At 42.0% G+C, this 124,701-nt stretch overlaps 2 protein-coding genes and 1 pseudogene across 7 annotated transcripts; 1 reads left to right on the forward strand and 2 right to left on the reverse strand.

Moving 5' to 3' along the window:
• Positions 1 to 2,286: 2,286 nt before the first annotated feature.
• LOC139374925 (caspase-3-like) lies at positions 2,287 to 14,647 on the reverse strand. Its single transcript, XM_071116164.1, has 6 exons — positions 14,350 to 14,647; positions 13,310 to 13,449; positions 8,757 to 8,885; positions 7,420 to 7,595; positions 3,607 to 3,721; positions 2,287 to 3,363 (listed from the first exon to the last, which is right to left on the reverse strand). Exons 1-6 carry the CDS (start codon positions 14,412 to 14,414, stop codon positions 3,134 to 3,136), a joined length of 855 nt encoding a protein of 284 aa, XP_070972265.1. The 5' UTR covers positions 14,415 to 14,647; the 3' UTR covers positions 2,287 to 3,133.
• A 784-nt stretch (positions 14,648 to 15,431) lies between these two features.
• On the forward strand, positions 15,432 to 30,889 carry LOC139374435 (DNA-directed primase/polymerase protein-like; annotated as a pseudogene).
• Positions 30,890 to 35,698: 4,809 nt separating this feature from the next.
• LOC139374926 (long-chain-fatty-acid--CoA ligase 1-like) lies at positions 35,699 to 101,898 on the reverse strand. 6 transcript variants are annotated; one of them, XM_071116166.1, is made up of 21 exons: positions 101,792 to 101,898; positions 78,162 to 78,373; positions 58,717 to 58,831; positions 57,367 to 57,431; positions 56,976 to 57,077; positions 56,365 to 56,464; positions 55,480 to 55,655; positions 55,214 to 55,246; positions 54,985 to 55,036; positions 53,855 to 53,928; positions 49,829 to 49,906; positions 48,903 to 49,037; positions 48,221 to 48,355; positions 46,606 to 46,701; positions 45,960 to 46,032; positions 45,615 to 45,703; positions 41,566 to 41,682; positions 40,712 to 40,855; positions 40,381 to 40,482; positions 37,888 to 37,959; positions 35,699 to 37,655 (listed from the first exon to the last, which is right to left on the reverse strand). In XM_071116166.1, the coding sequence occupies exons 2-21, from the start codon at positions 78,354 to 78,356 to the stop codon at positions 37,515 to 37,517; spliced, it is 2,094 nt and encodes a 697-aa protein (XP_070972267.1). In that variant the 5' UTR covers positions 78,357 to 78,373; positions 101,792 to 101,898; the 3' UTR covers positions 35,699 to 37,514. The 6 variants fall into 6 exon arrangements, with proteins under 6 accessions (XP_070972267.1, XP_070972272.1, XP_070972266.1 ...); XM_071116171.1 differs by lacking the exon at positions 101,792 to 101,898 and adding an exon at positions 101,290 to 101,446; XM_071116165.1 differs by lacking the exon at positions 101,792 to 101,898 and adding an exon at positions 80,931 to 81,013.
• Between the last annotated feature and the right edge of the window lie 22,803 nt (positions 101,899 to 124,701).

The raw sequence follows: 124,701 nt of genomic DNA on the forward strand, positions 1-124,701 counted from the left end.
TATTTGGATAGGGCTAAATTGATATGTTTCTTACACTTTTTCCATATTTCTTCTGCATGTATAACCAATGGTAGCAATTTAAAAGGGACATTCTGGAGATGGGAAAAAAGTATTAGACTAAAGGTGAGGACACAACAGTTCAGCTGACACGACTGAATCCTAACATTACACTTGATTTTATGTGCATGTTACATTTACTGAACTATTCGCCGCATTTGTTGATAAGGAAATCTGAAAATACTCTGGAAACATTCAGTAACATGATAAGAATATTCTTGAAACATTTTGAGTAGGTGCAACACAAGACCCATAAATGACAAGGGTTTGAGTGAGAGGTCTAACTGGTGTTTCCAAATGGCCACACACCTCTCCAAAGTGTGCACGGTTTCCTAAGTAACTTCAATGCACTTTTATGACTCATAGCACTTCATAGTTGACTTTTCTTTTTCGAGCTCTCCTAGCTGTGCCGTTGAGGAACTAGAGCAAGCACACTTGCAATTGTTTTCTTTGGAACACACCCCTGCCTTCCCGCCTTTACACAAGAATTGTTTATGCAATCCAAATACGATCCATTATAAGTAGCAATCTGGGTCAGGTGGGTATCATTTGAAAGCCTGTTCTATTGTCAACATGACTAGCTAAACTATAAAATTACAAGACAATTCAGAGAAGTAGATTGTCATTTTGGTGCCCATAGAATGGAGTTGAGTTCATTCAGATGTGTGGTCCGCTGAAAAATGTTCTTCACAATAGAACAAACAATACTCATTCTGTTCAGGACAACCCAGGGTATAATGCCATGGCATCTTGTAACTGTTCGTCAATCATAGTGATCATAAACATTGACTCTGTATATGCCAAGTTTTATGATATGGAAGTGAATATTTGGACTCACAGGTGTTTGACTTGCTTGTATGACATCATCAGTGGTAGTGGTATTTATTATAATACTCTGTGTTTTAGCTTTCAAAATACATCAATTATTATTTCATCATAATTGAACTTGTTCAGGGACAGAACAACAGATTTTTACCTTTGTCAGCTCGGGGATTCGATCTAGCAACCTTTCGGTTACTAGCCCAATGCTCTAACCAGTAAGGTACCTGCTGCCCCAAATAGTGCGGTCTACAGCTTATCACTCACTATACCTCAGGTGAGCAAAACCTCGAGACTTCCTTAATACTTGATTATTGACTACTAGACCGAGAACCCTTGTCTTACCAGAGGCGGTTGTTCTGTCTTGCCGATGCACGGAAAAACCAGCCAACTGTATATTATCAATGTCGTCGTTCAGCCACGACTCGGTGAAACATAAGATATTACAGTTTTAATGTCCCGTTGGTAGTTGTCTTGAACGGAGCTCATCTAGTTTATTATTCAATGATTGCACGTTTGCCAATAGTACAGATGGTAGAGAAGGGTTACCCACTTGCAGACAAATTCTCACAATTTGGACCTGCGTCCCCTGTATCTGCCTGGTCGGGTATCTGGAGAAACCGTTTGCGTCTGACTCGTTAAAGAAAACATATTTGTCCAGTTCGAGGTGAGTAATCGCTGTTCTGATATCCAGAAGCTCGTTTTGGTCATAACAGACGGTGGCAAAAACATTATGTACAAAATAAGTTACAAATAACGTGAAAAAACCCCACACAAAACAGCACAATTGGTTAAAAGCCCGTAAAATGGCAGCCATCTCCTCTGGCACCATTATGATTATTTTAAATATTTAATAATGTAATTAACTCCTGCAGAATTAAGCAGTTCTTGCAGTAAAATTATACACCAATGTACATTTTGACACAGGAACAGGAGTGGAGAAATATGATTTAGCAGACCTGAAATTTTATCAGAAACATGTTAGGTCATTTTCAAAGCTTTTAATTCCCGTCAAACTGATGTCATGTGTAAATTTTGCACTGCATTTTCATTTCATCACATAGTGGACAGTTGCAGGTGGGTTATTAGCAATTGAGGGCGGGTGTGGTTAAACAAACAGCTGATTCCACGCATCACTACCGGAGTGCACCTTTAAGCCTACTGTCTAGTAGTGCTTCTACAACTGGGCCTTTAATATGTAGGCAAAATGTATCTTCCAAGTTAGAGAGGACACATCCTCTCTACTATCATCATACACATCCTACCGGCATACCACACACTTGTTTATGCCAGGACAGGAGCAAATGTTTTTAACCTACAAATGGAATAAGCATTTGGTCATGTTCAGGTCAGGAAGAGCTTGCAATTGACCGTTTGGAGCCGACTGAAAGAGACACTGATTTCAAGAAGGAAGGTGAAAGGGATTCAAGTCTTATTTCTGGAGAATACATTTTTTTACAGGATAGTTTCTTTCACAGTACAACTATAATGGACCTAAACAATATCCTGCAATTTAAAAAAAATATATAAACAATTTAAACCAACACAAAAGACAAACGTAACATAATCCCTTGAGGAATGCACTTTGACTACTCATTCAAGTATCCAACAAAATGTATGTGTAGTTCTAGACATTGTAAAAATAATCAAATAAAATGTTTAAATAAAACTGTATGAGAAACCTGAAGAGGGAGAATTGCTGGTGCTTGTAGACGAGTTGCACATCCATGATTTGATTACAATACACTACACCTGCAATCTACTCCCAAAACTTTATATACATCATCTGTTAAACTTAACACAAAAGGGATCATTCAGTAAGAAACAGGGTTGGGGTCAATTCAACTTTCAAATCAATCAGTACATTTAGGAAGTTAATTCAATTTTTCACTTCCTCAGTTGACAGAATTGAAGCGTGAACTGACCCCAACCCTGAAGACAAGTCAACTTCTCTGTGCATGGCATCAGGATGAAAGCATGACAGAGGTTTCAACCTCCAACATAAAATGTGATACTTAAGCCTACAAGTTTAAACCAAGACCAACTTGATCCAGAGTGATTGAGCAGTGGTGTTAAAAATTCAGCTAATTACAATCCACAACCAAAACACACATCTATTGCCCTCACTCAGATAGAAGCTAGCCTGATCCCAGGTCTGTTTTTCCTCTCTTGCCAACTCCTATAACAGCTGTTGGCGAGACAGCTAAAATCGATCTGGGACCAGGCAAATGAAGAGCTTCTTCACACCTTTCTCCTATCATGGTGTAAAGTACATCTCTTTGGTCAGCATTGATACGATGCAGGGGATCTGCTTCTTGGCATCGAAACCAGGAGAGTTTGACGCAGACTCAAACTCTGTCGCCACTTTGTGGTTGACCCGGGTCAGGATGTGTTGGACCTCCAGCTCTTTGCTGTACTTGCCAATCATCTCACACAGCGATTGGATGAACCAGGAGCCAGTCTGAGTGTTCCTCCACGAGTAGTAGCCTGTGGGAAGACGTGTGAGAGTGCATAAGAGTCAAGGGCCTGGTTTGAATAATTCAGAAAATGCATCCTTGCTTGAGATAATAACAGATCTTAATTGGATGGATTGGTAGAAGTAAGAGGGTGGTAGCCTTGCTTTCACAGATCCAACTACTTATAGATCCGTGCATACCTCATGGAAACAAGGCAACTTGACTGGAGAGTGCTTCTATGTATGTGTGTGTGGCTTTGGAACATGTCTTGGACCTGGAGCTGTGGAGTAGGCATAGAGGAAGTCTGCTTCCACAGGGATCCTGGTCGAGCTCCCGTCTGAACTGCTGTCTGCCTCGATGCCCACGTCCAGATCAGTACCTCTGCAAGCCTGCATGTCACACACACAGGGAAACAGCAGACATAGTCACAGTCACACACACACACAAACGCACAGGCTAACTTTTGAACCATCCCTCACCTCTTGACTTCCGAATCGTACTATCCGGCTCTAACGCTTGTCGGACGTGGCAGGGCTTGCAAACCATTACAGACTACAAAGGGAAGCACAGCCGAGAGCTGCCCAGCAACACAAGCCTACCAGATGAGCTAAACTACTTCCATGCTCGTTTTGAGGCAAATAACTCTGAAACATGCATGAGAGCACCAGCTGTTCGGGAAGACTGTATGATCCCGCTCTCCGCAGCCAATGTGAGTAAAACCTTTAAACAGGTCAACATTCACAAGGCCGCAAAGGGCAGACGGATTACCAGGACATGTACTGCGAGCATGCGCTGACCAACTGGCAAGTGTCTTCACTGACATTTTCAACCTCTCCCTGTCAGTCTGTAATACCAACATGTTTTAAGCAGACCACCATAGTGCCCGTGCCCAAGAACACTGAGGTAACCTGCCTAAATGACTACCAACCCGTAGCACTCACGTCTGTAGCCATGAAGTGCTCTAGAAAGACTGGTCATGGCTCACATCAACACCATTATCCCAGAAACCCTAGACCCACTCAAATTTGCATACTGCCCCAATAGATCCACAGATGATGAATCTCTATTGCACTCCACACTGCCCTTTCCAACCTAGACAAAAGGAACACCTATGTGTTCAGGGTTCAGCTCAGCGTTCAACACCATAGTGCTCATCATTAAGCTAAGGACTCCGAGACTAAACACCTCCCTCTTCAACTGGAACCTGGACTTCCTGACGGGCCTCCCTCAGGTGGTAAGGGTGGGTAACAACACATCAGCCACGCTGATTCTCAACACAGGGGCCCCTCAGGGGTTCGGCTCAGTCCCCTCCTGTACTCCCTGTTAACTCATGACTGCATGGACAGGCACAACTCCAACGCCATCATTAAGTTGAAAACCCAACAGTGATATAATTGATCACCGACAACGACGAGACGGCCTATAGGGAGGAGGTCAGAGATCTGGCCCTGTGGTGCCAGGACAACAACATCTCCCTCAATGTGATCAGGACAAAGGAGATGATTGTGGACTACAGGAAAAAGGAGGACTGAGCAAGCCCCCATTCTCATCAACTGGGCTGCAGTGGAGCAGGTTGAGAGACTCAAGTTCCATGGTGTCCACATCACCAACAAACTAGTGTTGTGTCTTTGGCATCATTAAAAGTGTAGACTTATTTATCAAATAACTCTCTGTAATTATTATTACGTGATTAAACTGATTAATCATGTAACTGTAATTAACTAGGATGTCAGGGCACCAAGAAAAAATTCAGATTACAAAGTTATAATTTTCCTAATATAACTTTCAGATATTTTAATATCTGATCAATTAGTCTTCGAATTAATGAATTATTATTTACCTCACGTCAGTCTCATTCCAAACGTCGTAAATTGTTGGTTATCTGCACGAACCCGGTCTTCACTATGAGTCATCCATACATCAATTGTCTTAATAAAATATTTATTTACTAAGTACTCACAGAAATGCATAACAAACAGTAGATATGGTTACAAGGAAATGATAGCGGATGTGCCCTAGTGGGCTAAACCGGCATCGCGGCTTGGTGGACAAAAAGGGAAGTGGGGGTCGACTGAGATGAGACACTACAAAGTTGATAATTATAACAATTGAAATGCTAATCCTTTGCACATGAACGCTCACTCATTCGGGAATAATTGCAATCAATATATACATTTACGCTCAATGTGTCGTCTGGATCTCTGTTGAAAAGTTTGTTTCTGTTGGAAGAGTTTGTCCGCTCTCTCTCTGTCGTGGTTAGGATGGATAGTTCAGAGTGACATTCATTCATGTAGTTATAGAATAGATGTTTCGGCGGTTGTCGGTCTTCGCGTTGAATGATACCGAATTCCTAGCTGCAGACTAGTAATTAATATCAAAGACTTGTTCTTATTCTGTCGGTATCGATAGTCTAAGAGTTTAACCATGTGGTATGATTAAAAGATTCAGCCATCTACTCAAACCTTCGCTTATACTCAGGTTTATGGTCTCTACTCAAACCTTGGCCCTCTCGTGGTAAGCTGGTCTGCAACCTTTAGCCATCTCGTAATTGAGGTAAACTCGGTCTCCTCTCAAACCTTGGCCCTCTAGGTAAGCTGGTCTGGTGATAGAAAACCCGGGTGGGGGTTTTATTCGGAAGAGCAGAAAAGGGCCTGTCCCAGGACGCCAGACCATAACTGTGCTCATGGGCGGTCCTCTGATTTAGTTAAACTCCAAAGGGAATTGGAGTTTCCTTCATTAAACAGTCCAAAATCACATTACACCATTTCACAAACAGTATCATCCTCACTCATTCATCTTATACAACAATTAGATGTTATCCTCATAACTGAGGCTATTGTATAAACAGCGTTATGGTAATGTGGCCGCATTGTCTCCCATGAGTGTCACAAAATTGTACCAAATGGACCAGTTCGTAGCTGGATTCTTCACCGATCTTTTATACCTTCTCCAGAACATAAATGTCATTCAGTTCTCCAGTTCTGTGAGGTGGAAGAAATTCCTTTGTTCTCTCTATGAAACTCACTCTCTCTCTATACTGTGGCCATGAGGAGATAATTTCCTTCAGGAATTTACGACCTCTCTGACCACAGCAGCCTGGTTGGAGGAGACAGAGAGAGATGGTGCCGTGGTAGGGGGATGGTGCTCGCGGTGTCACGGTGTCCAAAGAGGGCAACGTCATGATACTAGCATGGTCCAAGCACACCAAGACAGTCGTGAAGAGGGCACGACAAAACCTATTCCCCCTCAGGAGATTGAAAATATTTGGCAAGGAGTCCTCAAAAAGTTCTATAGCTGCACCATCAAGAGCATGCCTGGTTGCATCACTGACTGGTAATGGCAACTGCTCGGCCTCCGACCGCAAGGCACTACAGAGGGTAGTGCGTACAGCCCAGTACATTACTGGGGCCAAGCTTCTTGCTATCCAGGACCTCTATACCAGGCGGTGTCAGAGGAATGCTCTAAAAATTGTCAAAGACTCCAGCCACCCTAGTCATAGACTCTTCTCTCTGCTACCGCACGGCAAGCGGGCGGTACTGGAGAGCCAAGTCTAGGTCCAAGAGGCTTCTAAACAGCTTCTACCCCCAAGCCATAAGACTCCTGAACACCTAATCAAATGGCTATCCAGACTATTTGCATAGTACCCCCTCTCTTTAATACCGCTGCTACTCTCTGTTGTTATCATCTATGCATAGTCACTTCAATAACTCTACCTACATTTACATATTACCTACACATTGACTCTGTACCGGTACCTCCCTGTATATAGTCTCGCTATAGTTAAACTGCCTTGTTGGTTATGGGCTCGTAAGTAAGCATTTCACTGTAAGGTGAATACCTGTTGTATTCGGAGCATGTGACTAATAAGATTTGATTTGACTGTGGACGAGACTGACCTGTTTTGTCAGTAGGGGATTAAATTAACCTCTATCTTATACCTTAACTTCATATTGTTGTTCTAGTGCTTTTGTTTCACTTTAATTCCATCTATAAAACAAAAACCCCAAACAGGTGCAACGGCTTTGTAAATCTGCTACTGTGTAGTTTTAAAAGTCGGATCTAGGAATACACGTGATGGCCACAGTACCTGAATGAAGAAGAGTTTGGGCTTGCCCACCAATGAGTTGCAGCGGTCGCCCCGGAACAGGCTGGTGAGGCTCTTGAGCTGGATGGAGGCATCCGTCCCGAAGAACACACTATCGTCCCCATGACTCAGCAGGACACACACGAACGAGGCGGAGCAGCTGTGGTCCTCCTTGGAGGCTGGAAACACAACATCAAGTTTTAGATTGGTCCTTCACAGAATTGACAAGACACTTTAAAGGAGAAATCTGCTGTTGCTACATCAATTTTTGGACTTAGAAAGAATTGATGTACTCTTAGTTAAACTGTTGTACACCATCAGAACCCAAAATATAAGCTTGCATTACTACAATGTTTGTAAACAAAGTAAATGTAAACAAATACTGTACAGCATTTTAAAACATGGTTAAAACTAAAAAAATGTTGATATCATGGATGGTCAGTCCTGTCTATGAGTTTGAAAATGGTTACATTTCTTCAGCCTCATCTCTCAGCTTTTTACCAAAACATGGTGGGGTGAGTTTTGTTATTGTTTCAACTTTGGATTGCCCCTTTAAAAGGTAGATGAGCAGTATTGGGACGATTTCCAGAACAACAAGAAGTGGGAAGCGAGACGCTCATTTTCTCCACCATTGTTTTCACACAGCTCACGTTGCAGGTGAGTGAATGAAGTGCAACAGTGCAGATAGTGTGAGAGCGGATAGTTTTGCATCCCGCTCATCTGCAATGTCTTTGGTTAACCCTGTTGATCGTGGCAACATCATATTTTTGATTCTCAGTTCAAGTACAGGAGACCATGTACCTTTACCGGTTTTTATTGTGAATGGGCTGCTTTTAAAACTGAATGTCTTCTGTGTATGATCTTCATACGAAGACAAACTGTCACGCCCTGGTCTTAGTATTTTGTGTTTTCTTTATTATTTTGGTTAGGCCAGGGTGTGACATGGGTTTATTATGTGGTGTGTTTTGCCTTGTTTTTTTTTGTAGGTATTGGGATTGTGATTAGTAGGGTTATCTAGAACAGTCTATGGCTGTCTGGAGTGGTTCTCAATCAGAGGCAGGTGTTAATCGTTGTCTCTGATTGGGAACCATATTTAGGCAGCCATATTCTTTGAGTGTTTCGTGGGTGATTGTTCCTGTCTCTGTGTTTTGTTTGCACCAGTATAGGCTGTTAGGTTTTCGTGTTACGTTTTTGTATTGTTCGTTTTTCATCTTTATTAAAGATGTATGAAAATTACCACGCTGCATTTTGGTTCGACTCCTTCGACGGAAGAAAACCCTAACACAAACCTCTCTCTGTAGTGGTTGTCAGTGGTGGTGCTGATTTCCGAACATGCTTACCTGTGGTTAAAACATATTTGATCTGGTCCACTGTCTGGTCGTTGTAAATCTTCACCTTATAACCCAGTTTCCCAAACACCTTAATCACATTGCCTGCATCCACATCTGTGCCATTGCGTACATTCATACCTTTAAAAACAAAGTCAAGTTATTAGACTATATATCCAGACTTTCTGGATATGCAATGTGTGTCATCATTGTGTACATACAGCCTTTACACAGTAGTGGAAAAAGTACCTGATTGTCATACTTGAGTAAAAGGAAAGATACCTTCATAGAAAATTACTCAAGTAAAAGTGAGTCACCCAGTAAAATACTACTTGAGTAAAAGTAAAAAAGTTTTGTTTTAAATATACTTAAGTATCAAAAGTAAAAATATAAAAATGTCAAATTCCTTATATTAAGCAAACCAAATGGAGCCATTTTATTTGTATTTTATTTACAGCTTGCCAGGGGCACGCTCCAACAGTCAGACATCATTTACAAAAAAAGCATGTGTGTGTAGTGAGTCCTCCAGATCAGAGGCAGTTGGGATGACCAGGGATATTCTCTTAATAAGTGCGTGGATTGGCCATTTTCCTGTTCAGCTAAGGATTATGGGTGTCAGGGAAAATGTATGGTGTAAAAAGTACATTATTTTCTTTAGGAATGTAGTGAAGTAAAAGTTGTATAAAATATGAATAGTACAAAAAACGACTTTAGTACTTTAAAGCATTTTTACTTCAGTAATTTAGACCGCTGACTTTACACATATTCTTACAGTAGTAAGAAGAGGGGCGGGGGCGTATGCCTCATGGCCAACGTGACATGGTGTGATGAAAGAAACATACAGGAACTCAAATCCTTCTGTTCACCTGATTTAGAATTCCTCACAATCAAATGTAGACCGCATTATCTACCAAGAGAATTCTCTTCGATTATAATCACAGCCGTATATATCCCCCCCCCAAGCAGGCACATCGATGGCTCTGAACGAACTTTATTTAACTCTCTGCAAACTGGAAACGATTTATCCGGAGGCTGCATTCATTGTAGCTGGGGATTTTAACAAGGCTAATCTGAAAACAAGACTCCCCAAATTTTATCAGCATATCGATTGCGCAACCAGGGGTGGAAAGACCTTAGATCATTGTTACTCTAACTTCCGCGACGCATATAAGGCCCTGCCCCGCCCCCCTTTCGGAAAAGCTGACCACGACTCCATTTTGTTGATCCCTGCCTACAGACAGAAACTAAAACAAGAGGCTCCCACGCTGAGGTCTGTCCAACGCTGGTCCGACCAAGCTGACTCCACACTCCAAGACTGCTTCCATCACGTGGACTGGGAGATGTTTCGTATTGCGTCAGATAACAACATTGACGAATACGCTGATTCGGTGTGCGAGTTCATTAGAACGTGCGTTGAAGATGTCGTTCCCATAGCAACGATTAAAACATTCCCTAACCAGAAACCGTGGATTGATGGCAGCATTCGTGTGAAACTGAAAGCGCGAACCACTGCTTTTAATCAGGGCAAGGTGTCTGGTAACATGACCGAATACAAACAGTGCAGCTATTCCCTCCGCAAGGCTATCAAACAAGCTAAGCGCCAGTACAGAGACAAAGTAGAATCTCAATTCAACGGCTCAGACACAAGAGGCATGTGGCAGGGTCTACAGTCAATCACGGACTACAGGAAGAAATCCAGCCCAGTCACGGACCAGGATGTCTTGCTCCCAGGCAGACTAAATAACTTTTTTGTCCGCTTTGAGGACAATACAGTGCCACTGACACGGCCTGCAACGAAAACATGCGGTCTCTCCTTCACTGCAGCCGAGGTGAGTAAGACATTTAAACGTGTTAACCCTCGCAAGGCTGCAGGCCCAGACGGCATCCCCAGCCGCGCCCTCAGAGCATGCGCAGACCAGCTGGCCGGTGTGTTTACGGACATATTCAATCAATCCCTATACCAGTCTGCTGTTCCCACATGCTTCAAGAGGGCCACCATTGTTCCTGTTCCCAAGAAAGCTAAGGTAACTGAGCTAAACGACTACCGCCCCGTAGCACTCACATCCGTCATCATGAAGTGCTTTGAGAGACTAGTCAAGGACCATATCACCTCCACCCTACCTGACACCCTAGACCCACTCCAATTTGCTTACCGCCCAAATAGGTCCACAGACGATGCAATCTCAACCACACTGCACACTGCCCTAACCCATCTGGACAAGAGGAATACCTATGTGAGAATGCTGTTCATCGACTACAGCTCGGTATTCAACACCATAGTACCCTCCAAGCTCGTCATCAAGCTCGAGACCCTGGGTCTCGACCCCGCCCTGTGCAACTGGGTACTGGACTTCCTGACGGGCCGCCCCCAGGTGGTGAGGGTAGGCAACAACATCTCCTCCCCGCTGATCCTCAACACTGGGGCCCCACAAGGGTGCGTTCTGAGCCCTCTCCTGTACTCCCTGTTCACCCACGACTGCGTGGCCACGCACGCCTCCAACTCAATCATCAAGTTTGCGGACGACACAACAGTGGTAGGCTTGATTACCAACAACGACGAGACGGCCTACAGGGAGGAGGTGAGGGCCCTCGGAGTGTGGTGTCAGGAAAATAACCTCACACTCAACGTCAACAAAACTAAGGAGATGATTGTGGACTTCAGGAAACAGCAGAGGGAACACCCCCCTATCCACATCGATGGAACAGTAGTGGAGAGGGTAGCAAGTTTTAAGTTCCTCGGCATACACATCACAGACAAACTGAATTGGTCCACTCACACAGACAGCATCGTGAAGAAGGCGCAGCAGCGCCTCTTCAACCTCAGGAGGCTGAAGAAATTCGGCTTGTCACCAAAAGCACTCACAAACTTCTACAGATGCACAATCGAGAGCATCCTGGCGGGCTGTATCACCGCCTGGTATGGCAACTGCACCGCCCTCAACCGTAAGGCTCTCCAGAGGGTAGTGAAGTCTGCACAACGCATCACCGGGGGCAAACTACCTGCCCTCCAGGACACCTACACCACCCGATGTCACAGGAAGGCCATAAAGATCATCAAGGACATCAACCACCCGAGCCACTGCCTGTTCACCCCGCTATCATCCAGAAGGCGAGGTCAGTACAGGTGCATCAAAGCTGGGACCGAGAGACTGAAAAACAGCTTCTATCTCAAGGCCATCAGACTGTTAAACAGCCACCACTAACACTGAGTGGCTGCTGCCAACACTGACACTGACTCAACTCCAGCCACTTTAATAATGGGAATTGATGGGAAATGATGTAAATATATCACTAGCCACTTTAAACAATGCTACCTTATATAATGTTACTTACCCTACATTATTCATCTCATATGCATACGTATATACTGTACTCTATATCATCGACTGTATCCTTATGTAATACATGTATCACTAGCCACTTTAAACTATGCCACTTTGTTTACATACTCATCTCATTTGTACATACTGTACTCGATACCATCTACTGTATCTTGCCTATGCTGCTCTGTACCATCACTCATTCATATATCCTTATGTACATATTCTTTATCCCCTTACACTGTGTACAAGACAGTGGTAGATTTGCAGTGGTCTGATACTCCTTCCATTTCAATATTATTGCTTGCACAGTGCTCCTTGGGATGTTTAAAGCTTGGGAAATCTTTTTGTATCCAAATCCGGCTTTAAACTTCTTCACAACAGTATCTCGGACATGCCTGGTGTGTTCCTTGTTCTTCATGATGCTCTCTGTGCTTTTAACGGACCTCTGAGACTATCACAGTGCAGGTGCATTTATACGGAGACTTGATTACACACAGGTGGATTGTATTTATCATCATTAGTCTTTTAGGTCAACATTGGATCATTCAGAGATCCTCACTGAACTTCTGGAGAGAGTTTGCTGCACTGAAAGTAAAGGGGCTGAATAATTTTGCACGGCCAATTTTTCAGTTTTTGATTTGTTAAAAAAGTTTGAAATATCCAATAAATGTCGTTCCACTTCATGATTGTGTCCCACTTGTTGTTGATTCTTCACAAAAAAATACAGTTTTATATCTTTATGTTTGAAGCCTGAAATGTGGCAAAATGTCGCAAAGTTCAAGGGGGCCGAATACTTTCGCAAGGCACTGTATTCTAAATCAGAACCGTCCAGAGTAGTGATGCTAGTTGGGCGGGCGGGTGCGGGCAGCGATCGGGTGAAGAGCTTGTAATTAATTTTACTAGCATTTAAGAGCAGTTGGAGGCCACGGAATGAGTGTTGCATGGCGTTGAAGCTCGTTTGGAGGTTTAACACCGTGTCAAAAGAAGGGCCAGATGTATACAGAATGGTGTCGTCTGTGTAGAGGTGGATCAAAGAATCAAGAGCGACATCATTGATATGTACAGAGAAAAGAGTCGGCCCGAGAATTGAATCAGGTTATAATGGTGTAATTTCAACTAGTTTCACCCACTGGGAAGAAGCTGAACAACAAGCTTTATGCAAATACAAAACAGAAGTATTAGTTACATAGACTAGACAAGGAAAAACATCACCCTATGTCTACAAATGAACAAACACAATACCTGTTCTTCTGTCAAAGTTCTTGTTGTTGATGATGATACACTGGCCAATGCTGGGGTAACTGAGACTGTACCTGAAGCAATGGGACTGAGGTTTGGCGTCCACCTGCATGGACCCAGAGCCACCACAGGGGCCCTCGCACCTAATAAATAATAAAACAGATGACACTTAGCAGACACTTTCATCCCAAAGTCCCTTGCAATCTAGTGATTGCATAGCCTACATTTTTGTCTATGCATGTTATCCCTCTGAGAATTGAACCTACGACTTTTGTCATTGGTAGCTCTTAACAACTGAGTCACACAGGACTAGTTAGATCACAGCAATACACCAATCTGATACTCTGTGTAAATCAGATCTCGGACTGGGATTTGAGTAAGGATACACGTGAACTGTTGAAATTCTTTTGAGCATCCTTCCCTCCTACTTTCCTCAAAGTAATTACTGATCAGACATGTGGATTGTGTGGAAGCTATGTGGTACCCTTACTTTTCACCTGCAGAATCATCAGATTGGTGATTACTTTAAGGAAGGGCTGAAGAATGCATTTCAAAAGCATTTCCCAGGCAGGCCCTTAACTCAAAATTATCCCTCAAAACCCTGGGATGTTGCCATGTGACTGACTCTGTGCCTTCCCCCTCCCTTGGACTGGTAAGCCATTTCTATGACTAAAAATAGAAGACGTTTTACATAAGAGATACAATAGATCGCCTATTGTAAAACGTCTATTTTTAGTCATAGATATGGCTGTGTGTGTGTGTGTCAACTATAGGCGTGATACAAAAACAATTTTGCCAATTTCCTGTATGTGGTCTAGCTATACTGGCCATGGACCAAATTTGGCATCAGACTCCACGACCACAAGGACCGCAACACGATGATCAAGTAACAATGTAGCCGAATGTCCTGATTTCATTACAATTATTTTTAATCACATTTGAAGGTCCGACTGTCTGGTAAATATCGACACTCAAACCAACTTTACCACGGTTGGCTAGGCTACTTCTTAAAATGCATGCATTGTGATAACAAAGAATCTCACTCTTGTCCATCGCCCCGCCTGGCGTCAATGCAGTCCCCAGCACTCAAATCGTTTGCTACTGACATGCTATTCTGAGAATCGATTTCAAACAAATGTCAGTTATATATAAAAAATAAAAAATCGTAGTTTTGGTCAGACCGTGCAAATTGCCACACTTCTATAAAGCCAATATACTGTATGCGAATGTCTTCCTGGAGTTCTTTGTTACAAACAAGTCAGCAACCAACCAATAGTAGCTTCCGGAGTAAACAATATTATATTACGTCACCATCAAAACCAATGCAAGGGGGCGTTCGGTTTCCACACCACTCATATGATCCCATCTAAAAAATAATATTAATAATACACGTAACTTGTGGCTCCATATTGGTGGGCTATATGCATTTGTAATATGTAATAGCTATGAGACAAAAGTACAATGTTCTCAACTATTTGGACTTGTGGCGCACTGGAAGTACGTCACTTGTCGCAGCAAAACAACGTTTTCAACACGGGTTCCTGCAAGTAGATAGATTCAGTTCCTGCTGTAAATCGAATTCTGTAACGTTAGCTTAGTTTAGCAAACGTTAAGCAGATTTTACATCTTAATATACATTTTAGTGGTACTAGCATTAACAACATTACTGGTACATATTACACTCAACTCTGGCTAAATGTGTAGTGTGTATGGCTAGTCTGATTTAAATCAGGCTGTAATACACAATTAATTAGTACCAATTCATACACAATTGAATGCTTGTAAACAAAATGATGAATTTCGCGAAAACAATCTTGTCATTCTCATGGCCTGTCAGTCCTTGCATCCAATGTGTCTGAATTTGAATGTTGGCCCAAGCTACATTTCTCCAGCCACATCCCATCCATTCTCTGCTAGGCCTAATAATGATGGGGCTTCACAATCATATTCTTGTGAATGCAAAATCAGAGATGGATCCATAGGTCTATAGTAATGCCTTCAGTATTGATCATTGTTAAAGTTAGATATGAAAAACACTGACACAACTACATTAAAGTATTCAAATAAAAATGTTCTTTCTTCTTACATGCAGAAATGACTGGTGGCAGCCTGCATCACATTGAAGATGAACAGGGGTGACTGGGGAAACAGATTGAAGAAGGTGGAACAACTAGCTCGGTCCTTCCAGCAGTGGCCTTTGTCCTCTCGCTTCAAACCAAGGCTGTCCCGGCCATGGCAGCCATCCTCCATATGGAAGCTCTTCCCCCGTCAACTTTGCCCAGAGTTGCAGAGAGGTACCCACCAGCATCTCTGCAGTAACGTGGTGCCCTATCAGTTTGTGCTGTCATGTTTGACATTGACCATAGGATTTGACAAGACGACACAAACAGATCTGTGAGCAGGCTACTGTATGTCCGGAGGACTTTGTTCCCTTTTGTGTGACGTGTGTGTTTCATTGCACTTCCATGTGTCATAATAACCAAAAATAAATACATTTGTTTTCAGCTAACTGTAGTTTTGACTGCCCTCTACTTCAAAGGACGTACACGTGTTTGCACTTGAGAAGGAACAGGCCAAGATGGGTGGGAGGATCTTCCTGGTCACCAGTTACAGTGAGCTATGGCATTACTACAGGTATGTATAAGGTTACACCATTCACTTCAATATAACTTTATTTATACCTTCAGAGGCAGTTAAGAAATAAGAAAGTCCTATTTGTCATAATTGAAGATTGTCAACCAATGGTACTACTTTTCAATTTCAACTGTAATCAGTACCTACAGGCAACCTCTGATGCATTGCTATGAGGTGATCCCAGAGGGGGCTATTCGCGAGCTGTATTTTGACTGTCTTTTTTGTCTTTGATGGGAAGTGCATGGTGGACTCCCTCATCCAAACATTGAATGCTTCCTTCCCTCTCAAGTGCAAAATATACCTGGGTCAAATATGTTGTTTATGCTGTTATTTATGTCATTGTTATGACAATTGACTTTACACTGACATGACACACAATGTTTAGAACAGCCTATTGGCTAGGCAAACTGGCTAAACAAATTCATGGTTTGTGGCATGACAATGTCAAGTAATTTGCCTTAAGGTGAAACCAGCTGTCGAGACTGTTTATGACATCTGTTAGGTAATTGTTATGACAGTAACATGTGGACATGTGGTCCAAAAGTGATCTGTAGAAGGATGTTTTTTTTGCTGTACATTCTGAGGAATTAAATGTTAATTAAGCCACTCTCAAAAAATATGCATGTCAATCTCTCCTGGCTGAAAGTGGAGGAGAGGCTGACTTCATCACTACTTTTAGTTAAGAGAGGTATTGACATGTTGAATGCACCAAGCTGTTTGTCTAAACTACTGGCACACAGCTCGGACACCCATGCATACCCCACAAGACATGCCACCAGAGGTCTCTTCACAGTCCACAAGTCCAGAACAGGCTATGGGAGGCGCACAGTACTACATAGAGTCATCACTACATGGAACTCTATTCCACATCAAGTAACAGATGCAAGCAGTAAAATTAGATTTAAAAAACAGATTAAAAAAACACCTTATGGAACAGCGGGGACTGTGAAGCAACACAAACATTGGCACAGACACATACACACACATGATAACATACGTACTATACAGACACATGCATGCGCGAGCGCACACACCCACACACCCACACACACACACACACACACACACACACACACACACACACACACACACACACACACACACACACACACACACACACACACACACACACACACACACACACACACACACATGGATTTAGTACTGTAGATATGTGGTAGTGGTGGAGTAGAGGCCTGAGGGCCTCTACTGTGAAATCTGTGAATGTATTGTAATGTTTTAAAATTGTATAAACTGCCTTCATTTTGCTGGACCCCAGGAAGAGTAGCTGCTACTTTGGCAGCAGCTAATGGGGATCCATAATAAATACAAATACAAATACAGCTGGACTAAGCTCATCAGGCATAAGTTATATTCTTCAAAAATCTCTATATATTTATATAATTAATTTAAAAGTCCAAGAACTGATTTAGCAATCACAGATTGCCCCTTTAATGTTGATGGTACATACTTCAACATGTTTATTAATATTTCTATTGTGTTTACAGTATGTGTGTGAGAAGCTGGAGGAGGTGTATGGGATTGAACCTTGAATCCAGTACAGAAGAAAAATTCAGTTGCCATCTCATCAACAAACTAGAATGGTCCAAACACACCAAGACAGTTGTGAAAAGGGCACGACAAAGCCTATTCCCCCTCAGGAAACTAAAAAGATAGTAGTGCGTACGGCCCAGTACATCACTGGGGCTAAGCTGCCTGCCATCCAGGACCTCTACACCAGGCGGTGTCAGAGGAAGGCCCTAAAAATTGTCAAAGACCCCAGCCCTAAACTGTTCTCTCTACTACCAGAGTGCCAAGTCTAGGACAAAAAGGCTTCTCAACAGTTTTTACCCCCAAGCCATAATACTCCTGATCAGGTAATCAAATGGCTACCCGGACTATTTGCATTGTGTGCCTCCCCAACCCTTCTTTTTACACGGTTGCTACTCTCTGTTTATCATATATGCATAGTCACTTTAACTATACATTCATGTACATACTACCTCAATCAGCCTGACTAACCGGTGTCTGTATGTAGCCTCGCTTCTGTATATAGCCTGTCTTTTTACTGTTGTTTTATTTCTTTACCTACCTATTGTTCACCTAATACCTTTTTTGCACTATTGGTTAGAGCCTGTAAGTAGGCATTTCACCGTAAGGTATACTACACCTGTTGTATTCGGCGCACGTAACAAGTAAACTTTGTTTTGATTTGATATGACCAAATGCAGATTTTAAGGATAACCTACATGTCGGTAAGTAATCTCCTACGGTCTCTGATGTAAAGTGGAAACGAGACAATAGATAGAGATACAGTGCCTTGCGAAAGTATTCGGCCCCCTTGAACTTTGTGACCTTTTGCCACATTTCAGGCTTCAAACATAAAGATATAAAACTGTATTTTTTTGTGAAGAATCAACAACAAGTGGGACACAATCATGAAGTGGAACGACATTTATTGGATATTTCAAACTTTTTTAACAAATCAAAAACTGAAAAATTGTGCGTGTAAAATTATTCAGCCCCCTTAAGTTAATACTTTGTAGCGCCACCTTTTGCTGCGATTACAGCTGTAAGTCGCTTGGGGTATGTCTCTATCAGTTTTGCACATCAAGAGACTGACATTTTTTCCCATTCCTCCTTGCAAAACAGCTCGAGCTCAGTGAGGTTGGATGGAGAGCATTTGTGAACAGCAGTTTTCAGTTGTTTCCACAGATTCTCGATTGGATTCAGGTCTGGACTTTGACTTGGCCATTCTAACACCTGGATATGTTTATTTTTGAACCATTCCATTGTAGATTTTGCTTTATGTTTTGGATCATTGTCTTGTTGGAAGACAAATCTCCGTCCCAGTCTCAGGTCTTTTGCAGACTCCATCAGGTTTTCTTCCAGAATGGTCCTGTATTTGGCTCCATCCATCTTCCCATCAATTTTAACCATCTTCCCTGTCCCTGCTGAAGAAAAGCAGGCCCAAACCATGATGCTGCCACCACCATGTTTGACAGTGGGGATGGTGTGTTCAAGGTGATGAGCTGTGTTGCTTTTACGCCAAACATAACGTTTTGCATTGTTGCCAAAAAGTTCAATTTTGGTTTCATCTGACCAGAGCACCTTCTTCCACATGTTTGGTGTGTCTCCCAGGTGGCTTGTGGCAAACTTTAAACAACACTTTTTATGGATATCTTTAAGAAATGGCTTTCTTCTTGCCACTCTTCCATAAAGGCCAGATTTGTGCAATATACGACTGATTGTTGTCCTATGGACAGAGTCTCCCACCTCAGCTGTAGATCTCTGCAGTTCATCCAGAGTGATCATGGGCCCTTGTCCCTTGTTTCATGAGCTGAAGTAAAATATGTTGGCATGCTGACTGCAGGAATGTACACCAGAGCTGTTGCTTGAGAATTTAATGTTAATTTCTCTACCATAAGCCGCCTCCAAAGTCGTTTTAGAGAATTTAGCAGTACGTCCAACCAACCAGCCTCACAACTGCAGAACACGTGTATGGCATCGTGTGGGCGAGCAGTTTGCTGATGTCAACGTTGTGAACAGAGTGCCCCATTGTGGCAGTGGGGTTATGGTATGGTCGAGCATAAGCTACGGACAATGAACACAATTGCATCTTATCAATGGCAATTTGAATGTGCAAAAATACAGTGATGAGATCCTGAGGTCCATTGTGACGCCCATTTTTTTTTTAAGGTATCTGTGACCAATACCATATGTATTCCCAGTCATGTGACATTCATAGATTAGGGCCTGATGAATTTATTTACATTCACTGATTTCCTCATATAAACTGTAAATCAATGAAATTGTTGCATGTTGCATTTATGTTTTTGTTCAGTATAGATATTAAACTCAACTTCACAATATTATTGCTTTATATTGGAGGTAGAAAATGCATTGTTATCTAATCAATGTAGGCTCATGCTGATTTAAAAAATATCTCATCAGTCAATCAAGTATGTATTTAGTCTTTTTTTAAAGGGCAATTTATCCATTTATTCTGCAGCCAGTGATGAACGTGCATAGGAGGGGAAATACATTTGAGAATGACGTGAGTGGAGTCACAGAGGACAGTGGCAAAAGGTCAGTCCTTTGATGTTCTAAAACAAATTTCGGTTACACTTTATCTTATAATTCCAAAAGATTTAACGCAATTAGTAACTAAGAAACAAATTCAGAGTTCAGAGACACAAAAATAATAGGTGTCTTTTGGGGTTTAGAAAAGTCAGGTCCATAATTATTGGCAACCCTTGATAAAGATGTGCAAAAAAGACTATAAAATAAATAATACTGAGATATATTGAGAGATATTGCAGATATTGCAGAGAGATACTGAGATATAGTGCATGTTCCAGAAAATGTGGAAATTATATTTTATACTAATACAATTGCTCAGTGAAATAGTTTTTGTTTAACAAGTTATACAACATTTTTCAAATTTAGGGGATCAAAGTAATTGGCACCCCTCTTTTCAATACTCTAGCATCCTCCCCTTGTGAGGATAGCGACACTGAGCCTCATTCTAACATTTTTTAATAAGATTGGATTGAAGAGGGCAGTAGATAAGAGCAGACAAAGGATATCAAGGACCTTGAAAGATTCTGTATGAAGGAATGGTCTAAGATCCCTCCCAACATGTTCTCCAATCTCATTAAACACTCTCAAAAGGCTCAGTGTTGTTATCCTCACAATGGGTGGGTGCTAGAGTATTGAAAACAGTTGTAACATTTTGACCACAATCTTTTTTTATTAAACAAAATATCTTTCTCTGTGCAGTTGTATTAGTATAAAATAATTTCAAAAAAATGTTGAACATACAATATAGCTCAGTATTTGTATTATTTATTTTATAGTCTTTTTATGGTCATCTTTATCAAGGGTACCAATGATTATGGACCTAACTGTAAATCCCCACAGAAAGAACGGGAGTTGTCCACTTCTTTGTGGGGAGAACACTGGTAGCCTTCCAAAGAGTCTTACATTGAAGGATGACAAACAAAACAATATCTTTCATAGAAGACAGAAAGGCTATTCAGTTCAATAACACCTGTGTTTTTCAGTCAAAACTAGTTTCAGCCAGCAGTTTAACATTGGCAGAGAAATCTCCAGAACTGGGTCAAATACATATGTCATATTCCTTAAAATGCTTGAGGTCAGCTTGAGGAAGCCTACATGGCCCAATGGAATAGTCACAAAAGCCAAAATCAAAGTTGTGTTCATTCTTGTGTGTACAGTACCAGTCAAAAGTTTGGACACACCTACTCATTCCAGGGTTTTTCTCTATTTTTACTATTGTCTAGAATAATAGTGAAGACATCAAAACTATGAAATAACACATATGGAATCATGTAGTAGCCAAAAAAGTGTTAAACAAATCTAAATATATTTTATATTCTTCAAAGTAGCCACCCTTTGCCTTGATGACAGCAAAGGATGGCATCTAAGGAAGTAAGTTTTCAGCAGTTGTTAGATAAATACTGTATATGTATTATTTTAGATGCACTGTATGTAATAAAACAATCAAACTGCTGCTGAATTACAAAGATATGTAAGTGTATCAAATTAACCAAGTTGTTGTGTTGAAATATAAAAGTTTCCAATATTTTCTCCAACAGGCATATAATGGTGGAACTACTTTGTCTCAGAGCAGTTACTTGTCTACGGCATCCTACAGTAGAGCTGATGTCAGAGTGTGGACCGGTTCCACAAAAGCAACAACATCATGTGAGTGTCTAGTTTGGAATTGTTGGGATCTATTTGTCTTAGTAGTCCAAAGTGTCATCCTTCTTTCCTCTCATTTTCTCCTTACTGTATTAAGCATTGATCTAGAAGAACTGGACAGGTGAAAGCAAATGGCCCTATAGGTGGCCACCATGTTCTTTCCACCTATCCTGTTCTTTCAGATCAGTGAAGTTGAAGGAGAGGAAGCCATTTAAATGCATCCTGATAAAGCCCTTTGTGAGTGAATCCAGAGAGGAACAGGCGAAGCGAGATATCTGTCTGTGCGAAAATATAGCGTTAAGCAGTGGAAGTGGGGATTTTTTGTATAGAGGTCAATGGAAGAGTGTTGAGTTTAGTCAACATAAAATGTAATTGCTAATTTGCTACTTGAGGCATATTTGATCGAATAGAAGTTTCGTAATGTTTTAGTTGTTACAAATGTACTGATATACTGTGCATTAGGAAGTATTCAGATCCCTTCCCCTTTTCCAAATTTTGTTACATTACAGCCGTATTCTAAAATGGATTAGATTAGAATGTTCCTCATCAATTTACACATAATACCCCATAATGACAAAGTGAAAACAGGTTTTTAGAAATTTTAGCAAATGTATTACAAAATTAAAAACAGAAATACCTTATTTAAATACCTCATTTACAAACCCTTTGCCATCCTGTTTCCATTGATCAACCTTGAGATGTTTCTAAAAATTAATTGGAGTCCACCTGTGGTAAATTCAATTGATTGGACATGATTTGGAAAGGCACACACCTGTCTATTGTGATTGAAAAATGACATACAGTGGGGCAAAAAAGTATTTAGTCAGCCACCTATTGTGCAAGTTCTCCCACTGTAATTTTCATCATAGTTAATCTATGACAGACAAAATGAGAAAAAAAATAATCAAGAAAATCACATTGTAGGATTGTTAATGAATTTATTTGCAAATTATGGTGGAAAATAAGTATTTGGTCACCTACAAACAAGCAAGATATCTGGCTCTCACAGACCTTTAAGAGGCTCCTCTGTCTTCCACTTGTTACCTGTATTAATGGCACCCGTTTGAACTTGTTATCAGTATAAAAGACACCTGTCCACAACCTCAAACAGTCACACTCCAAACTCCACTATGGCCAAGACCAAAGATCTGTCAAAGGACACCAGAAACAAAATTGTAGACCTGCACCAGGCTGGGAAGACTGAATCTGCAATAGGTAAGCAGCTTGGTTTGAAGAAATCAACTGTGGGAGCAATTATTAGGAAATGGAAGACATACAAGACCATTGATAATCTCCCTCGATCTGGGGCTCCACGTAAGATCTCAACCCGTGGGGTCAAAATGATCACAAGAACGGTGAGCAAAAATCTCCCACCTAGTGAATGACCTGCAGAGAGCTGGGACCAAAGTAACAAAGCCTACCATCAGTAACACACTACGCCGCCAGGGACTCAAATCCTGCAGTGCCAGACGTGTCCCCGTGCTTAAGCCAGTACATGTCCAGGCCCGTCCGAAGTTTGCTAGAGAGCATTTGGATGATCGAGAAGAAGATTGGGAGAATGTCATATGGTCAGAGGAAACCAAAATATAACTTTTTGGTAAAAACCCAACTCGTCGTGTTTGGAGGACAAAGAATGCTGAGTTGCATCCAAAGAACACCATACCTACTGTGAAGCATGGGTGTGGAAACATCATGCTTTGGGGCTGTTTTTCTGCAAAGGGACCAGGATGACTGATCCGTGTAAAGGAAAGAATGAATGGGGCCATGTATCGTGAGATTTTGAGTGAAAACCTCCTTCCATCAGCAAGGGCATTGAAGATGAAACGTGGCTGGGTCTTTCAGCATGACAATGATCCCAAACACACTGCCCGGGCAACGAAGGAGTGGCTTCGTAAGAAGCATTTCAAGGTCCTGGAGTGGCCTAGCCAGTCTCCAGATCTCAACCCCATAGAAAATCTTTGGAGGGAGTTGAAAGTCTGTGTTGCCCAGCAACAGCCCCAAAACATCACTGCTCTAGAGGAGATCTGCATGGAGGAATGGGCCAAAATACCAGCAACAGTGTGTGAAAACCTTGTGAAGACTTACAGAAAACGTTTGACCTCTGTCATTGCCAACAAAGGGTATTTAACAAAGTATTGAGATAAACTTTTGTTATTGACCAAATACTTATTTTCCACCATAATTTGAAAATAAATTCATTAAAAATCCTACAATGTGATTTTCTGGATTTTTTTCTCATTTTGTCTGTCATAGTTGAATCATAGTGTACCTATGATGAAAATTACAGGCCTCTCTCATATTTTTAAGTGGGAGAACTTGCACAATTGGTGGCTGACTAAATACTTTTTTGCCCCACTGTATTTACCTGGTTTATTTGATATTAATGGTTAACAATTGATATTTAACTAATAGTAAGACATTTCTGTCCTGCTAGTGTCTGTGTATTCATGGGCTCCACTCTAGTTCCCTGCAGCTAATCTGGGCGTATGGTCACTGGAGATGGCTTGTGCTGACAAATGGGTTAAAGACTTCATTACAGAGACAATAATTGGTTTTACTAGAGATAGCTTAGGAGTAGAACAATCCTTCATTGTCTCAAAATTATCCTTGCATCTGGGAAACTAAGTCAGTAAGACAACAACCCACATGCAGATAACAGCAGGATGAAGCCAGAGTGGCTTAAGATGCTGCTTGATCTGCATAAGGGGGGGTTGAACCAACCACGACTGTGCATTGTTAGTGTCAGCTATATATAGTACTCTGCATTTGTGTAAAGGTTAGGTTACTCGGTCCAACACTCAAGGGTGGGGGGGTCGACCAGCCTCATTATTGCATTAATTAACCTACAGTGCCTTGCACGCCCAATTTTTCAGTTTTTGATTTGTTAAAAAAGTTTGAAATATCCAATAAATGTCCACTTCCACTTCATGATTGTGTCCCACTTGTTGTTGATTCTTCACAAAAAAATACAGTTTTATATCTTTATGTTTGAAGCCTGAAATGTGGCAAAAGGTCGCAAAGTTTAAGGGGGCCGAATACTTTCGCAAGGCACTGTATATTAAATAAAGATGATTGTTTGAAGAAATGACCAAATCTCTCTCAGTACTGAATTTCCACGACATATAAAATGTCCAACATTTGACAGTGCATGTCAGAGCAAAAATCAAGCCATGAGGTCGAAGGAATTGTCCGTGAAGCTCCAAGACAGGATTGTGTCGAGGCACAGATCTGGGGAAAGGGACCAAAACATTTCTGCAGCATTGAAGGTCCCCAAGAACACAGTGGCCTCCATAATTTTTCAAATGGAAGAAGTTAGAAACCACAAAGACTCTTCCTAGAGCTGGCTGCCCCACCAACTTGCGCAATTGGGGGAGAAGGACACCAAGAACCCGATGGTCACTCTAACAGAGCTCCAGAGTACCTCTGTGGAGATGGGAGAACCTTGCAGAAAGATAAGCATCTCTGCAGCACTCCACCAATCATGGAAGCCACTCTTCAGTAAAAGGTACATGACAGCCCGTTTGGAGTTTGCCAAAAGGCACCTAAAGAACTCTCAGACCATGATAAATAAGATTCTCTGGCCTGATGAAATCAAGATTGAGCTCTGTGGCCTGAATGCCAAACGTCACGTCTGGAAAAAACCTGGCAAATCAAATGTTATTAGTCACATGCGCCAAATACAACAGGCGTAGTAGACCTTACAGTGAAATGCTTACTTACAAGCCCCTAACCAACAATTCAGTTAATAAAATGATGAATAAGAATAAGAAATAAAAGGAACAAGTAATTAAAGAGCAGCAGTAAAATAACAATAGCGAGCCCATATACAGGAGGTACCGGTACAGAGTCAATTTGCGTGGGCACCGGTTAGTCGAGATAATTGAGGTAATATGTACATGTAGGTAGAGTTATTAAAGTGACTATGCATAGATAATAATAGAGAGTGGCAGCGGCATAAAATAATGGGTGGGTAATGCAAATAGTCTGGGTAGCCATTTGATTAGATGTTCAGCAGTCTTATGGCTTGGGGGTAGAAGCTGTTTAGAAGCTTCTTGGACCGAGACTTGGTGCTCCAGTACCGCTTGCCGTGCGGTAGCAGAGAGAACAGTCTATGACTAGGGTGACTGGAGCCTTTGACAATTTTTAGGGCCTTCCTCTGACACCGCCTGGGATAGAGGTCCTGGATGGCAGGAAGCTTGGCCCCAGTGATGTACTGGGCTGTACGCACTACCCTCTGTAGTGCCTTGCGGTCGGAGGCCGAGCAGTTGCCATACCAGGCAGTGATGCAACCAGTCAAGATGCTCTCGATGGTGCAGCTGTACCTTTTGAGGATCTGAGGACCCATGCCAAATCTTTTCAGTCTCCTGTGGGGGAATAGGTTTTGTTGTGCCCTCTTCACAAGAGGTGTGCTTGGACCATGTTAGTTTGTTGGTGATGTGGACACCAAGGAACTTTAATCTCTCAACCTGGTCCACTACAGCCCTGTCGATGATAATGGGGGTGCTCGGTCCTCCTTTTCCTGTAGTCCACAATCATCGGTGAAGCATGGTGGTAGCAGCATCATGCTGTGGGGATGTTTTTCAGCGGCAGGGACTGGGAGACTAGTCAGGATCAAGGGAAAGATGAACGGAGCAACGTACAGAGAGTTCCTTGATGAAAACCTGCTTCAGCGCGCTCAGGACCTCAGACTGGGGAGAAGTTTCACCTTCCAACAGGACAATGACCATAAGCACACAGCCAACATAACACAGGAGTGGCTTCAGGACAAGTCTGAATGTCCTTGAGTGGCCCAGCCAGAGCCCGGACTTGAACCCGATCGAACATCTGGAGAGAACTGAAAATAGCTGTGCAGCGACACTCCCCATCCAACCTGACAGAGCTTGAGAGGATCTGCAGAAAAGAATGGGAGAAATTCCCCAAGTACAGGTGTGCCAAGTTTGTAGCCAAATCACCCAAGAAAACTTAAGGCTGCAATCACTGCCAAAGGTGCTTCAACAAACTACTGAGTAAAGGGTCTGAATTCTTATGTAAATGTGATATTTCATTTAGAGGTCGACCGAATAATCGGAATGGCTGATTTAATTAGGGCCGATTTCAAGTTTTCATAACAATTGGAAATCGGTATTTTTGGACCCCAATTTGGCCGTATTTTTTTTTTTTTACAACTTTATTTAACTAGGCAAGTCAGTTAAGAACACATTCTTATTTTCAATGACGGCCTAGGAACGGTGGGTTAACTGCCTTGTTCAGCTCGGTGATTCAATCTTGCAACCTTACGGTTAACTAGTCCAACGCTCTAACCACCTGCTTTACATTGCACTCCACGAGGAGACGAGAAGCCAAGGTAAGAGAAGCCAAGGTAAGTTGCTAGCTAGCATTAAACTTATCTTATAAAAAACAATCAATCAATCATAATCACTAGTTAACTACACATGGTTGATGATATTACTAGTTTATCTAGCGTGTCCTGCGTTGCATATAATCGATGCGGTGCGCTTTCGCGAAAAAGGACTGTCGTTGCTCCAACGTGTACCTAACCATAAACATCAATGCCTTTCTTAAAATCAATACACAAGTATATATTTTTAAACCTGCATATTTAGTTAATATTGCCTGCTAACATTAATTTATTTTAACTAGGGAAAATGTGTCACTTCTCTTGCAACAGAGTCAGGGTATATGCAGCAGTTTGGGCTGCCTGCCTATTTCTTCCTAACAAAGACAGCCAACTTCGCCAAACGGGGGATGATTTAACAAAAGCGCATTTGCGAAAAAAGCACAATCGTTGCACAACTGTACCTAACCATAAACATCAATGCCTTTTTTAAAATCAATACATATTTTTAAACCTGCATATTTCACTAAAAGAAATCCAGGTTAGCAGGCAATATTAACCAGGTAAAATTGTGTCACTTCTCTTGCGTTCATTGCACGCAGAGTCGGGGTATATGCAACAGTTTGGGCCGCCTGGCCAGTTGCAAACTAATTTGCCAGAATTTTATGTAATTATGACATAACATTGAAGGTTGTGCAATGTAACGGGAATATTTAGACTTATGGATGCCACCCGTTAGATAAAACACGGAACGGTTCCGTATTTCACTGAAAGAAAAAACGTCTTGTTTTCAAGATGATAGTTTCTGGATTCGACCATATTAATGACCTAAGGCTTGTATTTCTGTGTGTTATTATGTTATAATTAAGTTTATGATTTGATAGAGCAGTCTGACTAAGCGGTGGTAGGCAGCAACAGGCTCGTATGCATTCATTCAAACAGCACTTTTGTGTGTTTTGCCAGCAGCTCTTCACAATGCTTCAAGCATTGAGCTGTTTATGACTTCAAGCCTATCAACACCTGAGATTAGGCTGGTGTAACCGATGTGAAATGGCTAGCTAGTTAAGCGGGGTGTGCGCTAATAGCGTTTCAATCGTCACTCGCTCTGAGACTTGGAGTAGTTGTTCCCCTTGCTCTGCAAGTGTTCCTGGTTCGAGCCCAGGTAGGAGCGAGGAGAGGGACGGAAGCTATACTGTTACACTGGCAATAGTAAAGTGCCTATAAGAACATCCAATAGTCAAAGGTATATGAAATACAAATTGTATAGAGAGAAATATTCCTATAATAACTACAACCTAAAACTTCTTATCTGGGAATATTGAAGACTCATGTTAAAAGCAACCACCAGCTTTCATATGTTCTCATGTTCTGAGCAAGGAACTTAAACGTTAGATTTCTTACATGGCACATATTGCACTTTTACTTTCTTCTCCAACACTTTGTTTTTGCATTATTTAAATCAAATTGAACATGTTTCATTATTTATTTGAGGCTAAAATAATTGTATTGATGTATTATATTAAGTTAAAATAAGTGTTCATTCAGTATTGTTGTAATTGTCATTATTACAAATACATTTTTTTAATCAGCATCTGCTTTTTTTGGTCCTCCAATAATCGGTATCGGCGTTGGTAAATCATAATTGGTCGACCTCTACTTTTTTTATACATTTGTAAACATTTCTAAAAAAAAAACATTTTTGCGCAGTCATTATAGGGTATTATGTATAGATTGAGAAAAAACAACAATTTTATCCATTTTAGAATAAGGCTGTAACATAACAAAAACGTTAGCTAACAGTACACTTTAACTTGACATTAGGTTTATGCTGGTTACTACACGGTAAAAAAAAAATTTAAACAGCCGCGTTGGACACAATTACCTAAACATACTGATCAGCTCCAATAGATAGCCCAGCGCTATATGGCAAACCAATTCAAACTCATCTCTCGGCATGTCCAGCCCACTCATTATCTCAGCCAATCATGGCTAGCGGGAAGGTTGCTCACTTTGTCTGTGAATAAACCAACTAGGCTCCTAATTTAACAATTTTATTCGTATTTACAGATGGCATACAAGTTTGATATTAGGCACATGAAATTTCACATGTTCGAGAAGGCATTTCTGCCAAAAAACACATTTTGATTAAAACATTTTTTTAAATGTTTAAACAGCCCTCCTGTGAAGTCGTGACTTGCAACATACGCCCAGTTTCCTGAATCGGGTCACAAAGGTGGAAAAAGTCAAGGGGTCTGAATACTTTCCGAATGACAATGCCCCCATTGTTAGAGCACTTAATCCCGTCTCTTGTCAGTATATTGATACACTTTGGTGAATTTCAAATGTTTTCTTGATTCCTCCTTTCCTTGATTCCTCAACCTCCTTCTCAAAATGCATCTGAGGAGAAGATCCTTGGTTCCTCCACTAGGACCTTCTGCAATGTGTTGTGAGGAGGACGCAAGAGAACATAAGGAATTTAGGGTAGACTTTTGAGATTATGTTTAGATATTTTATCAAGGTTGAAGATAAATGATTAAACACTTCTACCCAGAAACTTAACCATTAGGGATTAGAGGTTATGTAGCATGAACAAGATGTAATTAAAAATAATAAACACAGCTCCAACTAGGTTGGAGGGGGGAAGAGAGCAATGCATGCGTGTGCTTAACGAAAACAAAGAGGGTCCTTAACCTATGTTTGAACCGACCCAGCTATAACTCTGGAGAGATAAGATAGGACAGGGAGAGCCCCTCCAGGTTTTCCGTATCTGGGGGGGGGGGGACTGGAACTGTCAGCTAAGTGGTAATAAACTGTGGTGAGACTTCAGTAGAAAAAGAGAGAATCCAAATGTTAGTGTGTATGTATGTGCGTAGGTTAGAATGGTATATAAACTAATGTACATGGTATTTTGAGCAGAGCTCTCGGAAATAAACGCTACTGATTAATTTTGAGACTGATCTTTGTCTATTTTATGCAAATAAGAACCTTACAAATTCTTAGAAACGGACAGTGTTTTTCTTTGTTACAATTGAATTGGTTAATGAACATATAGGAATTAAATTCCTCTAATAGATGAACACCCTGCTTTTGTCCCCCTGACTTCTCTGGCCTTTCTTCCCCCCAGGATTCTGGTAGATCTTAGATGTCTGGTACCAGAAGTGTCCCGACCCTGTTTGCAAGAGCTTCCAGTACACGCTGGTAAACACTAAAATAGTATTGACTTTGATTAAATAGAATAGATAGTATATACTAATAATAGTTTTGACACAAGTCATCTTATAACCACAATCGAGAGCCTGTGTTTTAGGTGAATGGTATACCAGTATGTCATTAATTGAAATAACTTTGGAACCCATTACCACAGGACATTTGCGTCAGCTACAATGGTGAGTTCTGCACCTGTTCCCCTCACTGCTACAAAAGTCTGATTCACCTCAGTCACACTTGTTGCCATTTTAATAGAAAATTACATCTCCAGTACCTGACTCTGTTGGGTACCTGACTTCCTCTGGCTACATGAATTGGTAACTCAAAAAATAATCCCACAGTAACAGAAAAAATGTAGAAGGTAATAAGTTGTGTGTTTGTTTATTTGGCGGCAGGATGAGGAGGACCAGGCGTATCTGATGGACGATGTGGGGAACATTGAGCTCAGCTAGACACCCCCAGTGGAGAAGTACCAGGTGGACTCGGCAGCAACACTTCCCCAGGGAGAAGGCTGCGATCCTTGGGGAGATGAGCTAGATGACCAGGCCTACCTGGAGGCCCTGGAGGATGTCGAGAGAAGATCAGGCGATTTGGCAGAGGATGATGTCCCAGATGAGCTTCTGCTCCAAACCATGACTGAGTTTGAGTCCCTCAAAGATTTGTGCTTGTCGGGCCACTAAGTGCGTTTTCCTTCAGTTCTGTTCATGGAGACAAAAGGTGAGCAGGCTTTTGCTCCAGCTCAGACGGAACCCACCCCATTCAACTACTATGTATACAGTATATTAACTCAATTACCTTGACTAACCGGTGCCCCAACACATTTACTCTGTACCGATTCCCCCTGTATATAGCCTTGCTTGTTATTTTACTGCTGCTGTTTAATTACTTGTTACTTTTATTTTCTATTTTTTACTTAAAGCATTGTTAGTTAAGGGCTTGTAAGTAAGCGTTTCACTGTAAGGTCTACACTTGTTGTATTCGGCGCATGTGACAAATAAGATTTGATTTGATCCGATTCAAGGGCTTGATGCTTAGTTGAATTAAGCCTGCCAGCCTGTGAATCTCCAGGAGCAGCATGGAAGAATGGATTTCACATGACTGTATCTGTTGGTCACAGATACCTTAAGGTTGTCAGTATCTGGTGTAACCACCATTTGCCTCGCATTAGAGGGCGGTTAAACTTGTCCAACAGTTCATTTCTAATTTGTAATACAGTAATTCAGTACAATCCTCAATTACTGGCTGTTAATGCACTTTATAAACAGAGTTTTTTTCCCCAATGACCTAGGCCTATTCAATGCAAGCTGTGTTATAGCAGGGTTCTCCAACAGGTCGATTGTAAGCTACCAGTTGCTCGCAGCCCACCTGTGAGTAGCTCGCCAAACAATTCTGAAAGTACATGCAATTTTCACGTATTCCTCGCAAACTGTCAAACAAATCTCACAAGTATCAGACACCACAAGCTCCCAGCTACTATCTAGTCGATGCAACATTGACAGTATCCCACCCCTGGTCAGCCACTACTGGCTTAAAAACCCAAACCTAACACAATATCTGCCAAATTAATTTCTAGGAATATTGCTAGTCTGTCTGTGTCGTGCGTTTGTCTGTAGCCAGATATAACTGTCTTGTGGGTTGACAAATACTTTCCCCAACCCTTCTCAATTATCAGTAGTATATCATTTGTATCAATTACAGTGCCTTGCGAAAGTATTCGGCCCCCTTGAACTTTGCGACCTTTTGCCACATTTCAGGCTTCAAACATAAAGATATAAAACTGTATTTTTTTGTGAAGAATCAACAACAAGTGGGACACAATCATGAAGTGGAACGACAATTCTTGGATATTTCAAACTTTTTTAACAAATCAAAAACTGACAAATTGGGCGTGCAAAATTATTCAGCCCCTTTACTTTCAGTGCAGCAAACTCTCTCCAGAAGTTCAGTGAGGATCTCTGAATGATCCAATGTTGACCTAAATGACTAATGATGATAAATACAATCCACCTGTGTGTAATCAAGTCTCCGTATAAATGCACCTGCACTGTGATAGTCTCAGAGGTCCGTTAAAAGCGCAGAGAGCATCATGAAGAACAAGGAACACACCAGGCAGGTCCGAGATACCGTTGTGAAGAAGTTTAAAGCCGGATTTTGATACAAAAAGATTTCCCAAGCTTTAAACATCCCAAGGAGCACTGTGCAAGCGATAATATTGAAATGGAAGGAGTATCAGACCACTGCAAATCTACCAAGACCTGGCCGTCCCTCTAAACTTTCAGCTCATACAAGGAGAAGACTGATCAGAGATGCAGCCAAGAGGCCCATGATCACTCTGGATGAACTGCAGAGATCTACAGCTGAGGTGGGAGACTCTGTCCATAGGACAACAATCAGTCGTATATTGCACAAATCTGGCCTTTATGGAAGAGAGGCAAGAAGAAAGCCATTTCTTAAAGATATCCATAAAAAGTGTCGTTTAAAGTTTGCCACAAGCCACCTGGGAGACACACCAAACGTGGAAGAAGGTGCTCTGGTCAGATGAAACCAAAATTGAACTTTTTGGCAACAATGCAAAACGTTATGTTTGGCGTAAAAGCAACACAGCTGAACACACCATCCCCACTGTCAAACATGGTGGTGGCAGCATCATGGTTTGGGCCTGGTTTTCTTCAGCAGGGACAGGGAAGATGGTTAAAATTGATGGGAAGATGGATGGAGCCAAATACAGGACCATTCTGGAAGAAAACCTGATGGAGTCTGCAAAAGACCTGAGACTGGGACGGAGATTTGTCTTCCAACAAGACAATGATCCAAAACATAAAGCAAAATCTACAATGGAATGGTTCAAAAATAAACATATCCAGGTGTTAGAATGGCCAAGTCAAAGTCCAGACCTGAATCCAATCGAGAATCTGTGGAAACAACTGAAAACTGCTGTTCACAAATGCTCTCCATCCAACCTCACTGAGCTCGAGCTGTTTTGCAAGGAGGAATGGGAAAAAAATTCAGTCTCTCGATGTGCAAAACTGATAGACATACCCCAAGCGACTTACAGCTGTAATCGCAGCAAAAGGTGGCGCTACAAAGTATTAACTTAAGGGGGCTGAATAATTTTGCACGCCCAATTTTTCAGTTTTTGATTTGTTAAGAAAGTTTGAAATATCCAAGAAATGTCATTCCACTTCATGATTGTGTCCCACTTGTTGTTGATTCTTCACAAAAAAATACAGTTTTATCTTTATGTTTGAAGCCTGAAATGTGGCAAAAGGTCGCAAAGTTCAAGGGGGCCGAATACTTTCGCAAGGCACTGTATTTGTTATTTGCAAACTTTGCCATGAAATGAGCAGCAGCAGTACAGAACCGTCCTTTAGATGCGCAATTAAAGGGTAAATATTTGTTTTCTTCCAGATTTAAGCATTGACATAGAGAAACAACAAAATTGTATGTTCTATGAACAATTGTAATTGAGAATGAAAACATAAAATCTATAAAAATAATTAAAAATAAAGTAGCTCTCATGGTAGAAAAGGAGGGAGACCCCTGCGATACAGCGTGGCGCACTATAACATACTTTTAAAGGTAATTTACGGTTAAGCTGGAAATCTCCACAAATGTCTGTGAATATGCTATTAAAAAGAGCATTATCGGCTGTGTAGGGTGTTGCACAATAATGCACCTTGCATTGAATGCCGGCCCTACTAGTTGTTCTGATAGCGTATAATTGTATATAGCTTGGTAGGATGTTTCTGATAACTGGATATTGATAAACTACCAACTCCTTACCTGTTTTCTGGTACTTGTTTGTTCTGGATTATTTTGTGAGTGATTTTATAATAAACATATGACTGCAAACCATTTATCTGCAAATTGAGTCATCAAGCATGTGTCCACAGGCATGGAAGGAAGCGAAAGTAATTCCACTGCCGAAAAATAGTAAAGCACCCTTTGCTGGCTCTTACAACTGTGCAATCAGTTTGCTGCCTGTTCTAAGTAAACTGATGGAGAGAATTGTGTTTGACCAAATACATTTGACATTTAATCATTTAGCAGACGCTCTTATCCAGAGAGACTTACAGTAGTGAGTGGATATTTCATTTAATTTGTACTGGTTTCCCCGTGGAAATCGAACCCACACTGGCATTGCAAGTGCCAACTGAGCCACACAATATACTTTTTCTTCTGAATTTCAGATATAAGGCACTCAACTTGTACTGCACTTACTCAAATGAAAGATTGGTTAAAATAAATGAATAAGATAGTTGGAGCTGTATAGTTAGATTTCAGTTCAGCCTTTCTTATTGATCATAAATTGTTATTGAAGAAACTCACTTGCTATGACTTTACATCACCTGCGATCACATGGTTGGAGAGTTGTTTATCCAATAGAACCCAGTGTTCAAGGTAGTTGCCTTGGGCCGTTACACTTCTCTATTTTTACAAATGACTTGCCACAGGTCTTAAACGAAGCTAAAATGACTATGTATGCGGATGATTCCACACTTAACATGTCAGCACCCAAAGCCAGTGAGCTCACTGACATTAAAGAGTATCAGAATGGGTGGTTAGTAATAAACTGGTCTTAAATACATAAAACTAAAGCATTTTATTTGGTTCAGAACCTAAGACCTAAACCTCAACTGGAGTTGCTCAGTGGTCACACCCTTTTATGCACAAGTTGAGGAAGCGAACTCCTAGGTATAACATCGGATGGTCAATTATCATGGTCAAGTCATATTGACAAAGTTGTGAAGATGGGGAAGGGGTGTGTCTGTTATAAAAATAAGTTCGGAGTTTAATACAAAAATCTAACTGTACTAGTTGTTAAGGCTCTGGTCTTGTCCCACCTTGATTACTGTGCGTCCGGTAATATGGTCAAGTGCGGCAAAGACAGACCTAGCAAAGCTGCAGCTGGCTCAACACAGAGCAGCACATATAGAACTAACACGCCAGTCCATCCTGGTCGAGGGTTCATGATAGAGTAACTGCTTCTCTTCAAGGTTTCATGAGAAGTATTACTGCAATGAAAACTCCAGATTGTCTTCATAATCAAATAACATTCAGCTCAGACACCCATGTTTATCCCACAAGACATGCCACCAGGGGTCTCTTCACAATCCCCAAGTCCAAAACGAAATCACGGCAACGCATAGTATTATACAGAGCCATGATCGCATGGAACTCCAAACACTCACGCAAACAGTAAAATTACCTTTAGGAGCTGGATTAGACATCGTATGGAACGGCGGGGACTGTGAGGTAACAACATTGTGTTGTATTTCTTGTGTGACTGTCCTTGTCTATCAGTGTTACTGGCATGTATTTTTTGTGGACCCCAAGAAGAGTAGCAGATGCTTCTACAAAAGCTAATAGGAATATAAATAAAACCATGCATCTTATAAAGTTTAACGTTTTTGTGATGACTTAAATCAGTTACCGTATTGCGTACATCAAAGAATGTCCGTAAAATTAAAAAAAAAAAAAATGATGAATCAGAGAGCAGGGACAATGTGTTTATTTGGTACAGTCAAGTAAATGAAAAAGGTATGGTTTCTACTCCGTACAAAACACATCGAAACCGAACACGGTTAAGTCGATTTAAAGAGAGGTCAAGTTCCTAGTATTGGCCATCTGTGACCGTGTCTCGATAACGTGATCCAAGCAGAAACCCAGTACAGAACAATGTTAACAAACAGGTCAATGTGTATCATGAGCACTTAATTCATTGTTAAATAACCTGAATTCACAAAAGGACCCTTGCTAGATTGCAAAGGAGACAAATGTCTAATGTGGTTCCTTATATAGAGGTAAATGGTTGGTTAGGCCTAACACAAATCACTATTTTTGTCCACAAAAGCAAGCTTGCAAGGGGCCAGTGAGCCATGGCTTGGTACTGGTCTAAACCAGCTTAACCTGATCATTCTCCAGGGTATCCTTCATTAGGCATCAAATGGGAGCAAACATCTTCAAATGGATGGTGAGTGTGCAGTTCAATTGGACAAAGGTCAGTTTTACCACCTCCATTTGAAAACATTTAAAAGCATTGGATGTGTAAGCATGGGCTAGCTAGAGACCTTGCATCATTTCTTACACCCAATTATTCATTTTATGTGAACGAGTGCACATTTCGGAAAGAGAATCGGAATTGGGCAGCTGGCTACTGATTGTTGACTTCGGAATTACGACCCAGGTTCCATTTGGCCGACAGGACTAAGTTCTGTGGATAGGACAGGTACCAGCGTGTGCATTTTGGCACATTGAGGCCACTGTAGTTTTAAGGACACTTACGGAATAAATGTTTCTGTGTAAGAGCAGAAACATCGGTGGCACTTTGCATGTACAATACCAGAACGAAAACACACAACCTAGTCTTTTATCCCTGCTGTGTGGGAGGCTTGTTTCCTTTGCCAGGCTTTTGTACCATTAGCAGGTCAGAAAATCATAACACCTTTCTGAATGGACGTCTTCCTACTTGTCGTGTGTGTAAAATAGACCTGGAACTGTTCAGAAAGGTTCAGACTAGGCCTTCTGACAGTACAACATTGGTATGCAGAGAAAGGGAATGCAGAGAAAAAGAAAACATGGCACTTCTCCTGTATCAACCATGACCCATTGATGTCCTCATGATTTTTTCCCCCTTATACAGACACACTACTTACAGTAACATTCAATGATATTAAATATCAAATTAAATTAAGAGACAAACATTAAATAGACTGCTATAAATAGCTACTGTATTTCTCAAGTTGAACAAGGGTGATACTGAAACATCTGCATTGGTGTGGTATTAACATAAAATAATAATCTAGAGTTTGTCAGAATTTAGAGATGATTAGTAAAAATGAGTTAATTGAAACTGACAATTGAGGGATTACCGACCGTGAGATGGTCGAGAAACTCCAAACAGACGACTCAATAGGCACTTGAAATGGATGACAGGAATGGTTGACACAGAGCGTCACATGGACAGTAAGGCATGAATCTCTCCCTCTTTCACTACGGCCTAGATATAAACAAATATAGATAAACAACCTGTGCACTGCAATTTACTTCAAAAAAAAAATGCCTTTAAAAGTCTAATCGCAGTGCATGGGTCTACCTGCAGTTGTACAAATCCCGGTCTAGGCCTCTAACATAACCGTCTCCCTCCCTCTCCATCGCAAGGGGACCAAAGGCACTGTCACAGTAGACAAGGGAGGGCACAACCGTCGTCAATCATCACATCCGAGGAGCATTACATTCAAGTGGAGCGGGCTATGGTTTCCAGATGTAGTCACCCTCTGCTTCCCTTTCCCCTCAACCGGGGGTTCACATCTTGATCTTCGCATAGAGCAGGTCAATCTGCTCTTGGAAGTGACTGCGGAGGTCGGTCCTCTTGGCCTTGAGCGTGGGCGTCAGGAGGCCGTTCTGGACAGAGAACATCTCCGTGTGCAGCGAGATATCTCTAACCTGCACGGGACAGAGAGTATGTTCTTCATTATTCCGCTTATTATGCATTTAGCGTTTATTTAACAAGCCGTGTCCCATTGAGATGCAAATGTAGTTGTTTTTTATCCAAAAGTACTCTGGGCTAGAGACAGCATTATAATCATGCACATTTTGGCACCAACATCGCTTGTGAGTGTTATCTTGTCTAAATGGTGCCTAAGGAGAGTGTGGAGATTTAGGAAGGATGCCTTACCTGCTCAAAAGACTTCAGCCCCCCTTCTTTCCCCAGCCTCAGAATGTCCTCCAGAATGGCATTTTTCAACTCCTGGAAAGACAGGCACTTTAGACAATTCATCTTAATGGCTGTCCTTAAAAGGGATAGTTCACTCAAACTATCTTGAAGTATTTTGTTCATTAGTCTATTGTTAATACAATCCCCCCCCCCCCCCAAAAAATGTGAATGTCAGCAGTCCCATTTTCTTGGACACTTTCAGTACAAACAAAAACTGTGATGAGTGTTTGAGATGAGATTGGCCTTGTTCCGATATCCACGCTAGCATGTCCAATACATTGCTTTATTCTAAGGCTTTACACTCCAAATCAAATTGTATTTGTCACATGCGCCAAATACAACAGGTAGACCTTACCGTGAAACACTTACTTACAAGCCCTTAACAATGCAGTTCAAGAAATAGAGTTAAGAAAATATTTACTACATAACCTCTTGAAACTCTAGGGGCAGTATTTCATTTTTGGATGAAAAACGTCCCCGTTTTAAACAAGATATTTTGTCACGAAAAGATGCTCGACTATGCATATAATTGACAGCTTTGGAAAGAAAACACTGACGTTTCCAAATCTGCAAAGATATTATCTGTGAGCGCCACAGAACTGATGCTACAGGCGAAACCAAGATGACATTTCAAACAGGAAGTACCCCAGATTTTGAAGGCGCTGTGTTCCAATGTCTCCTTATATGGCTGTGAATGCGCAAGGAATGAGCCTACACTTTCTGTCGTTTCCCCAAGGTGTTTGCAGCATTGTGACGTATTTGTAGGCATATCATTGGAAAATTGACCATAGACTACATTTACCAGGTGTCCGCCTGGTGTCCTCCGTCGAAACTATTGCGTAATCTCCAGGTGCCTGCATGTTTCCATTTTGAAGAGAGGAGAAACTAAACTGCCACGAGTGACTTATCATCGAATAGATATGTGAAAAACACCTTGAGGATTGATTCTAAACAACGTTTGCCATGTTTGTCGATATTATGGAGTTAATTTGGAAAAAAGTTCGCGTTTTAATGACTGAATTTTCAGGGGGTTTTCTCAGCCAAACGTGATGAACAAAACTGAGCGATTTCTCCTACACAAATAATCTTTTTGGAAAAACTGAACATTTGCTATCTAACTGAGAGTCTCCTCATTGAAAACATCCGAAGTTCTTCAAAGGTAAATTATTTTATTTGAATGCTTTTCTTGTTTTTGTGAAAATGTTGCCTGCTGAATGCTAGGCTTAATGCTATGCTAGCTATCAATACTCTTACACAAATGCTTGTTTTGCTATGGTTGAAAAGCATATTTTGAAAATCTGAGATGACAGTGTTGTTAACAAAAGGCTAAGCTTGAGAGCCAATATTTATTTCATTTGCGATTTTCATGAATAGTTAACGTTGCGTTATGCTAATAAGCTTGAGGCTATACTTAAGATCCCGGATACGGGATTGCTCGTCACTAGAGGATAAACTAAAGAAATCAAATTAAACCAAAATAACGAGGCTATATACAGGGGTTACCGGTACCGAGTCAATGTGCAGGGAAACAAGTTAGTTGAGGTAATTTGTACATGTAGGTTGGGGTAAAGTGACTATGCATAGATAAAACAGCGAGTAGCAGCGGTGTAAGACGGTGTAAGACGGGGTGGCCATTTGATGAATTGTTTAGCAGTCTTATAGCTTGGGGGTAGAAGCTGTTAAGGAGCCTCTTGGACCTAGACTCCGGTCTAGGCACTAGGCACTCCGGTATCGCTTGCCGTGAGGTAGCAGAGGGAACAGTATGACTTGGGTGATTGGAGTCTGACAATGTTTTGGGCCTTCCTCTGACACCGCCTAGTATATAGGTCCTGGATTTTTTTTATTTATTTATCCGTTATTTTACCAGGTAAGTTGACTGAGAACACGTTCTCATTTGCAGCAACGACCTGGGGAATAGTTACAAGGGAGAGGAGGGGGATAAATGAGCCAATTGTAAAATGGGGATTATTAGGTGACCGTGATGGTTTGAGGGCCAGATTGGGAATTTAACCAGGACACCGGGGTTAACACCCCTACTCTTACGATAAGTCCCATGGGATCTTTAATGACCTCAGAGTCAGGACACCCGTTTAACGTCCCATCCAAAAGACGGCACCCAACACAGGGCATTGGGATATTTTTTTAGACCAGAGGAAAGAGTGCCTCCTACTGGCCCTCCAACACCACTTCCAGCAGCATCTGGTCTCCCATCCAAGGGACTGACCAGGACCAACCCTGCTTAGCTTCAGAAGCAAGCCAGCAGTGGTATGCAGGGTGGTATGCTGCTGGATGGCAGGAAGCTTGGGCCCCAGTGATGTACTGGGCCGTATGCACTACACTCTGAAATTTTTCTGAGGACAACACTTGAAGTTTAAGAGCGTGGACTGTGGAAATTAGCCACTGAATTCACTGTTAGTTGATGGTAAATCTGCCATAACATTGAAGCTAGCTAACCTTGCTTGCGCACATCTCCAAATAAGAACCCTCAATGCCCTTCTTCTTTGCCCATCCTGGTAAGAAGTCTGGATCAGGCACCACAATGCCCACCAGGCATGCCTGTGCCAAACAAAACATTGTCAAACATTTGTTTTTACAATTCATAAGCATTTATACTAATTTACAAATGTATCAACATTTACAACCAGTGGCTTATACATGAAAGTCATAAGTGTAACCCAAACAAGTTTCAGTTAAATGGTGAATACAGCCACAACAAACGTTATGCACGTTCATACCCAACCACAAACAAAGTGCTTCAATAGAAAGTATTTGGTTTGTCACACACCTGCAAGCTATCGCCATGGACAAAGATCTGGGCCACCGGGTCGCTCCGGATGTAGATGTTCTCGACCTTCTCCGGGGCAACGTACTCTCCTTGAGCCAGCTTGAAGATGTGCTTCTTCCTGTCCACAATCTTCAGAATGCCATTCTGAAAGTAGAGTAAACAAACTTAACTCTGTAGTGATCAACTACATCAGATTTAGCCCCATTACTACTTTCCTACTCTTAGTCAGTCATATATTGAGGCCCAATAGCAGGGGTGGGCCAGTGTCTGCTCTTTTGCCTGGTACCCATGTCATCATCTAAGCAGGGTCAGTTCTGATTGATCCCTGGATGGGATACCAGATGCTGCTGGCAGTGGTGTTGAAGCGCTAAGGAGATCCAATGTCCCAGGGCAGTGAAGGGGACATTGCCCTGCATAGTGTGCAGTCTTTCAGATGGGACGATAAACGGTGTCCTGACCCTCTGGTCATTAAAAATCCCATTGCAATTACCGTAAGAGTAGAGGTGTTAGCCCCATTGTCATGGCTAAATTCCCAACCTGGCCCCATTCCATCATAGCCACCTAATCATCCCCTTATTCCTAATTGGCATATTTCACTCCTCACCTCATGTGTGGTGAACGTTCTGGCACAACAATTGTCGCTGAAAGCCCCACCATAGAACAATTGACAAACGCTGCCTTATAGGCTAGCTCAGTGTTTCCCAATCTTGGTCCTGGGGACCCAGAGGTGCACATTTTTGTTTTTGTCCTAGCACTAACACTTGATTCAACTAATCAAGTCAACATCAAGCCTAAAAAAATGACCAGAATTGAGAAACACAGAGGTGGCTGAATGTAGAGTTGACAGTACTTACAGGCAGCCACTTCCCAATATCTCCCGTGTGGAGCCAGCCATCCTGATCCAAGGCCTCCTTCGTCTTCTCCGGGTCATTCAGGTAGCCCTTGAATACATTTGGTCCTTTTACACACACCTGCGAAGCAGAATTTTATACACAAATAAACATGAGACCAGGCTACACACCCACCTCCTCAAAGGCTATTGATTAAATTGTGAAGTATCAAAGCAAGCTCCCGAGTGGTGCAGTGGTCTAAGGCACTGCATCTCAGTGCAAGAGGCATCACTACAGTCCTTGGTTTGATTAAAGGCTGTATCACATCCGGCCGGGATTGGGAGTCCCTTAGGCCAACGCACAAATGGCCCAGCGTTGTCCGGGTTTGAGCAGGGTAGGCCATCATTGTAAATAACTGCTCTTAACTTACCTAGTTAAATAGATGTTAAAGAAAAAAAAAATTCAACTGGGACAACCCCCACCCCAATAAAGCAAGCTAGGGAAAACCCCCATCTCAGTATTCCAGTAGGTCCCAATACATGTGTTAAAGAGATCAATGGAAGGCAGACCAAGGACACTGCCATTGGAGGTCATTCAAAAAACCTTATCTAACAATGTGGATATTCGTCAAATCCGTCATGATTAATGTGTTCTAGCAGGCACATAATGTGGTTACTAAAATCTGATTTGGTCGTTTTTTCATTGCATAATATTTAGAAGTTGTACAAAAGGTTTAGAAAACACACTATATGACCAAAGGTACAGTTGAAGTCGGAAGTTTACATACACCTTAGCCAAATACATTTAAACTCAGTTTCACAATTCCTGACATTTAATCCTAGTAAAAATTCCCTGTCTTAGGTCAGTTAGGATCACCACGTTATTTTAACAATGTGAAATGTCAGAATAATAGTAGAGAGAAGTGAAGATTCCAGCTTTTATTTCTTTCATCACATTCCCAGTGGGTCAGAAGTTTACACACACTCAATTAGTATTTGGTAGCATTGCCTTTAGATTGTTTAACTTGGGTCAATGTTTCAGGTAGCATTCCACAAGCTTCCTACAATAATTTGGGTGAATTTTGGCCCATTCCTCCTGACAGAGCTGGTGTAACTGAGTCAGGTTTGTAGGCATCCTTGTTCGCACACACTTTCTCAGTTCTGCCCACATATTATCTATAGGATTGAGGTCAGGGCTTTGTGATGGCCACTCCAATACCTTGACTTTGTTGTCCTTAAGTCAATTGCCACAACTTTGGAAGTATGCTTGGGGTCATTGTCCATTTGGAAGACACATTTGCGACCTTGAGATGTTGCTTCAAATATATCCACATAATTGTCCTTCCTCATCATACCATCTATTTTGTGAAGTGCACCAGCCCCTCCTGCAGCAAAGCACCCCCACAACATGATGCTGCCACCCACGTGCTTCACAGTTGGGATGGTGTTCTTCGGCTTGCAAACCTCCCCTTTTTTTCTCCAAACATAAAAATGGTCATTATGGCCAAACAATTCTATTTTTGTTTCATCAGACCAGAGGATATTTCTCCAAAGTACGATCTTTGTCCCCATGTGCAGTTGCAAACCGTAGTCTGGCTTTTTTTTAATGGCAGTTTTGGAGCAGTGGATTCTTCCTTGCTGAGCGGCCTTTCAGGTTATGTCGATATAGGACTTGTTTTACTGTGGATATAGATACTTTTGTACCGGTTTCCTCCAACATCTTCACAAGGTCCTTTGCTGCTGTCCTGGGATTGATTTGCACTTTTCGCACCAAAGTACATTCATCTCTAGGAGACAGAAAGCGTCTCCTTCCTGAGCGGTATGACGGCTGCGTGGTCCCATGGTGTTTATACTTGCATACTATTGTTCGTACAGATGAACGTGGTACCTTCAGGCATTTGGAAATTGCTCCCAAGGATGAACCAGACTTGTGGAGGTCTACAATTTTTTTTCTGAGGTCGGCAGATTTTTAATTTTTTTCCCCATGATGTCAAGCAAAGAGGCACAGAGTTTGAAGGTAGGCCTTGATATACATCCAGAGGTATACCTCCAATTGACTCAAATGATGTCAATTAGCCTATTCAAAGCTTCTAAAGCCATGAAAATTTCTGGAATTTTCCAAGCTGTTTAAAAGGCACAGTCAACTTAGTGTATGTACATTTCTGACCCACTGGAATTGTGATAGTGAACTATAAGTGAAATAATCTAAACATTTGTTGGATTACTTGTGTCATGCACAAAGTAGATGTCCTAACCGACTTGCCTTAACTATAGTTTGTTAACAAGAAATTTGTGGAGTGGTTGAAAAACAAGTTAATGACTCCAACCTAAGTGTAAGTAAACTTCTGACTTAACTGTATATGGATACCTGTTCGTCAAACATCTCATTGGAAAATCATGGGCATTAATATGGAGTTGATCCTCCCCCTTTGATGCTATAACAGCCTTCACTCTTCTGAGAAGGCTTTCCACTAGATTTTGGAACATTGCTGCAGGGACTTGCTTCCATTCAGCCACAAGAGCATAAGTGAGGTCAGGCACTAATGTTGGGCAATTCTCCTGGTTGCAGTCGACCTTCCAATTCATCCCAAGAGTAATTGATAGGGTTTAGTTTAGGTCTCTTTGCAGGCCAGTCAAGTTCTTCCACACCAAATCGACAAACCATTTCTGTATGGACCCTGCTTTGTCATGCTTAAACAGGAAAAGCCTTCACCAAAACTGTTGCTACAAAGTTGGAAGCACATAATCGTCATTGTATGCTGTAGCATTAAGATTTCCATTCACTGGATCTAAGGGGTATTAGCCAGAACCTTGAAAAACAGCCCCAGACCACTTTTCCTCGCGTTCTCCTGGCATTTGCCAAACCCAAATTCGTCCTTCGGACTGCCAGATGGAAGTGTGATTCATCACTCCAGAGATAGAGTTTCCACTGCTCCAGAGTCCAATGGCGGTGAGCTTTACACCACTCCAGCCGACACTAGGCATTGCGCATTGTGACCTTAGGCTAGTGTGCGGCGGCACGGCCATGGAAACCCATTTCATGAAGCTCCCGACGAACAGTTCTTGTGCTGATGTTGCTTCCGGAGGCAGCTTGGAACTCGGTAGTGAGGGTTGCAACTGAGACTGATTTTTACGCACTACGGCGGTCCTGATCTGTGAGCTTGTGTGGCCTACCACGTCGCGGCTGAGCTGTTGTTGCCACTAGGCATTTCCACTTCACAATAATAGCACTTACAGTTGACTGGGGGCGCTTAAGCAGGGCAGACGTTTTACGAACTGACTTGTTGGAAAGGTGGCATCCTATGACGGTGCCAAGTTGAAAGTCACTGAGCTCTTCAGTAAGGCCATTCTACTGCCAATGTTTGGCTATGGAGATTGCATGGCTGTGTGCTTGATTTCATACACATGTCAGCAATGGGTGTGACCGAAATAGCTGAATCCACTCATTTGAAGGGGTGTCCACAAACGTTTGTATAAATAGTGTGTGTTTGCTAACTTGGATAAGTTCGGATAAGCTAGTAGCATAGCTAACCATACAGAAATCGATGGTGATATTTGAAGTCGTTTTTAAGTGTAATGCAGTTGATTGGGGCTAGTGTCTCCTGACCCCTCCTGTCTCAGCCTCCAGTATGCTGCAGTAGTTTGTGTCAGGGGCAAGGGTCAGTCTGTTATATCTGGAGTACTTCTCCTGTCTTATCCGGTGTCCAGTGTGAATTTTAAGTATGCTCTCACTAATACTCTAATTTTGATGGGTGGCAATTCTGGCTCTATCCCCACCAGGGGGGACCCATGTGTGGAATTTCCATGGTGTTTACATTGTTTTGGTCAAACTCCAAACATCTCTTTACCGCATGTATTAAAGCCTGCACTTGGCCCTTATCTTTCAATGTTTGCAGATCAGTAAGGTGGAAGCTTTACCACTATAGTGATTATACCCATTCAGACCCTTCAGATATGCTAACAGCGACTGGTTAGGGCCAAGGGGGAGGAACAGGGAGCAATTTGAGACTGGCTGTTCCAATCAAAGGCACACAAGAAACCAAGGTGGGACTTCCAATGGTCTTTACACCTCACCTCTCCTTCCCCATTGGCAGCAAAGTAGTTCATCTCAGTCACATCTGCCAGCTTTACATAGTTGCAGGGCAGTGGAGCCCCCACATGACCTGGGCAGAAAGAGATGCGTTGTCACATTTCAGTAACACTTTGTCTGTTCTTTCATAATGCCAACATGGTCTCATAAGGTTTCATGAAGATTCCAGTGAGCCACAAGACAGAAGTACAACTGTTGTTGTATAATCAGAGTGTAGAGAGGGTGTAGAGCCATGTGTGACTTGCTTGTTGGATTAAGCATGTGGTGGTATGCGTTGTGTGATGTGGTAGTAATTGAATGTGTCGGTAACGCTTGAATGTGTGTATTACCTGCTGTCCAGTCCCCAGGCACGGACATGGTACACCCAGCTGTGCACTCAGTCTGACCATAGCCTTCGTAAAACTGTCAAGTAGAAGCACCAGACATTGATTTGAAAGCACTGTAATGGAGTAACTTGTGTTTCTGATGCTAGTATTATCTATCTTCGGCACCACAGCAGGCTGGTTGGGTAGGAGGTTGATTCCCAAGCATGAAGTGATTGTTTTGACTGATAGAAAGAGAACATGATTGAACAAACAGGAAGTGTCAAGAGGGAGCTACTTCTCTAGGGTGTTAAACGGGCTACATTCTGATTCTCTACATTTCTCCCAAAGAGTACGCCTGTAAACTCCCCCTAAAGGATTTAAAAGGAAAGGACTAGTGTGTTGGATATGGGGGAAATTCCTTCCAGCCATGCTTGTACCAATCCAATGCTTTTAAATGCATTAGGGGGAGTGCATGAGTGCACACCTCTTTAGAAGGTTAAAGAATCAGAATGCAACCAGGCTCTGCATCCAAATTCTCTGGGAAAGGGGGCATTTGTGCAGTCTTCCCCACACATTTAGAAGCAATGGATTGGTGGAAGAATTGAAACTAGAGAGTTTATCCTTTTGTTCACCTGTTATTTAAATTAGTAAATCAATGATGGGCAGTCACCTGGCAGCCAAGTGCGGCACGAAGGAACGTCAGGACGGTTGGAGAAACTGGTGCCGCTCCTGTGATCATCAGCCTCACACGACCCCCAAGACTGTTCTGGAGAGCACAAAGGAAAAAAGACGTTATTGACAGCCATGGTTGTACCTCACACAATAGACCAGCGATTCTCAAATTTGGGTTGAGGGAGGTTGAGTGGGTCGCGTGTGTCTTGAGTAATTTTCTTTCATATATTTTTGGTAAATTAATGGGGAAAAAAAAGATGACTTTACATTTAAATAATTAGCAGTGCCATTTTTGGTTGATTTTCTGGTCTCAAACCAGTGAGTTGATTAACCTTCATTAAGAACAGTGGCGACCCATTTTGTACCCCACCAGTTCTTTTAACGTTGCCTGTTTTACATTAATACATGTCTCATCTGTTTCGCAAACAACTTACATTATAATTTTTTTTATTTATAATAACTTACATTATAATTTACCGTAGCTTTGATTGGACTGATCATGTCAACATAAAAGTTTCACAATCTTAACTTGCAGTCATCATCATGAATCAAGTTGACAATCTACTGGGAAATCCATTGAAATCCTTGTTATAGGAAGAGAAATTATAGATAAAAACCTATCGGTGCTCATTGGCCATAAACATTACACAACTCAGTGGCTAACTGAAAGCATTGCAAAGCAATCACTAGCCTGCTATTCAGTGGAGTGGGTGTGGTCCAAATCTGGGTTTAAGGGTCTCTTTTCCAAGCTTAAAAGGATTCAACATTGGCCATGTTGTCAATCCAGCAGGACTTCTGGCGCACTCGGAAATCTCAGACTTCAGTGAGTTCAAGACAACTGGGAACTCTAGAAGAAAAAGAATAAAAGGCTCCGACTGGGAAAATACGTTTTGAACGGTAATCCAACTCGGAATTTCAAGTCGGGAACTCTGGCATCTTTCTAGAGCTCCAACCTGAAGAACACCGACGTCATGATTTCGACCTTGTCGTCGCCACAGAAATTTTCCATACACACAAAAAGCTTCGCTCTCAAGTTGTGCACATCCCTGTTAGTGAGCATTTCTCCTTCCTCAAGATAATTCATCCACCTGACAGGTGTGGCATATCAAGAATTGGATTAAACAGCATAATCATTACACATGTGCACCTTGTGCTGAGGCCAAAAGGCCACTAAAATATGCAGTTGAGGGTGTGTGCAATTGGCATGCTGACGGCAGGAATGTCCACCAGAGCTGTTGCCAGAAAATGTAATGTCAATTTCTCTGCCATAAGCCGCATCCAATGTTGTTTTAGAGAATTTGGCAGTACGTACAACAGGACTCACAACCGCAGATCACTTGTAATTTTGCATGTGCATTCCACCCCCCCCCCCCCCCAATAAGTTAAGGGTTGCATTATAATACTTCATACAAAATTTGCCAAATGCTAATGTGTGGCACTTTCTTACCACCAATTGTTTTACCATTAACCCTAGTCTTTACAATACCCACAATCCTAACTAAATTAAAAAACACCTTAACCCTCACCCGAAACCTAAACTTAGCTCATGTAAGTCGCAACATTGAAGTCAACATTGTCCTTTCTAGCACGATCTGGTTCCTATCCATGGGTACCTGGACTTTTTGGAAGATGAGCTTGTCCCACAAGCTGTCCTTCCTGACCACACCATTCATCATCTCCGCATGCTTCCTCCTGGAGGCAAAAACCAGCAGCCACCTCTTCAGTGGTGTGTTGGCTTGTCCGAAGATCTATGAAGGAGAGACAGAAAAATATCTTATTTGTCCATCTTGCAAAGGATATTTGTCTCTTACCCTGCTCCCAACCTTGTGCCTCCGTCAAGGGCAAGACTGGAGTGGATGGGAGCTACAATCTGTAAAGCAGCAGCTCGTTGGTTGACAGTTCAGTTTGCTCTTTTATTGCCCAGCCCAGGATTTGAACCAGCGACTGTCCGGCTACTGGTCCGCCTGTCTGACCTCTGGGCTACATACCGCCCCTTCTCCAAAGAAGAAAGTATTCAACAACATATCAATCTAGGCCACTGAGCTATTTGAAATCTGTAGTTTAATTCAGTCCAACACACCTTTAAATGGTTTTTGAAGCATCTTGATTTACAAACCTTTGCCCACACCCACCCATGCTTTAAATAAGGTTTCGATACACATGTACAACTGTTCTAAGAAATGTTTGTATTCGTCTTTTGTGTATGTCCAATTGAAATAAATCCAGCTACCGGTACTAAGTGATATGGTCATATTATTGTTGAAAACATCCCTCAGGGTCTACAGTATATCTGACCTTGTCAAACATGCGGTTGAGCAGGCGGGGAACGACAGGGAAGACTGTGGGCTGCAGGGTTTTCAGGTCGTCCATCAGGAGCCGGATGTCCCCCTGAAAGTAGCCAATCCGGGCACCGTGCACCAGGATCACTCCCTGGCGAACGGAGGTGTTGTGAGGGGGAGGCAGACGAAAAGGAAGAGTGCCCGTTAACTGCCAAGTACAGGTGTCAAATATATTTTAGGTGATTTTGCTTAGAGTTCGCACTTTTGTGACTATTCCATTGGTTCCATGGTACCGGGAAAACTAAATCAAGCTAAGCCCAAGTATGACATTATGTGTATTAAACAGGGGCAATTTACAATTGCTACATCCATTTTTGGACTTTTAAATAAAAAAAATGGTACACACACAAAGAATATAACTTATGCCTGATGAGCTTAGTCCAACTATCATACCCCATCAGAACCCAAAATATAAGCTTATTTTACTCTGTAAACAAAGAAAATGTACAATATAGCCACAAAACAAGGCTAAAAGTATAATGTTGATATCACGGATGCTCAATCGTTACATCCATAGCAATCTATGAATTTGAGAACAATTCAATTTCTACAGCCCCATCCCTCAGCTTTTTACAGAACCAGGGGTGGGGGAGACTGCTTTGTTATTGTTTATACTGCTGATTGCCACTTTAAGGTCAAATATACAATATGTATATATCCTAAAACACACCCTAAAAAAATAATTGTGCATGCTTTTTTCTTTCATACAAAACGTTGTGCACTGGGCCTTCACTAGTCCTGTATTAGCAGACTGATATAACACTCTGTAGCATGGGGCAAAAAATGTTTGTCCCCCCTGTCGAAAAAAAACTCTTAGTATTAACAAGGGTGAAATGAAACGAGGGGTTCCTGCTTCCTCATTCTATCAGTTTCAGTACATACCTCCACCACCCTCTCAAACATGTGTGCTAGAGGTAAGTAGGACATGTGAATGTCGTGGAGGTTCAGCATGCAGTGCACCTGCGGAAGACACACACATCAGGCATTACATTACCTCAAACACCTTCTCAAACATCAAATCAAATCAAATTTTATTTGTCACATACACATGGTTAGCAGATGTTAATGCGAGTGTAGCGAAATGCTTGTGCTTCTAGTTCCGACAATGCAGTAATAACAAGTAATCTAACTAACAATTCCAAAACTACTGTCTTGTACACAGTGTAAGGGGATAAAGAATATGTACATAAGGATATATGAATGAGTGATGGTACAGAGCAGCATAGGCAAGATACAGTAGATGGTATCGGGTACAGTATGTACAAATGAGATGAGTATGTAAACAAAGTGGCATAGTATAGTATAAAGTGGCTAGTGATACATGTATTACATAAGGATACCGTCGATGATATAGAGTACAGTATATACGTATGCATATGAGATGAATAATGTAGGGTAAGTAACATTTATATAAGGTAGCATTGTTTAAAGTGGCTAGTGATATATTTACATCATTTCCCATCAATTCCCATTATTAAAGTGGCTGGAGTTGAGTCAGTGTCAGTGTGTTGGCAGCAGCCACTCAGTGTTAGTGGTGGCTGTTTAACAGTCTGATGGCCTTGAGATAGAAGCTGTTTTTCAGTCTCTCGGTCCCAGCTTTGATGCACCTGTACTGACCTCGCCTTCTGGATGATAGCGGGGTGAACAGGCAGTGGCTCGGGTGGTTGATGTCCTTGATGATCTTTATGGCCTTCCTGTGACATCGGGTGGTGTAGGTGTCCTGGAGGGCAGGTAGTTTGCCCCCGGTGATGCGTTGTGCAGACCTCACTACCCTCTGGAGAGCCTTACGGTTGAGGGCGGTGCAGTTGCCATACCAGGCGGTGATACAGCCCGCCAGGATGCTCTCGATTGTGCATCTGTAGAAGTTTGTGAGTGCTTTTGGTGACAAGCCGAATTTCTTCAGCCTCCTGAGGTTGAAGAGGCGCTGCTGCGCCTTCTTCACGATGCTGTCTGTGTGAGTGGACCAATTCAGTTTGTCTGTGATGTGTATGCCGAGGAACTTAAAACTTGCTACCCTCTCCACTACTGTTCCATCGATGTGGATAGGGGGGTGTTCCCTCTGCTGTTTCCTGAAGTCCACAATCATCTCCTTAGTTTTGTTGACGTTGAGTGTGAGGTTGTTTTCCTGACACCACACTCCGAGGGCCCTCACCTCCTCCCTGTAGGCCGTCTCATCGTTGTTGGTAATCAAGCCTACCACTGTTGTGTCGTCCGCAAACTTGATGATTGAGTTGGAGGCGTGCGTGGCCACGCAGTCGTGGGTGAACAGGGAGTACAGGAGAGGGCTCAGAACGCAACCTTGTGGGGCCCCAGTGTTGAGGATCAGCGGGGAGGAGATGTTGTTGCCTACCCTCACCACCTGGGGGCGGCCCGTCAGGAAGTCCAGTACCCAGTTGCACAGGGCGGGGTCGAGACCCAGGGTCTCGAGCTTGATGACGAGCTTGGAGGGTACTATGGTGTTGAATGCCGAGCTGTAGTCGATGAACAGCATTCTCACATAGGTATTCCTCTTGTCCAGATGGGTTAGGGCAGTGTGCAGTGTGGTTGAGATTGCATCGTCTGTGGACCTATTTGGGCGGTAAGCAAATTGGAGTGGGTCTAGGGTGTCAGGTAGGGTGGAGGTGATATGGTCCTTGACTAGTCTCTCAAAGCACTTCATGATGACGGATGTGAGTGCTACGGGGCGGTAGTCATTTAGCTCAGTTACCTTAGCTTTCTTGGGAACAGGAACAATGGTGGCCCTCTTGAAGCATGTGGGAACAGCAGACTGGTATAGGGATTGATTGAATATGTCCGTAAACACACCGGCCAGCTGGTCTGCGCATGCTCTGAGGGCGCGGCTGGGGATGCCATCTGGGCCTGCAGCCTTGCGAGGGTTAACACGTTTAAATGTCTTACTCACCTCGGCTGCAGTGAAGGAGAGACCGCATGTTTTCGTTGCAGGCCGTGTCAGTGGCACTGTATTGTCCTCAAAGCGGGCAAAAAAGTGATTTAGTCTGCCTGGGAGCAAGACATCCTGGTCCGTGACTGGGCTGGGTTTCTTCCTGTAGTCCGTGATTGACTGTAGACCCTGCCACATGCCTCTTGTGTCTGAGCCGTTGAATTGAGATTCTACTTTGTCTCTGTACTGGCGCTTAGCTTGTTTGATAGCCTTGCGGAGGGAATAGCTGCACTGATTGTATTCGGTCATGTTACCAGACACCTTGCCCTGATTAAAAGCAGTGGTTCGCGCTTTCAGTTTCACACGAATGCTGCCATCAATCCACGGTTTCTGGTTAGGGAATGTTTTAATCGTTGCTATGGGAACGACATCTTCAACGCACGTTCTAATGAACTCGCACACCGAATCAGCGTATTCGTCAATGTTGTTATCTGACGCAATACGAAACATCTCCCAGTCCACGTGATGGAAGCAGTCTTGGAGTGTGGAGTCAGCTTGGTCGGACCAGCGTTGGACAGACCTCAGCGTGGGAGCCTCTTGTTTTAGTTTCTGTCTGTAGGCAGGGATCAACAAAATGGAGTCGTGGTCAGCTTTTCCGAAAGGGGGGCGGGGCAGGGCCTTATATGCGTCGCGGAAGTTAGAGTAACAATGGTCCAAGGTCTTTCCTCCCCTGGTTGCGCAATCGATATGCTGATAAAATTTGGGGAGTCTTGTTTTCAGATTAGCCTTGTTAAAATCGCCCGTCTCCGGAGTCTGACCAGAAGACCGCCTCGTTTCCCTCTCTTTCGGAGTCGTTTTTTTGGGTCGCTGCATAGGATCCACTCCGTTGTCCTGTTTGTAAGGCAGAACACAGGATCCGCATCGCGAAAAACATATTCTTGGTCGTACTGATGGTGAGTTGATGCTGATCTTATATTCAGTAGTTCTTCTCGACTGTATGTAATGAAACCTAAGATGACCTGGGGTACTAATGTAAGAAATAACACGTAAAAAAACAAAACTGCATAGTTTCCTAGGAACGCGAAGCGAGGCGGCCATCTCTGTCGGCGCTACATGTGGGCCAATGGTAGGAAGGAGATAAGCCCAGCACTAAGGATGTGCTCAAGTATGCTCTGAGTAGACACTGGGCAGAAAAATACATGGAATGGAAAAAAAGAGGGAACAGATAGGACAGACAGGAAAGTCAACACAAAGATTGAGGAACAAAAGCAAGAAAACAAATAACTGGCTTGATTTTAAAGGGCATTTAGCAGGGCGGCGGCAAGGCTTGGAAAATAGCAGCTTTATACAGTGTGGAATACAACAGTACATATTAACATGACACTAATCATAATCTTTTTTTTTTTTTACCTTGATTTCACTAGGCAAGTCAGTTAAGAACAAATTCTTATTTAAAATGATGGCCTGGGAACAGTGCTGCACTGTTCAGGGGCAGAACAACATATTTTTACCTTGTGAGCTCGGGGATTCAATCTAGCAACCTTTCGATTAACCACTAGGGTACCAGCCGCCCCATAATAAGTCCCCATTCAAATACGTGATCTGATTGGTGAAAAGACCATGTTGGCAAAATATCAGAATTGGGCAGCCATAGACAATACACGAGCACAAAACTTGATTTGTTGTTTTTATACGTGTCAGCTGCTTGTCATTGCGTTTACACACCTTGCTCAGATTCTCGTGTTAGTTCTCTAACTAAGAAGATTGCAGACTAAGGAGCGTCGGTTTGGAGAACTTTGGGGTCTCTAGGTTGTTAAACTAGTATCCCAATGCCCCAAACAAGGCTTTTCATGAGAACAAACAGTATGCAATCTGCCTTCTGTGAGAATATGCAGTGGCCAAATTTCAAATATGTTGTCATGCAAATCACGTGTCATGATGCCTATATTATTTGATATTCACAATGCTTACATTTCCTGTGATATGCCATTCGGGGAACAAATTAATCAAAAGGGTGGTTAGTTTACCTCTGTTATCTTGATGAAAGCAGCACAATTGGCGATAACATTGCCATGTGTAAGCATTCCACCCTTTGGGTTTCCTGGGAGTAAAAGAAAACAAGTGACCGTTTATTAAATCTTGATGGTTAGATGCATCATATTTCCAGTATGCAATATCACTAATAAAAGAGTCAATAATTAACGTGGGAATCTCCATTCATGGAAACACACAATGGATTAGTACCGTTTTTCATCAACTGGATCATTCTTGTCACGAGGGTCCAAGTGTAACACACATCCTCCTGATCATGCTTGCATATACACAGTGTGTTACTTCACACTTGACTATCATACTATTTGTATTAAATGTATTACACGACACATGTCAGTGTACTGGCCTATTTTTTCTACTGTGTTGCTTTCCAGTAAGACTGTTCATACTTTTACAATGTCTACTCTCCCTACTTTGAAACTTTGAAATCCCTGACTATGAAAAGTCTGACCTTAGCGTCTTGAAGTGTTTGAACCCTCTATAGCCATTATGGTTATTTTCTGGCCCTGCTGGTCCTCTATGAACAGATTGAAAAAAAAAAACAATCTGGCCTTAAATGGTACTGTTAAATCTCTACCCGGTACAGCCAGAAGAGGACAGGCCACCCCTCGAAGCCTTGTTCCTCTAGGTTTCTTCCTGTTCCTGCCTTTCAAGGAGTTTTTCCTGACCACTGTGCTTCTACCTCTGCATTGCTTACTCTATGGGGTTTCAGGACAGGTATCTCAAATCAATTATTTTATTTGTCACATGCGCCGAATACAACATGTTTAGAGCTTACTGTGAAATGCTTACTTACAAGCCATTAAACCAACAATGCAGTTCAATAAATAGAATAAAGAAAATATTTACTAAATAAACTAAAGAAAGAAAGAAAATAAACACAATGAGGCTATATACAGTGGGTACCGGTACCAAGTCAATGTGCTGACGACGTCATTTGTACGTAGGTAGGAGTAAAGTGACTATGCATAGATAATAAACAGCGAGTAGCAGCAGTGTAAAAACATAGGGGCCTTATAAAATACATTTGTTTTAATGTGGGATATCTACATTGTGAAATACAGAGTAATGACATGAAAGCAGAATGAATGCGCACCACACACACCTGTGGTTCCACTAGTGAAGCAGATGAGTGCCAGGTCATCTGGTGTTGGGGGCTATAGCAGACCACAAAGAGATTTAAGATCTAGTAGCATGTTACTTTAACAGTACAGACATATCAGATAAACAAATAACAAAGACAGAATAATAACCTATTACTTGTTTCTTTGGGAGTCATCAAAATCACCACTGTTTGAATTAATCGCAATATGGCTTTGTGCAGTCCTACTTACCAATGGCTGCTGGTGGTGGGCTTTGCCAACAGCCTGAGGATGACAAAGAAACCATAAAGAAAACACGACACATAATTCAGTTTCATTTTCCCCGCATTGAAACATTAACTCGCTGGGATAAGCATAATCAAATAAAACTAGAGAACATTGAGAAAACCAGTGTGTTCGAGCAGAGTGCTCATTTTGATCTATGAGCCTCTGGATAAGAGCCTTTGCTAAAACGCGTCTACCCTAAACATAGAAGTTCATGACATTTTAGAGCTTACCTCCACTTCCTTCAGGCTAAGGATCTCGATGCCGCTCTGCTGTCCGCGGGCCACAAGCTCCTTGTCAAAGGCCTCCATGAGCACGATTGTCTTCAATGTGTGCTCCTTGCCGCTCACGCAGTCCAGGATGAGCCGCACTTTGTCCACCAAGTCACAGATCACCGTAGAGATAGCGGCTGAAAACATGGGATGGCACTGGGTTATTTGACTTTTATGGTCAACTGTTATTTTTGAATGCTCTGTGACGGTCGTAATGGTGTGAGGTATAGTCCTGTCTTTTGTCCTGAGAAATGTACTTAGTTACACATAAATGTAATGTTTTTGTAGAATGCCTACAGTGACAACCATGACTTGTCATCTAAATGACAGTTAATGCAGATTACATTTATTTTACGTTTTCAGTGTTATTGTGAGAGTTCAGTGCTTTATAAACTTATGTTCAAATGATAACTTCTATATCATGAACAAATCTTTGAGGGCCGCCGTGTCTGCTGCTTGATACTAGTTCATTCTACAGCTGGTGAGGAAGCTAAGACAGATACGTTTGTCAGTGTGGAATGTAGCTACTGTAGCCCCTTAGCACACCATGTAGATCTGGAAGGATTCAATAGGTGTACGATCTATGGTAATAGCCGCACCTTGCTTTCTGAATTGGAACTTCAGCCATAGTACTTGCATCTCTCCAACCCATTCAGCTCGAAATAACTGCCGTAATATAGCATCTTGAGTGTGTGGTACCCATGAGTAAAATTGCCATAATCTAAGGGGCTTTTCCTGTTCTAGCAATTCTATTTCTATGGAAAAGTCTAGGGGTCGATTTTGGATATCAGGCCGCACTAGTGTGACCTTGTTCCAAATGGCGTTTGTGGTTGCCTTGTGACATACCTTGGTCGATGATGTATTCAATGGCCTCGAGGCCTAGCGTGTCATACAGTGGTACACACACCAGGGAGTATGTGTAACAGGCCAGCTCTGAAATGGTCCACTGTAGGAGAGGACAAGGATAACATCAGTATGGGGGTCAAATTTTCACACCGGATCCGAAATCATTCTTGCTAAAAGTATATACACATTATGTACAATCCATACTATTTATCATCGACGGTTTAGTAAATATGTATCCCGTAAGCAACAAATATCAACATATTTATATACTGAGGTGTCACCTTATCAGACTATAAGCTGTTGTCAAACACACCTGGGTCTGAAAAGACCATGCGCTTTCTCAATAGTGTGGAGCAAATTCAGATGAGAAGCCAAAATATGACATCCTGGAAATTCTCTTCCTCAATAGAGCAAAGGAAATTCATACTAGATCCTAGTCAAAAAGCTTAGTACATTTTTGAAATATTACATACTAAACTTTATTTTAGTATACACAAGTACAGGTATTCAGACGCAGCCAGTGAATGTAAAAGGGGATGTGCGCACAAGTGAAAGCAAGAGTGTAAGAAAGAGGGCGAGAAAGAAGAATTGTTGCTACTCATTCCTCTTACTTCTGGCCTGTTCTGGGAAAAAATGCCGATATGCTTGTCTCCAGTCTGGGAGTGCCCTCTGTGGAGAAGAGCCGAGCCAATGCACTCGGCTTTGTCTGCCACCTTCACAAAACAAATAGCAAAGATGCTCAGCTTTTTCCCCATTTGAACAACTAAACCGGTTTGAGGGAATTCACTGATATGAATTTCAAAAAGGTAAAAAAATATAAAAAAATTGGCACATCGCTCATTTGTTAATGGCATATATCCAATTCAGTTAATTGGTAAAAACTGACTGACTGAACGAACTAATTAACAAAATAAGCTGTAAAATGTCTAAAGTCCGTTGCTCAAAGAGAAACCAACTGGAACTACTTTTTCCATCTAACCAAAAATTGGTAGTATAGCTCACCTCTCGGTATGACAGCCACTTGTAAGGCTGGTTGGGTTTTCTTGATCCTAGACAGGGCCTATCAACTGGAAAATAAAAGACAGTGCCCTGGTGATAAACTCTGCGGTTCTACCTTCAAACTCCGTGCCCCTTTGCTTGACATCATGGGAAAAATCTAAAGAAATCAGTAAGAAATAAAATAAACACAATAATGAGGCTATATAGTGGGTACCAGTACCGTCAGAAAAAAAATTGTAGACCTCCACAATCTGGTTCATCCTTGGGAGCAATTTCCAAGCGCATGAAGGTACCACATTCATCTGTACTAACAAGTACGAAAGTATAAACACCATGGGACCACGCAGCCGTCATTACCGCTCAGGAAGGGGACACCGTGGGAAGATGCTGGAGGAAACTGGTACAAAAGTATCTATATCCACAGTAAAACGAGTCCTATATCGACATAACCTGAAAGGCCGCTCAGCAAGGAGGAAGCCACTGCTCCAAAACCGCACCGGGTGGCAGCATCAGGTTGTGGGGTGCTTTGTGCGCGAGGGACCGGTGCACTTCAAACTAGATGGCATCATGAGGATGGAAAATTATGTGGATATATTTGAAGCAACATCTCAAGACATCAGTCAGGAAGTTAAAGCTTGGTTGCAAATGGGTCTTCCAAATGGACAATGACCCCAAGCATACTTCCAAAGTTGTAGCAAAATGGCTTAAGGACAACAAAGTCAAGGTTTTGGAGTGGCCCTCACAAAGCCCTGACCTCAATCCTATTGAAAATTTGGTCGGAACTGAAAAAGCATGTGCGAGCTTGGAGGCCTACAAACCTGACTCAGTTACACCAGCTCTGTCAGGAAGAATGGGCCAAAATTCAGCCAAATTATTGTAGGAAGCTTGTGGAATGCTACCTGAAACATTAAAGTTAAACAATTTAAAGGCAATGCTACCAAATACTAATTGAGTGTGTGTAAACTTCTGACCCACTGGGAATGTGATGAAATAAAATCTGAAATCTATAATTCTATTATTCTGACATTTCACATTCTTAAAATAATGTGGTGATACTAACTGACCTAAGACAGGGAATTTTTACTAGGATTAAATGTCAGGAATTGTGAAAAAAGTTTAAATGTATTTGACCAAGGTGTATGTAAACTTCCGACTTCAACTGTATATCTCCCTCTCTCAACAGTATATTATTCAAATGAACTATCAAAATATTGATTTACTAATACAGTTGCTTACTTTTAAGAGTATTTGTCCATTTCTGCATGCCTGTTGTCCTTTGTCTATAACTCGACTAAATAAAAATGTTTAAAAAAGATATACCCCCAAAAACATTGTTTGTGGTTGAGTACTCACTGGACACCCGCATGCCTCGGAGGAATACCTCGTACATGGTCCGTGCGTCACTGTAGTAGTGAGTCATGTGCTCGTCGTTGTTATTCAGAATGGACCGCCTGACGTAACCATCACCCTGTGAGGAGAGCGAGGCATCGTTAAGTTAGGTTTTAAGAATGTTTTGAAATTAAAAAAAAAAAAAATCGCACCCCCCCCACTGAAATAACTGATCCACTTAGAACTGGGGTGGACAGGACAGTCTTACCCTGTGAGGGCTGGTGTGTGTGCAGACTTCTGTTCTAGCCAAGCAGCAAAGCACCTAATTCAAATAATCTTCAAATCAAGAATTTGGTTACGATTAGGTGATTAGTAGAATAGTAACTGCTTGGCTGGAACAAAGGCATGCATCCACACCGGTCCTTGCAGGGGGGAGATTTATTGCCCATCACTCAGAGCAGTTTTAATCAATCTTGGTCTTGGTGCCCACAGGGTGTTCCAGCTTTTGTTCCAACACAGTATAAACACACCTGATTCAATAATCAAGGCCTCGATCCATTGAAATGAAAGTGTTACTGCTGGGCAGGAAAAAAAATGCTTGCTCATTGTGTATCCCAAGGACCATGGTAAAAAAAAGAACTGAAAGAATCGGTTAGTCTGAACAAAGGCAATAACTGTTTTTACCACGCTTCTTAACTTTCTGCACTCAAACCAACCACTAACATGTCACAAGTCTTAGCTAAAATAGAGAGTAACTACGTTTGTCATGCTCTATATGTAACCCATGTGTTAAAATATTGCAAGTGGCATAGCAGCTACACTCAGGAATCACTTTTAGGTAGCTTGCTGAAATGCCCAACATCCAAAAGGCACTCCCCAGATCCTATTTCGGCCACAATGAGACAATTCAGGCTGACTTGACACACACACTTGGTTATCGTGGTTGTGTGCCATATTTATAATGGCAGTTCAGTCACACGCGCACATGACCTTTCTTATGGATACCTAAAAAGTATTCTATGGGGCAAGAGAATCAGCACATATTTCAGGTTATTTACTTGGCTGCAGAATGGTTTAGTGCAAAACAATGGGTACGGAAGGACCCATGTTAGCATTCTCCAAATAGCATGGGTTCACGTTTTATTAGTCATATGTATTGAAAACATGTTATACATCAAACAAAATGCTTACTTGAAGGTTCCTTCGACATGCAACAATAAAAAATAAGATAATATGAACAGAAAGTAAATGGCATAAAGTATAATACAGGAAGGCAAAATGTATAGTCCATTGTTTACATGTGTATTGGAGAAGGATGGGGCAAGTATATAAATTGAGCAGTATAATAAGAGCCTGGTAGCAGCAGTTGTGATCTGTGAGTGTAGCATGAATATAAACTGCATGAATGGAGCCTACAAAACATTAAGACCTGCTCTAACCATGACAGACTGACCAGGTGAACACTATGATTCTTTATTGAGGTTACTCATTGAATACACTTCAAATCAGTGATGAAGGGGAAGAGACAGGTTAAAGAAGGATTTAAGCCTTGAGACAGAGACATTGATTGTGTATGTGTCCAAGATTGCGCAACAGTCGGGTGTGTTTTTTTTCTTGTCCCATCCGGTGTATATCGTTTTTCTCTAATATATACACACACACACACAATGGGGCCTCCCGGGTGGAGCAGTGGTCTAGGGCACTGCATCGCAGTGCTACCTGTGCCACCAGAGATTCTGGGTTCGCACCCAGGCTCTGTCGCTGCCGGCCGCAACTGGGAGGTCCATGGGGCGACTCACAATTGGCCTAGCGTCATCCAGGTTAGGGAGGGTTTGGCCGGTAGGGATATCCTTGTCTCATCGCGCGCTAGCGACTCCTATGGCGGGCCGGGCACAGTGCACCCTAACCAGGTGCAAGGTGTTTCCTCCGACACATTGGTGAGGCTGGCTTCCGGGTTGGATGCGCGCTGTGTTAAGCAGTGCGGCTTGGTTGGGTTGGCTTTCGACCTTTGTCTCTCCCGAGCCCGTACGGGAGTTGTAGTGATGAGACAAGATAGTAACTACTAACAATTGGATACCAAGAAATGGTGGGGGAAAAAAATAACTACACTATCTCACATTCCATCTACGGACTGAATATACTCTCCTGCAACCCGCCTCACCCAATGTGGTACAGATCTGCTATTTTTATACTTTAGAACCGGGAACCCCATCAGAAGCTAGCCAACTAACTAGCTACAAGTCAGTTAGCCACTGACTCAGACATCAGCCAGCCTCAACCCAGTCAATTCCTGCCAGTCTCTGCACAGCACTATATCAACCAAGAGCATATCGGACTGCTTTTCTCCGGATCCCTCCTGCAAGCTCTGAACCGGATCGTCACAGCTAGCTAGCTAGCTGCTATCCGAGTGGCTACTACTGGCTAACGTCTGTCCCGAAGCAAGCACCAGTTAGCCTGGAGCTAGCCACGAGCTAGGCCCATCTCTCGGCTAGCCAAAGAGGTCCACCAGCCAATTCTTGGGCTACAATACCTCTTTGCCAATTGGCATGGACCCTTTTACTGACGACAGAGCCCCACCGATCCATCACGACTGGTCTGCCGCCGTAACCGTCAGAGGTGGTTTCAACAGGCTGTTCCGTTGCAACGCTGCTAGCCCCAGCCTGCTAGTCGTCTGAATCGCCGTGTCTCCAGCTTGCCTAACGTAGTAGTGACTACGAAATTGGCTCCCCGACTAATCTAGTGCAACTCATTGGACCCTATGATTACTCAGCTACACATGCTTCTCCCTAATGTCAATATGCCTCGTCTAGTGCCATTTTGGTTAGTGATTATGGTCTTATTTCACTGTAGAGCCCCTAGTCCTGCCCAATATGCCTTAGATAGCACTTTTGTTCCACCCCCCACACACGCGGTGACCTCACCTGGCTTAACTGGTGCCTCTAGATACAAAACCTCCCATCATCACTCAATGCCTAGGTTTACCACCACTGTACTCACATCCTGCCATACCCTTGTATGCCTTGAATCTATTCTTCCGCGTCCAGAAATCTGCTCCTTTTACTCTGTTCCGAACGCACTAGACGACCAGTTCTTATAGCCTTTAGCCGTACCCTTACCCTACTCCTCCGGTGATGTAGAGGTTAACCCAGGCCCTGCAGCCACCAGCACCACTCCCATTCCCCAGGCACTCATTCGTTGACTTCTGTAACCGTAAAAGCCTTGGTCTCATGCATGTTAACATTAGAAGCCTCCTCCCTAAGTTTGTTTTATTCACTGCTTTAGCACACCTCCGCCAACCCTCCTGGCCGTGTCTGAATCATGGCTTAGAAAGGCCACCAAAAATCCTGAACTATAACATCTTCCGACAAGATAACTGCCAAAGGGGGCAGAGTTGCAATCTACTGCAGAGATAGTATGACAGAACTCTGCAGGCTATCTAGGTCTGTGCCCAAACAATGAGCTTCTACTTTTAAAATTCCACCTTTCCAGAAACATGTCTCCCACCATTGCCGCTTGTTATAAACCCCCTTCAGCCCCCAGTTGTGTCCTGGGCATATATGAATTGATTGCCCCCCATCTATCTTCAGAGTTCATACTGTTAGGTGACCTAAACTGGAATATGCTTAACACCCGGGTCGTCCTACAATCTAAGCTAGATTCCATCAATCTCACAAATTATTAAGGAACCTACCAGGTACAACCCTAAATCCATAACCATGGGCACCCTCTTAGATATCATCCTGACCAACTTGCCATCTAAATACACCTTTGCTGTCTTCAAACAAGATCTCAGCTTTCACTGCCTCATTGCCTGCGTGTGTAAAGGGGCCGCGGTCAAACGACCACCCCTCATCACTGTAAAACACTTCAGTGAATAGACCTTTCTAATCGACCTGGCCCGGGTATTCTAGAAGGATATTGACCTCATCCCGTCAGTAGTGGATGCCTGATTACTCTTTTGCAATCTTAAATAATCATGCCCCGTTCAAAAAAAAATAAAAATGTAGAACTACGAGTTAAATAGCCCTTGGTTCACTCCTGACTTGACCAGCACAAAAACATCCTGTGGCGTTATGCATTAGCATGGCTCTGGCCCCCACGATATGCAACTTTTCAGGGAAGTCAGGAACCAATATACTCAGTCAGTTAGGAAAGCTAAGGCTAGCTTTTTCAAACAGAAATGTTCATCCTGTAGCACTAATTCAAAAAAGTTTTGGGACACTAAAGTCCATGGAGGATAAGAGCATCTCCCAACAGCCCACTGTAGTGAGGCTAGTAAACACTCACCACTGAGAAGTCTACGATAATTTCAATAAGCATTTTTCTATGGCTGGCCATGATTTCCACCTGGCTACCCCGGCCAACAGCTCAACTGTCAATCAGTATTCTTATCGGCAGACTCAGCCTTGGTTTCTCAAATGGCTGCCTTGCATGGCTCACTAACTACTTCGCAGACAGTTCAGTGTGTCAAATGGGAGGGCCTGTTGTCCGGACCTCTGGCAGTCTATGGGGGTGCCACAGGGTTCAATTCTCGGTCTGACCCTTTGCTCTGTATATATGTATATATGTATATATGTATATACATATATATATACACACACACACACACACACACACACACACAGTGCCTTGCGAAAAGTATTCGGCCCCCTTAAACTTTGCGGCCTTTTGCCACATTTCAGGCTTCAAACAAAGATATAAAACTGTATTTTTTTGTGAAGAATCAACAACAAGTGGGACACAATCATGAAGTGGAACAACATTTATTGGATATTTCAAACTTTTTGAACAAATCAAAAACTGAAAAATTGGGCGTGCAAAATTATTCAGCCCCCTTAAGTTAATACTTTGTAGCACCACCTTTTGCTGCGATTACAGCTGTAAGTCACTTGGGGTATGTCTATCAGTTTTGCACATCGAGAGACTGACATTTTTTCCCCATTCCTCCTTGCAAAACAGCTCGAGCTCAGTGAGGTTGGATGGAGAGCATTTGTGAACAGCAGTTTTCAGTTCTTTCCACAGATTCTCGATTGGATTCAGGTCTGGACTTTGACTTGGCCATTCTAACACCTGGATATGTTTATTTTTGAACCATTCCATTGTAGATTTTGCTTTATGTTTTGGATCATTGTCTTGTTGGAAGACAAATCTCCGTCCCAGTCTCAGGTATTTTGCAGACTCCATCAGGTTCTTCCAGAATGGTCCTGTATTTGGCTCCATCCATCTTCCCATCAATTTTAACCATCTTCCCTGTCCCTGCTGAAGAAAAGCAGGCCCAAACCATGATGCTGCCACCACCATGTTTGACAGTGGGGATGGTGTGTTCAGCTGTGTTGCTTTTACGCCAAACATAACGTTTTGCATTGTTGCCAAAAAGTTCAATTTTGGTTTCATCTGACCAGAGCACCTTCTTCCACATGTTTGGTGTGTCTCCCAGGTGGCTTGTGGCAAACTTTAAACGACACTTTTTATGGATATCTTTAAGAAATGGCTTTCTTGCCACTCTTCCATAAAGGCCAGATTTGTGCAATATACTGTAGTAAAACGCCAAATGGATCTACCTCCCGGTCCTCTTCCCCTGTCTCACCCACCAAGGGTAGAGACAGAGATGACCTCGCCTACTGAAATACCGGATTGGGCAAAGCCACCAGAAGACGACTCAAGCCAACCCACTACTGAACCTGACTGGTGCCAGGAAGAATCACCCTCTGCCTCAAGTGACACCTCTGAATGGGAACAGCTGATAGACTCATTGCTGATAGAGTAAGGGCACTGTCATAAACAGAGGCCCATATGCGCACTGTAAGAAAAGTATTTCCTCATTGTTGCTAAAGTAATAGGCTCTGTCATAACTAGAGGCCCATATATGCACTGTAAGAAAAGTATTTCCTGTTGTAAGATATGTCATCACCCTCTCTGCTCTGAGGGAATGGGAGGAGCAGCGGATCGGGTGCAGAGAATCAAAAGGTATATAAAGAGACATTTGCCATTACTTTGGCGCTGACTTCTTGAATTCTGAATTCATTTAGACAACCATTTGACTTTGGTTAAATTGACACCTGACTCAAATTAATTAAAAGATTCTAACTTGTTGGATCTGAGAAGTAACTCTCCGATATACCGTTTAACTATTGAACAGTTGTTTTGTCGCTTTGCGCCAGGTACGTGGGTGCTGATGCAAATATATCCAGAGAGTTCTCTGTAGCCTCTCGATTGAGCTCAGCATCTCGACCTCGTTGCGAGCCACTGACACTGCGGTAGTTCAACAGGGTTGAGAGGCACTCTAGCTAGTCCTTAAGGTTATCCCTTGCTTTCTCTTATGGATGTCTGAATTGACCCTGTGGTTTTGCGCCAGGTACGTGGGTGCTGATGCAAATATATCCAGAGAGTTCTCTGTAGCCTCTCGATTGAGCTCAGTATCGCGACCTCGTTGCGGACACAGACTTTTTTAAATTCCATTTGGGGCAGGGAATCACCAGCGGGTTCTCCCATCCGAGCCAAACTTGAATCTCTCAATTTAGTAAAGCACCGACTTCAAGTCAACCTCTCAGCCAGTAGAGGGGAGTCGCTACTAACTAAATTAAAAAATAACTGACCGATTGAAACTCTGCTCCTGATCTCCTGGGTCTCCTCGTCATCTCTCAAAGGTAATTAAATAATTATTATAAGTATTTAATATAGAGATAAGTGTTATCATTGTACCAGGCATTTTATAAGAGCATTAAGTCATTTGCATGTTTTTGATTAACGCTGTGTGTGACCGAGTAACAAATTGTGTATTTTGAAGTGTGTTTGATTGTAAAAGACAAAAAACAGAGTGTTTTCAAAAATAAACGGTAGTCTTATTTTGTCTCGAGTAAAAGGTTCTCTCAAAGACAGTTAACGGCACGGGAGATAACAACTCTGACACTCCCCGCTACCGGGACACTGGAAACGATGATCAATGCTCTAGGACAGAATGAGTTACCATTAAAAGACGAGGAAGGTGTGTCCCGTAGTGATTCATTTAATTGTCTTATCGATCTATCTAAGTTTTATTTTCCAAGCGATACATAGCCGACGGGCAGAGTAGTGAGACTAAGTTGACTAAAGGTCTTCACACTTTAAACTAGATACATCACAGAGGGGAAACACTCAACCACAGGGAAATCATATAGAGACTGGTAGGACTAGTGCTTAATAACAACTCAAGGACCAATTAGTGGTGAAGCAAAGAGTCTAGAGGATAAAGGTGGGGTTCACACATCCCAGCTAGAGCTAGACCGTTGAGAGAGACAAGGCAAAAGACCTCTCTACGCGGACAACGCTTCGATATAGAAAGAGAGGCAGGGCTACGCGAGCGGTCCTGGTTATACCGAGATAACCTGAAGTATCTAGTGCCCTGTCCAATCCAGGGAACGGGACGCTAACCACCTCTAGCACCCCGCTGCCGGCCAAGGGGCGGGGCTGAAGGTTTCGTATCGCGACAATACGACTGATTGTTGTCCTATGGACAGAGTCTCCCACCTCAGCTGTAGATCTCTGCAGTTCATCCAGAGTGATCATGGGCCTCTTGGCTGCATCTCTGATCACTCTTCTCCTTGAATGAGCTGAAAGTTTAGAGGGACGGCCAGGTCTTGGTAGATTTGCAGTGGTCTGATACTCCTTCCATTTCAATATTATCGCTTGCACAGTGCTCCTTGGGATGTTTAAAGCTTGGGAAATCTTTTTGTATCCAAATCCGGCTTTAAACTTCTTCACAACAGTATCTCGGACCTGCCTGGTGTGTTCCTTGTTCTTCATGATGCTCTCTGCGCTTTTAACGGACCTCTGAGACTATCACAGTGCAGGTGCATTTATACGGAGACTTGATTACACACAGGTGGATTGTATTTATCATTAGTCATTTAGGTCAACATTGGATCATTCAGAGATCCTCACTGAACTTCTGGAGAGAGTTTGCTGCACTGAAAGTAAAGGGGCTGAATAATTTTGCACGCCCAATTATTCAGTTTTTGATGATTTGTTAAAAAAAGTTTGAAATATCCAATAAATGTCGTTCCACTTCATGATTGTGTCCCACTTGTTGTTGATTCTTCACAAAAAAATAGTTTTATATCTTTATGTTTGAAGCCTGAAATGTGGCAAAAGGTCGCAAAGTTCAAGGGGGCCGAATACTTTCGCAAGGCACTGTATATATATCAATGAAGTCGCTCGTTGCTGGTGATTCACCTCTACGCAGACGACACTATTCTGTACACATCTCTCTCTTCTTTCAAAATAATGGTTGGTACGGAGGAATTGGAATGGCATCAAAACACATGGAAGCTGTGTTTAATGAACTTGATACCATTATTCTGCGCCAGCCATTACCACAAGCCCGTCCTCCCCAATTAACTGTGCCCTAGACACTGAGCCAAGGCCAGTTTTGTATTTGGTTAACTTCATATGGCTGCAGGGGCAGTATTGAGTAGCTTGGATGAAAAGGTACCCATTGTAAACGGCCAGCTCCTCAGTATCCGTTGCTAATATATGCATATTATTATTGGATAGAAAACGCAAAAGTTTCCAAAACTGTCAAAATATTGTCTGTGAGTATAACATAACTGATATTGCAGGTGAAACCCTGAGGAAAATCAAAACAGGAAGTGTCTTCTATTTTGAAAACTCCATGTTCTATAGCCTCCCTTTGCTCCATTTAAAAATGTATATCAACCAGATTATTTTTCCTATCGCTTCATCAAGGTGTCAGTTTCAGGCTTTTATTTTGAAAAATTAGCCAGAACGATAACATCACGTCAAGTGGTCACATGAGTTTTGCTTGCGCAACAGAATTTTGACAGCCATTGTTTTCCCCTCTCCTGTGAAAGACATTTGCGGTTGATATATTATCGATTATATATTTTAAAAAACCTGAGGATTGATTATAAAACATTTGACATGTTTCTGTGGACATAATGGAAACTACTTGGAATTTGTCTGCGTTGTCGTGACCGCTCTTTCCTGTGGATTTCTGACCATAACGCGACAAACTGAGGTATTTTGGATATAAAAATCTTTAGCTAAGGAAACTGCACTACAGACCTGTTAGGTCACTCACTCAATTCCTTAAATGCAAGACAAACAAATCAGTTTCAAAAATGTACATTGGTATGTGTCCTTATAGGGTATTTTGTGTAGATTGTTGAGGATTTTTTACATTTATTTAATACATTTTATAGTAATGCTGTAATGAAACAAAATGTGGAAAAGGGGTCTGAATATTTTACAAAGGCACTGTATATACACGCAAAAATGTGTGGACACCCCTTCAAATGAGTGGATTTGGCTAGTTCAGTCACACCCGTAGCTGACAGGTGTAGAAGAAAAAAAAACTAAATCGAGCACACAGCCATGCAATATCCATAGCCAAACATTGGCAGTAGAATGGTTTTACTTATTCTCAGTGACTTAATTTAGGGATAGGTCGACAACATCCGGCGAAAATTGGACGGTGCGCAATTCAAATAAATAATTGTAATATTAAAGCATACAAGTACCTTATATAATTTAAAAGCTTACATTCTTGTTAATCTAACTGCGTTGTCCAATTTACAATAGGCTTTACAGCGAAAGCATACCATGCGATTGTCGGAGGACGGTGCCCCACATCCCCCCAAAAATTCAACCAGCACAGGCTTTAAAAAGAAATCAAATAACGATTAAATAAACACACTGCTCAAAAAAATTAAGGGAACACTAAAATAACACATCCTAGATCTGAATGAATGAAATATTCTTATAAATTATTTTTTTCCCCTTTACATAGTTGAATGTGCTGACAAATCACAAAAAATATCAATGGAAATCAAATTTATCAACCCATGGAGGTCTGGATTTGGAGTCACACTCAAAATTAAAGTGGAAAACCACACTACAGGCTGATCCAACTTTGATGTATTGGCCTTAAAACAAGTCAAAATGAGGCTCAGTAGTGTGTGTGGCCTCCACGTGCCTGTATGACCTCCCTACAACGCCTGGGCATGCTCCTGATGAGGTGGCGGATGGTCTCCTGACGGATCTCCTCCCAGACCTGGACTAAAGCATCCGCCAACTCCTGGACAGTCTGTGGTGCAACGTGGCGTTGGTGGATGGAGCGAGACATGATGTCCCAGATGTGCTCAATTGGATTCAGGTCTGGGGAACGGGCGGGCCAGTCCATAGCATCAATGCCTTCCTCTTGCAGGAACTGCTGACACTCCAGCCACATGAGGTCTAGCATGGTCTTGCATTAGGAGGAACCCAGGGCCAACCGCACCAGCATATGGTCTCACAAGGGTTCTGAGGATCTCATCTCGGTACCTAATGGCAGTCAGGCTACCTCTGGCGAGCACATGGAGGGCTGTGCGGCCCCCCCAAAGAAATGCCACCCCACACCATGACTGACCCACCGCCAAACCGGTCATGCTGGAGGATGTTGCAGGCAGAAGAATGTTCTCCACGGCGTCTCCAGACTGTCTTGTGCTCAGTGTGAACCTGCTTTCATTGCGAATAGCACAGGGCGCCAGAGGCGAATTTGCCAATCTTGGTGTTCTCTGGCAAATGCCAAACGTCCTGCACGGTGTTGGGCTGTCAGCACAACCCACCTGTGGACGTCGGGCCCTCATACCACCCTCATGGAGTCTGCTCAAATGGTCAGAAACATGCACATTTGTGGCATGCTGGAGGTAATTTTGCAGGGCTCTGGCAGTGCTCCTCCTGCTCCTCCTTGCAAAGGCGGAGGTAGCGGTCCTGCTGCTGGGTTGTTGCCCTCCTACGGCCTCCTCCACGTCTCCTGATGTACTGGCCTGTCTCCTGGTAGCGCCTCCATGCTCTGGACACTACGCTGACAGACACAGCAAACCTTCTTGCCACAGCTCGCATTGATGTGCCATCCCGGATGAGCTGCACTACCTGAGCCACTTGTGTGGGTTGTAGACTCCGTCTCATGCTACCACTAGAGTGAAAGCACCGCCAGCATTCAAAAGTGACCAAAACATCAGCCAGGAAGCATAGGAACTGAGAAGTGGTCACCACCTGCAGAACCACTCCTTTATTGGGGGTGTCTTGCTAATTGCCTATAATTTCCACCTGTTTCCATATTCCATTTGCACAACAGCATGTGAAATGTATTGTCAGTGTTGCTTCCTAAGTGGACAGTTTGATTTCACAGAAGTGTGATTGACTTGGAGTTACATTGTGTTTAAGTGTTCCCTTTATTTTTTTGAGCAGTGTAGCTTCCTTTTGAAAATCTTCCTGTTTGCAATACCAAGGGTCCCAGCTACAACATGGTCATTTTGTTAGATAAAATCCTTCTTTATATCCCAAAAAGTATGTTTAGTTGGCGCCATCGATTTCAGTAATTCACCCGTTCTACATGCAGACAAAAAGCTACCACTGAACTTAGTTCAAACAAGTCTAGCTACATTTTATTCCATCCTCAGGTCTCCTAAAGTGTAAATAAACTATAATATTTCATACGGAGAGTAGTATGTTCAAAAGAAAATAACAATTAGTAAGCGCGCGTCCTCTTCCTCACGCGCCAACAGACTGGTATTGTACTGGGAGTCCATGTACAAAAACTCAATTCTTGCTAGTTTTTGAAGAAACAAGCCTGAAACCTTAAAAAAAAAAAGACTTGACATCTAGTGGAAGCCGTAGGAATGGTAATCTGGGAGCTGGAATTGCATAGGACCCATAGCTTCCCATTATAAGAACCTGGGAGCTAAAAAAAATAAAAATCTAGTCGTTTTTTCTTTGGAATTTCACCTGCCATATCAATTGTGTTAGTCTCAGACATTATTTTAACATTTATAGAAACTTTAAAGTGTTCTCTCCAATGCTACCAATTATATGCATATCTTCTGGGCCTGAGTAACAGGCAGTTTACTTTGGGCACGTCAGTCAGGCCGAAATTCAGGAAAATAGACCCTAGCTCTAAGAAGTTAAACGTGGCACCATCATAGGATGCCACCATTCAATTTGTTAAATTTCTGCCCTGGTCAACTAAGTGATGTTATTGTGAAGTGGAAATGTCTAGGAGCAACAACAGCTCAGCCGCGGAATTGGATCGCAGAGTGCTGAAGCGTGTAAAAATAGTCCATCTTCGGTTGCAACACTCACTACCAAGTTTCAAATTGCCTCGAAGCAACGCCAGCACAAGAACCGTTCGTTAGGAGCTTCATGAAATGGGTTTCAATGGGCGAGCAGCCGCACACAAGCCTAAGATCACCATGTGCAATGCCAAGCATCGGCTGGAGTGGTGTAAAGCTCACCGCCATCGGACTCTGGAGCAGTGAAAACACGTTCTCTGGAGTGATGAATCACCCTTCACCATCTGTCAGTCTGACAGACTAATCTGGGTTTGGCGGATGCCAGGAGAAAGTTGTGGAGGAGGAATAACGTTCTGGGACTGTTTTTCATGGTTCAGTGAATGGAAATTTAACGTTACAGCATACAATGACATTTTAGATGATTCTGTGCTTCCAACTTTGTGTCAACAGTTTGGAGAAGACCCTTTCCTGTTTCAGCATGACAATGCCTCCGTGCACAAAGCGAGGTCCATCCACAAATGGTTTGTCAAGATCGGTGTGGAAGAACTCAAAATGGCCTGCACACAGCCTTGACCTCAACCCCATCAAACACTTTTGGGATGAATTGGAATACCGACTGCGTGCCAGGCCTAATTGCCCAACATCAGTGCCCGACCTCACCAATGCTTGTGGCTGAATGGAAGCAAGTCCCTGCAGCAATGTTCCAAGATCTAGTGGAAAGCCTTCCCAGAAGAACAGAGACGAAGGGGGAACCAACTCCATATTAATGCCTATGACTTTTGAATGAGAAGTTGAACAAGGTGGTGTCCACAATACTTTTGGTCATGTAGCGCAATTCAAATCAGTCCTGCAGCATTAGGTAGCCTAGTGGTTAGAGCATTGGGCCAGTAACCGAAAGGTTGCGCGATCGAATCCAAGCTGACAAGGTAAAAATCTGTCGTTCTTCCCATGAACAAGGCCGTTAACCCACTGTTCCTAGGACGTAATTGTAAATAAGAATTTGTTCTTAAACTTGCCAAGTTAAACATATTTTTTTTGCCTAATGGAGGGTGGGAGAACTGTACAGTGTGTACATCAAACTTGAATGCAAACTCCTCTATCGATACCAACTCCTCATTCCCGATCATTTCCCTCCAGGGACCAGAAATTGTCCCAGGTACTCCAACACCAGCTTCCCCCGTCGGGCCTGTCATGCCAAATAATGTCCCCTGGCCAAATAGTGTCCCCCTCTACGTCACAATGGGATTCGATGAGTTCAAACTTCTGTTCCTAGGGCTGTTGCAAGAAATTGCAACATTCTGACTGGATTACGTAATGAACCAAAGCGTCCGTTGCTATGATGGTTGCTTGGTTACCTCATAGCGGTTGTGAAGGAAGGAGGTTCTACTTCACCTCAGAAGCGCTCGATCAGTCCGCGCAAAATTATTACAAGCTGTTTTTAAATAGACTTTATATTGACATTGCTAGTTACTTATTTACCTCAGCTAAATAACTAAACATCTGTCTGGCTAAGTTGGCTTGCTAGCTGTTATTGTAGCCGCTTTCTGTTCGTATTATAGTAGCTTGCACTTTAAATGACATCCGTCGTGGAGATTCTTTCATCTTTCCAACTGGGCGAAGTCACGTAAACTCACTTTTGTACATCGCCTTGGTCCGTACAATTGACCTTATTTTTATCGCCCCAAAAACGTAATACTTCCAGATCAACTGTAATGTCAATAGCATTGTAAAGCACAATTTCTCCCTTTCCAACAGAATCAATTACATGGCCCCCACGCTGCCCGTTTCTGCAGGACTCAAGGCAATGAGCCCCGTCGGGTCTTTTTAAAAATGGCGGGTGGGGAAGAGAAACTAATGCGTGATAGTGAGAAGGAGAGAAATTGCTTTTCCCCCCCCCACTCGATCTGTCCAACTTATCACTTTATCGCCTCTAAAATGTAAATAAAAACACAATAAAGACATTATATAATGTGTCATTACATACCTCTTGGAAGGTTTGTCGAATTTGAAATCTGGTTTAGGGCGGTGCTAAAGTGATCTTAGAAGTAAACCGCGGCTTTGAGAATGATGATCGCATGATATGACGCAAAAAATTACTATCCCCCTTACCCCAGTCACTGTCCATTTCTTGTTTTTAAAGGATGAGAGAAGTGCTACACCTGGTGGAGAGAGATTGTAAGACAGAAATATTTGCTTTATGTGTGCTGTACGTTACGGTATGAAACGTCACGATGTAATGGAGGGTCAGTTCTCAACTTTTCTCCAATACTATAGAGCAATTACCATGTCGATCAACACTTGAATAGAAACCTAGTTCACACCCCCAATTTTGAAGTCAACACAGTCGCATTAGTTTTCTTTGTAGCCTCGTTTGAATGTTGCGGTTTCGCACATTTGTACGCAACTTTACTTAGAAATGAGTATTTCAACAACTCGTCTTCAAACTTGTTAGGCAATCACATGTACCTATGGGGGAAGGATGGCAAGCCACACAGGAGGGTGATTTTCACTAAGGAGAAGGAGGCGTGCTGACAGATGCATGCTGGACATTTAATATGAAATATATTTGTTATCAATCAAGATGAGACTGAACATCAAGAAGGCACAGGATAAGCAGAGTGAAAGACTTGGTTTGAAAGAAGGAAGGACGAAAGGAAGGCGAGACCTGGGAAACCTCGCTGCTCCTTAGCTCCAAGCTGGGGTCATCATCATTCGTTAAAGTAAATATTTAAAATTCTCAGATAATAACTATTTGAATTTGCACATAAAATAACCTGAAGCTAGTTTTGGTTTTCCTAACACTGACATTTCTCTCCATAACGGCTACCTCGGTGGAAGCCAAAAACCTTCTCCAGTTGGGCGGTCGAACACAAAGCCCTGACGCCCTACATGTCAGTGAAGCCCGTGAGACAAAGTATGTTAAGCTTTGGTTGACATTTGAGAAAGCAAGAAATGGTAGTTATGCTGAGCTCATAAAAATGTACCTCAAATCTCTCCCCAAATGACTTTAGGACAGTAAACTGTCCGAGCCACCCAGGAGGTGTCCCATCCACCAGAGCCAGTGAGTTCGGATCAGTCTGATTCTCTGTGCTCTAAGTCAGAAGGGGACCAGCTTGAGGTAGGCAATACTTTCAAAATCTGTTGAAAAGTACATATCTCCCCTTCATAACACTGCACTAATCCGTCAAATGTTCTTCCAGGTGGCTTGCGTCAGACTGGAGGAACAGGGGCGGTTAAATCCAGACTAGAAGACACTAGTGAGGTTCGCATCACTAGTGTCCAACAGGGACAGGTAAGGCCAGCTGCTCTCTGCGTGTGTGTGTGTGTGTGTGTGTGTGTGGTCATTCTTCCATCACACTCCTGGTTAGACAATTTTACAATTGATAATGCTCAAGCTCTTTTGTAGGTGCAGCATCCAGAATTAGGAGGCCTCCTCACAGTGAGCGGCATCACCATGCTGTCAGCAGTACCAACACTGGCTCAGGGGTTTGTCCAGATAGTCAATCTCAAGGCTAACCACTGGGTCACAGTAAATAACCTTCGCTGCCAGGTAGGTATGTGGTGGTGTATGACCAGTGGTTACAACACCACCCCAGAGTTTCTCACAACCACCCCTTATCTTTTCCAGGGACTTCTTTCTGACTGTGGAGTGGCTGACAGTCCAGTAGAAGGGGGCACATATTGTGGGCTGTTTGCTATTGCAAACACTTACTCTCTGCAGAGATGAGGAACGCTCCATGGCACGATACCATCAGAACACTCGTTTTCAGGCTGGGCACATGGCACCATTTCCCAGTCCCGATTCCATTCCCCGTCCAGGAGATGCGGTAAGCATTTTCATGCGTGTTGTCACATCTTGTCAATGTGAGTGAATTTGTCTGTTCATCGTCCGTCATCGGTTTTGTCTGATATTTCCCCCACACTTGTTTTCACTGCTTGGCCAGCTCTCCACCTCAAGACAGTAGGTATTTTACTACATTGCATCTTATATGTTATTGTAAATAACCTGTTGTATTGTATAAAGATGTGTTTTATTGCAGACATTGGCTGTGAAGTTGGTAAGTATATAGCATATGTATTTGTCTTGTATTCTAAGTAACGTTTACAAGCATGTAAATATTTGTATATTTTTCCATTTGTTTGCTGATAAATATTATAAACTTGCTCAAATTGGCTGTAAATGCACACATTTGCGTATTCATTGCAAGTAAAATTCTCAATTGACAGTTCAATTGCCCAATTACTTACTGGTCCTTAACCCCTTCTCCCTAACCATTCATCTTTTGTGTCCAATTCCAAATTAACATTAGGCCAAGGTTGGTATAGAATTGGACATTGGTTTCTAGTTAGTGTTTGCATATCTGGAGGTTCTAGATTTGTGGATGTATTATGGCATAAGTCTCCCGGAGTCCATTACACAGCAGGGTTGAGTCATCACCATATTGCTACACCTATCCAAGCCCCATCAGGTCAATCACTACAAAGATTAGGGGGTTAAAGGCCTCAATTATAAACTAAATCATTCTCTCGGCCTGTACCTTGACGCGGTGAGAGGGCTTCCAACTAAACCAGGCCCATGTTATTGAACCCATGACTGAGATTGGCTGCCTGTCGAGGGCAAGTGACAGGAAAAACTAGCTGCAGCACCTGATCAAGCAATCTCGATTCTGCCCCTTTCCTCATCCTTTAACTCTCCTCTCCCTGCAGATGAAATTCTACATCTGGTGACTTCTGATTGCCCAACAATCTTCCCATCCCATCATCTAAAGCTACTGTTAATGTCATGTTATCTCTGCTAATGAAGTTTGATAGCCGTATCATACATAGTGTGAAATACACTGAACTAAAAACCACTAGCACTGCAAACACTCAGAACAAAGAGAGCAGGAGTGCTCCCTTCCAAGACTGCATGTTGAAAACAAGTGACAGGCAGAACCTCCCAACCACACAGCACCCACCCCTTTATTCCACACATCAGAATGAAGTATTTCAGTCTGATTGCCATGTGTGTACAAAAAAATAATCTAAAAATAAGACAACTGTACCAAAAAAAACGATCAAAGTTTGTATTAAAATCAGGTTGCAAGGTTGATTTTCAAAGCGGTTTCAGAAGGTGTTGATTATGGTAAGGTATCTTTTGATGGTATTTATTTGTTCCACATTATTCCTTGTTGTATCCTAGTACACATACATAACATATTCAACAAAGGTTTACCAATGAGCTATGAGAGAGAAGAAAAAATAAATCATCAAGACTACTGAAATTATATTATTTCAGTGTAAACAAGGGCATGTTAAAATAAAATATTGACAGCCAGAGTGTATGAATTAAACAGATTTGAATATGAATGGAGTGGAAATTAGCCGACTGATCTGTAAGGTAAGTAACATTAACGTGTCAAGCAGATTACACGTTTTGACCTTTTAAGTTTAAGACATGGATTTCATGTAGTAATGTTAAGGTACCAAAAAGTAGCAAAAAAAATAATATTTTTTGGTTTAAACAGCAGAATTGTGGAAATCAGCCTTGTTTGCATAGCGATGATGAAAAGAACGTCATTTAGGCTTTAATGAGATCCAAAATCATTAGGTCGTCATACCGTTGATATAGCAATGGATGCTACTAGTTTGTTGAATCCCATTGTGACAGAGGGGGACACTATTTGGCCTGACAGGCCCCTACTATTAACCAAACTGGGATCATTCTATGCAAAAATATTTACACATGTCCACAGGCTTAAGATGGACCAGTCCATCTGGCATTTGTCTTAATTGCCCTATAGCCAGTCCATTCTTGCAGCCGTGAACCACAGAGCAAAAATATACTCCACTACACTGCCATGTGCTCTGCGAAGTTGGTCACTGCTGCACTAGGAAACACAGCAAGCGTGCTTTTCATTGCAGAAAGTTCTCCTAGCCCATTCCCCCTTTGAGGATCTGAAATGACTGAATAAAGCTAGCCTACCTGGGGTGGCAGAGGTTAGAGAAACTGGTCACCTTCCACCTCACAGTGAATGAGTGTGAAGGGGCAAGATCTGCTTTTCAGATCTAAAAGGATCACTTTCACCAGTCAAGTTGTAGCTGGGTGAAGTGAGAAGGGGTGGCTAATACTCTGGAATGGAACACAGCCTAGACTGTTGCCATGGTGATGAAGGGGCCCATACTGACAAGCCCAGTCACATCCTTGTGGTCTCTGGGTGAAGTTTCCTCAAGGCACAGATCTAGGATCAGCTTCCTTCACCCAATCCTAACCTTAAACATTTGTATGGAAAATGCTAAACTGACCCAAGATCAGCATCTAGAATAGGGTAACTGTAAATCATTAGGGTGAGTGTAGTGTGTTCAAAGCCACTGCTACTTCTCAAACAAGCAGAAAATAGACTTTACATTTTCCAACTTTTTTGAAAAACAGGCCATTTCAAAACTTCACTTAGAAACAGGCAGTAGATGCTAGAAGAGAAGACTGTGTCCATTCCTGTATTTTCCATTAGTCATGATGAGTATCTGTCTGCATAATGACTTTGTACTGTACGTCGAATAGAGGACTGGCTGAAAGGACAAAGACACTAGTTACCGCGAGCACACAACGCAGTTCTATTACACATTTTCCTTGTCTTCAGCACACAAAAAAAATAAGAGATGAGGACTGGAGGAATGCAGTGCTGGCACAGCGAAGAACTTCGTGTTTACGTCGGCCAGAAAAGCTTTCTCAAGTCCTCCCACTGCCAGCACCGGGGTGGGGTGTGTGCGCTCACACACACACTAATCTCACTTCTTAAACAAGATAAATACAGGGACTTACTTGGTATCCAATCAAATCAGGGGAGTCCATTAAAATGCTTCAATCTGTACTGGTGCTCATGCAGACATTTAGTGACTCACTCAAAAATGTAAATAGTCAGACTACATGTTCAGACAAGCACAATTGTTGTCTGGCCTCCTACTTCGTTACTGAGATGGAATATTTTGAAAGTTGAAATGGAAAAATCTGGTCCAAACACTTCAAAGTGTTGTTAACAAAATTAACCTGTTTATTAACCTGTGCAGACAAACAGGACTAAAAACACATGGGACACATTGTCCAAAGTACCCATTTCAACTGTCAACTGTTGAACTTCCTTAAACCAAGTTAACATTAGAACACTTCAGAAAAGCACACAAGAATAACTTACTGTGGACAAGTACAATGCCATACAGTAATGAAGACTGATGCATCTATAGACAGTTCTTGTAACGTGTAGCCTTTTTTGTTGACAAATCCATAGCTGTTATTTCCTCATCACTTCCTCCTATGCGGTTACACAAGTTGTCTTAGAAACTAAGGAAACCTATGCTCTTTAGACTTGTGCTGGAACATTAAAATGTGCAATCTGGGATTTGAACATAAATAAAACTTAAGTAACGAAAGCATTCCCTTACCGTCATGGCCACTGACTGCATGTTGAGGTCGCAGGGCGGCTTGAGGGCCTTGGGCCGCGTGGCGTACCAGTAGGTGGTGAGGGCGGCAAGGGCGCCCACGCCCATCAGGATGTTGGCGGGCAGGCTGTGCATGTACTGGCACACATCCTCCAGCTCTGGGATCTGCAGCTGTCTCAGGAGGTCCTGGGCTTGCATCACGTCTGTTGTCTACCCTGTCAATATATAAAGAGATGAAAGAACTGCATAGGGGAAAGCAATAATCGCCACAGGATGACTAGTGCCCAGTTCCTTTCTCCCACCCTGCACACTGAGGACATTTTGGGTGACATGTTTGACTGCAAGGAGCTTTGGTTGAGGGTGGAGCCACACTATTATTGCCAACAGTTTGTACCCATCTTAACCCCTTGGTTCTGCAAACATTAAAGTAGCAGGTACTAGTGAAAGTGGTTGGTCCTATTATTCTCAAATAGCTTCCTTTTTTTTGTCCACTCACCTACAATAACTAGACGTCTGAAAGCGACAGTAATAGTAGGCTTCCTTCATCTCGTGCAATCTTAGACCAGTGCAGCTGACAGAAATAACACTAGAGGAAACCACTTCAGAACATTGAGACAGAGAGCCACACATTTCATGTGAAATGTAAACAAGATGTGAGAGAAAGGGTTTAGTGCAACACCTCAAACTGAAACCAAGGGAGGAAAATATAGCTCCTCGTATTATATTATTTTCCCATCGCCATACACTTGACTTGCAAACATAACGAATGCCTTAAGGGAGGCAATCTGACACTCAAAACAATCCTGAACACAGGTTTCCATGACAATATCAGCACACCGACACATGCCACATCTCGTTTTAGTGGGGAAGTAAGACATGGTGACATTTCCTGTTTGAGGTGTTTTGATAGTGAGCCCACTGGAATCCCCTCTTCCCTGCACACAAGGCCAGGGCCCTGTATAAACACTTCCTTGAAGTCAGCATTGATCTCATAATACAGCACGGTTTAATTGATCCAAGCAAAGAGGGTGGGATTGATAGTCCAGGGCGTGATGCAAAAACTGTAAGGGGGTGTGGATACTTTCTACCGCATGGATCACCAACAAGAACCAGCCGCAGGTCGATTGTTTCTTGAGCGACTCGTCGGGGACTGGAGCATAAAAACAAATAAATTGTAAATTGACCACGAAGCCCAAACAGTTATTTTACTAAAACATTTCAAACCTTGATTACATTTGTATGCGATCTCACTATTGCTATAAGGTGGGAATACTTGGGAGCAGATTACAAAATTAAAGTGGATTCTGGTTTTGTTAAGTCTTATGAGCAAAAAATGAAATTGCTAAAAAAAGATTTTAACAGTATTACCGTCAGGAAGTATTTTATAGTACAAGGTTCTGAGGCTCTAGTCACTCAGTCGCCACATGGAGACCAGTGGGACCGTCACAGGTCACCTCAACATCTCTTCTGTCAATACAATAGTCAGCCAAACTGAATGTTGCATTACTTGTTTATACATCACCTTTTAGCATTAAAACCGTCGAGGGTCTTTAAAACTAAAGACGACTACACTTCTACTCTCATTTTAGTTCAATTGTGACAGAATATTTTTTGACAAGCCTGTTGCTCTTAAAAAGCACTTTATAGGACAGAGGTGTGTTACCATTGGTAACTGCACTACAGTCTCAAAGAGTCTTCATTCTGTCCTACCACATCCTCCATAACAAATGGCACAATTACAGAAATCAGAGAGAGCGATAGAGAAACAGGAAACAGTGAATAGGTCGCCCTATGCTCTTTGTCCTCAGACTGCCTGCCACTATTGATGACTGAGAAGGGTTATTTCAACAGGGAGCTGGCTCAATTTTGACTTCCAACAACAGTGGCAGTCACATTTAGCCTAAGAAATTTGTCTAAATATAAAAGATTTGCTTCGTTCACATTGAGTCAAAATTAAAAATCAAATTTCTAATCAAACTTTCATCTAATACTTCACCTGGTTATGAATCATGAGTGAAAAAGCAATTAATCACTTGAAATGCAAATAATCACTTGAAATAGACCTTAATCTTTATTTCAAGTAAATTTAAGTCAAATGACAAAGATGCTGTCCTGAGGTTAAGCAGAGGGCTCATCAAATTATTAAAACACTTCAGTACATAAATATCCACCCTTGGTACAAAAACCTGTTCAGCCTCTCTTGGCCCGTAGGCTGCTGCCCATAGGCCTTACATTTGACTTCACATTTTTTTTTATTATCCCTCAAGCAATATGTCCCTAGAGGCTTTGTTCTAACTTCATCCCTGCTGTCGATATCAGACCAGTGAAACGTCACACTTGGAAGATAAGCTATTTGCTGATCGTAAAGTTACACAATTAATAACCAAATGTGCGATGATGCATGAGGTTTAACAGATAATTTGATAATGATAAAGGATGAAAGTGTGGCCCATATAGAAATACCAAAATCAGTAGTGTATGTGTAAAGCCTGTTCCATTGACCAAAATTATGTTCTAACTAATCATTTTACGTTAGGTTTGTCGCATCACACGACTTAACTAGCCAAATGAGATGACTACACTTGATCAATTCCAAGCATGAATACAATTACTAAAACTCCAGTTCTTTGAAGCTGTAATACTAGGAACTAGGCGGCTAATGCAGAGGTGACAAAAACCCTGAGAGATTCACATTATGCGATAATCATTGAAAAATAGCCACAAAAAGAAAAGACAAAAGTAACTGCTTTGTATCAGTATAGCATACAGTACCTTTACCTTGTGTCCCTGAAGTAGTAGCAGTTGCTCCCAGAGGGGACTGAGCTACAGTAGACCTCTTAGGTTCTCACAACTATGAATAGTAGGGCGACGCCCCCTTTCAAAACAGGGGGGGTTGCCTAAGCAACCAAAGTCTCAAATCAGACTGTTTACTTATAGCTAAACTGACAGCTTGGGGTTAGTTAGCCTAACTTGCTGATATATATCTGTCAAGTGACAGTGCCCCCCATTTGTGGTAAGCCATTGGGTGCATGTATTTGCTGATGTTTGCTACAACACTGAGCTAAAACAAGGAGCAGCAACGTTTCATCACGTTGTAAAGAGTCCATGTTACCGTGGAAATGGACTCAACCACACGTCTTGTCTTTAATGCCTGTCACTACATTACTAGTCATCACTACAGACCCTGGTTTGTTCCCAGGCTGTGTCACAACCGGCCCTGATCGGGAGTCCCATAGAGCGCTGCACAATTGGCCCAGCATCATCCGGGTTAGGGGAGGGTTTGGCCGGGGGGGGAAATAGGCCATCATTGTAAATAAGAATTTGTTCTTAACTAGACTTGCCAAGTTAAAAAAATATTAAATATATTTCTTTATGTATTAAAACACGTATTATTTTTATTTTCATGATGTCTTCATCCATTATCGTCGGTTACACGATTACAGAATTACTGTGGCAGCCCTAACCATGAAAGCCCTAATAGATCCCCATCATAGTGATGAGGATTTAGTCCAGGATGTTAATGGCAGATCCATCACATCTGAAACATGTTAATTACGAAGAATCTAATCTCACGTAAACTGGCTCTGAGGTAGACCTTTTCCGCACTGGTAGCTTGGCACACACACTGCCAGTGACAGGGAAATGAGAGATTGTAACAAGGAAGAGGTAAATGTTGCTGTATTTACAGAACAACCTCCAGATATGGAACACCTTTTAGGTCAAACAAAATGGTGGAATTCTTAAGACTAGGGCAAACAAGGAACAGTTTGTAACTAACCACAGCCGAATGCTCGATATACTTAAAACCACTGACATCTCCCTCTCAGCCCCCCTCTGTTATCATTGTTTCCATACCAACCTGCCCACACTCTGAAGTGTGTGGTATGTGCATACAAGCGTCTGTATATGCATGTATATACCCCACACACACACACACAAGGTGCATGTGTGCGCTCGTCTCATTCAGCTGGCCGGGGAGAGCAGGGAAAAGGGACACGGCACAGGCGTCACATGGCTTGGCTGGGACTCGTTTCCAGGCTAAAGGTAACCCTCCACTGCTGCTCCCCCTCCAGCCAGCCCCTCCATAATAGGCCTGGGAAGATGACAGGCCAATGGCAGCGCTCGGCCACCAGTCACCCCACTCAGCCAGAAAACGGAAGTGTGGGGGCCACAATCCAGCTGGATTTTGGCCCCCCCAGGCCCAGCTAAAAAGAAAGTGGTTCAGTCATTTCAGGGCAAGTCAAGTGCATGAGTCAGACTAGCTAGGTTTATGCAGAAACATTCTTGGAGATCCCTGGATATGTTATGTTAAAAGATGGAGTATAACTTATTAGCTACTTTCACTTTGTTCCTAACTTGCTTAAAAAGAAGAGCGGTTAACCTGAGCCATGTTCAAAATATAAAATAGTTTAAAAAAAACTGCCTGGAATTCAGGTTGTTAAACGGTAGGTTACTTTGAAAATGTGCAGGGCACAAACAAGTATTACAGTTTTGAATACACTGCAGCAAACAAAGTATGCACATACAGGACAACTGTAGGGGATAAACAGACAGTTTCCAAGAGAAGGGAACTGAACAATATTTTAAGAGGAAAGTGTTAGTCCCATATTTCATGAGCTGAAATAAAACAAATGTTCCATGTGCAAGAAAAGCTTCTATTTCTCTCAAATGATGTGCACAAATGTGTTTACATCCCTGTTAGTGAGCATCCTTTGCCAAGATAATCCATCCACCTGACAGGTGTGGCATATCAAGATGCTGATGAAACAGCATGATCATTACACAGCACCTTGTGCTGGGGACAATAAATGGCCACTGAAATATGCCGTTTTGTCACAACAATGCCACAGATCTCAAATTTTGAGGGAGTGTGCAATTGGCATGCTGACTGCAGGAATGGCCACCAGAGTTGTATCTCTTGTGGTTTCTCTACCACAAGCCGCTGCCATAATTTTATCCCCTTTTTCATCATATTGGTAGTTAGACTGGTCCTTTCACTGCAACTCCCGTACAAACTCGGGAGAGGCGAAGGTCGAGAGCCGTGGGTCCTCTGAAACACAACCCGCACACTGCTCCTTGACAATGCACGCTCTACCCGGAAGCCAGTCGCACCAATGTGACAGAGAAAACGGTACACCTGGCGACCATGTCAGCATGCATGTGCCCGCCACAGGAGACGCTAGAGCGCGATGGGACAAGGACATGCCGGCGAAACCCTCCCGAACCCAGACGACGCTGGGCCAAATGGTTTTTCTCCACAATTTCGTGATAGTTACAGTCTTGTCCCATCGCTGAAACACCCCTACAGACTCAGGAGAGGCGAAAGTTGAGAGCCACGTGTCCTGCGAAACAACCCTGCTAAGCCACACTGCTTGCTTAACCTGGAAGCCAGCCGCACCAATGTGACGGAGGAAACACCGTACAGCCGGCGACCAAGGTCAGCTTGCAGGCGCCTGACCTGCCACAAGGAGTCGCTAGAGTATGATGGTACAAAGAAACCAAACCCTCCCCTAACCCGGACGACACTGGGCCAAATTGTGCGCCGCCTCATGGGTCTTCTGGTCACGAACAGCTGTGCCCCAGCCTGGGATCAAACACGGGTCTGTAGTGAAGCCTTAGACCGCTGCGCCACTCTGGAGGCCACAATATCCAGCAACTTCGCACAGCCATTGAAGGAGTGGGACAACATTCCACAGTCCAAACAGCTTGATCAACTCTATGCGAAGGAGGTGTGGTCACACCAGATACTGAATGGTTTTCTGATCAACTTTATTTTTAAAAAGGTATCTGACCAACAGATTCCCAGTGATGTGAAATACATAGATCAGGGCCTAATTTATTTCAAATTACTGATTTCCTTAAACTTTTAACTCTAAAATCTTTGCAATTGTTGCATTTATATTTTTGTTCAGATCAGTATACCTTTTCATAAAAGTTATTAGTTCGCTATGATGTATACAATTTCAGAGAAAGCGCTTTCTAGAAACTTTAGAAAGCACATATCACAGGGCAATGATACCAGATCACGACTAAAAGAGATGATCGAGCGATGTAAATATGCCATGTATACCTTTTTTTTTTAAACCGCGAGATCGCAGTGCGACATCCCATATCTGAAAAGGAGATTAGACTTGAAACAGTAACACTTCCTATGAAGCTACTAATATATATATATATATATATATATATATATATATATATATATATATATATATATATATATATATATATATATATATATATATATACACACACACACACACACACACACACACACAGTGCCTTGCGAAAGTATTCGGCCCCCTTGAACTTTGCGACCTTTTGCCACATTTCAGGCTTCAAACATAAAGATATAAAACTATATTTTTTTGTGAAGAATCAACAACAAGTGGGACACAATCATGAAGTGGAACGACATTTATTGGATATTTCAAACTTTTTTAACAAATCAAAAACTGAAAAATTGGGCGTGCAAAATTCAGCCCCCTTAAGTTAATACTTTGTAGCGCCACCTTTTGCTGCGATTACAGCTGTAAGTCGCTTGGGGTATGTCTATCAGTTTTGCACATCGAGAGACTGACATTTTTTCCCATTCCTCCTTGCAAAACAGCTCGAGCTCAGTGAGGTTGGATGGAGAGCATTTGTGAACAGCAGTTTTCAGTTCTTTCCACAGATTCTCGATTGGATTCAGGTCTGGACTTTGACTTGGCCATTCTAACACCTGGATATGTTTATTTTTGAACCATTCCATTGTAGATGTTGCTTTATGTTTTGGATCATTGTCTTGTTGGAAGACAAATCTCCGTCCCAGTCTCAGGTCTTTTGCAGACTCCATCAGGTTTTCTTCCAGAATGGTCCTGTATTTGGCTCCATCCATCTCCCATCAATTTTAACCATCTTCCCTGTCCCTGCTGAAGAAAAGCAGGCCCAAACCATGATGCTGCCACCACCATGTTTTAGTGGGGATGGTGTGTTCAGGGTGATGAGCTGTGTTGCTTTTACGCCAAACATAACGTTTTGCATTGTTGCCAAAAAGTTCAATTTTGGTTTCATCTGACCAGAGCACCTTCTTCCACATGTTTGGTGTGTCTCCCAGGTGGCTTGTGGCAAACTTTAAACGACACTTCTTATGGATATCTTTAAGAAATGTCTTTCTTCTTGCCACTCTTCCATAAAGGCCAGATTTGTGCAATATACGACTGATTGTTGTCCTATGGACAGAGTCTCCCACCTCAGCTGTAGATCTCTGCAGTTCATCCAGAGTGATCATGGGCCTCTTGGCTGCATCTCTGATCAGTCTTCTCCTTGTATGAGCTGAAAGTTTAGAGGGACGGCCAGGTCTTGGTAGATTTGCAGTGGTCTGATACTCCTTCCATTTCAATATTATCGCTTGCAGTGCTCCTTGGGATGTTTAAAGCTTGGGAAATCTTTTTGTATCCAAATCCGGCTTTAAACTTCTTCACAACAGTATCTCGGACCTGCCTGGTGTGTTCCTTGTTCTTCATGATGCTCTCTGCGCTTTTAACGGACCTCTGAGACTATCACAGTGCAGGTGCATTTATACGGAGACTTGATTACACACAGGTGGATTGTATTTATCATCATTAGTCATTTAGGTCAACATTGGATCATTCAGAGATCCTCACTGAACTTCTGGAGAGAGTTTGCTGCACTGAAAGTAAAGGGGCTGAATAATTTTGCACGCCCAATTTCAGTTTTTGATTTGTTAAAAAAAGTTTGAAATATCCAATAAATGTCGTTCCACTTCATGATTGTGTCCTACTTGTTGATTCTTCACAAAAAAAATACAGTTTTATATCTTTATGTTTGAAGCTTGAAATGTGGCAAAAGGTCGCAAAGTTCAAGGGGGCCGAATACTTTCGCAAGGCACTGTGCATGCATGCATGCATGTATATATATATATATATATATATATATATATATATATATATATATATATATATATATATATAATGCAGTATAAGACAAATGCATTATAAACATGGAAAAGTACAGTATGTCTTACTAAAAAAAAGGAATGATAAAATATTGAACAACACGAGGTGTAAACTGTGGTTTCCATCTCACACCCAGTCAAACTCAGAACTAAAAGACAAAACACATTGAATGGGAAGTCTCCATTGAGTATGCTTATGTTCAGGAATGAGCATATTCTGAACCAAGTCAACTCCCCTACCCCTGAGACAGACCAACAGGTAAACTGACAGGTACCACACCTGGGTTCAAATATATTAACACTTTTGAGAATTTGATTGAGTCTGCCTGGAGTGCCAGATGGGCAGGATTTGCAGTTTTGGGGCTTTTCTATTGGTTTATCAAGCCAGGCAGGCTCAAACAGGTACAGATTTAAATTATTTTTCAAGTACTTGAAACCCAGGTCTAAAAGACACGCATACACACCTCTCCAGTCTAGGCTTGCTTCAGATACAATGCCTAGCCCATTCCCACTCCTAGGCCTGGTCCAGAAACACTAAATCCCTAGTCTAAAGAATTCTGTTAACTTTAGCTTTAAGCTGCTAAAGATGTGCGAAAGCAGCGTTCTAGCCCAGTTTGTTGTTTACAGTTAGAAATGCCTAGAGGGCTTACACGGTCACAAAACCAGCTAATCCACTTCTAGATATACAGTGTATTCAGTGAAGTGGGACATTCTGAACCTTGCAATTGCAGATATAAAATCTTATTCAAATAGATCTCACTTTAGTGAGATCGATGCAATTCTGTAACATTGCACCCTCCTGAAAAGCCCCTCCTAAATTCACCTTGAATTCTCAGGACCAAAGCCACCAGGCTTCTAGTCTCAGTGATGTGAAAAAGGCCATCAATTAGAGGAAAACGTCAGCAGCACCATCCCTGTAGCATATTGATTCACTCCTGAATTAGCACAGTATGGATACCCTAGCCTAGCGCAACAACCTTTGGCATACAGAAATACCCCTCAAAACTCACTATTTTTATTTTACTGTTGCTCTTTAATTACTTGTTACTTTCTTATTCAGATTTTTAACTGCACTGTTGGTTAAGGTCTCATAAGTGAGCATTTTACTGTAAGGTCTACCAACACCTGTTTGTATTAGGCACATGTGACTAATAACATTGTTTGAAACTGCCATGCACTATTCAGTTATTGAGTAGGCTGTGTTCGCGCGAGTGTTATGATTTGTTAAGTGCGGATGCCTCATTGATAATTCAACATTAGCTACAAATAGCCCTGGAAGATGTTTTAGTAAAGGGGCAGGGGGGATCGTAATTCTATTCATAAAGTTGTTAACATATAACACACACACACACGTTGGGGAAGCATAACAGAATGACCTCCCTGCTCCCTTGCAGTGAAATAAATCTAGACTAGCGTGACTGAGGTGGCTAGCTGTGGACTGAGTGTAGGGTGCGGGGGAGGTGGAAGTCACTGCCAAAGGATCAATCTGCGATAATTAGCCCCACACGGAAGCAGTCTCACCTCTCACCCTCAATTCCCACTCCGCTTTGTACACAAAGGTGACTTTGGTGGGAGGGCTGCTTTCAGGATACCAGGTGACCCCTGAGAGGAAATCAACCACGCTCAGAAACATGTCCTCACTGTACAGGGTCATATAGAGTTGGGACATTGGGGAGGGAGAGGGGTGAAGTGGAGCCAAGGTTGTCCGCACTGCAGGTATGGCTTGGTGACTGCAGCCTCCCTCTCAGCCCTGTCAACAGGACCTAATGACAGTTAGTACCCTTAGATCTGGGACTGGGCTGTTTGTGCCATCTTTCCAACTCTTATGTTCATGCATAAATGTAGCCATATAGCACAAACATATGGGAACAGGCTTTCCTAACCTCCCCATACCCTGTCAAGATTATGAGGCTCGGACCATCACTCTGCACTGCAGAGTCAACCACTGTTAGTACTGATGGTGCCACCGACTGCTGATAACCGCCACAGTTTTGAATTTTGGGATATGAGCACCCAAAACCAAAGAAAGTATAATCCTTTTATTTGCCAAGAGCCATCACTCCCATTTACAAACAAAACCAGGGTCAGCACATTTAGATTGCACCTAAGAATCTGAGTCTGGGCTATGAATCCTAAAAACATGGCAGCGGAAAATGTCAAAGTAATACGTCAGACCCAATTTTCACCTAGTTTAATTTTAAACTGCATGTGCGTTTGTCAAAAAGCCACTTATAACCATGATCATTGAGAATACTAGCTTTCTCTACATCTAGCTTCATAAACAAAGCGTCAAACCTGCTGTCTTTTCATTCAAATAAAATGTAGGGGTGCAAAGGTTTACTAAATCCATGTGTCAGTTCATTAATCGTTTGTGTCACGGTTCGGTTGATACCTCGGTTCAAAAATACATAGTGTTACAGGATACAATTTGGCATCCAGTGGTGAACCAAATATTTTATTTATAAAGCCATTTTTTTTTTTTACACCAACGGTTCTTCACAGCACTCTGGCTACGCATAACCTAAAATAACTTCTGGACATCAGAACAGCGATTGCTCACTTTAAACTGGAAGAGGCACTACAGAGGGTAGTGCGTATGGCCCAGTACCTCACTGGGGCCAAGCTTCCTGCCATATAATGGGCTTTGTCAAATGAAACCCCCCCCCAAAAAATGGTCAGAGACTCCGGTCACAGACTTTCTCTGCTACAGCACAGCAAGCGGTACAGGAGCGCCAAGTCTAGAACCAAAAGGCCCCTTAACAGCTTCTACCACTAAGCCATAAGACTGCTGAACAAATAATAAAAATGGCCACCGGACTATTTACATTGACCCCCCCCTCCATTTCTTTTGCACACTGCTGTTTATCATCTATGCAGTCACTTAACTACATGTACAAATTACCTGAACTAACCTCTACCCCCCCCCACGCTGACTCGGTACCCCCTGTATATAGCCTCGTTATTGTTTTACTCTAGTTTATTTGGTAGTTTATTTGGTAGATATTTTCTTAACTATTCTTGAACTGCACTGTTTGGTTAAGGGCTTGTAAGTAAGCATTTCACGTTAAGGTCTAAACCTTGCCGAATAGTGTATACGGTACGTGACAAAGTTTGATCTTCTGATGCCAATGTGGCTATACATTTTGTAATTTTTTTTTATTTTTATAGGGACTATAGAATTGTTTTTTTCTTCCCGCAAACATTTTAATCACCACGCCATTATACTGAAATGCTACAAACTCAAAACAATTTAACCATCGATGGAAAGTATTAAATACCCTTAATCTCAGATTTAGCTCATTTAGCCGTTTAAAGAGAAAGTTTTTTTTATTTTTATTTTTTTTTGAATTTTTACCCCCTTTTCTCCCCAATTTCGTAGTATCCAATTGTTGTAGTAGCTACTATCTTGTCTCATCGCTACAACTCCCGTACGGGCTTGGGAGAGACGAAGGTTGAAAGTCATGCGTCCTCCGATACACAACCAACCAAGCCGCTGCTTCTTTAACACAGCGCACATCCAACCCGGAAGCCAGCCGCACCAATGCGCCGGAGGAAACACCGTGCACCTGGCCACCTTGGTTAGCGTACACTGCGCCCAGCCCGCCACAGGAGTCGCTGGTGCGCGATGAGACAAGGACACCCCTACCGACCAAGCCCTCCCTAACCCGGGCGACGCTAGGCCAATTGTGCGTCGCCCCACGGACCTCCCGGTCGCGGCCGGTTACGACAGAGCCTGGGCGCGAACCCAGGGAGTACAGCGCCCTTAACCACCCGGGAGGCCCTTTAAAGAGAAAGTTTAGCACTAACTTCCCGCTCAACGGAGTGGGGCTCTCAGTAATAGTAACGCCTGCCAAAGACAAGCAGAGCAGGCGGGTCACAGCGGTGAGGCAGTGCGCCCTTGGCCCAGTTCCACAGAGTGCGGTGAGAGAGAGCTCCGTAATCTGTAGTAGAAAATGCTAGATTCTCATGTGAGATTCTCTGAACATTTGAGACGACAGCGAGAGAGGACCAAGAGTTTTTCCCCACACCACAAGCCTCCATTTTCAGATTTCCTTGAATGGCTTGGTATGAATGCGGTCATTGTACTTCAAAGCTGACAGGACAAGAATCCTCCAATGCGCCACATGATAATCACAAGTTTGTTGAGTGGAGAAATTGGTCTGTGTCAGTCGCAACAACCCGTGTTACGGCATTGCGTTGCGACTTAAAACGTATGGCAAACAAGGTAACGAACCATACAACTCCACGCACAAGGACTACTTAATTTACACAGACATTTTTACAAAAATACATTTACTGGAAGAACTGTGCCGATGCAGTTTGGTAAAATCCCGTGACCATGTTTTTTTTCCATAAACTCTTAAATATCTGCTCCAAATTAAGAATTAAAAAAATGTCTGCAGAAAGAATGATGTGTCAGCTATTACAGAGTTAAAAAAATATATTTAATACAAATAAAATGGCTTTTGTTAATTGAACCACAGTAAGTGAAGTGGGACCCTGATCTATACTACACAGAATTTCATTATGATGGCTATGAATGCCATTCTCTTCAAGGTGATGTTTATTTTTTTTTATTTCACCTTTATTTAACCAAGTAGGCTAGTTGAGAATAAGTTCTCATTTACAACTGCGACCTGGCCAAGATAAGGCTTTGAAGGTTTTGTTGCGAAATACAAAGCCGATTCTAGATTTGATTTTGGATTAGAGATGTTTGATATGAATCTGGAAGGAGAGTTTGCAGTCTAGCCAGACACCTAGGTACATACAGATGTCCACATATTCTAGGTCGGAACCATCCAGGGTGGTGATGCTAGTCGGGCGTGCGGGTGCAGGCAGCGAATGGTTGAAAAGCATGCATTTGGTTTTACTAGCGTTTAAGAGCAGTTGGAGGCCACGGAAGGAGTGTTGTATGGCATTGAAGCTCGTTTGGAGGTTAGATAGCACAGTGTCCAAGGAAGGGCCAGAAGTATACAGAATGGTGTCGTCTGCGTAGAGGTGGATGAGGGAATCGCCCGCAGCAAGAGCAACATTAATATATACAGAGAAAAGAGTCGGCCCAAGAATTGAACCCTGTGGCACCTTCATAGAGACTGCCAGAGGACCGGACAACATGCCCTCCGATTTGACACACTGAAGTCTGCAAAGTAGTTGGAGAACCAGGCAAGGCAGTCATTAGAAAAACCAAGGCTACCGAGTCTGCCAATAAGAATACGGTGATTGACAGAGTCGAAAGCCTTGGCCAGGTCGATGAAGACAGCTGCACAGTACTGTCTTTTATCGATGGAGGTTATGATATCGTTTAGTACCATCAGCGTGGCTGAGGTGCACCCGTGACCAGCTCGGAAACCAGATTGCACAGCGGAGAAGGTACGGTGGGATTCGAGATGGTCATCTGTTTGTTGACTTGGCTTTCAAAGACCTTAGGCAGGGCAGGATGGATATAAGTCTATAACAGTTTGGGTCCAGGGTGTCTCCCCCTTGAAGAAGGGGATCACCGCGGCAGCATTCCAGTCCTTGGGGATCTCAGACGATATGAAAGAGAGGTTGAACAGGCTGGTAATAGGGGTTGCGACAATGGCGGCGGATATTTTCAGAAATAGAGGGTCCAGATTGTCAAGACCAGCTGATTTGTACGGGTCCAGGTTTTGCAGCTCTTTCGGAACATCTGCTCTCTGGATTTGGGTAAAGGAGAAGTTGGGGAGGCTTGGGCGAGTAGCTGCGGGGGGGGGAGGCGGGGGGGGGGGGGGTGGAGCTGTTGGCAGAGGTTGGAGTAGCCAGGAGGAAGGCATGGCCAGCCGTTGAGATATGCTTGTTGAAATTTGATTATCATGATTTAAAAATCAGTGGTGACCGTGTTACCTAGCCTCAGTGCAGTGGGCAGCTGCTCTTGTTCTCCATGGACTTTACAGTGTCCCAGAACTTGAGTTAGAGCTACAGGATGTACATTTCTGATTGAAAAGGCTTGCCTTTGCTTTCCTGACTGACTGCGTGTATTGGTTCCTGACCTCCCTGGACAGTTGCATATCGCAGGGACTATTCGATGCTATTGCAGTCCACCACAGAACGTTTTTGTGCTGGTCGAGGGCAGTCAGGTCTGGAGTCAACCAGGGGCTATATCTGTTCTTAGTTCTGCATTTTTTGAACGGAGCATGCTTATCTAAGATGGTGAGGAAGTTACTTTTAAAGAATGACCAGGCATCCTCAACTGACGGGATGAGATCAATATCCTTCCAGGATACCCGGGCCAGGTAGATTAGAAAGGCCTGCTCGCAGAAGTGTTTTAGGGAGCGTTTGACTGCGGACCCATAGCGGATACAGGCAATGAGGCAGTGATCGCGGAGATCCTGATTGAAGACAGCGGAGGTGTATTTGGAGGGCCAATTGGTCAGGATAACATCTATGAGGGTGCCCTTGTTTACAGATTTAGGGTTGTACCTGGTGGGTTCCTTGATGATTTGTGTGAGATTGAGGGCATCTAGCTTAGATTGTAGGATTGCCGGGGTGTTAAGCATATCCCAGTTTAGGTCACCTAACAGAACAAACTCTGGAGAGATTCATTTTTTTAAATTAGAAGTACAAACTGTTTGGGTATGGACCTGGAAAGTATGACATTACTTTGCAGGCTAACTCCTCCCCCTTTAGCAGTTCTATCTTGACAGAAAGTGTTAGTTGGGTATAGAAATCTCAGAATTTTTGGTGGCCTTCCTAAGCCAGGATTCAGACACAGCAAGGACATCAGGGTTGGCAGAGTGTGCTAAAGCAGTGAGTAAAACAAACTTAGGGAGGAGGCTTCTGATGTTGACATGCATGAAGCCAAGGCTTTTTCGGTCACAGAAGTCAACAAATGAAGGTGCCTGGGGACATGCAGGGCCTGGGTTTACCTCCACGTCACCCGCGGAACAGAGGACGAGTAGAATGAGGGTGCGGCTAAAGGCTATCAAAACTGGTCGCCTAGAGCGTTGGGGACAAAGGACAAATGAGCAGATTTCTGGGCGAGGTAGAATATATTCAGGGCATAATGCAGGGGTATGGTGGGGTGCGGGTACAGCGGAGGTAAGCCCAGGCACTGGGTGATAAGAGGTTGCATCTCTGGACATGCTGGTTGTAATGGGTGAGGTCACCGCATGTGTGGGAGGTGGGACAAAGGAGGTATGAAGAGTGGAATTAGGGGGTCCATTGTAAACTAAAACAATGATAACTACCCTGAACAACAGTATACAAGGCATATTGACATTTGAGACATACAGCGAGGCATAAAGTAATCACAGGTGGTGATTGGGAGAGCTAGCTAAAACACCACGTGAGACAACAGCTAATCAGCTAACACAACAGCAGGTAAAATGGCCATGACTAGGCAGAGCGGGTCGGATTAACTACACACAGCCTGAGTTCGCGGCTGGGGCCGACAGATAAAAAAATAAAATAAACCGAATGGAGTACCACGATTAATGGACAGTCCAGTAGGCATGAGCTATGTAGCCAGGTGATCAGTGTCCAGGGGGCAGCAGTAGATGGAACAGGGGAACCCCACTACGCTAGCGACACAGCGTTTAAAGTTAGTAGCCCTGGGCTAGAAGGAGCGTCTGCTCCGACGGAGGCCGGATGAAAGCACAGTGGATGGAGTATTCGTCGGCAGACCATTCGTGGTGGTGCGCCGTGTCGACAGAGAATCCAAGCCAGATGGCGAAAGAGGTATTGTGGAATTTAGTTTGCTAGCCGGGAGATGTGCCTGGCTCACGGCTAACTGGTGCTAGCTTCGTGGCAGTGGCGTTTGCCACTATATCCAATCGGTAGCAGCGGTGATCCGGTGCCAAGGTCCAGAGTTTACAGCAAGGATCCGGTGGAGTTTTCGGCTCGAGCCATGTATGAGTGGGGTTCGGGTGAACAGCTGAGTAGGCCGGAAGGTGGGCCTCAAGGAAAAGCTTCGGTACTGGGTGCCACGGTGAGTGAAAGCTAGCTGCGAGCTAGCTAGCTGCGAAGATCAGAAGTAGTGGTCCAGGAATTACGGCAGGAATCCGGTGTTGTTGTGGAGAGACAGTCCGATATTGGTAGACAAGCAATATTGCTAGACAGGCGAGTATTATCCAGGCTAAAAACAGGGCTGGTATCTGTGCAGAACGTAAAAGCCGCTAGCAGTGGCTAACAATGACTAAATAGCTTGTAGCTAATTAGCTGGTTAGCTTCTGGACATTCTTGAATGTGTTCTAAAATTGATTCCATATCACATTGGGTGAGGCAGGTTACCGGAAGGTATAATCGAATAAAATAAAAAGAGAAGAGATTGAAAATAAATTGAAATACATACATACATACATACAAAAGTACACGAGAGGACAAAACAAACACGTCTTCACTGCTACGCCATCTTGGACATGTATCCTAAATAGGTACACCAAGCTAGAAGTAGGCAATATCCCCTTTGCATATGTGGGTATTATTCTACACATTCTGTATTATTTTAATGAGCTCCACTTAACAAAATTGGTCCGGACCAAATCTGTACCAATCTTTGATGTCCAAACATGTAACTTCTAAGTACAGCACAGTAGAGCAAAGCAGAGTATACACACAGTAGTGTAATCCACTTGTGTGCTCTAATGTGTACTATACGAGACGGTACTAAACCCTTTACTGTACTCTGTGCTTCACAATACTCTACTTTTCTTTACTGTACGCCGCAAACTTGTGAAACAGACATCTGATTGTTTCAGATTAGGTCCGGTCCAAATCTGAATGGACGTCTGTTTGGACCAAATGAAGGCCTGACGACTGTGGACGTTAAAATCAAGGCCAGGGCGGATTGACCAAATTTTAACATCCATGGACGTCCGGTGTCAGTCAGTGCTCAGTGGGTGAGGATGCTGGTTAAATGGAAAGGTGCTCATGGGAGGACTACAATCTACACCATCACAATAAATCCATTATTTATTTTAGGAAAGTTCTAAAGAAACTGTAGCCCATTTCAGAAGAACAGAATAGCATATTCTGAGTTTAACTTATGTTAATTAGGCCCCAATCTGGCTGTGGGCTACACTAGTTCATTTAGCAGACATGGTTTGCTTAGAATTCTGTGGCACTATTTTACAGTATGAGGAATACACTTAAACACAGCTGAATAGAAAGGATATTTTCTCCAAATGATTTCCGAGGGAGCGCACACATGCGGCTATTCTGTGTTGCGCAATTAACGAAAGAAACAGGTCCTCCTACTGGCTTCATGTAGAGTTCTTTATGAAACTTCAGTTGTGATACAAACATTAGGCTATACGTTTAGATTTTTTTTTTAATACTTAAAGCCTGCATGATGCGACTAATGATTTGAAGAAAGGCATGAGCTCTGCTTCTTGCGCAGGCTGCACACACACTTCAGTCTCATTCACAATTTAACAAGCACTTGATAATATTCTCACCAATCAGACTATTCTTAATTTAATATGGTCCTTACATATAGCCTATGGATGAATTTTTAAAATGTATTTAGAATGGCCTAAAAAACAAATGGAATCCGTAGCCTATACTCAAATAACGAATGAGGTTACGTTTTTCATATGTAAGCATAGGCAGCGCATGCATAAGGCTAGAAGAAGCTTTTCCTAAAGTAAATTGAATTTTTTAAAAGTGCCAAAATTATATAGCCTAATCCAGTCTACACAGATGTAAATAAAGTATTCAAAATAGGCTACGAAAGCATGATTTGGCCACAGAGAATCATTCAATTATTTAAAAAAAGTTATGGATTGTTTTAAAATCATATTGTACACAGGTCAGAAGGAAATGCAGCAGATGCTATCTGCCCAAATTGTTAAATTGGGGCAGGTCTAGGGTTTCTAGGATAATGGTGTTGATGTGAGTCAGGACCAGCCTTTCAAAGCACTTCACGGCTTCAGATGCGAGTGCTACGGGTCGGTAGTCATTTAGGCAGGGACTATGGTGGTCTGCTTGAAACATGTTGGTATTACAGACTCGGATGGGGAGAGGTTGAAAATGTCAGTAAAGACACAAGCCAACGCATGCTCGGAGTACACGTCCTAGTAATTCGTCTGGCCATGCGGCCTTGTGGATGTTGTTTAAAAGGTCTTGCTCACATAGCTACGGAGAACGGGATCACAGTCTTCCGGAACAGCTGATGCTCTCATGTCACTGGGCAGCTCTCGGCTGTGCTTCCCTTTGTAGTCTGTAATAGTTTGAAAGCCATGCGCCTTGAAAGCAGCAGCTCTACCCTTTAGCTCAGTGTGAATGTTGCCTGTAATCCATGACTTCTGGTTGGGGTATGTACAAGGTCACTGTGGGGACGACATCGTCAATGCACTTATTGATGAAGCCAATGACTGACATGGTGTACTCCTCTATGCCATCGGAAAAATCCTGGAACATATTCCAGTCTGTGCTAGCAAAACAGTCGTGTAGCTAAGCAGCTGCTTCATCTGACCACTTTCTTATTGACAGTGGTCACTGGTGCTTCCTGCTTTAATATTCCACCTAGTTTCTCAGAAACGTGGTAATTAACTACAATAACCATAATCCATTGCTTCGGTTTCTGGCTGACGAAGATGGATCAGACGGGAAGAGGCGAAGAGAGAGTGAAACCTCTGCAAAATCTGTCCTAAATAAGCCCAATGTGTTTCATCGGATGTAAGCTTGTTGCCTGCCTTCCCACCTTTGGGACCACGGCCCCCATTGTTATGTCGGCAACATGAGCATCTCGTCATTATACACAGATCTCTGGACAGATACACACAGACCGCATGAGAGGAATTTACACAACGAAAAAGGGACAATTTGAAAGTATGTCTTATGTACTTTGAAGAACTAGTCAAATGATTGTCAGACAGCTCTGAAGCATAGTCTACTTAGGCAGGCTAGCTAAATAGGATGCCTAAAGACAGTACCGTATGGGGAGTGAATAGATAAGGTTAGGTCTGACTGGCAGACTGTTACTGCCTGAGCAGAGATTAGATTTAATGTTTTAAATGATATTGAAACCAAACAAACCTAAAAAATAAAAAGCACTAAATCCCTCAACACTACTTTGTGATCCTCAAACAATGATATCCTCAGGACATTGGATTCTCATAGCAATCGATGGATTCCCATATATTATCAGTGCACAGAAGTCATTCAAATGATGCCCAACGAAGAGAAGACAGTGTGTGCTTCTGTGTCTGGACCCTTCTAGAACATGACATTTCCATACAAAATATAGATTGTGGTAAAAAAGACAACTTCTCCTTTAAGTTGTGTAAACAGAGTTCAAAGCTGAAGCGATCGCAAACCATCTCAAGTGCAATAAATCAAGTGTAGAGATACTGTTTACAATAGAATTAACTAATCAACTGGTCTTCACAGTAAATAAGCATTTGCAAAAGTTTAAAAGGGCAATCTATAGTTTAAAAAAAAAAACAGTAAAGTCTTCACCCCGCCAGTGTTTTGAGAGTGAGAGATAGTTGAAAGTCGTAAGTTTACATACACCTTAGCCAAATACATTTAAACTCAGTTTCACAATTCCTGACACTTAATCATAGTAAAGAGTCCCTGTCTTAGGTCAGTTAGGATCACCACTTTATTTTAACAATGTGAAATGTCAGAATAGAGAGAATTATTTATTATTTCAGCTTTTATTTATTTCATCACATTCCCAGTGGGTCAGACGTTTACGCACTCAATTAGTATTTGGTAGCATTGCCTTAATAAATTGTTAAACTTGGGTCAAACATTTTGGGATGGCCTCTCCAATACCTTGACTTTGTCCTTAAGCCATTTTGCCTCAACTTTGGAAGTATGCTTGGGGTTTGAAAGACCCATTTGCAACCAAGCTTTAACTTCCTGACTGATACCTTGAGATGTTGCTTCAATATATCCACATAATTTTCCTACCTCATGATGCCATCTAGTTTGTGAAGTGCACCAGTCCCTCCTGCAGCAAAGCACCCCCATAACATGATGATGCCACCCCCATGCTTCATGTTTGGGATGGTGTTCTTCAGCTTGCAAGCCTCCCCCTTTGTCTTCCAAACATAACGATGGTAATTATGGCCAAACAGTTCTATTTGTTTCGTCAGACCAGATGACCTTTCTCCAAAAAAGTAAGATCTTTGTCCCCATGTGCAGTTGCAAACCGTAGTCTGGCTTTTTCAAATGGCGGTTTTGGAGCAGTGGCTTCTTCCTTGAGGACTTTCATGTTACGTCAATATAGGACTCGTTTTACTGTGGATATTAGATACTTTTTTTACCCGTTTCCCCCATCATCTTCACAAGGTTCTTTGCTGCTGTTCTGGGATTGATATGCACATTTCGCACCTAAGCACGTCCATCTCTAGGACACAGAACACATCTCCTTCCTGAGTGGTATGACGGCTACATGGTCCCGTGGTGTTTATACTTACCTACTACGGTGTGTACAGGTGGACATGGTACCTTCAGGTGTTTGGAAATTGCTCCCCTAGGATGAAGCAGACTTGTGAAGGTCTACCATTTTTTTCTGAGGTCTTGGCTGATTTCTTTTGATTTTCCCATGATGTCAAGCAAAGAGGCAATGAGTTTGAAGGTAGGCCTTGAAATACATCCACAGGTACACCTCCAATTGACTCAAATTATGTCAATTAGCCTATCAGAAGCTTCTAAAGCCATGACAACATTTACTGGAATTTTCCAAGCTGTTTAAAGGCACAGTCAACTTAGTGTATGTAAACTTGACCCAATGGAATTGTGACAGCGAATTCTTAAGTGAAATAATCTGTCTAAACAATTGTCGGAAAAATTACTTGTCATGCACAAAGTAGATGTCCTAACCGACTTGCCAAAACTATAGTCTGTTAACAAGAAATTTGTGGAGGGGTTGAAAAACAAGTTAATGAATCCGGAGAGATGTTTATTCCTGTCGGCGCAACGTACAAAGAATCCAAGTGGCTGTATCGACTCCGACAGCAACGAGAGAGTCATTTTCTGTGAAACAGAGTATGTTACAATCCCTGATGTCTCGCTGGAAAGCAACCCTTGCCCTAATTTCATCTACCTTTGTTATCTAGAGACAGTCGCAAGAAATACACTCGAAAGCGGTGGGTGGTGTGCGCGCCTTCAAAGTCTGACCAGAAGACCGCTCCGTCTACCTCTTCTCTGGCGGCGTTGTTTTGGATCAGCCTCTGGAATCATCTCAAATTCCCTGGGTAGTCCGGACAAAGGATCCGCTTCGGAACAGTCGTATTCCTAGTCATAGTGCTGGTAAGTTGACACCGCTCAGATATCTCATTCTTCCCAGCTCTATGTAACAAGATTTTCTGGGCTAACAATGTAAGAAATAATACATTTAAAAAAAAAAAAATACTGCAACGTTTCCTAAGGACTAGAAGCGAAGCAGCCCTCCGTCGGCACCATTTTGCGGCACATTTGGAGAGATGTAACATAGGCAAATACAAACTAGACTTCGTAGCAGAATACCTTTGTAATATATAGTAAAAGGCATGTGAAGATCTTCTGTAGAAGTTGCCACATGGTTGTCAGTCAACACATCCGTTCATATCTGTATTTGACATGAATTCAAAGACATGAACGCATGCTACTAAAGAACAGTTCCATAGGGGTTGGTTTCAGACCAGATCTAGGACCTTTTAGGCAAAAAAAGCTAGGGTGGGATTGGGAACCAGGCAACAGGTGGCACACAGCCTGGCTGGATGATGAATGGGTGTAAACAGGGACCAGTTCAGGATGGTGCAACGTTACAGAAACGTTCATATATAAAAGCGTTGACTAGAACAGATATGGTTGTCTGTCAAGTAGAATAAGAATCCATGTTACCTGTATTTGTTACACTTCTATCTGCGACATTGTGAACATTTCACCTCACTGAAACACATCACAGGCGACCCCTTCCATGTGTTCCATAAGTGCCAGCTGCCTACTTTTAAGGCATCTACTTAATTGACTAACAAATTGGTGCACATCAGATGCAACTAAATCTGATTTTGAAGGGCAAACATTTTTGCAGGGGGGCATGCCACCACTCCCCCTTAGCTGGCAACTTTTTTTTTAATAATGCAGACTACTACAGAGTTTCAGGAACACACTGCCCCTGGGGGTTTTAGTCAATAAGAGACATTCACCTTTCACCTAAACCTGACCGTCTTTATCAGCAGTACTGTAATCCACTGACAAAATACTCTCCCCTTTGTAGTATATGAAAAAATGCAACTCCATATGATAACCACATGGCAGACCAATCCAGTGAAATAAAGGGTTCGCATCTCAAGAATATTGTCAACAGGAGAGGCAGTTAAAACCAGCGCACTCAGTAAGTCAATGTCAAAAACAGACGCCAGGCAACATTCCACACAATTCCTCTGTGGTTGTCTGCTGTGCCACATTGAGCCAGGTATAGGCCTAGCTTATAAACGTCAAACTTTCAGGTGTTCTACCCAACCAAGTTTCAAAGGCACCCGTCATTATTTGAACTTGGGCTTAATAAGTAGGCTACAACCATTGGTAACAAGTGTATGTCTTTGAAATAGCTGTGAACTTGCAGCCACCCTGAGCAGGGTTAAGAAAGTGTGCATTACAGATTTCTGGCAAAGAACATTGACGATTTAGTAACACCAATAGGTCTAAATCTTTGCCACCTGTACTAAGCTTAACGCTTATGAACTGTTTAGCAAGAGCAAAAATAAACCTTCCTTTGAAAAGGTCACCAAGACCGGAGTAGGCCAAATGCAGCATTAATATACAACAAGCTACTCCATGAAAATATATTGCTACATTGCAATTAACAGAACCTGATCACTTCAACGGGTATCACCCTTTCCATTTAAAAGCAACGTGATAAAAGACTGTTAATCCCAAAATCAAATCAAAAGTATTTCCATTTCGGAGTAGCCTATCGTTTTTGCTTTACTAATGGAAATAGTATTTTATATTGCTTGTTTAAATCGTTTTTTTTTTAAAGCATAAGAATATTTTTCGACAATCACTGATAGCATCTCAGCAAACAGTCTCGATACAAATGACAAGGCGGGGGATGCCGCAACGCGAGTTTGACAATGGATACATTGTATCATTTTAAACTTGTATTACAATATTAGCTAACTAACAATGGCGTCATTCGGGCTCTTTTCACAAGTCCTAACAGCGCGCATCACGCTAATAAACGTTTCGAAACAAAGTTGAGTGTCGCACAAAACGTACTATTTCCTCATACGACCTTTTTCTTCAACCTCTTCCACTAGACTGCCTCGGATATTTCGTTTTACAATTTGCGGTCGCAAGAAGTTGATATAGTTTACAGGAAGAAAAAGTTATACAGGCTATTTTAATGACTACGTGTTGATTCACCAAGCACGTTACGAAATAGGGAACGCCTGTAAAAGAGAACTATTGTTTTCGTGATGTTTCGAGTATAGGCCTACGTCTTAAAATCCGTACACTATCCAGCCTGCGATATCACGTAATCTGTATTGATAATATGATGGAGGTTATCTACATTTAAAAACGAATGAATCCACCAGACATCTACACCTTTTGAAAATGTAGCGATTTATGGTGACTGGTGGGGTTTTTAATGACCCAGTTATCAATGTTATTGCGCTAACAAACACAATGTATTCATTATTTTTTACATAGTTATTGAGCACAAACCTGGAACAATATAATTGAATAGGCAAAGCATAAAGTTAAATAGCCAACAAACCTGTGTCAAGCAGCCTCCTAGGAGTGAACCATTCAGAATCTTTAAAGTGGATGTAGCGCTAAACAGTGCATCTCACCGGTAAAGCAGCTGCTTGGCCAATCAGTGATGCTGTCTAATATATATTTTTTCTCCCATATATTTTCAAAGGCGTGTTTTCATTGGTCAATTTCTATTGAACGTTAACGTACACCCACAATTTTTGCACATTCCATCACACTTCATTTACGTCACATTATTCAATACACATTCAATCACCAAAAGATTTTCAGATCACATTTGATCAAACCACTTGAATTAGTTTATTAAAGATGCTTTGACTGCAAATTTGTTCAGACAAGTTCAATTTTGTTCCAAGTTCAATTTCAACGCAATCTTTATCAAAGCAATTCATGTAACCTAGGATTTTATACAATTTCTTGTTGTTTTTGACAGCACAGTTTTGCCACATTATCAGACACTCGCTAAATTTTATCAGCATATCAATGCACGACCCAGGCTGGCAAAATTCTGGATCATTGTTACTCTAACTTCCGCAACACATACAAAGCTCTCCATCGCCCTCCTTTCGGGAAATCTGACAACTACTCAATTTTGTTTGCCTATAGCCAGAAACTGAAACAGGAAACGCCCGTGCTCAGGAATGTTCAGCGCTGGTCTGACCAATCTGATGCCACGCTTCAAGATTGCTTCGATCATGTGGACTGGGATAATTTTAATTTTATTTCACCTTTATTTAACCAGGTAGGCTAGTTGAGAACAAGTTCTCATTTGCAACTGCGACCTGGCCAAGATAAAGCAAAGCAGTTTGACACATACAACAACACAGAATTACACATGGAACAAACAAACATACAATCAATAATACAGTAGAAAAATCTATATACAGCATGTGCAAATGAGGTAGGATAAGAGAGGTAAAGGCAATAAAGAGGCCATGGTGACAAAGTAAATACAATATAGCAATTAAACACTGGAATTGTAGGATGTGCAGAAGATGAATGTGCAAGTTGAAATACTGTGGTGCAAAGGAGCAAGATAAATAAATAAATACAGTATGGGGATGAGGTAGATTGGATGGGCTATTTACAGATGAGCTATGTACAGGTGCAGTGATCTGTGAGCTGCTCTGACAGCTGGTGCTTAAAGCTAGTGAGGGAGGTAAGAGTCTCCAGCTTCAGAGATTTTTGCAGTTCGTTCCAGTCATTGGCAGCAGAGAACTGGAAGGAGAGGCGGCCAAAGGAATAATTGGCTTTGGGGGTGACCAGTGAGATATACCTGCTGGAGCGCGTGCTACGGGTGGGTGCTGCTATGGTGACCAGTGAGCTGAGATAAGGCAGGGCTTTACCTAGCAGAGACTTGTAGATGACCTGGAGCCAGTGGATTTGGTGACGAGTATGAAGCGAGGGTCAGCCAACGAGAGTGTACAGGTTGCAGTGGTGGGTAGTATATGGGTCTTTCTTGACAAAACGGATGGCACTGTGAAAGACTGCATCCAGTTTGCTGAGTAGAGTGTTGGAGGCTATTTTGTTAATGACATCGCCGAAGTCGAGGATCGGTAGGATAGTCAGTTTTACTAGGGTAAGTTTGGCGGCTTGAGTGAAGGAGGCTTTGTTACGGAATAGAAAGCCGACTCTAGATTTGATTTTAGATTGGAGATGTTTGATATGAGTCTGGAAGGAGAGTTTACAGTCTAGCCAGACACCTAGATACTTATAGATGTCCACATATTCTAGGTCGGAACCATCCAGGGTGGTGATGCTAGTCGGGCGTGCGGGTGCAGGCAGGGAACGGTTGAAAAGCATGCATTTGGTTTTACTAGTGTTTAAGAGCAGTTGTAGGCCACGGAAGGAAGCTTGGTCACAAATGGCACTTCCAAATTTGTGGCAAAATGGCTTAAGGACAACAAAGTCAAGGTATTGGAGTGGCCATCCCGAAATGTTTGACCCAAGTTAAGAAATGAAAGGCAATGCTACCAAATACTAATTGAGTGTATGTCAACTTCTGACCCACTGGGAATGTGATGAAAGAAATTAAAGCTGAAATAAATAATTCTCTCCAATATTATTCTGACATTTCACATTCTTCAAATAAAGTGGTGATCCTAACTGACCTAAGACAGATAATTTTTACTGGGATTAAATGTCAGGAATTGTGAAAAACTGAGTTTAAATGTATTTGGCTAAGGTTTATGTAAACTTCTGACTTCAACTGTATGTGGTTGTAAAGGGTCTTAAGTGTCTTAACAGCTCGATTTTCCAAGGCAGGTTACTCTGAGCGGAGGCCAATCCAGAAATCTGGCAGTGGCTTCTGATTAAAATAGATTTTCACAGAACTGCTTGTTGCAATTTTCGGTTCAGATTTCGGTGGACTGGAGGCAGGGCATGAAAAGGATAACAAATCCAGTTGTTTGTGTCATCTGTTTCGGGAAGGTACCTGCGTAATTGCGCACCCAACTCACTCAGGTGCTTCGCTATATCATATTTGACATTGTCCGTAAGCTTGAGTTCATTTGCGCACATATCATACATTGATGGAAAGACCTGTGTGTTGTCCTTTTTAATGCAGACAGAGAAGAGCTCCAACTTCTTAATCATTGCCTCAATTTTGTCCCGCACGTTGAATATAGTTGCGGAGAGTCCCTGTAATCCTAGATTCAGATTCTTCAGGCAAGAAAAAACATCACCCAGATAGGCCAGTCGTGTGAGAAACTCGTCATCATGCAAGCAGTCAGACAAGTGAAAATTAGGGTCAGTAACGAAAACTTTAAACTTGTCTCTCAGAAACATGTCAATACTTTGCCCCTTGATAACCAGCGCACTTCTGTATGTTGTAAAAGTGTTACATGGTCGCTGCCAATATCATTGCATAGTGCAGAAAAAACACGAGTTCAGGGGCCTTGCTTTAACAAAGTTAACCATTTTCACTGTAGTGTCTTAAACGTCTTTCAAGCTGTCAGGCATTCCCTTGGCAGCAAGAGCCTCTTGGTGGATGCTGCAGTGTACCCGTGTTACCACTCCACTATGTCTCCCTGTCATGGCTTTTGCACCATCAATACAGATACCAACATGAGCAGCAGCTATATACGGACCGTTAGTGGAATTCCCGCGAGAGAGTAACGGTTAATGTGACTGGATGTTTATTATTTGACTAGGCTACCTGTATTTGACATTGTGTTGTTATTTCGCTGAACACTAGATGGTTTTATTTTAGGCAGTGAAACGAGGCTACACAGGTGAGGAAAAAAAACTCACCCAAATGTATAGCCCCGTTGTAAAACATCAATGGACTGTTTGAAAATGTGAAGAAAAAAAAATTGTTTAGAAAACCTTTTTTTTTAATGTGAATCACATTTTTATTTGGCGCACCCCAACAACATTGCGCGTACCCCAGGTACGCGCCACAGTGTCCAGGTCTCAAATTCAATAGAGCAACTGTGGCGTGTCGAGTAATGGAAGCAAGCATTCAACAAAAGAGCACAGAGAAATCTGAGGGAGCTGGTGACATTCCCTAGGATTGGTCAACAACATTCCGAGCAGGTGCCTCAACCAAGCCAATTACTGATCCTGATGATGGTGTAACGGCTTTCTTCTATCTCCTCCTCTGACGAAGAGGTGGAACAAGGATCAGACCAAAATGCAGCGTGTAGATTGCGATCCATGTTTAATGAACAAACGTAAACATGAATTAATACAAACACTACAAAACAAAAGAACGTAATGAACGAAACCCGAAACAGCCTATACTTGTGTAAACTAACAAAGACAGGAACAAGGACACTGAGGACAATCACCCACGACAAACTCAAAGAATATGGCTGCCTAAATATGGTTCCCAATCAGAGACAACGATAAACACCTGCCTCTGATTGAGAACCACTTCAGACAGCCATAGACTTAACTAGAACACCCCACTAGCTACAATCCCCATACATGCACACCACATACAAAAACCCATGCCACACCCTGGCCTGACCAAATAAATAAAGATAAACACAAAATACTTCGACCAGGGCGTGACAGATGGGGAATGAATGTAAAGTAAAAAATGTACTATTGCACAAATACGTACATTAAGGGCAGATTAAAAACAAATCTGAGTACAAGCAAAACAACACTGGATGTCTGAGAAAAGGATGTTCCATGTCCACCTGTTTTATGAAATAATATAATATTAATAATAATAATGTATGCTATTTAGCAGTCTTACAGTCATGCATACATTTTTTTACGTATGGGAGAACCCAGGAATTAAACTCACTATCCTGGCGTTGTAAAAGCCATGTTCTACCAACTACTAGCCGCAGAGGACCGAACATAAAGGACAGTACAAAAATAGCAAATAAAAGTTTAGTGAAAGAATACGTATGTGTGTAGTAATAGTGTAGATGAAGACAGTTTCATAATTGTTATTTGTTTTTGGTGTTTTATCCATTGCTGAAGGTGTCAATTTGGCTTCTGCACTCAAAAAATGAGGGGTTCAAGAAGGGTTCTTCTAAGATCCTCAAAGTTCTTTGAAGAACCTTAAGGTTCTTGGCACTGAAAAGTGCCCCCAAAAGGTTCTTCCAAGAACCCCATAGGAGGTGGGGTTCATCAAGGAACCTCCAGTTAGGTTCTTGCAGGAACCTAATTGCCCAACTGAAACATTTGGATTTGAATTTGAAAGGACAGCAGGTGCAGGTACTTAACTGAAAAATGTAAAGATCTACTCAATTTAAGGTAAGGCTAAATCTAAATTGATATTGTTTCCTGGTGACACCATCTATCTTTTCATATTTGTGCAAATCTTTCTAAAACTGAAAATGGACACAATTCCATGGATATCAATCAACAAAGAGGTAAGAATATGTACTCCAGGCTATACAAATATGTTGAAAGCTAGCTGTATTGGGTGCAGATGACTGAACTGATCACTTTTGTGTCTGTGTCTGCAGGTATACTGACGAGGAGGCATACAAAGGTACGTATGTCAACTGGTATTGGTATGTTATGCAGATCACATTACCATCCTCCTCCCTTACCTCTTCAATGAATATCCTATAGGCCTCTACATTATAGACAAGGTATGTCCATAATACAGTTTTTTTCATTCACATTTACCACACAAACCAAGGTATGAATACTGTCGTGTGCATGTTTTGTTAATCAATCACCATGCACCATCTTCATCTACACTATTACTACGCATCTACACACATACACATAAAGGGTTCTTCAAATAACTTTAACAGTTTCAACATGAATAACCCCTAACAAATACTCCAGGAACCTTTTATTTTTAGATTGCTGTGCAAAGCTGGGTAAATCTGGCCAATAGTTCTGTGCAGAACCCAGTCTGCAGCCACAACCGCAAAGTAATAAAGCAATCCACTACTAGATCCCATCTCTCATTTTTTCCCACTTGGGAAAAACGGTAGGCTGAAACGGACTGGCCATAAGCAGTTCAGGTAAAAGGGGAAAACATGGGCTGATGTGGCAGTAGGACTACATGCTCTACCCCCTTAAGCTGATGACAAACAATAATTATGAACATAATGGATTGGATTGCTATAGTGCTTTTCCACCAGGTGCTCAATGCACTTTGAATTGAATGGGCGTCAACTCAACTCATCCACCACCAAGGTCTGCCTTCTTATGACAGACAAGTATAATGTCTACAATGTATTTATGCTTCCTATTGTGGTTATAACTGGAAATGGTTCATTCTGTAATAACAATATTTCATATGCAATAATGACCATAACAGCGGCTTTCATACATCATCAGTAGTTCACAACACAACTTTTTATGTTCAATTACAGACTTTTAATTTTAATAATTGGAAAGCTTTGCCTTTCTTTCGAACCTTAAATGTTTGATTATGGAAAACTGTTATTTGATAAAATGATGAACCCAATTATTTGTTTTGCTCATTATTTAATTTGATCAGACCAATAGCGCACTACTAGATGTCCAATGTCCTACTACTAGAGTAGGACACATCAAAGTGAGACTCTGCAAATCTTTGTTTGATGTCACACTATCCGTTATGTTATTCAACGAAATCTAAAGCTTAGAGCTACAGAGGATAGTCATTATTTCATTGTCAATTTGAAGAGTATCAATTTGAATGGCTGACTACATATTACTATATTCTGTATTGCAATAAAATGCATAACTTTTAGAAACGTGAATGCAAGAATTGTTTTATTCCATAGACCCCCACGTATGGTAGTGCAAACACCACTTCTAACTGCCCCCTGGTGGCGATTCTAAATATTCAATATTCATTCAAATCCTCCTACTGCAGGTTAGTTTTCCCCCTGAAACAAAATAGGTCATATTAAGATCGGACATCGATAGGCTACAAAATAGGCTTATATTATTTGTCTGATGAAAAATTGTCAACACTTCAATTATATGTGGCATTGCAGTTTTTTTGCAATCACTTTGGTGCAATTTTCACAACTCTCACAACAAAACTTTCACAACAAAATTCTAAACATCAAAATGGCTTATGTTTCAAAACTAAGCACATTTGACTGAGTACAACAAACACATTTACAAAGTCACTTTGTAAATGCACCAAATCACTCTTTCAATTTGGATAGTCTACATATTCAATCAGTATCTGCTTTTCAAAATGCAATATTCACATTACTTTTGATATTGTTGTAATGTCATTTGTTAACAATACAATTCACTATCACCTAATCAAACTGCTCTAAACAGATAACTACTGAACTAAAATATAGTGCTTAGTTAACGTATAGTTTGATAAATGCTGAACACTGTACATTTCTATATTTTATCTCATAAATGTATCAATTTGACATGAATTTATGTGTGAAGGAAAACCAAATAATATATGTATGTGGCTGTAAATTCTACATCATTATTCTCCGTCAACCAGTGTGCTTCAATAGGACAACGTGGAGTCACTCTACATTCTAAATAGAAAAAGTTCATGGAGTATCCTTTAGGGATTCAAATTGAAAAATTTGAACTGTTGGGGAACCCCATAAAAGGGTTATCCAAAGAACCCCTTTTAATAGATCCTCAAATAACGTTTTGAATAACCTTTTGAACTATCCCCCCTTCTTAATATTAATAATATGCACAGCAATAGCAAAATATTTTTGTTGTCAGTGTTTATTATGATTTTAGTGCCAAATTAGAATAAAATATCAAAATATGCGGTAAATTCCCAGCAGAGCCCCAAGTCCAATGGGTATATCCTCTGGTGTGTGGATGTTAATGTGTTGATGTTCTCTGTATCCATAGCCAGAATGATTTTGCAGTGTATGGTGATCGAACAGGTTTCCTGTTATATTTATCAGAGGTGTAGGGAGGGTGAAGTCTGTGAATCAAAAAAATAGTAATTACAGAGATGTTTAACAAAACACGCACACGACAGTAATCATACCTTGGTTTTAGTGGTAAATGTGAATGAAAAAAAACTGTTTTGATAATGGTTTTCATACACATGCCTTGTCCATAATGTAGAAGCCTATAGGATTGTCATTGATAAGGTAAGGGAGGATGGTACATGTGATCTGCACAACATACATTTGTATGCCTCCTCCTCTGTATACCTGCAGACAGACACAAAAGTGAGCAGTTCAGTCACCTGGACCCAATACAGCTAGCCTTCAACATATTCTTATTGCCTACATATTCTTACCTCTGTTGACTTTTTATCCATTGAATTGTGTCCATTTTCTGTTTTATCATTGACATTTAGATAATGAGTGGAATATATTAAATACAACCCAGGTTTTTCAGCAGTGCACTACACTATAATTCCAAATGTACAAGATTTGTATGAATTTGAAAAGATAGATGGTACCATCATAAAACAATATCAATTTAGATCATATAAGGGACAAACCTTATCTTAAATTGAGATCTTTACATGTTTCAGTTATGTCCTTTCATATTCAAATCCTTTCATATTAAAATCCAAATGTTTCAGTCGGGCAGTTAGGTCCCTGCAAGAAGCCCAACAACTAAGGAGGTTCATCAATGAACCCCACCTCTTATGGGGTTCTTGGAATAACATTTTGGGGGTAATGTTCAATGCCAAGAACCCTAAGGTTTCTCAAAGAACTTTGAGGATCTTAGAAGAACCCTTCTTGAACCCCTCATTTTAGAGTGCATGCACTACCATTTGGAATTATAGTGTAGTGCAATGCTGATATACTTGGGTTGTATTTAATTATATATTCCACTCATGATCTAAATGTCAATGATACACTAAAAGCTGATGAATTTCAAGCAGGGGATACTGCATCAGTTGACAAGTCACGTGGAAAAGGTGATTTAGTACAATGTTGCATGGGGCAGCAATGGAATACAACACTGTTCTACGTTTTTACAGTAGCCAATACCCATATTTCTGATGATTTGTCTTACGTATGTACTGTATAAGGATAATGAAACTGTAAGACACATATTTCTGATGATTTGTCTTACGTATGTACTGTATAAGGATAATGAAACTGTAAGACACATATTTCTGATGATTTGTCTTACGTATGTACTGTATAAGGATAATGAAACTGTAAGACACATATTTCTGATGATTTGTCTTACGTATGTACTGTATAAGGATAATGAAACTGTAAGACACATATTTCTCAACATGCTCACAACCTGCCATTACAGGCAGCAGTAGCCTAAATGGTTAGAGCATTGGGCCAGTATCTGTAAAGTTACTGGTTTGAATACCCGAGCTGAGGATGTGAAAAATCTGTCGATTTGGCAATATAACTTTTTTCTTTTTACAACACAACCTGCCAAATTATAAAACAAATTGTGGATCAAGTTCTAAAATAATACAGTGCCTTGCGAAAGTATTCGGACCGCTTGAACTTTGCGACCTTTTGCCACATTTCAGGCTTCAAACATAAAGATATAAAACTGTATTTTTTTGTGAAGAATCAACAACAAGTGGGACACAATCATGAAGTGGAACGACATTTATTGGATATTTCAAACTTTTTTAACAAATCAAAAACTGAAAAATTGGGCGTGCAAAAATATAAAGTAAATGTTGTGATGGGGGGGGGCGCCAACCCAGACAGGAAGATCACATCAGTGACTCAACCCACTCAAGTGACGCACCCCTCTTAGGGATGGTATGAAAGAGCCCTAGTAAGCCAGTGACACAGCCCCTGTAATAGGGTTAGAGGCAGAGAATCCCAGTGGAAAGATGGGAACCGGCCAGGCAGAGACAGCAAGGGCGGTTCGTTGCTCCAGAGCCTTTCCGTTCACCTTCACACTCCTGGGCCAGACTACACTCAATCATATAACCCACTGAAGAGATGAGTCTTCAGTAAAGACTTAAAGGTTGAGACCGAGTTTGCGTCTCTCACATGGGTAGGCAGACCATTCCATAAAAATTGAGCTCTATAGGAGAAAGCCCTGCCTCCAGCTGTTTGCTTAGAAATTCTAGGGACAATTAGGAGGCCTGCGTCTTGCGACCGTAGCGTACGTGTAGGTATGTACGGCAGGACCAAATCAGAGAGATAGGTAGGAGCAAGCCCATGTAATGCTTTGTAGGTTAGCAGTAAAACCTTGAAATCAGCCCTTGCCTTGACAGGAAGCCAGTGTAGGGAGGCTAGCACTGGAGTAATATGATCAAATTTTTTGGTTCTAGTCAGGATTCTAGCAGATGTGTTGCTAACATTTACGATAGCAAATTTCAATTTACAAAAAAACAAAATGGCTGCATTTTCATCTTTTGAGTTTCTACTCATTACATCTATGCAGCCTACTCAATCACTTTTTATAGCTACTGTTCCCTGAATTCCTATCGGATCTAGTAGTCATGGCAGGTAATATTCAAATTTTTGGTGACTTTAATATTCACATGGAAAAGACCACAGACCCACTCCAAAAGGCTTTCGGAGCCATCATCGATGGGTTTTGTCAAACATGTCTCCGGACCTACTCACTGCCACAGTCGTACTCCGGACCTAGCTTTATCCCGTGGAATAGATATTGTGGACCTTAATGTTTTTCCTCATAATCCTGGACTGTCAGACCATCATTTATTACATTTGCAATCACAACAAATAATCTGCTCAGACCCCAACCAAGGATCATCAAAAGCTGTGCTATAAATTCTTGGACAACCCAAAGATTCCTAGATGCCCTTCCAGACTCCCTCCACCTACCCAAGGACGTCAGAGTACAAAAATCAGTTAACCATCTAACTGAGGAACTAAATTTAATCTTGCGTAATACCCTAGATGCAGTCGCACACCTAAAAACAAAAAACATTTGTCATAAGAAACTAGCTCCCTGGTAAACAGAAAATAGCAGAGCCCCGAAGCAATCCAAAATGTATTTTTGATATTGTCGCAAAGCTAACTAAAAAGCAGCATTCCCCAAGAAAGGATGGCTTTCACTTCAGCAGTGATAAAATCATGAACTTTGATGAAAAGATCATGATCATTAGAAAGCAAATTACATACTCCTCTTTAAATCTGCGTATTTCTCCAAAGCTCAGTTTTCCTGAGTCTGCACAACACTGCCAGGACCTAGGATCAAGGGAGACACTCAAGTTTTTTAATACGGTATCTCTTGACACATTGATGAAAATAGTCATGACCTCTAAACCTTCAAGCTGCATACTGGACCCTATTCCAACTAAAATACTGAAAGAGCTGCTTCCTGTGCTTGGCCCTCATATGTTGAACATAGGAGGGCCAAGCACTAAGAGTGGCAGTAATAAAGCCTCTCTTGAAAAAGCCAAACCTGGACCCAGAAAATATAAAAAACTATCAGCCTATATCGAATCTCTCATTCCTCTCAAACATTTTGGGAAAAGCTGTTGCACAGTGTTACTATAATTTAGTTATTCCAATATGTTTTCATTAATTGAATTCCCTTAATCTATTTTATGAGAATTTGTAAGATTCTTGTTTGCATAAAATAGACAGAGACCAGTCTTATCAATAATAGATAATAGTATTTATTCTCGGAGCGCACTGCAACGTTACCACGAGCAACAGTTTATATACAATAACATGACGTCATTTCATTGCTTCTAGAATGAATCCCCTTCTCCCGACCTAGAATTAAGTGAGTTTAAAAGTTCATTCCAACTCACTAAAACACTCACAGGTCACACAACATAACTGAATTAACTCTTGACCCCTCACCATTATCGATCACCACTTAGCTGACAGTTCTAATTAACAGAAAACCTAGGAATGCACTCACTGCCTTATCTAAAACACCCCAGAGCTCAGTTTTGTCGGTTCAACCATAGGTTAACAACCCTATCTGCTTACTTAACCCACTCCTCTCCAGACTAGTTTGGAATGGTGTTCGTTATATTTAATTACTCCTTGTCCATGTCACACAATCCCTTCTTATGAACTCATATTGTTAATCAGATATAATAAAACAGAGTATAAGTTTACTTAGTTACAGTTCCATTTAAAATGAGAATATTGTTTAGTCATTTATTCATGATATTCCTAACACACAGCAACTCACTGCCTCCCTGAAGACGAACAATGTATATGAAATGCTTCAGTCTGGTTTTAGACCCCATCATAGCTCTGAGACTGCACTTGTGAAGGTGGTCAATTAAATGTATTTTAATGGCGTCAGACCAAGGCTCTGCATCTGTCCTCGTGCTCCTAGACCTTAGTGCTGCTTTTGATCGGTCACCACATTCCTTTGGAGAGATTGGCATCACAAATTGGTCTACATGGACAAGTTCTGGCCTGGTTCAGATCTTATCTGACGAAAAGATATCAGTTTGTCTCTGTGGATGGTTTGTCCTCTGACAAATCAACTGTAAATTTCAGTGTTCCTCAAGGTTCTGTTATAGGACCACTATTGTTTTCACGATATATATTATCTCTATTTAGAAACATAATGTTAACTTTCACTGCTATGCGGACAATACACAGCTGTACATTTCGATGAAACATGGTGAAGCCCCAAAATTGACCTCCCTGTAAGCCTGTGTTTCAAACATAAGGAAGTGGATGGCGGCAAATGTTTTACTTTTAAACTCGGACAAAATAGAGATGCTAGTTCTAGGTCCCGTCTCAAATAAAAAGTACCTTGGGGTTACTCTGGACCCTGATCTCTCTTTTGACAAACATATTAAGGACAGCTTTTTCACAACTACGTAACATTGCAAAAATCTGAAACTTTCTGTCCAAAAATTATGCAGAGAAATGTATCCATGCTTTTGTCACTCCTAGATTAGACTACTGCAATGCTCTACTTTCCGGCTACCCAGATAAAGCACAGAATAAACTTCAGTCAGTGCTAAACATGGCTGCTAGAATCTTGATTAGAAGCAAAACATTTGATCACATTACTCCAGTGCTAGCCTCTCTACACTGGCTTCCTATTAAGGCTAGGGCTGATACAAAGCATCACATGGGCTTGCTCCTACCTATCTTTCCGATACGCTACGGTCACAAGACACAGGCCTTCTTATTGTCCCTAGAATTTCTAAGCAAACAGCTGGAGGCAGGGCTTTCTCCTATAGAGCTAAATTTTTATGGAATGGTCTGCCTATCCATGTGAGAGACGCAGACTCGGTCTCGACCTTTAAGTCTTTATTGAAGACTCATCTCTTCAGTAGGTCGTATGATTGAGTGTAGTCTGGCCCAGGGGTGTGAAGGTGAACGGAAAGGCACTGGAGCGACGAACCGCCCTTGCTGTCTCTGCCTGGCCTGTTCCAATCTCTCCACTGGGATTCTCTGCCTCTAACCCTTTTACGGGGTCTGAGTCACTGGCCTACTGGTGCTCTTCCATGCCGTCCCTAGGAGGGGTGCGTCACTGAGTGGGTTGAGTCACTGACGTGATCTTCCTGTCCTGGTTGGCGCCCCCCTCTGGTTCGTGCCGTGGGGGAGATATTCGTGGGCTATACTCTGCCTTGTCTCAGGGCAGTAAGTTGATGGTTGGAAGATATCCCTCTAGTGGTGTGGGGGCTGTGGGTGGGGTTATATCCTGCCTGGCTGCCCCTGTCTGGGGGTATCGTCGGACGGGGCCACAGTGTTTCCCGACCCCCTCCTGTCTCAGTCTCCAGTATTTATGCTGCAGTAGTTTATGTGTCGGGAGCTAGAATCAGTCTGTTATATCTGGAGTATTTCTCCTGTCTTATTCGGTGTCCTGTGTGAATTTAATTTGGGTTGTGCCGTTGTCTAACAAGACCAAGAATCAACACAGAAAAGTAACAAGAAACGCCTTCCTAAATAGTTGTCGCCACCGTGTGGTAGAAAATGGTGTCGCCCTCACGTTAATTGACTTCGGAAGGTTACTAGCGTAACAGCACAATTAAATCATAGGCGGAAATCCCAGGGGGGACGGGGGGGAACACGACCCCCCCCCCCCCCCATCCTGGGAAAAATATGATTTGTCCCCGCCAATGTATCACTGTAAACATAACTATGTAATTTAAATAATATTAATAATACGCAATGAAAGCACTTGTGCTGATTATAGACACTTAATAGCGCGTTTTTAAGTTTCAAAAGATTGCGACCCCCCCGCCCTTTGCCTCACAATGGTTTGATCCACTGCCAGTTCCTTAGCAGGCAAGGTAACAGAGTATCTACTGTCTGAAAGGCACTCAATGCACGTAACTGATGTGAAGTTAATCCAGTCAATCGTGACATAGCAATGTTTTTTTTTTTTTATGTTGGCAGGGTTCACACATACACTAGCTGCATTTGCAGAGCTAGCGCGCAAACATTAACTATCAAGCTAGCTAGTACCTATTCCATTTATGTGGCGTCGTCAAAGATGGAATCTTTGCTATCGTCAGTTTATTCCAAGATCAGCATGCAGCTGTAGTGCTTCAAAGTCCCTGTGATAAGGTTAGCGATAAACTGAACTACACTCTCCTCTACCATTGCCTTAAATATATTTAATGGTCTCGTTGCAAAAGCAAAATTGTCGCTAGGGAATTTATTTTTTTTCACCTTTATTTAACCAGATAGCAAAGATTATAGCAAACACCACATAGTGCTCGCTAGTTTAGCAAAATCAGCTATTGTTGGAAGCCAGCCAACATGAAACAAACTATATTAAAATTACAAAAGGTTTCAGCATATGTTGCATAAATGGTGAACTCATACAGCTGTCAACTCATCACTGCAATCCGTTTCACATTTGCTAGCTACCTTTTAGATCGAAGCCCATATAGAATGATAGAAGATAAGATGATAGAAGCCCATCTCCTACTGTAAATATCCTACACACTGTGTAGCCAGCCAGCCAGCCAGCCAGCCAGCCAGCCAGGTAGAAAAATGGCAAAAAAAAGACGGACATCAGAGTATTTCAGTACACCAAAATGCAAAGTAAGAACCCTAGTAGCCTAATATCTCAAATACTAGTTGATAAAATGTTAATAGGAAAGAAGTGAAATGCTAATAGAAAAATGTTTCACAATGATGTCATTAGGCAGAGCAGGCAACAGATGGCACACAGACGGCAGAGCTGGGGACAGATGGGCAGGGACAGACTGGCAGAGACAGGGAGTCTCAGGTAAGTTTGTTGAGTCTTTGTTGGGCAACATTATGAAAGGTTCTCAATTTTTTGGACTTGTAAAATAGGGACATAATTGGAAAATGCCATGGATACCCCCACTCTCAACTTAAACTGGTGACTGAACTAAGATTTGTTTAAAGCAATGGTATTGCTGTTGTGATTAATTGTGTAGTTTTGGGTACCGGTAGTTAGGAGTACGGCAAACACCTTATTTATTTTCTAGGAGACAGACTGTGAGTCAGTGAGGGTGGTGAAAGGGAAAGAGCCACGGAGAGAGACTTCAGAGGACAGTGTCACAGCCACGGCAGGACCAGGTGTCAACCTTGTTGCCAGCAGCACCAGTATAGGGGACAGTGGCACAGCATTGTCCAGTCACCTCAGTGATGGCACAAAACCATATCAGCCACACCCACAATTTATAGAACCGCAAACTCTTGCCAACAGAGTGTTGACGTTTCAAGAGAGATGGTTTCGTGATTTCCCCTGGCTACATTATAATCCATCAATAAAAGGAGTGTTGTGTTCACTGTAGCCAAGGGTTTTCAAGCCAGCCATCTTTTGGCCAAAGGGCGGATGCTGCCTTCATTAGTGCAGGATTTAGGAACTGGAGAAAAGCCATTGAATCACTGCACATCAAAAGTGACAAACCCACCTCCACTTTGTAACTGTAACAGCACACCAGCTAAATCCGATCAGTGTCCAGTGTCCAGTCCAGCGTGTGGGGTAAACAGCAGGTGGGCGCAAGGCATTGCTTGATGAAAATTGTTAGTTCGGTGCGGCATGTAGTAAGACAGGGACAAGCCTTTAGAAGCCACACTGATGACAGTGGGAATTTATACCAGCTTTTGAAACTTAGGGCAGAAGAGAATGATCCCATTTTACTGAAGTGGTTAACAGAGCGTACCACAATGTACACAGGCCCCAAAGCACAGAATGAAATTCTGAACATCATGGCCAATACAGTCATTCGAGGCGTAGCAGCTGAGATTAGGTCTCTTCCGATTGTACAATTTTCAGTGATTGTTGATTGTACTCAGATGTCTCTGGTACTGAACAGGAGAGTGTCTGTCTGCGTTATGTTGACCATGACCTTGTCCCTCACAAGGATTTTATTGGGCTATACAGGGTGTCGGAGACAACAGGCGAGGGCATTGCGAAAGTGGCAACTGATGTGTTGTTGAGGCTCAATTTGCCCATGTCTGGCTTACGTGGGCAGAGTTACAATGGTGCCTCAAACATGGCAGGAAAATACACAGGTGCACAGGCAATTGTGAGGAAGCAGCAGCCATTAGCCCTCTATGTGCATTGTGGAGCACACTGTGTAAATCTGATTACACAGGCTGGACAGTCTCAAGAGGGAAAATATCTGCAGGCAATTTGTTGGATCCATTGAAACCCACAAACATATGTTTGGTTATTTTGTTCAGTAGTGTGTATAGCAGTGGTTCTCAACCTTTTGGGGGTACTGGAACCCCTGCATATTTTGAGGCAAGGCGGGCAAGGTTTTGAGCGGTCCTCAGGGACCTCCACCCCCTCTATATTGCATGTAAAGTTACTGGAAACCTTGTGGTACTGAATACATTCATTACACTTTTTTATTTCACGGACCCCTTGCAATTACACCAGGGACCCCTAGGGGTACATGGACCCATGTTTGAGAACCCCTGGTGTATAGTATGATATTTGTTATTTTGTTTAGTAGTTTTCAGTTTTTAGTACATGACAGTACACTTACCAATTATTTATTTCATGTTAGTTTATTTACAATTGCATACTTTGTGTGACATACTTGTCCATAGCTGCTGTTTGAAGAGTTGAGACACTGACTGAAGGATATTTTGGTTGATTTATTTGGGTTATTTATTGAAGTAGTTACTCTGCTTTTAGAACTGTACTTATTTAGAGCTTTTTGTTCTTGTAAAGATATATTGTAGGAGACTCAGTCCAGTGGCACATATTTAATGACTATATAAATGTATCAGAAAAAGTCTAATTAAAAGGTCAATTCAACACGGAGACCAACTTTGTGATGGTTCTCAATGGAGATTATTTTAGACAAGATCACACCATGTTCATTGTATTTTACGAAAACTGCACCCATACAGTGTACAGTTCCATTGCCACCCACTGGCCTTTCTTGGTATTGCTGGTTGTAAGTACAAATACCTGCATACATACTGGACTGATAAGGAACACTGCTATAACTATTATTATTAGTAGTATTATAATGATTTAAACATTTGAACAAGTTGGGACAACCCTTCAGGTAACTACTGTACCTATCAATTATCCAGTAGTAGTGATTATGGTTCCTCAATATACATTTAACATATTACAACGTACGCTATGTGTTACAGCACTACTTTTGGTGTCCCCCTCAGGAATAGGTCTTGAGAAAATCTCATGTAATTGTCCCCTCCAAAGTTGATATCAGATTTTCGCCCCTGAATTACATCACTAAATAATCATACCATCACCACATACAATAAACCGGATATTATATTTCCCCCACTCACTCATGCTACCAGGAGCTCCCTGAGAATTCCACTTGTGCAGAATGCGAAACCTAGGCCTCTGGCCTGCATCAGCAACCGCAGTACTTCTTGAAGCCGGGTCTCCGATCCCTCCACGTGACGTCCAGCGAAGACAAGAAGACGAGTCACGGCACCAGTGTAACAGATGTAAATCGTACTCTCCTTGCGTTGTGTTTTGTCCAAGTAAATCACATCAGCCAGTGGTCCTAGTTGAGCATAATTTATTTATGTTGTTAAATAGGAAACAGCATGTTAGTTGTGCAGGGCTTAACGATATTGATGGCTGTCATGGCAAAATCCCTTGCATCACATTTTCATACTGGGACGAACAAAATACAATACAAAATATAACATGTGTAAATACCTGTTGTTAAATAGGAAACAGCACGTTAGTTGTGCAGGGCTTAACAATGTTGATGGCTGTCGATGGCAAAAATCTGTAGCATGAAGACAACTGTGTTAGCAGTGGGCTTACGTGACCATTTCATCGGTGTATGCTAGCTAACACACTTATTTACAGCAATCATATGCCAAAGCACATTCCTAACACGTACCATATACCCACACATTTATAAATTAGTAATGTACAGCAAACTTGTACACATTGTAAAATAGAAAACAGTATTCAGAATGTGACCAACCCATTGCATCACATTTTCATACTGACGTTCGCGATCTCCCCCTATCTGCAAGCGGGGCCAATCATAACACGCCTTATTGTCATCAGAGTTGAACCAACCAATAAGAATGCTTAAACATTAAATACACCTTTCTTTAGAGGCAAGTGGAAACTTAACCAACCCTGCACCCTATCTCATTGTGGAGCTAGAGGAATTATAGAGCCCTGTTCTAAGATGAGATGAGAGCACCCATCCAGCTAGGATGGAGTCCGTCACTCTCAACAGGCCAGCATTGGTCCTGTTTGTGGATGAGTCCCAGAAAGAGGGCCAATTATCTACAAATTCTATATTTTGGGAGGGGCAGAAAACAGTTTTCAACCAGCGATTGAGTTGTGAGACTCTGCTGTAGAGCTCATCACTCCCCCTAACTGGGAGGGGGCCAGAGACAATTACTCGATGCCGACATCTTTCTAGCTGATTTACACGCTGAAGCTATGTTGCGCTTGCTGACCTCTGACTGTTTCATCCTAACATCGTTGGTGCCGACGTGGATAACAATATCTCTATACTCGCCAGTTTTAGCTTTAGCCAGCACCATCTTCAGATTAGCCTTAACGTCGGTAGCCCTGCCCCCTGGTAAACAGTGTATGATCGCTGGATGATTCATTTTAAGTCTAATACTGCGGGTAATGGAGTCGCCAATGACTAAGGTTTTCAATTTGTCAGAGCTAATGGTGGCGTCTCAGACCCCGTAACTGGTGGAGGAGAGACCAGAGAAGGCTCGGCCTCTGACTCCGACTCGCTGCTTAATGGGGAGAACCGGTTGAAAGTTTCTGTTGGCTGAATGAGCGACACCGGTTGAGCATTCCTACAGCATTTCCTTCCAGAAGCCTTGAGAATGTTGTCCGGCTGTAGGGACTGCATGGGGATTTCTACTACTATCTGTACTTACTGGTGGCACAGACGCTGTTTCATCCTTTCACACACTGAAATTACCCTTGCCTAACGATTTGCGTCTGAAGCTGGGCTTGCAGCACAGCTATCCTCACCGTAAGGCGATCGTTCTCCTGTATATTATGAGTACAGCGACTGCAATTAGAAGGCATCATGTTAGTTACTACTTAGCTTCGGCTGGTGGAAGTCCTGACGAACCATGCCCAGATAAAGTGTCCAGGGTGAAAAAGTTGAATGAAAAAAGTCTAACGAGGGAAAAAATAAAAATATAAAGCGGTAATTAAAAAGTAAAACCGTAAAGTTTGCGGTAGCAAAGTAACGTTAGCAACAAACCGCACAGCATCGAGTAAACACCTACTTCACAGTAAGTTAAATATTTATATATATTTACAAGATCAGAGATATAGCCTACTGTACTGTACGTAACAATTGCATCCCCTATACTAAGGGGTACTCAACTACTATTTGAGAAGATTCGGTCACACACATTTCCTAGGTAGCAAAGGTATGGATATTGTAATTTCTCGGTTTAGTTACAAAGCCCCACCTCGCGACCCATGCAACCCCAAACTGCATTAAATTGAAAGCCCGACTGAGTTGCTAAAAAAAATCATAAAATAGTTACATTCGGGACACGGGGTCCGGCTCTGGACCGCGGTCTGCCTGTTGAGTATGGCTGCCCTAAAAATAAAGCTAACCCTCCGGTGTTGCTAATCCTCAAGGTAGGCTTGTCAGGTATTCATTTGTTTCATTTGATTACAATGCACCTATGTTGTCATTATATCTGAACAATACATTTATTTTGTTGCGTCATTGATTATGAATGATGTCTTCAGTGATCACACCTTTAATGGGATATAAATTATGGAAATTAGATTTCCAGTGAATGTTTATGGGTAGTGCAATTGTATAATTTGAAAATAGTGTAATGTACTGTAATTTACAGTACTGTTACATATTATATTCAAAGGGCAATTTTTAAACATGCGTTTTTTGCTATTGGATTAAATGGTTGTTAAAATGACTCAATTGAGAATATATCATTATGTTGTGTTTTGGTGATTAAATCAATGTTCTTATGGTATTTCACAGTAAATGTATATTTTGGATCAAAGGTTGTGTGGTGAAAGATGTCTCCAAACAACATGAATACATAATAACGGGTTTTAAATAAGGCTTGCTGTTTTACAAGGGTTACCAGTTTGGAGTTTTGAAAATTCCCCACATAGTGAAAATAAGTGCCAAAGCCATTGAAAGAAACTGGAAATGATAGCCTAGCTAAAATGACTAAATGGTCAGCCTATCATTCATTATCTGATGTATTGGTGACTAGACAAAATGTTCTCATGGTATTTCACAGAAAACCTTGATTTTGCATGAATGACTCAGGGGAGAAAACTGTGGGAAACCGCAATCAAAGGTTCTGAAAATAAAATATAGGTGGCATTATAACAGTTATCAGTTTAGAATTTTGTACTTAGTTTTCAAATATAGTACCACATACATCTAAAAAATGTGCCAAAGTGATTGGAAAAAAACGGTAATATAATATCATTGATTATTTGCATTTATTCATCATTATTTTCACCATGTATTATTTTTGTTTGTATTCCTTATTTATTTGATTTTCACACGCAATGGTGAGAGTGTGAACTGAGGCAGATCAGACTCAGGGTGGCGCGTGAAGCTAAAGGATTGGTGTCGGGGACTCACGATAGGTCATTGCGGGTCACAGCGCAGCTCATGACAATGTTTAACACCTGTCCAGGGTTTAACACTTCATTACCATAAGGGCTGTAATTTATTTTTGTAATAATAAATCTTATACCTACAATAAATAATTTCGGAAATAGGTTGATAACACATTGACTACCTAATATTGGGGGGGCAGGTAGCTTAGTGGTTAGAACGTTGGGCCAGTAACCAAAAGGTAAAGGTAAAAATATGTCGTTTTGTCCGTGAATAAGGCAGTTAACCCCCTTTTCCTAGGCTGTCATTGTAAATAAGAATTTGTTCTTAACTGACTTGCCTAGTTTAAAAAAATGAATAGGCCTATGCAGTTCTTAGAATGAGGTTTTTAACCTATATAAGTATAATATTATTGTAATGAATAAAAACAAAAATGTGGATGGTTTAGTACATTCGTTTGATGAGTATGTTAAATTGTAGCTAGTGAGAAACATTGGTTTATTCTCATTTTGCATGAGAATATTCAATTTTAAAGTAATGCATGGGGGATTAAGATACATTTAACATTTATGAAAATTAAAACACTTATCTTCATTAGATAAGTATTCAAAGCCATGAGTCAATACATGTTAGAATCACCTTTGGCAGCGATTACAGGTGTGAGTCTTTCTGGGTGAGTCTCTAAGCACTATTCACAACTGGATTGTGCAACATTTGCCCATTATTCCTTTCAGAATACTTCAAGCTCTGTCAAATTGGTTGTTGATCGTTGCTAGACAACCATTTTCAGGTCTTGCCATAGATTTTCAAGCAGATTTAAGTCAAAACTGTAACTCTGCCACTTAGGAATATTCACTGTCTTCTTAGTAAGCAACTTCAGTGTGTATTTGACCTTGTGTTTAAGGTTATTGTCCTGCTCCCAGTGTCTGGTGGAAAGCAGATTTTGCCTGTGTTTAAAGCCATTCCATTTCTTTTTTATTCTGAAAAACTCCCCAGTCCGTAACGATTACAAGCGTAACATGATGCAGTCACCACTATGCTTGAGAATATTGAACGTGATAATCAGCAATGTGTTGCATTGGATTTGCCCAATACATAACACTTTGTATTCAGGAAAAGAATAACTGCTTTGCCACATTTTTTGAAGTATTACTTTAGTGCCTTTTTGCAAACAGGCTGCATGTTTTGGAATTTTTGTATTATGTACAGTCTTCCTTCTTTTCACTCTTTCAATTAGGTTAGTATTGTGGAGTAACTACAATGTTGTTGAGCCATCCTCAGTCATCGCCTATCACAGCCATTAAACTCTGTAACTGTTTGCCGGAGAGGAAGGAAATCCCTGAGCGGTTTTCTCAAAAACTGACAATCCGACAATGCTCTGAATGTATGAACCGCCCAGAGCGCACTCTGACACTCCAGTGAATTTACGAACTAACCCGAACCCTTAATGTGAACACTGGAATTGTATGATGATATTCAACTCCTAATGTATAACTGTTCATAAAACATTTTTGTTAAGAAAATACTATGTGTTTGCTGTTGGTGGTATTATGTTGCCCCTCAGATAATAATCTATTTGGCCTATTTTACCAGCCTGGTCTCATAGACTAGACGTAACATAGTAAATATAAATAAGGACCCTCAAATTAGTATGATGGTTATTCAGGGTGGATGGGTGAGCAAGTAATGTGAAAATCTAGCATCTCAAAGGTGACAAGTTCGAATCTGATCACGGACAACTTTAACATGTTAGCAACTTTTCAACTACTTATTACTTTTTAGTTATTTGAAACTACTTATGTTAGATATCCCTTCCCCTAACCTTAACCTTAGGTTAAAAGGTTAGGGGAAGGGTTAACTTAACTCCTAAACTTAGCACTAACCTTAACCCTAACCCCCAGCTAACATTAGCAAGCTATCTAATGTTAGCCGCCTATCTGGAATTTGTAACATATTGTAACGACCCTGGGTTTATAAGCGTGGAAATCGACTCTGCTGCACGAGCATGCTTTTGCGGCACAGTCGATAGCGCGGGCTAGAAGGTCGAGGGTTCGAGACCTGCTCCCTGCCTGTTTCATTACAATATCATATGTTTTGCAAATTTGTAACATATTGTAAGTTTAGCAAATTCTTAACACATTGTACATTTTACAAATTTGTAACATATAATATGAATTGTAATTCGTAACTTATCATACGAACTGGGTAATGGACATCCAAAAATTAATGCATATCATACAAAACGTAACATATCATGCCAAAGGGAGTGCCTCTTACGAACAGAATAATATGAAATGCTCTGAGAACAGGTTGATTTTACATGACATATTATAAGGCATTTGGTGCTCACATTTTATTTTATTTATTGCAAATACATAAATATTAGTTTTTTTTTTATCATGATACTGCTATCTTATTTTTGTCATGGACTTGATCTGCTCTTATGCACTTATTATTTTTGTTTAATGCAGAACCTAATATCTAATCTGAGCTCGCCTTAATTTGTTGTCTTTTATGGTATTATTAAATAATTAGGCTTCATGCATTTAATGACTGAATATAATAGTTGTTTTATTGTGGTTAGAATACTGAACAAATAACGCCAT

The sequence above is a fragment of the Oncorhynchus clarkii genome, chromosome 19, assembly GCF_045791955.1.
Source record: "Oncorhynchus clarkii lewisi isolate Uvic-CL-2024 chromosome 19, UVic_Ocla_1.0, whole genome shotgun sequence".
Classification (NCBI taxonomy): domain Eukaryota; kingdom Metazoa; phylum Chordata; class Actinopteri; order Salmoniformes; family Salmonidae; genus Oncorhynchus; species Oncorhynchus clarkii.

Excerpts from the sequence above, each read along its gene's own strand:
- LOC139374926 (XM_071116166.1), bottom strand. The coding sequence starts at position 78,356 with ATGCAAGCCCAGGACCTCCTGAGACAGCTGCAGATCCCAGAGCTGGAG. Across the intron at positions 58,832-78,161 it reads TGCAGTCAGTGGCCATGACG|GGTGATGGTTACGTCAGGCG; the intron begins GTAAGGGAATGC and ends CTCTCCTCACAG. Across the intron at positions 55,247-55,479 it reads TTAGCCTGAAGGAAGTGGAG|GCTGTTGGCAAAGCCCACCA; the intron begins GTAAGCTCTAAA and ends TGTCATCCTCAG.
- LOC139374925 (XM_071116164.1), bottom strand. The coding sequence starts at position 14,414 with ATGTCAGTAGCAAACGATTTGAGTGCTGGGGACTGCATTGACGCCAGG. Across the intron at positions 7,596-8,756 it reads CAAATATGTTTTAACCACAG|CCTCCAAGGAGGACCACAGC; the intron begins GTAAGCATGTTC and ends TTGTGTTTCCAG. Across the intron at positions 3,364-3,606 it reads TGCCTACTCCACAGCTCCAG|GCTACTACTCGTGGAGGAAC; the intron begins GTCCAAGACATG and ends GTCTTCCCACAG.